A 121,896-nucleotide genomic window follows, 5' to 3' on the forward strand; every position below is an offset into this window, starting at 1 on the left:
CAAAAACTCAGTTGCTGATATTGACCTTTCTTCTACCATGTCATCCCTGTTTCTTGAAATTTTGTTCAAAAATATTCAAAAATACAGGCACGCGCAGCTGTAAAAAATATTCTGTACTCTGAGGTGGCCCACATTAGATGATTTTCCTTCAATGATTTTTGTTCTTTCTGTACAAATCAAACAAGTGATAATGACTGAGAGATTAAACCAATGCACAAAAACAAAATTTGTCATTTCCTATCTCATAGCTAAAACAATAATTTTGATGGTCTGGTCAGAGCACAGAAACAAAAAAAAAAAAAACTGTTTAAAGCACGACCTGGCCGAAATTGCCCTTGAAATATTCTGATATGGTAGTTTTCTGAAACCATTTCTTTCCTTATCCTACCATATCCCTAATACAAGATTATTACATGCAAGAAGTGGTAGTTTTAACTTGGTAAGACCTGTGGCCAGTTACTATCATTATGATAACTGATAAGCTGACCCACTCTACCACAGTCCAAAAACTAAATTAAATGCTCATAATGATAAAAGAATACAATAAACAAAAATGGTTGGAACTGTCACTAACACATAAAAATGTAAAAATTAAAAGTATGTCTTCTTTAACTTGCCACTAAACTAACAAGTTGAGGATTTTCACTAAACTTAGATGGCTTAACTTGCTACATCATCATGATTGTGCAAGCATAATGACATGGTAGTGTTGTATCACTAAGACTGTCAAGTTTGACAGTGGCTAGAATAAAAAAAAAAAGTATACTACACGTCCAAGGTCAGCTGCCAGTCTCTATACAAGCCAAAAAATCCAAAATTTCTGGCAGTCTTTTTGTAGCAGTTATATATCTTGTCAACAGTCAGGAAGACTCGCAAAATTTCTCATATACAGCTCAAACACACTAACTATTGACATACAACTTACAAAAAACAAGAGCTGTCGGAGGACAGCAACGCTCGACTATTCAACAGCCTTGTCAACTGAATGAATACAAAAGTTGAAAAAGGGGCATAATTTTGTAAAATGCAAAGTAGAGGTATTGAACCTCTGTACTGCATGTCATATGACGACAGTGAACAAGTGTGTGAAGTTTCAATCCTTTCCAATTTGTGGATACTGAGATACCATCTTACATACAAAAACTTAACCAAAAACTGCTAAGTGAAAGGGGCATAATTTTGTAAAAATGCCAAGTAGAGTTATGGGACCTTCACAGTGCATGTTAGATCATGACAGTGAACAAGTGTGTGAAGTTTCAATCCATTCCAATTAGTGGATACTGAGATATCAGATTACATACAAAAATTTAACCAAAAACTACTAAGTCGAAAAAGGGGCACAATTTTGAACAAGAGGACCATGATGGTCCTGAATCGCTCACCTGTCCCAACATGACCCAGTTTTGAACTGAGTATGACGTCATTTTTTTCTATTATTTGACATAGTGACCCAGTTTTTGACCTCATGTGACCCAGTTTTGAACCTGACCTAGATATCATCAAGATGAACATTCTGACCAACTTTCATACAGATCCCATAAAAAATATGGCCTCTAGAGAGGTCACAAGGTTTTTTCATTATTTGACCTACTGACCTAGTTATTGATGGCACATGACCCAGTTTCAAAATTGACCTAGATATCATCAAGACGAACATTCTGACCAATTTTCATGAAGATCCATTCAAAGTATAGCCTCCAGAGAGGTCACAAGGTTTTTCTATTTTTAGACCTAATGACCTAGTTTTTGACCGCAGCTAACCAAGTTTCGAACTTGACCTAGATATCATCAAGATGAACATTCAGACAACTTTCATACAGATCCCCTGAAAAATATGGCCTCTAGAGAGGTCACAAGGTTTTTTTTATTATTTGACCTACTGACCTAGTTCTGATGGCACGTGACCCCGTTTCGAACTTGACCTAGATATTTATCAAGGTGAAAAATTCAGACCAAAATTTTTATGAAGATCTTGTGAAAAATTTTGGCATCTAGAGAGGTCACAAGGTTTTTCTATTTTTAGACCTACTGACCTAGTTTTTAACCACAGTTGACCCAGTTTCGAACTTGACCCCAGATATCATCAAGATGAACATTAGACTAACCTTCATACAGAAACCCATGAAAAATATGGCCCCTAGAGAGGTCACAAGGTTTTTTTATTATTTGACCTACTGACCTAGTTTTGAAGGCACGTGACCCAGTTCGAACTTGACCTAGATATCATCAAGGTGAACATTCAGACTAATTTTCATGAAGATCATTTTAAAGTATGGCCTCTGAGAGGTCACAGGTTTTTTCTATTTTTAGACCTAATGACCTAGTTTTTAACCGCAGCTGACCCAGTTTCGAACTTGACCTAGATATCATCAAGATGAACATTCAGACCAACTTTATACAGATCCAATGAAAAATATGGCCTCTAGAGAGGTCACAAGTTTTTCTATTATTTGACCTACTGACCTACTTTTTGTGGCACGTGACCCAGTTTCAAAACTTGACCTAGATATCATCAAGGTGAACATTTGACCCAAATTTTTATGAAGATCTTTTGAAAAATATGGCCTCTGAGAGGTCACAAGGTTTTTCTATTTTTAGACCTACTGACCTAGTTTTTGACCCGCAGTTGACCAGTTTCAAACTTGACCTAGATATCATCAAGATGAACTTCTGACCAACTTTCATAAAGATCCCATGAAAAATGTGACCTCTAGAGTGGTCACAAGCAAAAATTTACGCACGGAAAGGACGGACGCGGAAAGCTGCGCGATCACAAAAGCTCACACTGTCACTCTGTGACATGTGAGCTAAAAAAAAAAAGAGTAGAGTTATGGGACTTGCTTAGTGCATGTCAGATCATGACAGTGAACAAGTATGTGAAGTTTCAATCCATTCCCATTAGTAAGTACTGAGATACCAGCTTACATACAAAACCTTAACCAAAAATTTCTAAGTCGAAAAAGGGGCATAATTTTGTAAAAAAGCAAAATAGAGTTATGAAACCTGTGCAATGTAGGTCAGTTCATAACAGTGAATAAGTGTGTGAAGTTTCAATCCATTCCCACAAGTGGTTACTGAGTTACCAGCTTACATACAAAACCTTAACCAAAAATTTCTAAGTCGAAAAAGGGGCATAATTTTGTAAAAAAGCAAAATAGAGTTATGGAACCTGTGCAATGTAAGTCAGTTTGTCACAGTGAATAAGTGTGTGAAGTTTCAATCCATTCCCACAAGTGGTTACTGAGATACCAGCTTACATACAAAACCTTAACCAAAATTGGGACGCGGACGCGGATGCGGACGCCGACGCATGGGCGAGTCCAATAGCTCTACTATTCTATGAATAGTCGAGCTAATAATTAATGATAATAATTTTCCTAGGTTATACCATATCATACCTGTCTATAAAATTTAGTCCAAAAATAAATGATGCTGGCCGAAATTGCCCTTAAAATGTGGTGATATGGTAGTTTGTATAAAAACCTGTAGCCAGAATTAAACACTTTGCCTTATTCTACCATATCCCTAACAGCTAACATTATTAAAAAACAAGAGCTGTCCGTAAGACAGCCAAGCTCGACTATTCGAAATATTGTCACAGAAGCAGGAAATTATTACCCAAAATGTTAAATATCAAAGAGTTTTAAGTTCGAAAGGGGACATAATTTGACCAAAATTACATATCAGAGTATGGGACTTGGTGCTACAACTAGTTTTATAACCCGAAAAAAATTATTAAGTTTCAATTCAATATCTGCATTAGTTTTGGGGATAGTAACTTGCATGTAAAACTTTAACCAGAATTTTCTAAGTCCAAAAGGGGCCATAATTTGCTCAAAATACATGTTAAGAGTTATGGAACTTGACCCAGTGAGGTTGGTAATTGACCTAGAAAAAGAATAAATAAGTTTCAAAGCTATATGCCTTTTGGTAATAGCTGTATGTACTTGCACGCAAAACTTTAACCAGGATTTTCTAAGTCCAAAAGGGGGCATAATTTTGCCCAAAATACATGTCAGAGTTATAGGACTTGGTGCTATCAACTAGTTTTATAACCCCGAAGACACATGTGAAGTTTCAATTTAATATCTGTAGTAGTTTTGGAGGTAGTTACTGCATGTAAAACTTTAACCAGGATTTTCTAAGTCCAAAGGGGCATATTTGGCCAAAAATACATGTCAGAGTTATGGGACTTGACCCAGTGAGGTAGGTAATTGATCTAGAAAAAGAAAAAATAAGTTTCAAATCTATATGCCTTTTAGTAATAGCTGTATGTACTTGCACGCAAAACTTTAACCAGGATTTTCTAAGTCCAAAAGGGGGCATAATTTGGCCAAAATAAAGGTCAGAGTTATGGGACTTGGTGCTATCAACTAGTTTTATAACCCGAAGACACATGTGAAGTTTCAATTCAATATCTGCATTAGTTTTGGAGATAGTAACTTGCATGTAAAACTTTAACCAGAATTTTCTAAAGTCCAAAAGGGGGCATAATTTGGCCAAAATACATGTCAGAGTTATGGGACTTGACCCAGTGAGGTAGGTAATTGATCTAGAAAAAGAAAAAATAAGTTTTAAATCTATATGCCTTTTAGTAATAGCTGTATGTACTTGCACGCAAAACTTTAACCAGAATTTTCTAAGTCCAAAAGGGGGCATAATTTGGCCAAAATGAAGGTCAGAGTTATGGGACTTGGTGCTATCAACTAGTTTTATAACCCCGAAGACACATGTGAAGTTTCAATTCAATATCTGCATTAGTTTTGGAGATAGTAACTTGCATGTAAAACTTGAACCAGAATTTTCTAAGTCCAAAAGGGGGCATAATTTGATCAAAATACATGTTAGAGTTATGGAACTTGACCCAGTGAGGTTGGTAATTGACCTAGAAAAAGAATAAATAAGTTTCAAAGCTATATGCCTTTAAATGATAGCTGTATGTACTTGCATGCAAAAACTTAACCAAGGTGTGACGCCGACGCCGACGCCGACGCCAGGGTGAGTAGAATAGCTAGACTATTCTTCGAATAGTCGAGCTAATTATGATGTATACAAGAAATATAAAGAAGTCTTATTTCATTCTTAACCAGTAGCCAGACTCACTGGCACACTCTTAATGAGCTTTAACTTTGAATGAAAAAAGGAGAATACTAAAATTATATGAACGTCAAAAATTAGTGTCTGAAAAATTTAATATCCTATCAACCTAAAAGAATGAGATGACCCAAGACGCAGCCCTCTTTGATGATGGATTTTGTCCAAACTTAGTAAAAAGCCTGGCTACAATTATTGCACATGTACAATGATATGGTAATAAGTTACCTTGTTATGTGTTGAGGGCTGACTTAAACACGATCATACAATGCACTTTCACACAAACAGTGGCAGTAAAACACCTTATGCTACCTTATCACCCCTATCAACTGAAATTTAGTCCAAAAATACATGAACCCCCGGCCAAAAGCATCCTTAAAATATGGTGATATGGTAGTTTTCTGAAAACCATAGCCAGTTATTTTTTGCTTATCCTACCATATCCCTAACTGTTAAATATTTAGTAAATACAAGAGGTAATAGCTTTTCTATTAACCAGTAGTCTGTTGCTCATGGATCTTTTCTAAACCAGCCTGGCTACAAGCATTGACAAAATAAGTGATAAGGTAGTATCAGTATATTGTAATTTTCAGGCAATAAATCATTGGCAGACACTTCATATAACTATTACATACACCTTACAATAGATCAGTATCTGCACCTCTTGGCAAAAGCTGCATCTTTATAATTAGAGTTAATCATCCCTATAATAGCATATGCTAGTGCCAGTAAAAATGTGTAACGACAATGGCTAATACCTTCCTTTCAGTTCCTTAAATTGTGATTACAGTGGCTGAAAACTATACACTGACTAACACCTTTACACTGCCTGACACTCTAACATTGTCTTTCTTTAAATACAAGTGTACTCTTCCAGCAGTTTTAATAACTCTTTTCATAAAATTGACTGTTTTACCATGAAAGATATAGTAGCTCTGAAATAACATTACTATAATAAGCACAGAACCTACATTATACCCTTTTTGTACCCCACCAACTCTCAACACTATCCCCTTTAACAAATATTTACACTGTAGAATGCTTATACATGTAATCTGCCATGCTAAATTTATCTTGTATGCTTTGATTTTTTAAATTTTATCACCGTCAAACAAAGGTAATTTTGTACCATTTCATTTTACTTCTAAAGACAGTTGTAGTTCCCAAGATAAAGATTTCTTGACTTTCAACTAAAAAATATTGCAATGTCTGCAAAAAGAAATTCTTTCATTCATTTGTTCTCAAGTTCTCATCCGGAAACTGTTTAACTGTTCTTCATCACTGTGACCTTCACCTTTGACCTACTGATCTCAAAATCAATAGGGGCCATCTGCTAGTCATGACCAACCTCCCTATCAGCTTTCATGAATCCTAGACCCAAGTGTTCTCAAGTTATCTTCTTTTTTTTTTTTTGAGGGGGGGGGGGGGGGGGGGGGGGGGGGGGGGGGGTGCGGGTGTGTATGTTCACCAGATGAGGGTACAAAATTTCAATACTGATAAATATTGATGGAAATTAAAAAGTGCAGAAAAAAAATGCTGACCGCTAGGGTGGGTACATGATCGGGGTGGTGGAATGACTGGCTGGAGGAGCGAGTTGGGGTGAGGGTACAACTTTGCATGTTGATAGATATTTATGTGACTAGAGCAGTGGGGGTTACCGTGTGTTGGACTTGGTACACAACTTCAAATGTTGACAATAAATTATCATGGAAAAAAAATTAAAGAAGTTTCATTAAATTCTACCAATTGGTTAGTTTGTTATGTACATATATGTGGATCTTCAAACAATTAAAGGGCAATAACTCTGGTTACTAAAGAGATCCTGATGAAACTGTGTGTGCATTACCACATTATGGTGATCTAAACTCGATTTAAGTTTCATAGTTCTAGGTCAAAAATGTCACCAGTTATGAAGCAGAAATTGCCATATTGATAGTACTCTATATAGTTAACACTAGAAACTACAAAGGGCCATAAATCTGTGGTAACTTGGGCAAATGACTGAAACTTAATGTGCCGCATTTCCCTACAGTGGTGAACATGTATTATTAAGTTTTATTTAAATGTTACAAACCACTTCCTAGATATGGCCTTTGGTGGGAGATAATGAGACAAATTTAAGCATGAATTCCACCAACCAATCAGAACAAGTCTTGTCTCAGAAGTTTAGAATAGGTCACGTGGTAGGTGAGTACAGGTATTTAAGTGATCTTGTAACTTGGTACTTAAGTCTTGACATGAGGTCCTTATTCCCCGGATTTCTTCCTGAAAACCAAACCATAATATTTTGACACAAGACTGGGCACTGTCAGGAGATGGAAAAATCCATCCGGCACTGTCAGTTTTGTCTGATCGTTGCCATTTTTAGAAAAGAGTTCTGTGTAAGAGCATAATCAGGGATATAAATAACAGACGCCTAGTCGGACCAGATTTAAAGCTGGTCGTGTCAATTTTCAAAGAGTTGCCCAGCTGGCGAATGGCTTTGGATTCTTCTGTCAATACTCTACATTTTCTAAGACTGTCTTATTAATATGCATGACGTCACTTAAATCAACCAATTAAATTACCGATATATTCTAATGTCAAAAAAAAATGCCAAATTTCTATAATGCAGCTGTTTAATTTGGTAGGATTTCCAGTATTCCGGGGTTCCAGTTTGAGAGTTTTCACTGTATCACATAAAATAGCCATATGATGTCCAGTACATTACTACTTGGTTGAATGGAATTGAGCATATTTTTTAATGTCATGTTTTAGAAAAGCATGTTGGAATAAACATTAAGAGTTGGGACAGGAGTGATGAATTATACCCCATAATACAGCCTTGCCACAGAAGTAAGCCAATGTCAAAGTCAAACCTGAAAATCAATAGGGGAGGCTTTCCAGCATGGCCTTGGAAAAAAGTAGGAGGTCCCTACACCCGACATTCAGTGGCATTGAAAACACATGCCAACAGAAGATCTTTACTGACAGTTTAAAATCAAGTAGATCAGTATGTTTTGCAAAGGCTAGGGATACAACTCCTTATCTCCAGACCCATATTCTAGAGATACGACTTTGACATCTAAGCCGTTTCTCCAGCAGTAGTTTATTTTGTTGTTTAAATCATTTTCTTTTTTTATAAAATCAGCAGTCAATTAAGACCACTAGTTGATGTCCTGGCGCTTCGAGTAATTTTATATAGTATATGTACGAATGTTTCATATTCGGTATGGTTCGACCTCGGATTAAGTGTGAACTGAAATAATAGACCTTGGATAAAGTGCAAGTTGAAATTATAGATGGTACCAAAATATTGCAGCCTAGGCAGCACTTGTGTCAGTGCTTTAAATACAGGAGGCGTGCATGAATTGAAGAGCACATCTAAACAGTGTATTCTTTTTGTACAAATGACTCGGTATCTAAATAAGGAAAAAAACTAAAACTTTCGTGTCATGCTTTGGAGGACTTTTCATTTGTACACTGCCATTTCTTTCAAGCTGTACGCGATGTTCACAAGGATATTGATAATTGTTTACATTATGTAGGATCACTGATCACTGGCCTCCAACGACCGTGCCTTGGATTTCCTTCATATAACTGATACCCATATTTTTGAGAAGGTTTACCAGTAGAAGACATTCTCGAGTGGTCAATTTTCATCACTAGTTTAAATAATGCGACCCATGAGAATCTGTACTTACAGTGTAATTCGGTTCATATTCTGGGTTTAGTCTTGAAGTGAATATTTTGTCTGCAGAATGTTCCTCAGTTATATCTGATTCACAATCTGGTTTCGCAAGTGCTTTCTTGTTGATGTGATAAGGAGATTCTTTTTTGTTGTCTTCATTTTCACCTGCTGATTTTTGATCAGAGTTCAATACAAAGGTAACAACACGGCCATGTGGCCTTTTCAAAGTAAGTGTGATACAAAATGACTACAGTAACTGTCGTTGGGAAATACCGGTAGAGAATGACTGACAGATAGTTAACCACAGCAACTAGTGCTAAAAACAAACAGAAGGACCTGATTCCAAGCAAGGGTGAGATTGTGCTGGAAAGAAAGGTCATGGCTTTGGTAAGGGAGGTAATCACCATACTGAAAACTGATCTTTTATAACAATTCTTTCCAAACATCACCTTCAATAAAAAGCTAAAATAAGACATTTTAATGAATCTTAATGAACAAACAATGCTTGGCTTTGCTTTGATGAAGAAGCAGGATTAATGTTTTGCAATCTCTGCATCAAAATTCAAAATTCAAACCCAGGCTCTGCTAAATTCTAAAGAAGGATTAAGTGACTAAACATGCTAAAACTAAAGGTAATGACAATAAATCAATCATCTGTTGTTTTTTTTTTTTTTTTTTCAAAAAATAAAATGAGTGATTTTTGAATTTTTTTTTGGATTTTTTTAGTGTTTTGTAATATTTAACAAGAGCTGTCACTAATGGTGACAAATGCCCCCGCAGCACCTTGATCTTTGACCCCAAAGTCAGTAGGGGTGGTGAACTCAATAAGTACTATCAGCATGTGAAGTTTGAAGGTCCTGGGTAAAATGGTTCGCATGTAAAGTGCCTTCATGCAAAAAGTTAACGTTGGCCCCTGTGACCATGACCTTTGACCTGGTGACCCCAAAATCAGTAGGGTTGGTGTGCTCATAAAGTACTATCAGCATGTAAAGTTTGAAGGTCCTGGGTGAAGTGGTTCGTGAGTAAAGTGCCTTCATGCAAAAAGTTAATGTTGGCCCCTGTGACCTTGACCTTTGATCCCAAAGTCAGTAGGGGTGGTGTACTCATAACTCAAAGTACTATCAGCATGTAAAGTTTGAAGGTCCTGGGTGAAGTGGTTCGCGAGTCAAGAGCCTTCATGCAAAAAGTTAATGTTGGCCCCTGTGACCTTGACCTTTGACCTGGTGACCCCAAAGTCAGTAAGGGTGGTGTACTCAATAAGTACTATCAGCACGTGAAGTTTGAAGGTCCTGGGTGCAGTGGTTCGCGAGTAAATTGCCTTCATGCAAAAAGTTAACGTTGGCCCCTGTGACCTTGACCTTTGACCTGATGACCCCAAAGTCAGTAAGTGTAGTGTACTCAATAAGTACTATCAGTACGTGAAGTTTGAAGGTCCTGGGTGCAGTGGTTCGCCAGTAAAGTGCCTTCATGCAAAAAGTTAACGTTGGCCCCTGTGACCTTGACCTTTGACCTGGTGACCAAAAATCAGTAGGGGTGGTATACTCAATAAGTACTATCAGCAGGTGAAGTTTGAAGGTCCTGGGTGCAGTGGTTCACGAGTAAAGTGCCTTCATGCAAAAAGTTAACGTTGTGACGAACAAACGAACGAACTAACTAACGAACAAACGGACGGACAGTTGAAAACTAATATGCCTCCCTTCGGGGGCATAAATAGAACTTTTTTTACCTTTCAGAACATACAAATGCTGTAGAAGCTGCAAAACAGTCTGCTTATATGAAATCTGTATGTGAAACCGCAACTACTAAAAGCGAGTCTACTATAACGTCAGCTCTGAAGAATATTTATTTTGCTGGCAGGGCACTAGACAACTTTTGGGGACAGGTACCCATACCCTCAGGAAGGGGAATTTTTCGACATTTTAAGACGAAAAGGGGAAGTTTAAGCCATGTATATGTAACTACTTTTCACACTTATTAATACTGTTTTCAGTCATTTCTAAGTGATGTGACTATAAAATGCAACAGTAATCTTCCTTAGAGGCACTATATAATATTACAAGGCAGTCTGAAAGACAGCTAAATCCCCCACCACTGCTATGGATAGTGAAAGGGTAAAACCTTTGATTTTAGCTGTGACCCTGACCTTGAACTGACATGGCTGATTCATGAATTCTGCACAACGTCTTGATAAGGTGATCATTTGACCAAAGTTTCATGAAAATCCTTCAAGGGGTTTAGGAGATACAGAGCTGAAACCTTTGACCTTCAGTTGTGACCTTGACCTTAAGTTGACATGGCTGACTCATGAGTTCTTGATGAGGTGATCATTTGACCCAAGTTTGATGAAAATCCTTCAAGGGGTTAAGGAGATACAGAGTGGACACCAAATGAAAGGCTCAAACCTTCGACCCTTAGTTGTGACCTTGACCTTGAGCTGGCATGGTTGACTCATAATTTCTGCACATCGTTCTGATGAGGTTATCATTTGACCCAAGTTTTATAAAATTCCTTCAAGGGGTTAAGGAGATATAGAGCGACACAAAATGGAAGGCTCAAACCTTTGACCTTCAGTTGTGACCTTGACCTTGAGCCGACATGGCTGACTCATAAGTTCTGCATATCGCCTTGATGAGGTGATCGTTTGACCCAAGTTTGATGAAAATCCTTCAAGGGGTTTAGGAGATATAGAGCGGACACAAAATGGAAGGCTCAAACCTTTGACCCTAAGTTGTGACCTTGACCTTGAGCCGGCATGACTGACTCATGGGTTCTGTACATCGTCTTGATGAGGTGATCATTTGACCCAAGTTTTATAAAATTCCTTCAAGGGGTTTAAGAGATATAGAGCGGACACAAAATGGAAGGCTCAAACCTTTGACCTTGAGTTGTGACCTTGACCTTGAGCTGGCATGGCCGACTCATGGGTTCTGCACATCGTCTTGATGAGGTGATCATTTGACTCAAGTTTTATAAAATTCCTTCAAGGGGTTTAGGAGATATAGAGCGGACACGGACGGAAGGACGGACGCAGACCATTCCTATAATCCCTCCGCCACGGCGGGGGATTAAAAAGAAAGAGTTCATATCTATTTGTGTCAAACAACCTATCATCAGGGGAATTTTCTTCTGAGAAAGGGGAAAGAACATATTATTTTAGGAGGGGAATGGTACCCATATTCGGCCCCAAAAATGGCCAAACAAGTGCCCTGGTTGGTTTCTGCACTTTTAAATTTGAAGGCCACACTATAAGGGATAGCCAAAAGCAAAGGACTGAATCGCATAGCGACTTGGCGTATGCAGTCAATTTCTTGATGGCATGGTTAAAAGCCCCAATTCCAAATTTTCTGACAACAGCGATGGGGCTGTTCTTACATCTATGAGCAACCTGTTTGATCCTTTGCTTAAGGTCCGTGACATATCTGGTGACCTAGATACTGTCTCTGAGTATCTGGATACCATTGGGTTTGAGGGGTCTAGGACAGAACTCACTAGTTTTGCTAACTTCGCCAGAGCCAGCCATAACAATGGCAATAAGTCTGTTACTGACATCATTTCAGTGGCAAATTTGGCAATTAAAAATAAGGACTCTTTTCCAGCATCTGCTGAAGTAGCTGAGACTGTTCGTGCTGCAAATGTCAACAGCTGATTTCGAGCGTGGCTTCAACAAACAGAACATCATCAAAACTTCGCTGAGAAATGGACTAAGTGAGGCAAACTTGGACAATTTAATGATGCTTTCTATTGATGGACCTACAATGTCCAAATTAGACTTTAATGGTGCATTCAAAATGTGGTCAAAGAAGAAGACACACCATATTCTACAATGATGGAACTGAATATTAAGTGATATCAAGAGATAAAACGATATGATAGCTTTAAAGAGACTGTGAATACTTTAAGAGACTGTGAATATTATAATTTAAGTAACAAAAAGATGTTATTCATAGCTGATTTGATGCTTAAATAATTATGTTAGTTATTGAAAATTAAATGAAGTAGTTTAAAACACATCAGATTTGTTTTCAATAATGAACAGTTTGTATGTCTCACAAGTAAAGAGTGAATCTGAAATGTTAGTTTTACCAAATTAACCAACACAGGACAACATTTTAAAATACACTCCTTGCTTTGAAGGTATACATACTTACATTTACCAGGCAACATGTTTTCAAAATTAATATTTGTATCTCTTTAAAAGTTAGAAATAGATTTGAAATGTAATCCCTGTATTGGTTTTACCAAAGTAACCAACACAGGATTACATTTTAAAATATAAAACTTGCTATATTATTATTGGTACACACGTTTCATTCAAAGGTTCCTTTATGTAGCTAAAATATCACCATTTGTTAATGGAAAGTGAAAACATTTTCACTGCGCCACAGGAGGGGCCACCCCTCCCTAACGCCTCCAGGAAAAAGTGACTCCAACTTTTTTCAGCCCAGTGTGTGCCCTGAATAAGGTGAGCGATTGAAAAAGTGTGGAGTTTATTCAATTGTTCTAGATGAAAGTACCGACAATGCTAACAGAGAAGAGACTTTTGGTGTATGCCCAGTACTTGTCTAAATCTGAAATTGATATGCGTCTCCCAAACAACATTGAAATAACTGATGGCAGTGCTACAGCAGATGTTTGACGGAACTTCATGATAAAGGACTGAACAGGGTAGTTTAGTGAGTGTTGGGACTGATTGGGCCAGTGTCATGACTGGCAGAAGAAATGGGGTTGTGAAACAGTTGTGTGATAAGTGTCCATATCTTGTTGGAGTACACTGTGCTGCTCATCGATGTGCACTGGCTGCCTCTCAAGCAACTAAGGATATCCAAGAAATGGAATGGTATCCCCACACAGTTTCAAATGTGTTTAGGTTCTTTAGCTCTTCTGCTTTGAGAGAAAACAAACTTAAGAGAAATTCAAGAACTTCTGGAGCAGCCACAGCTGAAATATGTAGATATCCATTTAGTCTGATGGCTAAGTCTGGAAAATGCAGTCATGAGTCTGTACAGGACTTACCCTACGCTTTGTGCTACTCTTTCCCACATTGGTGCTAGTGGTGACGCAAAATCATTCTACAATGAAGTGTGTCAATACAAATTTATTGCACTGACCCACCTTCTCTGGACATTCTGCCTTTCATTTGATGTTTAAGTAAACAATTCCAGTCTGAGAGTTTGGACTTTACTTAGTAAAGTTTCACCAATGGTTGCAAGTACTTGCGATTCTTTGCAGGACTTGTAAGAGTGTGAAGAGGTTTTTGTTGTTGACAAATTGTTGACATTCACTGTTAAAGAAAGTGGCACTGTTTTGTACAGATTCCCTAGTCAAGAGTCCCTCAGTAAAACTATTAATGATGGAATTAAAAGTAGCCTCACTTCTCCCTGTTCTGAGAAGACTTCTCCCTATTTTCACTGGAGGGAGAAGTCACTTCTCCCAATTTTTTGGGGCTACCTTGAACCCTGAATAGCTATATGTACTTGCACGCAAAATTTAAACCAGAATTTTCTAAGTCCATGTGGGTATAATTTGGCCAAAATGCATGCCAGAGTTATGGGACTTGAAGCTATCAACATGTTTAATAACCCCAAAAACACATATGAAGTTCTCTTCAATATCTGCATTAGTTTTGGAGATAATAGCTTGCATGCAAAAAACTTTAACCAGGAATTTCTATGTCCAAAATACATGTCACAAGTTATGGGACTTGACCTAGTGAGATTGATAATTGACTCAGAAAAAGAAAAAATAAGTTCAAAGCTATATGCCTTTAAATGATAGCCATATGTACTTGCATACACAACTTTAACCAAAGTGTGTCTTCGAATAGTCAAGCTAAAAATAGGTAAGATGAAAATAGGGACTCGATATTGACAACAATTAAGTTATCTGAAAATAAGCTTTTCCAAACTTAAGAACCATTAATAAATTTAGCTAGGCAGAATATGCATTTACATGAAAAGAACACTACTATGTCCCCTTAAGTCTGCTTAAATACCTTGCACCTTGCAACTTAAATGAGCTTAAAGACCTTGCCACAGTTTGTTACAAATTAAACCCATTTAAAGATCTTACTACCATATGGTACCAATTAAACCCACTTAAAGATCTTACCACTTTGTGGTACAAATTAAACTCACTTAGAGATCTTACTACCATATGGTACCAATTTAACCCACTTAAAGATCTTACCACTTTGTGGTACAAATTAAACTCACTTAAAGATCTTACCACTGAGTGTGTGTTACAAATCAAACCCTCTGAAGATTTTGCCACTGTATGGTATAAATTAAACCCACTTAAAGACCTTTCCACTATATAGTACAAATTAAACCCATTAAAAGACCTTGCCACTGTACGGAACAAATTAAACCCATTTAAAGACCTTGCCACTGTACGGAACAAATTAAACCCATTTAAAGACCTTGCCACTGTGTGGTACAAATTAAACCCATTTAAAGACCTTAACACTGTGTGGTACAAATTAAACCCATTTAAAGACCTTGCTACTGTTTGGTACAAATTAAACCCATTTAAAAACCTTAACACTGTATGGTACAAATTAAACCCATTTAAAGACCTTGCCACTGTATGGTACAAATTAAACCCATTTAAAGACCTTAACACTGTGTGGTACAAAATAAACCCATTTAAAGACCTTGCCACTCTATGGTACAAATTAAACCCATTTAAAGACCTTAACACTGTATGGTACAAATTAAACCCATTCAAAGACCTTAACACTGTTACAAATTAAGATTTTAGAAGTAAATCATGTAACAAAAAAAAAATCTAATCCTGCCACTGTTTTACAATATTACAAATTTAACAACAGTCTGTCCATTGTTTTAAAAAGCAATTTTGAATTCAAATATTTACTTGTGTATTTTTTTTTCAAATTAATTAATTCAACATTCACTGACTGTGTTTTACAAAATAATTCATTCAACATTCATCCACTTTTTTTACTAAGCAACTAAATCAACATTCATTCACTGTATTTCACAAAATCATACATTGAACTTTCATTTACTATGTCAGGATTATTAAATCATTTAATACACATTTTACTAGAAATCAGTATTAGAAATATATTGTTTACACCTAAAATGTCAAAATTTAGCAACTTATTGCCATTTTAACAAAAATTCAATTGCCGATATTGACCTTTCTTCTACCATGTCATCCCTATTTCTTGAAATTTTGTTCAAAAATATTAAAAAATACAGGCACGTGCAGCTGTAAAAAATATTCTGTACTCTGAGGTGGTCCACATTAGATAATTTTCCTTCAATGATTTTTGTTCTTTCAGTACAAATCAAACGAGTGATAATGACTGAGAGATTAAACCAATGCACAAAAACAAAATTTGTCACTTCCTATCTCATAGCTAAAAAATAATTTTGATGGTCTGGTCAGAGCACAGAAACAAAAAAAAACTCTTTAAAGCACGGCCTGGCCGAAATTGCCCTTGAAATATTCTGATATGGTAGTTTTTTGAAACCAATAGCCAGTATTTCTTTGCTTATCCTACCATATCCCTAATACAAGATTATTACATGCAAGAAGTGGTAGTTTTAACTTGGTAAGACCTGTGGCCAGTTACTATCATTATGATAATTGATAAACTGACCCACTCTACCACAGTCCAAAAACTAAATTAAATGCTCATAATGATAAAAGAATACAATAAACAAAAATGGTTGAAACTGTCACTAACACATAAAAATGTAAAAATTAAAAGTATGTCTTTAACTTGCCACTAAACTAACAAGTTGAGGATTTTCACTAAACTTAGATGGCTTAACTTGCTACACCATCATGATTGTGCAAGCATAATGACATGGTAGTGTTGTATCCCTAAGACTGTCAAGTTTGACAGTGGCTAGAATAAAAAAAAGTATACTACACGTCCAAGGTCAGCTGCCAGTCTCTATACAAGCCAAAAAATCCAAAATTTCTGGCAGTCTTTATGTAGCAGTATCTTGTCAGCAGTCAGGAAGAATCGCAAAATTTCTCGCATACAGCTCAAACACACTAACTATTGATATACAACTTACAAAAAATAATTAATGATAATAATTTTCCTATTTTATACCATATCATACCTGTCTATAAAATTTAGTCCAAAAATAAATGATGCTGGCCGAAACAGCCCTTAAAATGTGGTGATATGGTAGTTTGTATAAAAACCAGTAGCCAGAATTAAACACTTTGCCTTATTCTACCATATCCCTAACAGCTAACATTATTAAAAAATTATGATGTATGCAAGAAATATAAAGAAGTCTTATTTCATTCTTAACTAGTAGCCAGACTCACCGGCACACTCTTTTAAAACTTCGGAAAAAAATGAGAATACTAAAATTATATGAACGTCGAAAATTAGTGTCTGAAAAATTTAATATCCTATCGACCTAAAAGAATGAGATGACCCAAGATGCAGCCCTCTTTGATGATGGATTTTGTCCAAACTTAGTAAATAGCCTGGCTACAATTATTGCACACATACAATGATATGGTAATAAGTTACCTTGTTATGTGTTGAGGGCTGACTTAAACACGATCATACAATGCACTTTCACACAAACAGTGGCAGTAAAACACCTTATGCTACCTTATCACCCCTATCAACTGAAATTTAGTCCAAAAATACATGAACCCCGGCCAAAAGCATCCTTAAAATGTGGTGATATGGTAGTTTTCTGAAAACCATAGCCAGTTATTTTTTGCTTATCCTACCATATCCCTAACTGTTAAATATTAAATGCAAGAGGTAATAGCTTTTCTATTAACCAGTAGTCTGTTGCTCATGGATCTTTTCTAAACCAGCCTGGCTACAAGCATTGACAAAATAAGTGATAAGGTAGTATTTGAGGCAATAAATCATTGGCAAACACTGAATATAACTTATTACATACACCTTACAATAGATTCAGTGTCTGCACCTTGGATCTTTATAATTAAAAAGAGTTATCATCCCTTAGTATATGCTAGTGCCAGTAAAATGTGTAACAACAATGGCTGATACCTTCCTTTCAGTTCCTTAAATTGTGAATACAGTGGCTGAAAACTACACACAGACTAACACCTTTACACTGCCTGACACTTTAACATGGTTTTTGTTTAAATATAAGTGTACTCTTCTTTAAACCAAACAAGAGCCATGTTAGACATGGCTAATCCCCCTGCCGGGCATATTATAACTGAAGGCTAAAGTTCCTGGCAAGTTAGTGTCTGAAAGTATTAATGTTATTTATAGTAACAACTAAAGGAAGTTAATCTTTTAAAAAAAAAAAAAAAAAAAATTGCAAGTCCATATAAAAATCTTTATCAGGTAGAGATTGGTCAAAATACACCTCAAAATTGGATTTAGCATGCTTGTTGTACTACAGAAAAGTGGTCTCGATTTTTCCCTACGACTAGTAATGAAAAAGTTACAATAAAAGCTATTTAAAGTAACAACAAAGGGAAGTAATTCTAAAGAAGGGAACTGCGCATGACACTTCGTCTCATGATGGTGTATAATTGTGCCAAGTTACATCAAAATCCCTCCATGCATGAAGAAGAAATGCTTTGGACAAAGTCATTCTTGTATCTGACCTTTGGCCTCTTAAGTGTGACCTTGACCTTAGGCCTAGTGACCTGGATCTTGCGCACGACACTCCGTCTCGTGGTGGTGAACATTTGTGCCAAGTTATATCAAAATCCCTCTATGCATGAAGAAGAAATGCTCCGGACAAGGTTTTAATTCTTGTATCCTTTGACCTCTAAGTGTGACCTTGACCTTAGACCTAGGGACCTGGTTCTTCAGCGTTCGACACTAACGGTGTCCCGGGATCCCGAGGACACCAAAAATCCGCAAGGGATCCTAAAGTTCACAATTTCGGTGTTCCGTCGGGACTCTTGATTTTCAGATAAAATATGATTCTAAAAAAATGAAATTCCCCAGTCTTGTTCGCTCAAACATCGGTCTTTTGCTAAGGCTTCCAGGGCGTTCAGTTGACCCGAGGTCCCGGGTTTTGACCCGCGAAAATCGAGAAAAACTCGTATTTTACCCGCATAAATTACGGCACGTGCGTCGGCTTGACTCGCGGAAATTACTTAGATGCGTTCCAAGTTCGATAGTTCTGCCCCCTGTCAATCAAAATCCAAGTGAATTTCAATATTGTTCGCCGGCACAAGCGGAAATATGGCAGTAGGCGGAGCGTCGTATGTTAATTAGCTACCGACAGATGTCAGTCACGCCACGCGCCAAATGACACGTGCTTATCTCGCGGTTTGTATTTAGTACAATATGCCTTTGCCATTATCAAAGGTGTTTATTGATCAGTGTTTACAAGTTAATTGATAAACAATGCAGCCTTAGATTATCGTGTTTGTACCATTATTTTGTGTGCTCGATACGATTACATGAGCCGGTCGGCCGTTACGGTCTATAACAAATTTATTACCATTGCCGAGGCTTTGTTTGGGCAAAACAAATTAAATAAGCAGAAATTATACGTGGTATGATGAGAAAATAAAGTTAAAACAGTTATCTTTTCGAGAACTTTAACTGTTACTTTTGTTTTTCGTATTTGTCACTCGTTTTCTAGACCGACATTTTCGAACATTTTTATCATTTCTTACAAGATTTTTCTAGTACAAACTAAAATAAAAAGCCAATAAAACGTCTGCATTTACGAAAAATATGATCACTGCTGCCAAAGCAGCTCTTATTTAGAAGAATTTGCTGATAATAAAAGCATGCAAACACTAAACCCCACCCACTTTTAGGCAATGTGCAAAATAAAACAACTAAAATATGAAATGTTTAAGAAAATCTGTTATGACCAATGTACTAGTTTTAGATAAAGTCTGTGGGAGTTGCATTAATAAGGCCTTAAAATCTTTGTATCTGGTAACATGCTCAAAAAATTAGGGTAGGTAGGGTGGAACATTTTTTTTTTTTTTTAATTTTTTTTTATTTAAGGGAGACTTTTCGGAATTTTTTTTATGTCAAAAAAAATGATTACAAATAAGGGGGTTATAAGGGGGAATGAACTAGGCGGCATACATTTAGACGAACTACAACAAATGGCAGAGGAGTGCGATGGTAATGAAGATGAGGGGGAAGAGGATTTGGACAGAAATGACATTATTCTTTTACAGCAAAAGTCATACAAGCTATTGTTGTCATTGATGTAAAATGGAAATAAAGTGGAAATAAAATACATGTAGTACTGTAAACAGTTGTGTTTGTTAGATTTTAGTTTTTTCATGTTCTTACCACATTTTGTTATCAGGGACTCCTAATTTTCAGCAGGGATTCCTAAATTTCCCAGCAGGTATTCCTTCGGGATACCTGGCAAAAAAGTTAGTGTCGAACGCTGTTCTTGCGCACACACTCCGCCTCATGGTGGTAAACATTTGTGCCAAAATATATCAAAATCCCTCCATGCATGAAGAAGATATGCTCCGGACAAATTTTTTTAAGAAAATATGATAAAGGGGAATAACTCAAAAAATAGGCAAGGTAGAGTTATTGTTCTTGCACACTGCACTTCCTCCCAATGTGTTCTATCAGTGTATGAAGTTTGAAGAAAATCCCTCCAATACTTTTGGGGTTATGCTCCGGACAAAATGTTTTAAGAAAATATGATAAAGGGGAATTACTCAAAAAATAGGCAAGGTAGAGTTATTGTTCTTGCACACTGCACTTCCTCCCAATGTGTTCTATCAGTGTATGAAGTTTGAAGAAAATCCCTCAAGTACTTTTGGAGTTATGCTCTGGACAAATTTTTTTATGAAAATATGATAAAGGGGAATAACTCAAAAAATAGGCAAGGTAGAGTTATTGTTCTTGCACACTGCACTTCCTCCCAATGTGTTCTATCAGTGTATGAAGTTTGAAGAAAATCCCTCCAATACTTTTGGGGTTATGCTCCGGACAAAATGTTTTAAGAAAATATGATAAAGGGGAATAACTCAAAAAATAGGCAAGGTAGAGTTATTGTTCTTGCATACTGCACTTCCTCCAATGTGTTCTATCAGTGTATGAAGTTTGAAGAAAATCCCTCAAGTACTTTTGGAGTTATGCTCTGGACAAAATTTTTTATGAAAATATGATAAAGGGGAATAACTCAAAAAATAGGCAAGGTAGAGTTATTGTTCTTGCACACTGCACTTCCTCCCAATGTGTTCTATCAGTGTATGAAGTTTGAAGTAAATCCCTCCAGTACTTTTGGAGTTATGCTCCGGACAAAGATCGTTGCGGACGGACGCACACACGGACGGAGAGCATTTCTAATATCCCCTTCGCCTTTGGCGGGGGGATAAATTAACTGCAGTTTTACTCATTCTTTTCATAAAACTGTTTTACCATGAAAGATATAGTGGCTCTGAAATAACATTTAATTTACTATAATTAGCACAGAACCTACATTATACCCTTTTTGTACCCCACCAACTCCCAACACTATCCTGCTTATTCTAACAAATATTTTCTTTGTAGAATGTTTATACATGTAATCTGCCATGCTAAATTTATCTTGTATGTTTTGATTTTTTAAATTTTAACATTGTCAAACAAAGGTAATGTTTTACCATTTCATTTTACTTCTAAAGACAGTTGTAGTTCCCAAGATAAAGATTTCTTGACCTTCAACTGAAAAATATTGCAATGTCTGCAAAAAGAAATTCTTTATATTCATTTGTTCTCAAGATCTCATCAGGAAACTGTTTATCTGTTACAGTCACTGTGACCTTCATCTTTGACTTCCTAACCTCAAAGTCAATAGGAGAATCTGCTGGTCATGACCAACCTCCCTATTAGCTTTCATGATCCTAGGCCCAAGTGTTCTTTAGTTATCATCCGGCAACTGTTTAACTGTTCTGCATCACTGCGACCTTCACCTTTGACCTACTGGTCTCAAAATCAATAGGGGCCATCTGCTAGTCATGACCAACCTTCCTATCAGCTTTCATAATCCCTGTAAGAAAACATCAGAACTAAGAAGGGGATGGGGATTATACATATATAAGGTAAGCTATAATTTCATGTAGTCTTACATGAAGCTCCAGCCATGTGTAATGTTCAGTGTAATGACAGTACGGCATGGTACAGAGAATAAGCGCGCCGCATATATTCGTACTTTTCCGGTAAAATTTCGTAAGCTTGTCATGTTTTTCTGAGGACAAACAAAATTTGTACGCAGTTTCGCCTGTTTCATTCAATGATTGGACACACTTAAGAAAAACATATTATCAACCATACCAGTGATCTTGTAAAGCTTTCTGTAACAGATTAACTCATTATTCGTCAAATATGGTAAGTTTTACCCCAGATTCGTCCCCAAATTTATTCGTATATCCGGGAATATTAGTTTTTTAATTACATTTTGATTACTGTGTAGACACATCAGGAGTTGGAAAAGTCGCCTGGTGACCTAACTTTTGTTGAAATCACATTATATTATCCAAAAAGTAAATGTTTGTATTTGTAATAGGAGCGGAAAAATTTGCAGCTCGATACAGGACTCGAACCTGCGACCTTCTGCTTGCAAGTCAAATGCTCTACCAACTGAGCTAATCGAACAGTCGATATCATAGACTAATTATATACATTATATACACACTGCTACATTCCTGTCCTTTTTTTTCAAAGACAAACTCAGATTCTTTTGACTAACCGGTAACCCAGCCATTGCTTCACCCTAGCTCTAAGATTCCAAGGCTAGCCACCACACTCATGGCACCAATGTAATAGGAGCGGAAAAATGTGCAGCCTGATACAGGACTCGAACCTGCGACCTGCTTGCAAGTCAGATGCTCTACCAACTGAGCTAATCGGACAATCGATATCATAGAATAATTATATACATTATATACACACTGCTACAAATTAATGATCGCTTTGGAAATGGAAATGATCTCGTACTCATAGGCAGTGGCTAGGGTACGGTCACCGGACACCTAGACTCTGGTTCTAGAGGTCTGGTTCCCAATTAATTACAGTTTCAATTATCTAATATTTAAAACATACTAAAATGATTTAGAATAAAAAAAATAATTGAACTTTTCAAAAAATATGCTGATTTGAAATCGGTCTTGTAGCCAATATCAGTACATGATAAAGTTTATCATTTACCTAAAAAAGCATGTGACGGGTATCAAAAATCTTTCAAAATAAACCGGAATAGAACAGATGATGATCATAAATAAATAAACATTTTTTTTCTTGGAGCTATATACTCTTATTTCAGTCATTCATGTAAGCAAACAACATTTCCGTACGATCGTAAAGTTATAATCTCGTATACTGAAATAACTTTTAATTGACTTCTCTCAATCACTTATGTTATATCTGATTGAACATGGTTGCACATGCAACCAGGGCCCTCTCTACATTTTAGGGGATTGGGGCCGGGGCCCTTGGAGGGGGGAATTTCGTGTCGTTTTCAAGGGAGGGGGGAATTCATTCTGGAGATATGACATCTGATCATAACCCCTTAAATTAAGGTCAGTTGAGTATTACAGATATCAAACTAATGTGAATATATCTGAAGTATTGTACAGAACATAATCTATTGAAAACAGGCAACTTTTATTTCCCTTTATTAAATCAGTTATGTGACATTCAATCGAGGTTCACATGTCATCATTATCGGTAGCACTAGCAGTATCCACGGATATTGTCTCAGCAGCAGCCGGAGCAGGGCTTCCCTTCATCGTATCTACCTGATTGTGCATGTCTGGCCCTGATGAAGCAGCGGTGTCCGTGACAGTATTTTTTTATTTTTTTGACAGCATGCTGTTAAAAAGCAAATCTATTTTTGCGCATTTCGCCCCTGTTGCATCCGTGATCTTTTTACGGTATGATGTGCATTATGCGACATTTTTTTTCAAAGGGAAGTAACTTTGCATACACGCATCCAGGGAACTGAAAAACGCGCGTATTATATGGATCAGTAAAACCAGGGGTTCCACTAGACCTGAAAACCCAAGAGTCCCGGGACCCTTGGGTCCAAATTTTGAAGGGTCCTTTTTCAAAATACAAGAGTCCTGCCCCAACACATCCATACAATTGCCTATATTTTCTTATAAAGTAATACTAGGTAATTAATAGCTACTACAACCAAGAACATGTTACAGCATAATAACAATTTCTGTTTCAGGTCATATAATCTCATATTGTAAATAAATTTTTATCAAAATTCATTTTAATTTGATGAGGTTTTTCTTCAATATTTTTGTTTGTTAGCAGAAAAGTGCTAAAACACTGTAAAAATGTATCCAAAAACGTACTATCCGGATACTGGTACACTTTTGGAATGTCATCTGAAATGTTTTTGCCAGTTAACTTGGTCCACTAAGGTAAACCAGAGATAGTTCCTCAAATAATGATGCTACTTTTCATTAAAAATTGCATTGAAAGTCAAGTTTTTGTAGTGAATTTTGGAAAAATTGCATATGTCATCGGGTGTAATTAGAATCGTGAACGGACATTCTAAACTTTTTTTTACTTTCCAAATTCATTTAAATTTGTGGATTTTCTCGTTGATATTAAGGTACAATCATTAAACAATGATCTAATTTAAAGTTTGCATGAAGAAATCATGCAGGACACTTTTCACATGCTCGGTAATCAGCTGGTCGCTTAATTACGAAAATATTTGGCGCCTTTTTTGACAGTATGCAGGCTCAATACGGGTAACGCTTTATCAATTAATGTTAACACTTCATTGATTCTCATTACCTATGTTCACTCGCCGTGACGTAACTTGCTGATAAAGAAAAATCAGCGTGGCATGTCCACAGGATAAAGGGCGGGAATTTAGCAGAAGATCAAAGGCAGGAGGGCATGACCGCGAGTGTTTATTTTGTATACACGTGTTTATCGTGGACATAGTTTTACTGTAGGAAATGACTGATAAGAGGAAGGATTATCAAAGGAAAATGTCTCCGGGTCCCGAGTGACGCACAGGCAATTATCATGCCGGGTCCTTTGAGCGTCTTTTGAAAATCTCTCGGACCCGGGTTCCCGGGTCAAATGGAACCCCTGAGTAAAACTTTATCAGGCCCATTAAGTTACGAGACGCTCCTAAGACTATCGGGTATCGATTCTTTTCTTGATTTTTTTTTTCTTTCGAGGGGGAATTTTTCTACACTTGGGGGAAAAAAACATACTATTTCGAGGGGGGAACGGGGCCGAATTTCGGCCCCAAAAATCGGCAAACGAGGGCCCTGGCAACTAACAAACGTGATTAATAGTGTTTATTATATAAGAGAAATTTAGGCGGGTCATGGAAATTCATTCACGAATGCGCAAATCTCCTGTGCGCTCACCGAATTACAATCTCGTTTAAAAACGTCTTGCGCTTAAGTATTTTATTTTCCTTTTGTTAATATGTTATTTATGTTATATACAAATGAATTCTGCCATAAACCCTACAAAAATACGGGTGCATTTCGGTTATGGAAATTTCCCATGCATGAAGTTCAACGTATTTTATTTTCCTTTCGTAAGTTAATTATTTATGTTATATGATTGAATTCTGTCAAAAACCCTTCAAAAATACCGTTAATTGAAAATATACAGGTGTATTCCAGTTATAGAAAGTGTGTTCCAGTTATGGAAAGTGTATTCCGGTTTTTAGGTGTATTCCGGTTTAATGTGTGACCGCTTTTAACTTAGAAATCTTGGTTAAGTTTTTCGTACCAGCTCATATTTTGTGATCTTCTGCTTCACATATGGCTTTCAAACTTTTTATCACTTTTTATTATAACAGTCTCTTACTATAGGCATTAGGTAAGAGTATATAACTCTTGTCAAGTATTTTGGCTGAATAATGGCCCTTTTTTGTACTTGGAAATTGGTTCAGTTTTCGTACAAGTTCACATTTTATCAAAACTATTTGACAAGCACGTGTTTGTTGTTTTAAATACATTGCAAGTGATGGGAAACAGAAGTATTTATAATTCTTTAATCAGGAGGAAAACACAATTCATTATTAGTAATTAGACTTAAATTTGTGCGTTGTAAAAGAGTTTTTGTTTTTCTAGGGATTGAAAGATTAAAATAATAAACTTTTGCTTTTCTTTAGTATTTTAGACTTGGATTGTGCTCATAAATTGCTGAATTTGTTTTTTTGCTAAATCAAATAACAGTGACTATCAAGTTGCTGATAAAATTTCATATTCAATATGTCTCCAATCAGAGTGAGAGCTATTGACAATAAAAGGTTGCAAAAAAACAAACTATGTAGTAATGTCAACTTTCTGATTAAAAATTGAAGCTTTTCCCGAGCAGTTATCTTATACACTGGTAACACAGTACATAACAGTACAGATAGTGTAGAAACAATTTCTAGAACTGCTAGTCGCAGACTCGTCAGTCGAGAACTGTCTATCAACAAGTGTTTCGCCCCGTTACTCTCAATACACTCTCCTGACGTAAGTATATTTATTACCTGTCCTGTAGGCTCCAGGTTGGAGACATACTGAATCTCGAAGTTTAACAGCGATTTACAGAAGTCACTGTTATTCACTGAAGCAGTATTTACTGTAAAACAAATTTAACGAATTAAGAACTTAGTCAAAGTCTTATAAATAAAAGCGTAAGTTTACTGTTTTAATCGTTCAGTCTTGAAAAAAAAACCCACAAATTTGGTTAAAGTTTTCATTACAGCAAACAAATTGCTGATTACTATCAATAATTCATCCAATTCATGATCTGATTCAAGTTTTTCTCGGGATTTAAGGATATAAAACTTCAGTTTTCTGTCACTTGCAATATATTTAAAACCCAAAAAACAAAGGCAAATTTTTGAAATCATCTCCTGTTTTCTCCTCTCTTCAGATATCATTTTCAGTGTTCATATTGATTACCAGACCTCTAGACAGCCCTGTACGGGTTGTCTAGAAGTGCTGTAAATGGACCCTTAGACTCCGTGTCTAGAGGTCCAGTAACGGGAGCCCTAGCCACTGCCTATCTTGCAGGTTGAGACTGCAGTTTCAATGTTTTGCCAGCTTTCAGTTTGGTTGTATCCAGCTGGGCATTAGATAAATATTATTTTATTCTTGACTTATTTGACATCTTGACATATCATTTTTCTTCTGTATTTTTCAGAGTAGCATGATATTGGCAGGGCTTGGGCTTGCAGCTATTGGATTTGGAGGTATGACATTTAATTATGAAATTTTAAGTGTCCAAGTTGTATCAGTCATACTAGTTTAAATAGTAAAAACATGACTTTATGTTCAGTTATAAAAATCCTGCGAGTTTTTGTACACCAATCCAAAATTATTCAAAGGAATTACATTAATTTAACTGCCCTTTATTTCAGGTCGATATGCATTAAGATACGCAAAGAATGCTGAACAGATTTTAAAGAAAGTAGAGAATATTCCATCAGGGGTAGGTATTTGATTTACTTATTTGCCTCAATGCATGTTTTTTGTGAAGCCTTTGTGTTGTCTCTCCGACAAACTTGATAGGATAGTTGGATTACTGTGGCAGAGGTCATTGCCCTGTTAGAGTCAGACTCAAGCATCTGTGGAAATAATCAATTTTCTTAACAGTACAAATTTTGCTCTATGCGTTTTAATAAGTATTCTTCATAAGCATAATATCTGGTTGGTAGAACGGTTAGATTTGATGTTGGTGAGGGCTGTTGCCTAGACAACAGGGTGGTTACATTATATCATACTACATAATATTATGCGCTAAATATTTTTAATAATTATCTGTTTGGTCAAAGATACTTAACACTTAGTATTTCCTTCTGACTGAAGAGAGACCTTAGCCACTGTCAATGACTTTGGATATCTTGGTCCTCACTGTTACAGTTTGAGTGAGTTAAAAATTGCCTTTGATATAGACATATGAGGAAGCTGTCTAGTTGTTTGATGGTTCTAACCATTTTACACAGGTGCATGTTAGTACCTGAAATGTTGTCAAGATGGGCTCCTGGGGTCTTCCTCTACCATTTAAACTGGCTTTATTTGGTGTGACTTAGAAACTTGTGATCACTAAAATATATGTCTGACAGAGTTTTGTTAATATTCCACTTAAGGAGTGAATGAACTATAGATTTATTCTTTGTTTCAGGCCTTCAGTAAATACTACCGTGGAGGCTTTGAACAAAAGATGTCTAAAAGGGAAGCCAGTCTTATTCTTGGAGTAAGGTAAAAAATGTATATCATTTTACAAATATATATGTGAAAAAGAGAATAACTTTGATTTCAACCACATGAAGATTAGGGAATAAATGTGACAAGTCAGGAAAGTGATGTTCTTTAAAGCCATCCTGTTCAGCTTATAACTTTCAATCAATAGGACAGTCCTATGAATAAGTAGGAGCCTTGCAATTGTGTGTTGGTAGTTCTTTGGATGGGTGGGGCTTGTGGACATTTGTTTTGATGATCTCTGGGGATAAAGGGTGGAAGGGGAATCTTTAGGGTGGATATTTTTAAAAGCACTAAATGTGCAATATTTCATTTTCTTTCAAAGTTTTTGAACTTAGTTAGAATGTCTTTGTAGTTGCACATTGTATCTTATAAAACTATTGAGTATTGAACAATGTATATGGTTATCATGTATTCTTTCAGCCCAACTGCATCACAAGCCAAAATCAAGCAGGCACATAAAAGAATTATGTTACTAAATCATCCTGATAGAGGTTTGTACACATTTATCTCTGTTACACCATTCTGATAGCAGTTTGTATGCATTTACCTCGCTGTTAAACCATCTGAGTAGAATTGTTTACACATTTATCTACTGCACTGTAAAACCATCTGAATAGAGGTTTGTACACGTGTATATATCTCACTGTTAAACCATCTGAGTAGAGATTTGTACACATTTCTCTCACTGTTACTACGTCCTGATAGAAGTTTGTTATCCTTTATCCCACTGTTTAAACCATCTGAATAGAGTTTTGTACACATCTCACTGTTAAACTGCCTGATAAAAGTTTTTGCATGCTTATCCCGCTCCTTTTCATAAATGATGTTTTGTACCACAATTTGCATTGGTACAGTCCAGCTTACAAGGGGGATAAAAATATTTTGTCTGGGATGCATGTAGAAGCATTTTCCAGCATATTTAGGACCAAAAATATGTTTAGAATAGCCTTGTCTGACAATTATATGCAGTATCAGGCCTGCAGTGCCTACATGCAGTGTCTAGAGACATGTGGTTTACAAGTTATTGATAAATGACTATTATAGAAAGGCTAGAAGTACATGCAAGTTTATGAGGACACTGTTTTGTGATTTTGGATTGTAGCAATAACTTTCTTGATTAAATACTGGTCTGGTGACAGCAATAAGATTATTTCATGTGTGAATTTCTCTCTGTTTTAGGTGGCTCCCCATTGCTGGCTACAAAAATAAATGAGGCAAAAGACTATTTGGAGAGCAAGAAGCCTTGATAGAACACCTGGTGCTCCAGACTGCCTGTGATACATATCCCATATAGAAACAACTGAGTCTCGTATAAGAAAACAATGATTAGTGCTGTGACAAAAACTTTATTATATTCATCATCATTACAGTCTAGAATCGGCTTTAAAGTCCTTTTCAAGTTTTCACAATAAACATATATTGATAAGTGATAAGTGAGTTCTTCTGAAGGCAAATATTAAGTGTCAGTCTTTAATTACCACAATGCCTGCCAAAGTGTTGTTTAAAATCACCTCAGTTGTTTTATATGTATCAGAACCTAAAGTGATTTAAAATAGGAGATTGCAACCTGGTTAGTGACTTATGATACAGTTACAGCATAATATATCACTGTTCAAATAGACCAGCATCTGTTTGTGTGATGGATGAGTAAGTTCAGAGTTTCAAAAAAAGATGTTGTTTGGATACGGTTTATACCTGAATATAGTAGACCTGAATGACATCAAATTTTCATATTTGATATCAGAACTTGCTGTAAAGTAAGTGAAAATCATGGATAAGAGTATTTTATGAGCGTTTGTTCTGCTGTGCAGATAGAATGACATCATCATCATAGAATGGCATCATAAATATGGAATTACATCATAAACCTGGAAGTACATCTTAAACGTGGAATGTCATCATGAATATAGAATGACTTGATATTTGTAAACATTGTCAACAGTCATCATGTTTTCATATAGTTTTAGAAATTTGAATAGTCTCGGGTCATCCTGTATTGAAACTATGTTAAAAAAATTGTTAACTTTTTTTTCACCACGGTAACACTGTTTTAAAAATGAATTGTTAAATACCTTTTGTTTCCTCTCCTTATCTTTAAACAGTCACTGAAACTTGTTATGTACTTTTTTTTAAACTCTGTCATTCCGTATATAGAAAGTTTGATGTTTTGAACAATATTCATGCATTATGTTGTTAAGTTGCATGGTATATAAATATTGCATTCCTGAGAGGATGCTGTATGAAAAAATATTCACCTTAAGAAGTAATTATATTGATAAGAAATCATACACGAGCTTTATTTATATTTTGAGAGGTGAACATTTTTCATATCACCTTCTTTGGATTGAAATAAATTGTTATACGGAAAACATAATGAGTCTTAAACATTTATGAAAAAATCTACATGATTTGTTCAGTAAAAAGTGGAATATTAGTAATTGTTACAATAAAATTTGAATATATTGCTGGTTTCGTCATGTACTTCATACATTTACTTGTTTTTTTCTTTCTTCGCAGATTGTAACTCCCTAATTTAATGCAAAATACCCTGATACCCAAAACTTCTTCAAAAAGTAATGCATAGATGAAGTTATTGTTATCATACACTGAAACGAACAGAAAGTTATTTTTAGTAAGGCAAGCTTTCCCTATCGCCCAGTATTTGATGTTTGTTCTTCTGTCAGCAATTGCTTCAAAAGCATCCACTTAGCCACTTTCATCAACTTCACATTTCCTTGAATGGTTTTAAAGTTGTTCAGAGGAATTCATTTCATCAGATAAACTTAGAAAATCTTGCTTCAAATTTTGAAGGGTCCTTTTTCAAAATACAAGAGTCCTGCCCCAACACATCGACACAATTGACTATATTTTCTTATATAGTAATACTACGTAATTAATAGCTACTAAAACCAAGAACATGTTACAGCATAATAACAATTTCTGTTTCAGGTCATATAATCTCATATTGTAAATTAATATTTATCAAAATTCATTTTAATTTGATGAGGTTTTTCTTCAATATTTTTATTTGTTAGCAGAAAAGTGCTAAAACACTCTGTAAAAAATGAATCCAAAACGTACTATCCGGATACTGGTACACTTTCGGAATGTCGTCTGAAATGTTGTTTTTGCCCAGTTAACTTGGTCCACTAAGGTAAACCAGAGATAGTTCCTCAAATAATGATGCTACTTTTCATTAAAAATTGCATTGAAAGTCAGTTTTTTTAGTGAATTTTGGAAAAATTGCTTATGTCATAGGGTGTAATTAGAATCTTGAACGGACATTCTAAACTTATTTTTGCTTTCCAAATTCATTTAAATTTGTGGATTTTCTTGTTGAAATTAAGGTACGATCATTAAAAAATGGTCTAATTTAAAGTTTGCATGAAGAAATCTTGCAGGACACTTTTCACATGCTCGGTAATCAGCTGGTCGCTTAATTACGATAATTTAATAATTGGCGCCTTTTTTGACAGTATGCAGGCTCAATACGTGTAACGCTTTATCAATTAATGTTAACACTTCATTGATTCTCATTACCTAAGTGCACTCGCCGTGACGTAACTTGCTGATAAAGAAAAATCAGCGTGGCATGTCCACAGGATAAAGGGCGGGATTTAGCAGAAGATCAAAGGCAGGAGGGCATGACCACGAGTGTTTATTTTGAATACACGTGTTTATCGTGGGCATAGTTTTACTGTAGGAAATGACTGATAAGAGGAAGGATTATCAAAGGAAAATGTCTCCGGGTCCCGAGTGACGCACAGGCAATTATCATGCCGGGTCCTTTGAGCGTCTTTTGAAAATCTCCCTGGTCCAGACCCGGGGTCCCGGGTCAAATGGAACCCCTGATGATATATGAGAAAATATACCTTGAATGATAACTCTGCCAAGATAATGTTCAGGAAATGAGCCGTGCCATGAGAAAATCAACATAGTGGTTTTGCGACCAGCATGGATCCAGTGCAGTCTGGTCAGGATCCATACTGTTCGCTAACGGTTTCTGTAATTCCAATAGGCTTTGAAAGCGAACAGCATAGATGCTGACCAGACTGCGCAGATACCCAGGCGGGTCTGGATCCATGCTGGTCGCAAAGCCACTATGTTGGTTTTCTCATGGCCCGGCTCAATTATACCGATTTGTGGTAAAAACCTGGACACTAGTGGGTATGGTCAGTTTTCTCAATGTGCATAAAGTGGGAGCTTTAGAAATCTGTATGAAATTAATTGCACACAAATGTTCCATGTGTGACCCGCTACAAGGTACCGGTATGTTCAAATTCATCAGAAAGCATGGCCGCCAGAAGTTGTGATAATTTTTTATTATGTACGAGGGGTGTTCAGTAAATACCAGGAAAGTGCTGTCATTAGCTTTGGTCCCATTTTGTTAAAATTTGAAACTCTGATGGATATGAACATACTAAATGCGAATATCTAAATTACAGATTTCAAAATATGCACAATATATATTTGTTGTCTTTTAGGCATCATCACTACCTTTAAAGCAGCCCAACGTCATTATGATGCTGTCATATCACATGCAATCAATACAACTCCTGATTACCATTGGTTCAATGTTTATCACCATTAAATGCATTTTCACAACTTTCTACAAATAAATAAATACTGTTCATATGATATTCCTGTCATATTGAAGAAATTGGACAGAGATGCCGTGTCAAGGAGCTCTTTAACATATAAAATATCTACTGATGTGGGAGGCATATAGTGATCGTCCTGTCCGTCCGTCCGTACGAGGTTAACCAAATGGGACCGTTTCGTCTAGCATTAATACCCCTTACTAGAATGACTTGATACTAATGCAGATGTAACCTGTGACCTTTCCTCATCTTCAGACATCCCCTGACCTCAGTTTGACCTTGACCTTGACCTCATTTTGGACTTAGGTAGCTTTATATGGGCCATTTCATGGTTAACCAAATGAGACCGTTTGGTCTAGCATCAGTACCGCTTACAAGAATGAATTGATACTAATACAGATGTAACCTGTGACCATTCCTCATCTTCAAACATCACCTGACCTCAGTTTGACCTTGACCTCATTTTGGACTTAGGTTGCTTTATATGGGCCATCTCTTGGTTAACCAAATGGGACCGTTTCGTCTATCATCAATACTGCTTACAAGATTGAATTGATACTAATACAGATGTAACCTGTGACCATTCCTCATCTTCAAACATCACCTGACCTCAGTTTGACCTTGACCTCATTTTGGACTTAGGTTGCTTTGTATCGACAAGGATGCCACCAGGGGCATCAAGCGTTTATTGAACGCAGCTCCTTGTTCATGTCTGTACCACAAGTCGTCGGCAATATTCTGACCACTTTTAAACGTTTAGTTCCACAAATAAATTTTTTCTCTTCAGGGCATTGTGACTAATGTCTCTTAAACCTTTTGCAGCATTTGTCTCTTTCCTTGATTTGCAATTCAAAATGCAAAATGTTATCTAATGTCTTCGTTCAACACTGATTTTCAAGCAATGACCAACACAATATGCCTGCCAAACATTTTAATTATGTCACATTATAAGTTGACATAATTGACGTAACGCTTAAATTTCTCATCAGTACTCGCCTAAGTTAAGGAAGGGTTGCTTGAAAACTAGGTATTAAAGTGGCAAATATTGTTTCAGCATATGTAAAATAGAAAAAGAGACAAAATTGGACTGGATGACGTCACATAACATTACCATGGGAACTAACATTTACTTATTATTTATCCAAAGACGATATAATTCTAACATACCAACTAAATATTCCCTAGTCTACATTATATAACAGTTTCAAATATTTATGATAATATATGAAGAATTTAGAGCATTTCTGGGTATTTATTGAACACCATTTGTATTTAGTTAAAACTTAAAAATGTTGTCATAAACTGCTGGCCTATTTTTCAGCTATTGTGATGCTGGATGTCTGTGGTCTGTCTGTCAACATTTAGCTTGTGTATGCGATAGAGGCTGTATTTTTCAATTGATGTTCATGAAATTTGGTCAGATAGATTGCCTTGATGAAATCTAGGTCAAATTCGAATATGGGTCATCTGTTTTTGACCCCACCTAATCCAGATTTGAACATGACCTAAAGAGCCTAAAGATTAACATTCTGACTTAGTTTCATGAAGATACACTCATAAAAGTAACCTCTAGAGTGTTAACAAGCTTTTCCTTTGATTTGACCTGGTGACCTAGTTTTTGACCCCCACCTGACCCAGATTTAAACTTGACTTAAAGATCATCAAGATTAACATTCTGACCAAATTTCATTAAGATATGGTCATAAATGTGGCCTCTAGAGTGTTAACAAGCTTTTCCTTTGATTTGACCTGGTGACCTAGTTTTTGACTCCACATAACCAAGAATCAAACTTGACCTCAAGATCATCAAGACTAACATTCTGGCTAAGTTCCATGAAGATACAGTCATAAATGTGGCCTCTAGAGTGTTAACAAGCTTTTCCTTTGATTTGACCTGGTGACCTAGTTTTTGACCCCCAGATGACCCAATATCGAACTCATCCAAGCTTTTATTGAGGGTAACATTCTGACTAAGTTTCATTGAGACTGGGCCAAAATTTTGACCTCTAGAGTGTTAACAGTCAAATTGTTGACGACGACGGACGGACAACAGACACAGGGCGATCACAAAAGCTCACCTTGAGCACTTCAAAAACAAGAACTGACGGGAGATTTGATCTGTTTTGGTGACAAAAATTTCCAACTAGGGAAACCAATCAATGACGAAATGGTTCTTTGCCTCCAAGAATCAGCCGTTGTGATGTTACTCCTTTCTCGTAATTTCTGTCAAAGTGAATTCTGCAGGATTGAGTTTGATATGGCCCTCCTTATGTAGAAACCATTCATTCTCGTGATGAAAGAGGAACTAGATGAAAAAGAAATGGTACCCAGCTTGCAACAGCTCTTTAAAAGAAATACAAGATTATTATGGGAAAGACGGGGAAACAATTTCCACCTAGTAAGAACATCCTAGGATAACGTGTGTAGATCAATTTTAGAACTAACTTGTTCCATAGCTGAAAACTAAGGATTCTGAATATAACTAAAAGAAATTGAAAGGCTATCACAAAGGCATTTGTGAAATGATCAGAACATTAATGACTAATGGTTCATAAAACAACAGCCTCTTTCAGAATGAGGATAAATTTATCAAGGTCATCTTAACTGTGCAAAATTGAGTCAATGACAAAAACAAGTACTTCATAATTGCAAAAGCTTAAAAGGGAGGAAAATTTCTCAAGGAGTTCTTAAGGCTCATTTAACCACAAAATTACTGAAGCTATAAATTTTCTCTTGTATCAAAATGGTTTTCAAAGTTCTGAAATAGATCATAACAATGACAGAAACCAATTAATCTATTAATATAATCATGGATTTACTCACTTATACTGGATTATTAGTTTACCATTCTGTATGTGTTGCAGCTGAAATGAATATTATAAATGATGGCTGTGTACAAACTGGACAATCTATACACTGTGACATCATTCCTAAACAAATACCAGACAATGTGACACAAGTTTTCCTACAAGAAACAAGAGCACCGCCTTGCGGGTGCTGACACTCATCTGATTTTTTTTGTGTAATAGAAATATTGTCCTACCCATGATTTTCTAAGTCTAAAAAGAGCCATCATTGTTGCAAAAAGCAGGATAGAGTTACGTTTCTTGATGTACAGTGTCCACTTATGATGGTGAAAAACTGTTGCAAGTTTTAAAGCAATAGCTTTGATAGTTTATGAGAAAAGTTGACTTAAACATAATACTCAACCAAGAAAATGATTTTCTAAGTCCAAAAGGGGCAATAATTATTGTAGAAAGCAGGATGGAGTTATGTTGCTTGCTGTACAGGGTCAGCTTATGATGGTGAACAAGTGTTGCAAGTTTCAAAGCAATAGCTTTGATAGTTTAGGATAAAAGCTGACCTAAACATAAAACTTAACCAAGAAATCTGATTTTCTAAGTTCAAAAAGGGCAATAAATCTTGCAAAAAGCAAGATGGAGTTATGTTTCTTGATGTACAGGGTCTGCTTATGATGGTGAACAAGTATTCCAGTTTCAAAGCAATAGCTTTTATAGTTTAGGAGAAAAGTTGACCTAAACATAAAACTTAACCAAGAAATCTGATATTTTCTAAGTACAAAAGGGGCCATAAATCTTGCAAAAAGCAGGATGGAGTTATGTTTCTTGCTATACAGGGTCAGCTTATGATGGTGAACAAGTATTCCAAATTTCAAAGCAATAGCTTTGATAGTTTAGGAGAAAAGCTAACCTAAACATAAAACTTAACCAGGCAACGCCGACGCCGACAACTGCTCAAGTGATGACAATAACTCATCATTTTTTTTTCAAAAAATCAGATGAGCTAATAAAAACTGTCAGGGATATGACTGCTGAGACTTTGAATGGAAGTAATTGGGAAAATATAAAATTCTTGCAAATTTTTGATGCCAGTAGCATGGAAAACAGAAACTCTTTACAAGGAATAAGATCTTATGCTATGACTAAACTTTGGTTGTTGGAAGAACTACAGATTGTTTCCGTACAATTGCGAAGATTATATAGAAATTCATTCGCTGGACTGGATAATCTTAAAATATTAAACTTTACTGCCTGTGAACTACTACGTATGTCATATATAACCAAGTCCATCTCAGGCCTCGTGTTCACAAAACATTTTCAGTCTCAGCTGAGTTTAATAATGAAACTTTATTTCTCATTTATATCTAAATAGCATGTTTAAGACTAAATTTTAAATTAATAACTATTTTAAAGTGGCCATTTAGTACTGGTTGTCAGTCTTTTTTGAAATTTAAGCTTGACGTTTTAGTAAAATCTAATATTAAAATTTCAAACTCAAACTCAGCTGAGACCAAAAAATGTTTTGTGAACCTCGGGCCTGGTGTCAATACCTTACCAAAGTTGGAAGTGTTTTCAATGTCATATGTAAGCTCACAATATGGTGTCGACTTGGACAAGGAATTCTTTAATGCTCTTGCCTCAAAGCCAATAAAACTACTTGATATGCATCAAATCGACATTAATAATAAAACAGAGCACCAAAGATACCTTAAAGGAATTACTGATACTTTAGAATACTTAAATGTTTCAAAGACGAATTGGCCACAAAAAATATTTGAAAACTGGGATATCAATGTACGATTTGACAATCTGAAACTTCTAAATGCAAGTTATACATCAAGTTCTATTGTATCTGTAACAAAATATTTACCCTTTATCATAAGAAATACATACAACTTAACTATATACCAGGGGACAATGTTATCAAATGTAGAAACAGTGGACATATCTGGGATAAATGATCAGAATTACCATGCTGAATTGTACAATCTTACAGTTTATCTTGAAGGCACAGAATATTCAGAATGGAGGATGAAAAACGTGATTTTAAAAAATAACAAACTAAAACATTTAGATCTAACATTCCTGTGTTACAAATCCAATTTGGAAAGTTTAGATTTTTCTCTCAATGAAATCGAATTTCTGCATCCAAAGCTCTGCCCATGTTGCTATAATCTTCAAGAAATCAACCTCTCGAGCAATAAACTTTTCAAAATGGCCGACAGGAATTACTCTCTATTTGCACAGCTGATTGTTTCCTATCCAAATCTCAAACGGCTTATGCTTTCTTCAAATCAACTGATTAAAATTCCAAAGGAAATGTTTCAAAGAAACGAGAATTTAGAAACACTTGACTTATCCGATAATCTCCTAAAACAGATCACATTCAATCTCAACAATCTGAGTAGTTTGAAAATACTCAACCTAAGGAAAAACCGAATCTCAGTCTTGGATCAAAACTCAATGAAGATCCTGAATTCACTGCTTGTTACCAACAACATATCTCTGGAATTCTTCAAATGGCCAACAACCCATTCTCATGCTCTGAATGTGACACTTTAGCCTCAATAAAATGGCTTTCAACAACAACTCATGTGCAAGATGACATAACCTGCAAGAATCCTAAAGGAATTTTCATTCCTGTTGACCATAATGCTGCATCTTTTGTACACGAAGAATGTGACAGACCAATTCGCATCAGAAATACAATACTTTTGTCTGTGCTGTTACCGATATCAACTATAACATTTACCGTCCTTAGCCTGTGTAAATGGCAGAAGTATCAGCAACAGAAACGTTACAAGAAGAATATGGAGGAGAAAATTCAACAAATTCAAAAAAACAAACTTGAGACAAAATATCTTGTGTTCCTATCATTCAGTAGTTTTGATTACAACTTTCTTAACAACAATGTTTATGAACCACTGAAACATCATTTACAAGAAAAAACAGGAACCGACAGAGACTTGATTTGTTTCGGTGACAAAAATTTCCAACTAGGAAAACCATTCAATGACGAAATGGTTCTTTGCCTCCAAGAATCAGTTGTTGTGATGTTACTCCTTTCTCGTAATTTCTGTCAAAGTGAATTCTGCAGAATGGAGTTTGATATGGCCCTCCATATGAAGAAACCATTCATTCTCATGATGAAAGAGGAACTAGATGAGAAAGAAATGGTACCCAGCTTGCAACAGCTCTTTAAAAGAAATACAAGATTATTATGGGAAAGACAGGGAAACAATTTCCACCCAAGAACATCCTGGGATAACGTGTGTAACTCAATTTTAGACCTAGTTCCATAACTGAGGAACTGAAAACAATTAACTCTGAACTTGGAAGTTTGAGACAAATTTGAACTGTGACTGTCATTTTTATAATCAACATTTGAGCCGTGCCATGAGGAAACCAACATAGTGGCTTTGCGACCAGCATGGATCCAGACCAGCCTGTGCATCCGCAATAGGCTTTGAAAGTCTCTAACTGCAATTAGGCTTTGAAAGCGAACAGCATGGATCCTAACCAGACTGTGCATATGTGCAGGCTTCTCTGGATCCATGCTGGTCGCAAAGCCACTATGCTGGTTTTCTCATGGCGTGGCTCATTTGTTTATATTGTGTCTCAGTGTTCATCTAAATAAGTTTCTTGCTATGTTTAAAAATAATACTTTTCCTCTTTGTTGTGGTTCTTGTTGGTTTCTGTGTTTTTTTTAAATTCAAAATTACACTGACCACTAAGGCTGATCTTAAAATGGTAGAATAAGACCCTAGGTGTTGATCTATTGTTAATTTTCAAGCACTGGGCTCCTCAACTGAACCAGCCTTTAGAAGGACAGATAGTTAAAATTTTGCACAGCAATACTGGAAAAACAGTCATGAAAATCTGGTGAATCAAAATCAGTCATTTGAAGTCCTGTGATATCCTATATTAAGCAAGGCACACTTATAAATACATCTTCTGATTAATGTTTTTTTCCCCAGTATCTTTACAATATTTGCAGTGCCCTTAGCAGCTTTTAGAAACAATAGTTTAACAAGATCATGCTTTTTTCATGAATTTTGAACTCTTCATCAAGTTCTCTACAGTCCACCTTCAGGTCATATACTGGAAGATCATCATTACCAATGCAGACAGTACTCTTACATGTTAAAATGAATGAGTTTATTTAGCAGAAGATTCACTGGCATCCCTAGAGCGTAAAATCTGACTACACATTCATATGCCTTGTCTGACAGGGACATATATCTTCACTAATTTGGTACAACACTTTTGTCTCTACCACAAATTCATTCTGACGTTTTGGAAATAAAGACAAATAATAAATAAAACAGAATTCTAGCATGCAGACAGTTAGTGTCTTAAAAGAAAGTCTGTAAAAAATTCCTAGACTATTGTTAGATAATAACTGCTCATTCTTTTGAAATTACATATATTTTTTCCTATAGAAAATATGTCTCCTAGGATTTTCTTGGTCGCCTAACATTGTTTGTTTTGCTTGGTTGTGTGTAGAGTCACACCAACTTCATTCAGGTCCTATGGCAAATTTTCAATTTTTTCTTGTTGGAAAAAAACTCCAGGTTTCCTTCAAAGCATTGTTTTTAGGAATGGGTGGACACCTTGGTAAAACCGCCTTCTATAAGTCAGCCAGATAGCTTCCTCACATAAAGAATTTCAAAAAACAAGCAAGGTTTGAAACCCACAGTGGTAAAGGGCAAATGAATCAATGTTACCAATCCTAACCACTGGACTACCAAGATCCCCAGTATTGAAATTATAAAATATTTTTCCGAGTGAGTATACTTTCTGGCAGTCACATCTATATCATAATGTGACGGTCTATTCTGCCTGATGAACTTTAGAACATGTTTTTACCATGAAAGAGAGTTGATCAGATCAAGTTCATCAAGCAAAACTGACCCTAACAATATGATGTAAGTATAAATAATGGCCTTTTTACATCAAAAATTAATGTATTCAATTCAAGTGAATCAAAGAAGTGTTAAGCTATAATGGAATGCTTTAAAAGTCTGCCTACATTGCTTAATAATTTTTCAAGCTATATTTCATATTACCTAAATCGAAAAAAATGCCATATATTAACAAAATATGTAAGACAAGAGGGCCCTGAAGGCCCTGTATTGCTCACCTGACCTATGGACCTAAAGATCAGATCATCAAGATTAAAATTCTGACCAAGTTTCATAAGATATGGTCATAAATGTGGCCTCTAAAGTGTTAACTAGGTTTTCCTTTTATTTGACCTAGTGACCTAGTTTTTGACCCCACATGACCCAGATTCGAACTTGACCTAAAATCATAAAGATTAACATTCTGACCAAGTTTCATGAAAATACAATCATAAATGTGGCCTCTAGATTGTTAACAAGCTTTAAATTTGATTTGACCTGGTGACCTAGTTTTTGACCCCACCTGATCCAGATTGGAACTTGACCTTTAGATCATTAAGATTAACATTCTGACCAAGTTTCATTAAGATACGGTCATAAATGTGGCCCAGCTTTTCCTTTGATTTGACCTAGTGACCTAGTTTTGACCCCACATGACCCAGATTTGAACTTGACCTAAACATCATCAAGGTTAACTTTCTGAGCAAGAGTCGTGAAGATACAGTCATAAATGTGACCTCTAGAGTGTTAACAAGTTTTTCCTTTGATTTGACCTGGTGACCTAGTTTTTGATCCCACATGATCCAGATTCGAACTTGACCTAGAGGTCATCAAGACAAACATTCTGATTAAGTTTCATAGAGATATAGCTATGAATGTGGCCTCTAGAGAGTTAACAAGCTTTTCCTTTGATTGGACCTGGTGACCTATTTTTTGACCTCAGATGATCCAATATCAAACTCGTCCAAGATTTTATTGAGCGTAACATTCTGACCAAGTTTCATTAAGATTGGGCCAAAATTGCGACATTTAGAGTGTTAACAAGCTTTCATTTTGATTTGACCTGGTGACCTAGTTTTTGATCCCACCTTACCAGATTGGAACTTCCCCTAAAGATTAACATTCTGACCAAGTTTCATTAAGATATGGTCATAAATGTGGCCTCTAGTGTGTTAACCAGCTTTTCCTTTGATTTGGCCTGGTGACCAAGTTTTTGATCCCAGATGACCCAATATCTAACTTGTCCAAGATTTTATTGAGGGTAACATGCTGACTAAGTTTCATTAAGACTGGGCCAAAATTGTGACCTCTACAGTGTTAACAAGCTTTTCCTTTGATTTGACCTGGTGACCTAGTTTTGAGCCCAGTTGACCCAATATCAAACTTGTTGAAGATTGTATTGAGGGTAACATTCTGACCAAGTTTCATTAAGACTGAACCAAAATTGTGACCTCTAGGGTGTTAACAAGCTTTTCCTTTGATTTGACCTGGTGACCTAGTTTTTAACCCCAGATGACCCAATATCGAACTCGTCCAAGATTTTATTGAGGGTAACATTCTGACCAAGTTTCATTAAGATTAGACTAAAATTGTAACCTCTAGAGTGTTTAACAGTCAAATTGTTGACGACGGACGACGGGCACAGGGCGATCACAAAAGCTCACCTTGAGCACTTCGTGCTCAGGCAAGCTAACAAAAGCTGTCCCTAAAACAAATATGCTACCAATTAAGTAATGTTTGATGCAACTCCTTTGGGCTGTGAAATTTTCAGTGACCTTCACCTCCAGTCTCACCCACTAAAAATAGGGGTTATCCTCTAAACTATGGTCAACCATAATTAGGTCAAGTGCTCTCATCTATGGATCAGAAACCAGTTGTAGTCTTTATATGCAGATTATGGTGAAAGTGACCTTGATCTTTGGCCTACTAACCCCAAATCAATAGGGTACATCATATGACCACCTGCTGTCATCCTATGAAGTTATAGGCCAAACCATTTCAAAATTACTGATTGAAATCCATTTTCAGCCACAAAGAATGTTGTAACTTACTATGGAGACCTGGTGTATAAAGTTGAACTGGAATTCTCAGTGAGGAAGTAGTTCGCTGCAGACTGACTGCAAGTCAGCTAACATATAACGAACTGCAAACTTGATGTGGTTCTAATTTTACAATTATGTGAAATAAGAAGCCACAATTCAGCTCATTTTAATTGGAACCAGGGACCAAATCACTGAGACAATTGAAACATGCCATGCAATACAAAGTCTTCTACTGGAAGGCACCTAATTTTCTCTACTGCAGTATAACATAATGAACTGATATCTGTCAATGATGTATTAAACAATATTGTATTGTATATACAATATGTTACAACAAAGCACTTGGATTAAAATTTGCATATACAAAAACCTACAGTTGTTGATAGTTTCATAACATCTGTAAATATAAACAAGAGTGCCAGAATGTCACAATACACACTGTCATAGCAAATTTCTTTACACTAGCACCTGTATTTTCATATGGAATTTTTGGCCAATTATAAAAAAGATATATTAACAACAAAGGGAAGTTAATCTGAAAATAAAAATTCTATATAATAGAAGTCCACACAAAACTCTTTACCAGGTAGAGATGGGTCAAAAAACACCCAAATATTGGATGTAACATGTATGTTATACCACAGAAAAATGGTCTCAATATTTCCCTATAGCCAGTAATAAAGTGACGATATAAGCTATTTGTAGTAAAACAAAGGGAAGTAATTCTAAAAAACAAGGGAACCTCATGGTGGTAAACATTTGTGCCAAGTTACATCAAAATCCCTCCATGCATGAAGAAGAAATACTCGAGACAAAGTCATTCTTGAATTTGACGTTTTACCTCTAAGTGTGACCTTGACCTTAGACCTAGGGACCTTGTTCTTGCGCATGACAATCCGTCTTATGGTGATGACTTTTTGTGCCAAGTTACAACAAAATCCCTCCATGCAAGAAGAAGAAATGCTCCGAACAAAGTTATTCTTGTATCTGACTTTTGGCCTCTAAGTGTGACTTTGACCTTAGACCCAAGGACCTGGTTCTTGTGCAAGGTCATGGTGGTGAACATTTGTGCCAAGTAATATTAAAATACCTTTAAGGATTGTTGAGTTACAGGCTGGACAGGAAAAAAAGCCCTTTTGGCCTTTGACTTTCAGCTAAGGGCTTTGGTTTTGTACTACATGTTGTCCCATCCAGGGGTTATTTGTGCCAACTGATATTTAAATCCTGTTTTGCATGACAAAGTTATAGACCGGAAAGGAAAAAAGTCCTATTGACCTTTGATCTCAAAGTGTGATCTTGACCTTTAAGCTAGGGTTCTGGGTGTTGCACATGACATGAAATCTCATCATGGGGAACATTTATGCCAAGTAATATTGTAATCCCTTGTGCTAATTAATTTAAAGACATGTATGGCCTGTATTTACTAACACAGATATAGTACACTTAGTTAATGACTTGCCAGTCAGTAATCAAAACTATTTCCTGGGGTCTAGAGTACTAAGAGTCAACAGTTTTGACTATTGACAAGTAAGCCATTCAGTAAGTGATATATTACACAACATCAGAAATAAATTTTCATAGTTTTTCTCCAAGGTTTAACTTTAGCCTATCAAAATTGTTAAACTAGCTACTGGCAAATAGCATAGTGATATATATTAGTTGCTATCCTTAACTGAGCAGTATTTACAACAATCAATACATGAAATCTCTATACAGATCTCTGCTGGCCACCATTATTGATCTTTCAGTGGAATACTCAACAGTTTAAGTTCAGTGAACACTGACAGAGTTGTTTATACTGTATGCTTACAAAAATATGATTGTCATATTTTTAAAGCTACAGTAATGATAGAAATAGGATGCAATTCTGTTTTGGAAGTTTTTGACATGACTGAAAAATGCAAGATTACTGTTAAAGTAAGATAGTTAGCCATTGTACATGTATTAGGCTTACATCTAGTTGATAATGAAAGGTTTACTGGACTAATTCTGGGTTCTGTAAGTATTATCAGGACAATGGTTCCTTACTACCTGAATTCTGCTCATATCGGAACGTAAGAAATATGCAAAGTATGTTTGGTACATGTGATTGAACAGGAGTAGGTCTTCAACAACTGATTTTAAACCAGCTACTAGCCTGAAAATAAATTTGTTTTATTATATTTTCATTATCAGTCATTGAACTTTCAATTCTTTAAAATGCTCCTGTATCATCATTCCGCAGTAATTGAACACAAGTATAAGAGGCTATGATTGGCAAATGTAATGACGGTGAACTGTCTGACCAATGTCCAATAATCCATCTCAACCAATAATATATACTTACTGAATGGTTTGAAAATAAATTGTCATGGGTTGAATTCAAGTTTTAAAACATGTCATCAGAAATAAACTTCATTTTTTTTTTTTTAATTTAGCCAAGCAATCTGAGCTGAACGTTAGACCAGTCAACAGTGCAAACTACTGACAATGTCCTAAAACAACAGATTTTAGTAGTTGCCTCCTATTAAATTTGTGGAGATTTAAACGCCACATACTTGACAAACGTCTCATATTTTACTGTTTTATGTTCCTTATTTTACATTTTAGCCAAAAAGATCGTAATTCAACCAAAAAGATGCAAGCATTACACCTGTATGGTTAGGGATCCACATTGATTCCTAGGCTAAAATACCGGAATAAAAGTTTGAGTTGCAAGTTTCATAGTTAATTTTTAGAGACTGGGAACCAGCAGCAACAGTCTATATCGATTATGAGTGGCAAGGCTTGGAAGGAATCTTTCCATTGTGAAATATGTCAGCATAGTTTTAGTCAGTCACATGACCTTATACACCATATGAATATTCATAAAACAGAAATGGAATCAGCCAATCAGAATCAAGGATCATGCACTATGGCATCTATGTCAAAAGGACAAGATGAAATAAATGACAAGGAAGATAATCAAGTGAAAGAACCACATCCTTACACATGCCAAGTATGTAAGGGAAGTTTCAGGGATATTTTCAGCTTAAGGAGACACTTCTTAAACAGTCATCCAGGTCTCAAACTTTAACCAAAGGACAGAGAGCAAAACGCATAACTCAGAGAAATAACTTGACACAATATTAGTACATGTACCAGCTGCTGCAAGTGTAATGCAACAAAGTTCAGGTTGACTATTCAAAGTATATGAACAGCTACCAAACTCAGTCTTGTTTCCGCTGTCACACCTTGGTTCAAGTTTTTAAACACTTTCACTTACCTAATATCCAATCTGAACTAAATTTCATTACAACAAACATTCTGAGACCATGCTTTATGTAAAAATAATAATTATATAGGTAATTAACAGTCTTTCAATGATTTTACCGAGTGACCTTGTTTTGACTCTAACTTACCGAGTTTTGAACTTCATTTAAATTTTATTAAGAAAAACATGTGTTATGATCAGGTACAAAATGTGGCCTCTGGAGTGAAAACATGTTTTTTCTATGATACGACCCTGTGACCTAATTACCCAATTTCATACTTGACCTAGATTTCAAAGAGACATTTTCGTCTATTATGAAGACCAGGTAGAAAATGTTGCCTCTGTAGTATCAACGAAGTTTTTTTTATCATCTGGCCCTGTGACTTAATTTCTGATCCCAGATGATCTAGTTTCAAAACTAAGATTTTAATAAGGAAAACATTTTGACAAAGTTTCATAAAGATTGGTCGAAAAGTGTGACCTCAAGAGTTTTAACAGGGACAGACAATGTGCAATCACAACAGCTTACCTTGACTGTGAATATATTTATGTGTGGAATGTTTGTACACCATCATTAATTTACCATCTGTATTATTTTCAGGCTTCCAGTAGGTGTTCAATACAGTGTTTTGTATTTGTTTGTCATGAGAATCTTCTTAAAAATATTAAAATTATACATGATGTGTAATATGGTGAAATAAAATGTATAAGTCCATTTGCTTGTTTTTAAGATATCTGCCCATGATTCAAGAGGTCTGAACAATTCAAGCTGGTTTTAAGACGTAATTTGGAATCAATAAATGAATTATAGTTTCAAACTTTCTAATGTCATATTTTTTTTTCTAGAAAGATGATAATTGCCATTTTAATAAATTTACTCACAGGTTGTCATTAATTCATAAAACGATTTTTGTTTCCATAATTATGTCGAGCCCAGTCTTTATCTGATGTTATCCAGATAAATGAAGTAACACCATTACTTCTGGTTTATCAAATGTGCAGAACTACCTTAACTACTAGTTATTAGACAAACAAGAGGACCAAAATGGCCCTATATCGTTCACCTGAGTGATATTTATGTCAGTTGAAGTATATCATATTACATACATACAAACAAATGAATTGGGAATAGAAATGCCTTTGTACTGCATTTTTTTACCATTTGCAGAGTGGGGGAATGATTGTCTGGTTCAGCTTGATCACATTAATGAAATCTGGAACCAATCATGCAAGTAGTTACCAAAATATGTTCATTTTAATTAAAGACAAAGGGAGGTAATTTGAAATAAAATCAGTCCAGAGTTATCTACCCTGATAATCTGAGACCACCTGAAGACATATACTTGAACTTTAAAATCAGTCACATAAACATGATTAGGACTGGTGAAGAAAGAAAATGCAAAACAATGTGAAATATAGCAATTTTTGTAAATCAAGGGCACATAACTCTGGTCCTACTAAACTGATTTAGCTCTTGGAACTCATCCAATATCTTTTAATCATACACATACTGTGTAAATATTATTTAAATTGCTGAAGAAATGAACTAGTGTAAACAAGGGAAAATACAGCAATTTCTGTGAAATAAAGGGCGAGTAACTCTAGTCCTAATGCTCAGATTTCACTCATAATCAAACTCATCTGAGATCTTATGCTCATATACATTTGATATAAATATGATTTGGATTGCTGAAGGAATGAAGGTGTAATTGTGTAAAAAAGGTAAAATATTGGGATTTTTGCAAAATCAAGGACCCACAACTCCGGTCCTACTTGTCTGATTTGTTCAAAATTGAACTCACCCATGTTCTTATGGCAATAATATGTAAATATGTTTTGGATTGGTGAAGAAATGAAGGTGCTCGAGTGTAAACAATGTAAAATATAGTAATTTTTGTAAATCAAAGACATATAACTCTTGTCCTAACAGCCTGATTTCGCTAATAATCTAACTCATCCAAGATCTTGGAGTCATACACATTCTATATAAATATGATTAGGACTGGTGAAGAAATGAAGATGCTAGAGTGTAAACAAAGTGAAATACAGCAAATTTTGTTAATCAAGGGCATATAACTCTGGACATACTGATCCGATCTAGCCCATAATCAAACTCATCCGAAGTCTTGTGACCAAAAACATTGTGACCAAGTTTGATTAAGATTGCTTCAAAATTGTGGATACTAGAGTGTAAACAAACTAAATGTCATTCATATCACGGACAGACGGATGACCGACATTCATCGTTCCTTCGGCTCAGGTGAGCTAAAAAGCGTTTTTTATAAGTAGCTTGTGCCAGAAAAACATTTACAGCTGCAAGATATGTGAACATATGTTCACAGCACCTTAAATAACAAATGAATATGATTTGTTGCTGAAATAATAAAAATTATTTTGCCTAAAAATAATTACATTTATTTTCTCACGAAATTAATGGCTATCTTGTTGCTAGGTGTGTAAACTAGAAACTATCGTTGTTGTCAAGTTATCCAGTTTTGTGATTTATTGGTTACCTGTCTAAACACAATAGAGTAATGATGAACGCCTTAGCATCTGGGAACCACTTAAGCGTTATATTAACTTCAGATCACGTGCAATATTCACAAGTTGAATTTAAGGTGTACTGGCTAGCATTTCAGATCGATGTTAAATTGCCCACCCGCCACACCCCAAAATAACATTTCTGTTTTTATGCTAAAATTAATTGTATTATTGCATTTTAAATTCTGCTATGGCAATCTGACTGTTCTGTGAAGTACTTATGTTACAGATGATATGCTGCCATTTGGATGCTAACATCGAAAGTGAACAGAATGCAGGCACCTTACATAGATACGGAACTGAACAGATTCCTGTGCTACAAATCAATCGTGAAACAGACAAATACAATTTGGTATTAACATTTTTCCAGATGGCTGATGATGAGAAACCTAGATGATAATTTACCAAGTTATGGATTGAGGACCAAAAGACATTTTAAGTTATACAGATAGTGATTTAATCTTTTTTCTTTTTATGCTTATGTCACTCCTAATATATTAAGGGCCGAGAAAAATTCTGTCGACCGCAGGGGAGATCGGGCGTGCTTTCGAACGTTGTCATAGTATGGATCTTACTGTGTAAAAGGTATTGCTCTAGTGCTTTGGCAATATCTGACTAGCCTTGCTTAAATGTGTCATAGCCTTGCTTATGTCATAGCCTTGCTCATTATAGTATAGTTGCCTTGCTTAGAATTACAGTACGTTGCCTTGCTCCGTTGGTCCGCTAAATATTCCTTCATTACTTCGGCAGCCAACCGTCGAGTTATGGGGAATGTTTAATTTACTGTGGTGTACTGTAGCCTTGCTCATTATAGTATAGTTGCCTTGCTTAGAATTACAGTACGTTGCCTTGCTCCGTTGGTCCGCTAAATATTCCTTCATTACTTCGGCAGCCAACCGTCGAGTTATGGGGAATGTTTAATTTACTGTGGTGTACTGTAGCCTTGCTCATTATAGTATTTGCCTTGTTTAGAATTACAGTACGTTGCCTTGCTCCGTTGGTCCGCTAAATATTGTGGTGTACTGTAGCCTTGCTCGCTTTGCTTAGAATCACAGTACGTTGCCTTGCTCCGTTGGTCCGCTAAATATTGTGGTGTACTGTAGCCTTGCTCGCTTTGCTTAGAATCACAGTACGTTGCCTTGCTCCGTTGGTCCGCTAAATATTCCTCATTATTTTGACAGCCAACCGTCGAGTTATGGGGAGTGTTTAATTTACTTTGGTGTACTGTGGTATCCCTTGCGTTCGTGTGGTGCTGATTGTTGCTTCCACAGCAAACCGTGGAGTAATGATGTGGTGCTTTATGGGCGCGTCTGGTTTCCTCCTGGTCGACAGGGTTACTACAAACAATGGAGTGGCCAAACTTTGCCAAACTATTTATAATAATTTTTGTATATAAGTGTGAATTACATATTAAAGTTGTTGCTTGCAGTATCATAAGCACCTATAATCAATATAGCCTATGTGAATGTCATAATACTTAAATGTACAAATAAACATGTAGTAAACTGTGAATATTGCAGTTGTTTCTTGTGTAGAATTTCGGTTAGTAAAATAAATCCAAAAATACTTTTTGTTTATGGCTAACCACCTTTAATAAAATCTTCAAATCCATAACAATAAGTTCCATTTCTAACAATATCTATAACAGTCCTGACTGACTTCTTTACACTGTTTGTATTAACATCAATTCTATAATAACATACCGTTACTGAACTTGTAGTAACCAAAAAAAGTGATACCTTACAATACGTTTAATTCACTACCCAAGAAACAAGAATCATAAGAATTTAAATAAGGGTGTTTCAGTTGAATTTAACATTTTGAATCATTTATACACCATGCAGAATAATTCACTCACAGAATTATTCCACACGACATATATTCTTTTCCTTGTGTTTAATCAATTTCTACCTATTTCTTAATTTAATAAATAACATTCACAAATTACATAACCCTGTAAAGCTCCAATATCTTAAGTATTATACTAAAGCTCAGTGTAATTGAAAAAAAGAAAGAATTAAAGCAATAATAATGGGGAATACTTAAATGCAAAAAAATAACAATATAACTGTCCCTGCTTGGCAAAAACATCAAGTCTGACACCCAATCAATATTTAAATGCTATCTAAAGTCTGTGACCCATTTAATATCTAAATGCTATATGTAAACCTTTTCTAATATCAGTTTCATAACTTTAAAGTCACCACTGATCAGTGACATGTCTTTTATGAATAAAATTCAGTTGTCTAAAAAGTTCTATAAATCTTTAGACAATTTTGAAATGACATACATAAAGGTAACATTTTCTAAAGCAGTACCGGTATATAAAATGTTTTTACAGTTTTTTTTCTTCAATAAAACATAATAATACAAATATCCACTTTTTGAAAAACTTAAAATTTTGTTAATCAGTCTGTAGAATATATACTTCTTATTACAGTCCCATGCCTCTTGTTAGTATTATGGGCAGGATATGTACCGGTAACAGCTACAGTAATCATGTCGGCATATATTAAAATAAAGATCTGACAGCTCTTTTTTAATTAAATAAGAATAAAACTTTTAAATTTTACTGCTAAGCAAGAAAACCATTTAATTTTAAAAATGAAACAATTTAATAACGAAAAGAAGAAAAATACGAATATACATAACAAATCTGAAATGACTTTTTTGGCAACAGTGACACACAAATACTGCTCGAAGCAGCTTTCATACTATTCATTTAATAACAATCTGTGCACAAAAAATATAAATACTGCAAGTATTTACTTTGGATTTACAAATCTTAACACAAAAATACAACCAAGCAATCCAGATTTCCTTCCACAGTCCCTTGGAGACCAGTCATAGAACTCCGGCACTTTTTACATCGTTTCTTAACAAGCAATGACAAGGCTGTATTATAAGACTGGGCCAGTATTCATAAATGTTTTAAGTCAGAAACTTAGACTTATACTTTGAAATGACTAAATAACTTTTTGCCTGATATACAAAAATCTTGTATGTATTTTAATGAAATTTGGCATGATAATGGCATAAACTACAACACATAACTATGCAAATTTTCAGCAATATAAATTTATTCCAAAAGAAATTAATGCAATTTGAATTTTTACAGGTTTTAAAACTGTAAATGTCAGACTTAAAACATTGATTAATACTAGCACAGGTCTCTAAATACAGTTCTATCATCTTAGAGCCAGGTTCAAACCTGCACATTTCAACTAGATTTAGAAACACATACCAAAGTGGTACTAGACCTAACATGATATAAACAATCTTGTCAAATATTTTCACCTATATAATAACCTTACAGGAAAGTACATAATTATTATATTTTTTTTAAAGGAAAAAATTATTCCTAGGCTTTACCTCACATGAAAGAATTCATGTGAAACTCTCGATCCATAAAATGTCAAATTCAGTTTTACTAAAAATGGTCGAGTATTAAGAGTCCATTTTACGACTATACTCCCCCAACCAGCAGGATTTTCTAATGCTTATTCTAAGTGTGGTATACATCACAGAATGTTGCCTGCACTTTTTGATACTGCCGAGTATGTTATTATACATCGTAAAACAGTTTCGCCACTTGATATCTGATAGTAAATGCCACACAACTGCATAATATCTGAAAATAAACAGAAAAATAATATAATTCAATTTTTTAAAACTTTGTTGCGTATGCTTATAAACAACTGAAACCAAGAAGCTGGACTGAATAATTTTGGAGCAGGGATCAATGCTGTGAAATTATTTTAACAAGAGCTCGTCGAACACGAAAGGAACAGAAATTATATGCTCACTGTAAACAAAAGTTGGGGCCTCCGTGGCCGAGTGGTTAAGAGTCGTTGACTTCAAACCATTTGCCCCTCATCGATGTGGGTTCGAAACCTCATTTGGGGCGTAGAATTCTTCACGTGAGGAAGCCATCCAGCTGGCTTACGGAAGGTCGGTGGTTCTACCCAGGTGCCCGCTCGTGATGAAATATGCACGGAGGGGCACCTGGGGTCTTCCTCCACCATTAAAGCTGGAAAGTCGCCATATGACCTAAAATTGTGTCGGTGCGACAATAAACCCAACAAAGTAAACAAAAGTTCTACCATTCTGGTTTAATCTGACCTTGACCTTTAACCTAACAAGAGATTACAGAGTGATCTTGGCACCATCCACTGAGCCATTTTTGAATGTTCCAAATTTCAAGACTAGCTCAAGGTCAAAATCAATGTCAAATTTCATTTCGGTACAAAACAATGTGTATGTGGCCCACATTTGAAAGCTGTGGCTTGAGAAATGTGAAAGCAGGTCACTAGATCATTTTCAAGGTCAAAGTTCATTTCGACAGACAGAACTATGCATGTGCTTCAAATTTGAAGGCTGTAGCTTGAGAAATGTGAAAGTAGGTAATAGGTAAAAATCAATGTCAAATTTCAATTCAGAACTCAAAAATATGCATGCGGTCCAAATTTGAAGCCTGTAGCTTCAGAAATGTGAAAGTAGGTCACTAGGTCAAAATCAAGGTCAAATTTTATTTCAGAACACAAAACTATGCAAGTGGTCCAAATTTGAAGCCTGTACCTTCAAAAATGTGAAAGTAGGTCACTAGGTCAATCTCAAGATCAAAGTTCATTTCAGTACACAAAACTATGCTTGTGGTTCAAATTTGAAGGCTGTAGCTTGAGAAATGTGAAAGTAGATCACTAGGTAAAATATTATTTTGGAACAAAAAACTATGCATGTGGTCCAAATTTGAAGCCCGTACCTTCAAAAATGTGAAAGTAGGTCACTAGATCATTTTCAAGGTCAAAGTTCATTTCGACAGACAGAACTATGCATGTGCTTCAAATTTGAAGGCTGTAGCTTGAGAAATGTGAAAGTAGGTAATAGGTAAAAATCAATGTCAAATTTCAATTCAGAACTCAAAAATATGCATGCGGTCCAAATTTGAAGCCTGTAGCTTCAGAAATGTGAAAGTAGGTCACTAGGTCAAAATCAAGGTCAAATTTTATTTCGGAACACAAAACTATGCAAGTGGTCCAAATTTGAAGCCTGTACCTTCAAAAATGTGAAAGTAGGTCACTAGGTCAATCTCAAGATCAAAGTTCATTTCAGTACACAAAACTATGCTTGTGGTTCAAATTTGAAGGCTGTAGCTTGAGAAATGTGAAAGTAGATCACTAGGTAAAATATTATTTTGGAACAAAAAACTATGCATGTGGTCCAAATTTGAAGCCCGTACCTTCAAAAATGTGAAAGTAGGTCACTAGGTCAATAACAAGGTCAAAGTTTTTTGAGTCTTGCCACTCAAAACTATACATGTGGTCCAAATTTGAATGATGTAAGTTATGGACATGAAGGTTCTAAGTTTTTCCCTAAATAAATCTATATGAACCATATGACCCCTGGGGCAGGGGCCATATTTGACCCTAAAGGGATAATTTGAACAAACTTGGTAGAGAACCACTAAATGATGCTACATTACAAAATATTAAAGCCATAGTCTTTGTGGTTTGGACAAGAAGATTTTCAAAGTTTTTCCCTATGTAAGTCTATGTAAACCATGTGACCCCCAGGGCAGAGCCATATTTGACCCTAGGGGAATAATTTGAACAACTTAGTAGAGGACCACTAGATGACGTCATATACAAAATATCAAAGCCCTAGGCCCTGTGGTTTTGGACAAGAGGTTTTTCAAAGTTTTTTCCTATATAAGTCTATATAAACCATGTGACCCCCAAGGTGGGACCATATTTGACCCCAGGGAAATAATCTGAACAATCTTGGTAGAGGACCACTAGATTTTGCTACATACCAAATATCAAAGCCCTAGGCCCTATGGTTTTGGACAAGAAGATCAGAAACCGTTTTAACTGTTCCTGGCCAATGTGACCTTGACCTTTGACCTAATGATCTCAAAGTCAATAGGGGTCATCTGCTGGTCATGGCCAACCTAACTGTCAATTTTCCTGACACTAGGCCCCAGCGTTCTAGAGTTATTGCCTGGAAACCATTTTACAGTTCCTGGTCACTGTGACCTTGACCTTTGACATACTGAGTCATGACCAACCTACCTATCAACTTTCGTGACCCTAGGCCTAAGTGTTCTTGAGTTATCATCCGGAAACCGTTTTAATGTTCAGGGTCACTGTGACCTTGACCTTTAACATACTGACCTCAAAATCAATAGAGGTCATCTGCTGGTCATTACCAACCTCTCTATCAACTTTCATGATCCTAGGCCCAAGTGTTCTTGAGTTATCATCCGGAAACCGTTTTACTATTCAGGATCACTGTGACCTTGACCTTTGACATACAGACCTCAAAATCAATAGGGGTCATCTGCTGGTGATGACCAACCTCCCTATCAACCTTCTTGATCCTAGGCCCAAGTGTTCTTGAGTTATCATCCAGAAACGGATTGGTCTACATTCCGACCGACAGACAGACCTACCGACCGACCGACATCTGCAAAACAATATACCCCTCCTTCTTCGAAGCGGGGCATAAAAATGAGGCCAGTTGATTTTCAAAATTAGTTTTTTTTTAACAAAACAGAATGATTTACGGAATTTAGCAGAGGGTCACCCAAGGAAAATTGCTGTGAAATTATTTTAATCGAAGAGGACAGTTTCAGAGAAAGCCATATATTTTCAACAAATCAGTATGGCTTGGGGGAATTTGGCAGATGGTCACCTAAGGAACTTTGCTGCCAAGACATTTAACTAAACTTCCCAGGAATGTTCCTAGGGTGGTTTCTTTTCTTTCAATCATCACAACAAAAACAAAGCATAGCTTGTAAATGTGTCTAACAAAAAGGATTTATTCGAGAAATTTGTGAACAAACTAGTTCTGATGAACTTTGGCACACGTAACTCATTCCCCTGTCTGTCAGAGTTACTGATGTTATACAAGGCCTAATAAATAGTATCGATTAGTATACTTTAAATGTTCTTTAAAATGTTTAAACATAATGGTAATGGTAATGCATTATCATGGCATGTTAATGGTAATACATTATCTTCAAAATTGATGTAATGGTAATAAGGTGAATCTCAATGAAATGGTGATGTTAATGCATTATGTTACCAAGTAACTGACCCTATCCCTGATAAATAGATACTTATAGGTAAAGATATAAGAAAAGTTCCCTCTCTGCATGCTAGAGTTCTCGTGTTTTATGGATTTTTTATCATTTAAAGGTTTAATCACGCAGGTTTTGTTTTTTTTACCAGGAGGGGAAGGGGCCCAGGCCTGTGATTTTGGGAAAAAAACAGCTCGGAATTTGGGCAAAGGGGAATAAAAAACCTGAAGTAAAGTCAATTTTTGGGGAAAACTGCATGACTTAAAAGAAATTTTCTGAGGGGAAACGGCCCCTATTTAGAAGGAAAAAAACCCTGTTATGGTACAAATCGTTGACAGTGAAAATAGTAAAATAACCTACCTGCAATAATAATAAAATAGTGACTAGCTTTCTTTCATGAAGAGGTCCGAAGAATTTTAACATTAAATTGATCAACGTTAAATTGTTGCATTCAGAATACATGCCATCTTCTCCTGTATTTTCTTTTATATGAACAACTCCAAATAGTTTATATACTGAAAGACACAGTTTTCCTAAAGGCTTCAAATCCGATTGTTTATATACAGAATAACTCATTTCTACTTTATCTGTCTTTGCATTGTACCTGAAATTATAATAAATAATTGCACATTTTTTGAGCCTGTGATATATGGCTAATCCTGAAGAGGAAACTGATAAAAACCCTACAGAAACCCTACAAGGACTTACGATTAATTTGAATGACATATTTAAGTAAATTAACTAATAAACTGTTAACACAAATTTTCTGTCTTTGTCTAAGCATTGTAGAAAGACTTACTAACATAACGGTTCTCACAGAAGCTTCTACAACAACAAAAACTTACTTTGGTAATCTATGTCTTGGACATGGTACAAATCTAAACAACTGTGGTACACTGTAGATAAAGTTGGCCACTTGCGGGATGAAAAACAGCAGCATGGTTTTACTGAAATGTCCAAGGATAGCGACCACAGCGAACGTCATTCCAGAAAAGTAGCAAAATGTATCACCAACAAAAACACTTGAAGGATACCTAAACAAAAGAAAAGGTAAAACTGTGATGTATATACTTGCTATATATACATGTAGTTGCTAGATATTGAGATGCATAAAAAACAGATTTTTTTCCTACTATTTGAACCATAGTTTTAATAATTATTACATCATTTTGACAGTAAATAACTGAGATATTTCTAGATTTCTTAGCCACATATTTTAACAACAGTGAAACATTTATGTGTGTGTTTACTTTCACAGACCTTCAGTTAAGGCACTACAATAAATTTTTCAGTATCACAACTTTCCTAACAAGGATTCATCACGACAAATGAGTTTAAACAGGTTCCTGCAATTAAGGTTGCAACAAGAGGGCCATGATGGCCCTAGATAGCTCACTTGAATAACACCACTTGAACAGTTTTGGTAGATGGTTATGCCTAGAAACTGTCTGTGAATTATTTTAAAATAGTGTCAGTGTTTTCTGACTACAATATTGTAAAAGTTTCTACTAAATAAATATGGGCAGGTAATAAGTGTGTGTGTGTGTGTGTGTGTGTTTGTAGGGGCAGGGAAACAGTTAGAGACCATATGAAACAAGAAGATTTTTTAAGTTTCCACTACATACATACGGGGTAAAGTGGCCATGGTGGCCATGTTTTTTTATGAAACAGAACAGTCACCAATCATTTGTGTACACTTAATTTAAAATCGGGCAAGTGGTTTCTGACAATGAGATATTTAAAGTTTTCACTATATAAATATAGGGAAAAGTGACCATGCCTCCTGTTGGCCATGTATTTTTACAAATCCTAAAAATTCAAACAATCTTCGTAGAGGGTAGAATACAGAAGATGGCATAAGGACCATTTGTTTGAAATTATTTCAAGACACGACTAGAGGCTAAGGAAGAGATGTGATTTGAAGATTTTTCTACTTTAACCTCTGGCAGCCCTAATGTGTAACCAAGCAGGACAGTTTGAACAATTTTGGAAGACTACATCCAGGCCAACTTCCATCGGCTTCAACCACATAGTTTCAGAAGAGATGTCGTTAGAAGCAAAATGTGGATGGACGGACGCCAGATGGTGAAAGATCACAATGGCTCACCCTGAGCACTTAGTGCTCAGGTGAGCTATAAATGTCAAATCGCATCATGTATCTTTGTCGAGGATTCAGGCGATGCTAAACAGGAGCTATAACTGAAGATGATTAATACTCCCAAATGCTGCGATCATGACCTTTTACATCCAACTTTTACTATGACTCTGCACATCATCATCTAGACCTTAACATACAGAGAAGATATAAACTAACAAGAGTGCCAGAATGTCACAATATACGCCCGTCACAGCAAATTTCTTTACACTAGCACCTGTATTTGCAAATGGAATTTTAATTTTCTAGTTGTTTACAATGTTTTTTTTTTTTAGAAATTATTGTAATTCTTTTATTTTTCTAAGTCCACAAAAAAAATCCTTACCAGGTAGAGATACCTTAAAATACACCAAAAATTTGAAAGTAACATCAATGTTGTACCACAGAAAAGTGGTCTTGGTTTTTCCGTACGGTCAATTATAAAAAAGTTACAATGTAAGTTATTTATAGTAACAACTAAGGGAAGTTAATCTTTAAAGAGAAAAAAAAAAAACCAAGAGTGCAAGAATGTCACAATATACGCCCGTCACAGCAAATTTCTTTACTCTAGCACCTGTATTTGCAAATGGAATTTTAATTTTGTGGTTGTTTAGTAATAACTAAGTGTTTTGTTATGAAAAAGTTACAATATAAGCTATTTATAGTAACAACAAAGGGAAGTAATTCGAAAGAAGGGAACTGCGCATGACACTTCGTCTCATGATGGTGTATAATTGTGTCAAGTTACATCAAAATCCCTCCATGCATGAAGAAGAAATGCTTCGGACAAAGTCATTCTTGTATCTGACCTTTGGCCTCTAAGTGTGACCTTGACCTTAGACCTAGGGACCTGGTTCTTGCGCATGACACTACGTCTCGTGGTGGTGAACATTTGTGCCAAGTTATATCAAAATCCCTCTATGCATGAAGAAGAAATGCTCCGGACAAGGTTTTCATTCTTGTATCCTTTGACCTCTAAGTGTGACCTTGACCTTAGACCTAGAGACCTGGTTCTTGCGCACGACACTCCGCCTCATGGTGGTGAACATTTGTGCCAAGTTATATCAAAATCCCTCTATGCATGAAGAAGAAATGCTCCGGACAAAGTTTTCATTCTTGTATCCTTTGACCTCTAAGTGTGACCTTGACCTTAGACCTAGGGATCTGGTTCTTGCGCATGACACTCCTTCTCATGATGATGAACAATTGTGCCAACTTTCATCAAAATCCCTCTATGCATGAAGAAGATATGGTCCGGACAAAGTCATTCTTGAATTTGACCTTTGACCTCTAAGTGTGACCTTGACCTTAGACCTAGGGACCTGGTTCTTGCGCATGACACTCCGTCTCATGATGGTGAACAACTGTGCCATGTTTCATCAAAATCCCTTCATGCATGTAGAAGATATGCTCCGGACAAGGTCTGTGGACGCCGCCCGCCCGCCAGGGGCGTTCCCATTAATACGTCCCGTTTTTCAAACGGGCGTATAAAAAAAAAATTACAAGTCCACACAAAAATCCTTACCAGGTAGAGAGAGCTCAAAATACATCTCAGAATTGGATGTAACATGCATGTTGTACTACAGAAAAGTGGTCACGATTTTTCCCTACGACTTGTAATGAAAAAGTTACAATATAAGCTATTTATAGTAACAGCAAAGGGAAGTAATTCAAAAGAAGGGACCAGTGCATGACACTCCGTCTCATGATGGTGTACAATTGTGCCAAGTTACATCAAAATCCCTCCATGCATGAAGTAGAAATGCTCCGGACAAAGTCATTCTTGTATCTGACCTTTGGCCTCTAAGTGTGACCTTGACCTTAGACCTAGGGACCTGGTTCTTGCGCACGACACTCCGTCTCATATTTGTGAACATTTGTGCCAAGTTGTATCAAAATCCCTCAATGCATGAAGAAGAAATGCTCCGGACAAAGTTTTCATTCTTGTATCCTTGACCTCTAAGTGTGACCTTGACCTTACCCCTAGAGATCTGGTTCTTGCGCATGACACTCCGTCTCATGATGGTGAACAATTGTGCCAAGCTACATCAAAGTCCTTTCATGCATGAAGAAGATATGCTCCGGACAAAGTTTTCATTCATGTATCCTTTGACCTCTAAGTGTGACCTTGACCTTAGACCTAGGGACCTGGTTCTTGCGCATGACACTCCCTCTCATTATGGTGAACAACTGTGCCAAGCTACATCAAAATCCTTCCATGCATGAAGAAAATATGCTCCGGACAAAGTCATTCTTGAATTTTTCATTCTTGTACCCTTTGGCCTCTAAGTGTGACCTTGACCTTAGACCTAGGGACCTGGTTTTTGCGCATGACACTCCGTCTCATGATGATGAACAATTGTGCCAACTTTCATCAAAAACCCTCCATGCATGAAGAAGATATGCTCCGGACAAAGTCATTCTTGAATTTGACCTTTGACCTCTAAGTGTGACCTTGACCTTAGACCCAGGGACCTGGTTCTTGCGCATGACACTTCGTCTCATGATGGTGAACAACTGTGCCAAGTTTCATCAAAATCCCTCCATGCATGTAGAAGATATGCTCCGGACAAGGTCTGTGGACGCTGCCCGCCCGCCCGCCAGGGGCGTTCCCATAATACGTCCCATTTTTCAAACGGGCGTATAAAAATATTTAACTTCTAAGTGTGACTTGAACCTAGGACCTCATAACCTCAATCATACGTGATTCTCACCATACTGAGACGGTGAATGTTAAACAGTGTTTATGTGTAGTTATTTGAAAATAAAAGTTTCGGACAGACAGACTGACAGACATAGTCAATCCCAATGTATCCCAATACTCTGGGGTATAACTAATGAAAAAAATATCCTTACCAGTTATGGTAGAATAAAGCAGCACTGACTGCAGTATAAGGCAAGATGAAATAGGTACTAAACACATGAGCTGCAGAACAATCACCTGAAATAAAAAAAAACACACAACAGTAACAAATTTCTGCAGTAGTTTGTGCAAGGATTTATACAATAAACTTTTACTTTGGTTTTACTTAGACTAATCAGTAAAGTTTTATGCAGATTTCATTTACTTTCTTCTCACTCCAGTACTGTATCTTGCTACCTTATATGGGCAATGAAGCACTTAGTATAAAAGGTTCAACGGTCAGCAAAAACTGAAATAACAAGTGAATGAAGTATTGCCATGCAATACAAAGTCCCCTACTGGAAGGCACCTAATTTTTTCTACTGCAGTATAACATAATGAACTGATATCTATCAATGATGTATAAACAATATTGTACTACATATACAATATGTTATAACATCACACTTGGATTAAAATGTGCATATATAAAAACCCACAGTTGTTTTCATATTGAATTTTTTGGGCTGATTATAAAAATGTTATCATGTAAGTTATTTATAGTAACAACAAAGGGAAATTAATCCTAAAAAAAAAAAAAAAAAAAAAAAAAAAAAAAAAAAAAAATAATAATATAAGTCCACAAGAAACTCTTTACCAGGTAGAGATAGGTCAAAATACACCTAAAAATTGGATGTAACATGCATGCTGTACCACAGAAAAGTGGTCTCGATTTTTCTCTACCGCCAGTAATAAAAAAGTTACAATAAAATCTATTTATAGTAACAACAAAGGGACGTAATTCTAAAAACAAGGGTGCCTCATGGTGGTGAACATTTGGTCCAAGTTACATCAAAATCCCTCTATGCATGAAGAAGAAATGTTCCGTACAAAGTCATTCTTGAATTTGACCTTTGACCTCTAAATATGACCTTGACCTTAGAGCTAGGGACCTGGTTCTTGCACATGACATGTTGTCTCATCCAGGGGAATATTTGTGCCAACTGATATCTAAATCCTGCTTTGCATGACAAAGTTATAGACCGGACAGGAAAAAAATCCTCTTGACCTTTGATCGCAAAGTGTGACCTTGACCTTTAAGCTAGGGTACTGGGTTTGCGCATGACAGGTCGTCTCATCATGGGAAACATTTGTGCCAAGTAATATTAAAATCCCTTCATGGATGGCAGAGTTATGGACGGGACAGGAAAAAAACTCTGTTGACCTTTGACCCCCAATTGTGACCTTGACCTTTGAGCTAGGGGTCCGGGATTTGCGCATGACACGTCGTCTCATCATGGGGAACACTTGTGCTAAGTGATATTAAAATCCCTTAATGAATGTCAGAGTTATGAACCGGACACGAAACAGACCCTGTTCATGCTATGTTAACATTTGACTGCTAAGTGTGACCTTGACCTTTGAGCCAGGGGTCTGAAAGTTGTGCATGACACATCGTCTTATTATGAGGTACATTTGTGCCAAGTAATATTAAAATCCCTTCATAGATGGGAGAGTTATGGACCGGACAGGAAAAAAGCCTTGTTGACCTTTGACCTCCAATTGTGACCTTGACCTTTAAGCTAGGGGTCCAGGTTTTGCGCATGACACGTCATCTCCTCATGGGGAACATTTGTGCCAAGTAATATTAAAATCTCTTCATGGATGGGAGAGTTATGGACCGGACAGGAAAAAAGCCCTGTTGACCTTTGACCTCCAATTGTGACCTTGACCTTTGAGCTAGGGGTCCGGGATTTGCGCATGACACATCATCTCATCATGGGGAACATTTGTGCCAAGTAATACTAAAATCCCTTCAAGGATGGGAGAGTTGTGGACCGGACAGGAAAAAAGCCCTGTTGACCTTTGACCTCCTATTGTGACCTTGACCTTTGAGCTAGGGGTCCGGGTTTTGCGCATGACACGTCGTCTCATCATGGGGAACATTTGTGCCAAGTAATATTAAAATCCCTTCATGGATGACAGAGTTATGGACCGGACACGAAATTGCGGACGGACGGAATGACGGAATGACAGAATGACGGAAAGACGGAATGACGGAAAAGAGCATTCCTATAGTCCCCAAAACTGGTTTTCAACCAGTAGGGGACTAATAACCAGCTTACACATACTGTTGATTCAGTTAGTTTTGTTGCCTTAAAACTTTGTGGTTTCAACCAAAACCTCTATTTCATGAGGACGTAAGTTGGGGATTTTATATATTACTGTCAAATGCCTTTCATTTGCATAAAATTTCACGGCTTTGGCTAAAACAACCTATTACTGGATTTCAAATTATGAAGGTAAAATGAATGGGATGATATTTGTTCTTTGGGATTTAATTTCATAGATCGGCCTAACCACAAAAATTAGTCCCCTACAAATAGTTCAAAGTGTTACAATAAAAGTGGGTTTCGTTTATCAACTAGGATTTAATTTTTTGGAATGATGAAAACCAAAATAAAAGGAAATCTCCAATGAAATCTGCACCAAAAATAATGATGTCACTGGGTGCATGGGTCAACACGAATACCTGAGATTTCTATGAAGTTAAATATGAGCACTGATGCAGCTATGATAACACTCTGTCCTGCTTCTAGGCCATTCACACCAGCCAAAATGTTGATTGCATTTGTACAGAACACTGCCAGCATACCCATATATACGTAATACAGAACACCTGAAATTTAAAAAAAACAACCGAAGTACAATGTTATGAAAGGTAATCAGTATTTAAAGTGTGTATGACAATCACTATGGATGTTATCTGACAATCACTATGGATGCTATCTATCAGCTGATTCACACAGCTGTCTCCCCAACTTACAAAATCACTGTGAATGTCGCTTATCAGTTGATCCACACTCCTGTTTCCACAAAGTTACAAAGTAAGTACAAAGGTTCTGTTTGAGTTTTAAATTTATATGCATATCTTGAGGCCAAATGGAAATGAACAGCTCAATACACCCAGTTGTTACAAAGATACAATTTAATAATTAGTTGCAAGAACATTTTTAAGCCAATCTTGTAAGTCCCAAAAGTGCCACAATTTACTTAAATTCAACAATGAGCTATATAATAAAACTGATCACTAGGAAGCCTTGGGCGAATTTTCAATCAAGTGCCAGTAGTTCCACAGATATATGCATACAGAACTTTCACCAAGATGTGACGCCAGCGCAAAGATGAGTAAAACAGCTCTCACTATTTTAAATGATTAAGCTAAAAATTAAATTTCACATTTCAGTATCTACATGTATTAAAATATCTCTGTGTTTTCATAAATAAATATTGTCTAGATTTTGTCACATTATTTCTACTTACAATTAATATGGAAGTACATGTAATTTCTAAATTAGAAAATAAGATATAAATATCAATGTGTGCTCATAAAAAAACAATAATTTAAGACATAATGTATTATAATGTAGAAAATACATACCCAAGTCTGTATCATAACCAAGGAATGGTCTGAAAGGCAGTGGAACAATTATTGTAGTTGAGTTAAAGTTGACAAAGTAGACCATCAACAGTGGAAGAGAGGCTATGGTGGGTAACCAGAGTTTGTGACGCCACTTGAGGGCGAGAACATCATCCGCAAATCCGAGGAATATCATACAGCATATTGACAGCAGGGCTGCAATGTATTCTATATACTGAAAAAAGAAATGTATGTGACAGCTTTATGTAACTTGTTATGTCACAGTGCTATGCATACATTAATCACATATTTACATTCTTGAAAAATTCATTCAGTAATTTCTCATTTTTGTTTCTCTCTCCAGATAAACTAATAATTTAAACAGCAATACAATGACATACTTGCCATTCACATATATAACATCAATGTCAAGTATTTTCAAATCCTGCAGGGACTGAGATATGGTATGGACAAGAAAAAAGATTTCTTTGCCTATGACTTTTTGACTTTTGAGTTTTACCTTCACCTTACTGCTTCTAATCTAAGGGACTGGGTCTTTTCATGACAAAGTGTAACTTGCAACGGGACCTATGAAATCTTAAACCTCTGCTGTATGACCTTGAAGCTACAAACCTTGGCCTTTAGCCTTATGCATGACATGTTGAATATTTGTTCCAAGTATTTTCAAAATACCATTATTGCAAATATTGCTTAATACCTTGGATAACCCTCTTTAAAAGAGTTACACAAACCTTTTATAGTTTAACTAGTCTGAAGGCTAAAGGTAAGTAATTCAAATCCTTTTTTGTTTCATATAAAACAAGAGCACCGCCTTGCGGGTGCTGACGCTCATCTGATTTTTTTTTGTGTAATAGAAATATTGTCCTACCCATGATTTTCTAAGTCTAAAAAGGGCCATCATTCTTGCAAAAAGCAGGACAGAGTTATGTTTCTTGATGTACAGTGTCCACTTATGATGGTGAAAAACTGTTGCAAGTTTTAAAGCAATAGCTTTGATAGTTTATGAGAAAAGTTGACTTAAACATAATACTCAACCAAGAAAATGATTTTCTAAGTCCAAAAGGGGCAATAATTATTGCAAAAAGCAAAATGGAGTTATGTTGCTTGCTGTACAGGGTCAGCTTATGATGGTAAACAAGTGTTGCAAGTTTCAAAGCAATAGCTTTGATAGTTTAAGAGAAAAAGTTGACCTAAACATAAAACTTAACCAAGAAATCTGATATTTTCTAAGTCCAAAAGGGGCCATAAATCTTGCAAAAAGCAGGATGGAGTTATGTTTCTTGCTGTACAGGGTCAACTTATGATGGTGAACAAGCGTTGCAAGTTTTAAAGCAATAGCTTTGATAGTTTAGGATAAAAGCTGACCTAAACATAAAACTTAACCAAGAAAACTGATTTTCTAAGTCCAAAAGGGGCAATAAATCTTGCAAAAAGCAAGATGGAGTTATGTTTCTTGATGTACAGGGTCTGCTTATGATGGTGAACAAGTATTCCAAGTTTCAAAGCAATAGCTTTGATAGTTTAGGAGAAAAGTTGACCTAAACATAAAACTTAACCAAGAAATCTGATATTTTCTAAGTACAAAACGGGCCATAAATCTTGCAAAAAGCAAGATGGAGTTATGTTTCTTGTTATACAGGGTCAGCTTATGATGGTGAACAAGTATTCCAAGTTTCAAAGCAATAGCTTTGATAGTTTAGGAGAAAAGCTGACCTAAACATAAAACTTAACCAGGCAACGCCGACACCGACAACCGCTCAAGTGAAGACAATAACTCATTTTTTTTTCAAAAAATCAGATGAGCTAAAAACGACTTTACGTCGTCTTTACGTATCTTTATAGAACATTTCTATTTCCTACACCTATTTTTCATAAAAGTTCTATCATAAAAAAATAACAAAAAAATGAAAGGAAAATAGGGGTTTGAATAGTTCCTAGAGAAATGCTAGTCTTATGTGGCCTACTACCCTAAAATGGCGCATATTTGCTCTTGTTCGCAGAATAAACATCTGCTTTCGGTTTTGATCTACAGAACTTGCCATATGGGGTGTATAAACATGAAAACCCTCTCATTTCATTCAGAATACATTCTAGTTGTGAAAAAAGTCTTATTTACGCACTCATTCTACACAAATTTGCGCAAGAAAAATGGGAATTAGGATCTACTTACTTTCGACTTCTTTTGACTAGACCACGGAAGCACATTTTCGGCCGAATTACTGCCCTTATTCCTAAGGCTTTAAACATGGATCTTACCAAAAACCAGAGACTTTCAAGTTTAGGCTCACTTATTGGTTTTTGCCAGGTTATGAAGTACCAGCTAAGCAAATCCATTAAGTAGATCATTTAAAACAGCAGACAAAGGCTGAGGCTGCTGATGGTTACCTGTTGTTTTACTTCTTAAACTATAAATAGGTAATAGATAATCTTCCCCTTCTTATGGAATTCTGTTTTGCAGTAATAAAGCACAGCAAAAGAAAAGAAATAATTCAATAGAAGGTCAAAAAATTATCTGACAATGTGGCCTAACCAGGGCTAAAACCAACAATAACTGAGCTAAAAGCGACTAAATGCAAATGGCCTCAACCACTTACAACTTGACCATAGAGGCCCCAATAATGGCAGCTAGAACATACCTCATGATATGCCAGATATGGAAACTTGTTTTAACTACTCACAACTTGACCACAAAGGCCAATAGAATATGATATACAATAGAACATACCTCATGATGTGGGAACTTTTTGTTGGCTGGATCAGCAAGATGCTTGTAAAATGGTACTGGTATGAACAGAAACATAATCACTAGAAACACTGCTCCACATATCACACCAGCAGCTTCAGGTCTGTAAATACAGATCAGCAAGATGCTTGTAAAACTGTACTGGTTTAAACACAATTATTAGAATCATTGCCCAATATATCACACTGGCAGCTTTCGGTCTGTCAACAGACAATAATTACTTATTATACCTGTTAATGTGAGTGGGGTGAGAGATTTCAATATTATAAAGTGTTAAAATATGGGTCAGAGTGTGGGATGCAGTTCCAACAAGATTATGTTTTTGATGTTTATTAAAAGACTGTCCAATAATGTTCACAGGATATCCTGAATATTCAATTTTAACAACAAACATGGAGATCCACAATAAAACTTAAAACAACATCCAAATACAAGAACTTTCTCAACATACTGGATGTCCAATATTTAGTTTGTCTGGAGGTCCAGAATCAACTCTTTTAACATATAAAATCTCTGGAGGTCTAGAATAAAACTCTTCACATTTTAACTGTCTGGAGGTCCAGAATCATTCTCTTGAATAACAGAGTTCCACAGCTCAAACTTAAAACAAGGAGCTGCGTTCAATAAACGCTTGATGTCCCCAGTGGCATCCTTGTCGATACAAAGCAACCTAAGTCCAAAACGAGGTCAAGGTCAAACTGAGGTCATGTGATGTTTGGAGATGAGGAATGGTCATAGGTTACATCTGTATTAGTATCAATTCATTCTTTAAGTGGTATTAATGCTAGACGAAACGGTCCCATTTGGTTAACCAAGAGATGGCCCATATAAAGCAACCTAAGTCCAAAATGAGGTCAAGGTCAAACTGAGGTCAGGTGATGTTTGAAGATGAGGAATGGTCACAGGTTACATCTGTATTAGTATCAATTCATTCTTGTAAGCGGTATTGATGCTAGACGAAATGGTCCCATTTGGTTAACCAAGAGATGGCCCATATAAAGCAACCTACTGGCAGCAAGTCCAAAATGAGGTCAAGGTCAAACTGAGGTCAGGTGATGTCTGAAGATGAGGAATGGTCACAGGTTACATCTGCATTAGTATCAAGTCATTCTAGTAAGGGGTATTGATGCTAGACGTAACGGTCCCATTTGGTTAACCAAGAGATGGCCCATATAAAGCAACCTAAGTCCAAAATGAGGTCAAGGTCAAACTGAGGTCAGGTGATGTTTGAAGATGAGGAATGGTCACAGGTTACATCTGTATTAGTATCAATTCATTCTTGTAAGCGGTATTGATGCTAGACGAAATGGTCCCATTTGGTTAACCAAGAGATGGCCCATATAAAGCAACCTACTGGCAGCAAGTCCAAAATGAGGTCAAGGTCAAACTGAGGTCAGGTGATGTCTGAAGATGAGGAATGGTCACAGGTTACATCTGCATTAGTATCAAGTCATTCTAGTAAGGGGTATTGATGCTAGACGTAACGGTCCCATTTGGTTAATCTCGTACGGACGGACGGACGAACGAACAGACGGACAGGACGATCACTATATGCCTCCCGCATCTGTAGATGCCAGGAGCATAAAATCTAAATAACCAATCAAAATGTTGCTTATCATTTTCATAGATGATTGGTTCATTGAAACAAATAGTTAAATATTATTGGTCTGATTTAATCACATGGTACAGAGTGTAAGGTGCCACAGAATTTGAGAACTTCTTGGTTTGAAGGTATTTACACCAATTTAACTTAATACCTAACAAGGTGATAACTTATCAACTTATACAAAGCTGAAAGCCTATTCTAAAGACAAACATCCTTAACAGAACTAAAGGTGCTAATGGAAGCCATAAGATAGTAACAACATTACAGGATTAAAAAGCTGCCTTACATACCAGACAATATTTTAAGAAAAATATATAAAAAAATTTGTGAGTTTTAAGATCTTTGGAACAAAGTTCAAAATTGAATGTTGAAATTATGAAAAACATAATCCTGATTTCAAGACAATCATTTTGATACTAAATTTGGCTATGAAAGTCCAAATTTTTAACATATTGAGTTTTTATTGACTAATATTTTTGTATATTTATTATGACACATTACATAATATTATGTATGAAAAAAAGAAGCGTCATAATATCAATATAATGATTTAACTATTTTGCTCTTTAAGAACATATTCTTGTGTATATATCCTTTGCGCAATGGTAACGTAACAGTTTTTGTAATACCCAAAAGAGCACTGTATCGTTGAAGAACGTATATTTGGCTCTTACCCGAATAAGCACTGTATCGTTGAAGAACGTATATTTGGTTATTTTATATGGTAAATGATGTCATTATAATGAAAATGTGCTCTTGAGCTGAAGAAACAGCTTGGAAATAGTTGAATATTATATGTTATTTTCTCACTGTACAGTATTATTAAACTGACTATAAACAAATGTAAGAATGTTTTAAACTTGATAATATCTATATTTGCAGGGTCCTGTATAATTAAATTTGCAGCAAAAGTTGATTGTGCTGAGAAAAAGATAATCTTTTCTCAAATGTTCACACTTTATAACTGGTGATTAATGAGTTCATGATACCTGAACTAATACAATAGCCTTAATATTCTCCACATCAACATTATAGGATAAATCCCATTTTCCGGTATTAGCCACTAATAAATACCCGTTTCCGCTTTTACAGTGAGGGGGGTAGCGGCCATTACACTTTGTAGCGGTAATGTTTAAGATTATCCATTTTTTCAAGGTTTAAACAAAGAAAATGTATTAAAAAAAGGTATTGCAGATTATCATAAAACATTGTTGCAATTAAGGATGAGAATCAGGCCTTGAGAAACAAAACTCAAACAACACCAAATCATAGAAAGAAAGAGTTGTTTAACATGAAAATTGAACAGCATGTAAAATATGTATATTACTTTACGAAACTGGTGTCTGTATACTGATAAAAACATTGAATTCCGGAAAAGGACTGCCTATAGGGGCCCCACTTCCGGACAGTCAAACACCTTTAAAAACTCACCATTTTCAAAGAACTGTTACACATGTTCGTTTTGATGCATTTGCAATAGCGTGCGAGTCATAAAATTTTGCATAACAAGGTGGAACACAGTTTTCAACAATTGTTTATTTCTTTACAAATGGTATTCATTTTCAAAGGGAGACAACTTTTTTGGAATACTTTAGGTACAAATGGCATTCATTTTCAAAGGGAGACAACTTTTTCTGATTATTTTAAGTAATCGTCGAGGAAAAAGTTGTTTCCCTTTGAAAATGAATGCCATTTGTAAAGAAATAAAGATAAACAATTGCTGAAAACTGTATTCCACCTTGATATGTAAAATTTCACCACTCGCACGCTATTGCAAATGCATCAAAACGAACATGTGTAACAGTTCTTTGAAAATGGTGAGCTTTTAAAGGTGTTTGACTGTCCGGAAGTGGGGCCCCTATAGGCAGTCATTTTCTAGATGTCAATGTTTATATCAGTATACTGACACTTGTTTCGTAAAGTAATATACATCTTTTACATGCTGTTCAATTTTCATGTCAAACAAATCTTTCTTTCTATGATTTGGCAATGTTTGATTTTTGTTCCTCAAGGCCTTCTTTGTAACCTTAAGATGTTGCAAAAATATCCCCAAAGTTTACTTTATTTTTGAAATCTTATCTTTTATTCTATACTGCCGCTTCCGTAGCTCGATACTGATGGTGTGAAATTATTTGAATTTTTCAGAGTACACAAATTTTTTGTGCAAAGATTTTGTTGCAGAGGTCGTAAAATAGTATTTTCATTGAGAGAATGAAGATTTTTCCTAAATCCTTATCTTCTGGCAAATATAATCGCTAATATTGTACATTGTTGCTATATCAGTTAATCCCGCCAGCACCCCCAGAAATACCGGAGAACAGGATTTATCCTATAATGTCGAAATGGTCAATACAGCTCAATTAAAACACAGCTATGTATAGTGTAAAGGTGTTGATTAAATCAATTTAGGTGTTAATAGCGAGCATAGCTCGCGAGCAATTGTGCGAAGCGCAACTGTGAACGCGTAGCTCGCCTTACGGCAATGTGTAGGCGAATATAACAAAGGTGTGCCTAATGGGGCAAAGTGATGTAGCTGAAAAAATTTCCTCGCGTCTGGGTGCCGCCATTTTGTTCTACTTCCGTCAAAGTCGGGAAAATTGTTGTTTTTTTCTTCTTTTTAAATTTTATATTTGAGTTACAATCTCTATGTTTATTAGGTGTCTTTAATTTTAAAAAAGTTATGTTATGGAAATAATTTCAATTTTGCTTTTATTTTACAAAGTGCGTGTCCCTTGAGGACAGGTGCTCACAGGAAATGCTTTGTTGGCAGTGAATACAGAACTTCATTTAATTGCTGAATATTATCCATCACTCAAAAATAATGCAAGAAAGATTTCCAGTTGGTAGTCTAGAAAAAAATATGATTTTCTTTTAAAAGATCAAGCATTGGCCAGAAAATGGGATAAAATGTCATTAATAAGCATAAACCCATAAGAACGCCGCAAACAGGTAATGACGACACCATGACACCAGCTTTCCATATATTTTGCAACGTATGATATTCGCTGTTAAGGGTATAATGACACTAAATTTTTGTTTCTTTTCAAGTGAATAGGTTCTCGGAATTGTTTTAAGCAGTGAATAGTTTCTTTGTCGTTTAAGCTATGCTCGCTCAGAGGCTTTGCCTTTTTCATATTAAAACGACCTCGAGTAATATGTATAATGTTTTGTATAGAACAAAATAGGGGGTGTTTCATATATGGGGGGTGGGTGGCTTTTGACTTGATACACTTCCTAATCACTATACCTGTACAATTTAACCTAAGCATGTTGGATACACAATCGCAGTATATTTCCAAGAAAGACGGAACTTTCCCTGACCGACAGCTGTGCCTTTTAAATAGAAGATAGGCCGACTGACGAAATCTGACTTACACTTTCACTTTAGATTTTTTGCTCATATCTACTCCAAACAAATTTGCACGTATAAACATATCTTTAAATTTCGGGATTATGTTTAGACACAAGCAGAATCCTATAAAGGACATTCCTGCATTGATCAATAAATGTACAGATGTATCAGAAAGCTCCATTCCGTCAAAAATTATCTAATTTTCATCTAAATGTCAACGTTGACCACCATGTTAGATCTCGCGAGAGTTCAATACGGAAGTGAAGTCATCTGGCGCGATTTTACGATTTATCAGAGTGTGACTCGTTTTCATTGGAAGATATTTTGGCGGACAGAATTTGATTGGCTAAAGATAACGTTGCGCGCACTATTGTAAAAGCGGGAAAACCCCAAGGTTGCACATTTCACCAACATCTCTTGACGTGACAAGTAAACATTTAAATATCATCATGTCTGGCCGTGGTAAAGGTGGTAAAGCTAAGTCAAAGGCTAAGAGCAGGTCATCAAGAGCCGGATTACAGTTTCCAGTCGGCAGGATACATCGTCTTTTGAGAAAAGGGAACTATGCTGAGAGAGTAGGTGCAGGGGCACCCGTTTATTTGGCAGCAGTGCTGGAATATCTCGCAGCTGAGGTTCTCGAGTTGGCGGGCAATGCTGCCAGAGACAATAAAAAGTCGAGAATCATTCCACGTCATCTACAGCTAGCTATCAGAAATGATGAGGAATTGAACAAGTTGTTGTCTGGTGTAACCATTGCACAGGGAGGCGTTCTACCAAACATTCAGGCCGTCTTATTGCCAAAGAAAACTGGTTCAGCCAAGGGAGGAAAGGCGTCATCACAGAGTCAAGAGTATTAGGTATAAACATTTTATAGTACTAATCAAGAGCAGTATGAATGGGATGTTTTACAGGGTATTAGTCATTTGCATTAGAATTGCTGCAGAAGTCACTTTCAGAGTTGTTTAAGAAGAGTAGCAAGAAAGTATTAGTGTTGGGAATGAAGGCATGTGGGGTGTTGCCTGCAGGATGGGGAAATTTTGCTTAAAGAAGTGTCTAGCCATCCTGTAACCGGATGCTAGCCTGCGTTCTAGCTGTCCGGTAATAGATTTCATAATGAATAAGTAATGCTTTTATATAGTTTTAATGTTATTTACTAACAGGTACCGATACTTCTACATCAGTACTTACCTGCAAAAAAAAATTTGTGTGAATACATACTAAAGATCTATAATAAATCACTGCATTATTCAGCCGATAGAACGAAATTTTGCCAAAATCAATAATTTTAGTGAATAATGTGTTTTAAATAACATTTAATTTCAATAGCGGCAGTGTGATGTTCAAAACTTTTAGAAAAACAGTAGTTAAGTGTTCATAATTAATCCATTTTATTTTGAAATAATAGTCAAAATTAATGAATTGCTTGTTTTACAAGCTTTCCATTCTTCAAAAATATTATATTTATATAAATTTATGTTTTAACAATCTAAGTTTAGGCCGTTAGAAAAACATCACTTTTTACAAAATAACGTGGACGTTCGATGATCAATGTTTTATCATTTCTAAATATAGAATATCAACGGATTTTTATACAAACATGATCTCATTCGTTTTATCGACTGAAAAAATCAGATAGATATTGATATCTTAAGTAAATAACATTTAAAACTATATAAAATCATTACTTATTCATTAAGAAATCAATTACCGGACAGGTAGAACGCAGGCTAGGTGTCCAGTTAGCGGACGGCTAGACACTTCCTTTGCTTAAATAGTCAAGACCTTGAAATTTACACTCGCAGGCATAGGCATATCTTACTGATAAAAATGGGTCAGTTAGACAGTCAGGGGTGTAACTGTTTCAAGTTATCGCAGTTTATAACCCATTTGAGTTATTGGTTAAACTTTCATAACTTGTTTCAGTTATCATGAAATATTACAAAGCCCTCCTGTGCCAATTCCTCATTTTGAATAAGACTAATGCAATTATATCTTGAATCCCTGACCTTTTATCTTTCCAGCTGTGCAGTAAAATTTTTTACGCAAGGCTGATAAAGTCTTACGCAAAAGCTTTAAAGCTATAAAACTCTTAATATCTCATTATTATCCTATTATGCTTATCAGGTCATGCTCAGACTAAAAGAGAATTTGATTAACCTCAATTTGCTACTAATTTCACTTTAAAGGTCACTTTGTGAGAACAGCAAAAAGACTTTTTTTGAATAACTTACCTGAGTTAACTATATTTTATAAGTAATACAGGTTACAAAATGCTTGAAAAAGTAACTGAAATAGGTTACATCACTTAAAACAGTTACACCTCTGACTGTTAGAAGGCCAAGAACCGAAAATTTTCTTGTGTAAGCACAGACTTGTCACCTGCATGTGGTGCCCTTGTTAATCATAAATTTACTCATTACTCACTGTTATTTACATACATGCTGATTTAGTCAGTACAAGATAGCATGATTAAGTTTGTGTACATTAGCATTTAATGTAACAAAACATTGGCATGGACGTGACCATCAGAATATAAAAAATATTGCCAGTTAGGATATGGTATCCAGAACTAAGCAAACATTAAAATTTTAAATGTCCGGTTAGTATTGGTATAGAATCTAGGCAACACTCAGAGCTCTAGATAAGCTTAATAACATTAAAATTATAGTTAATAAGTATTTACTCCAAAAACTTATAAATGAAAGCTGAAATGCAAAAGAGTACATCCGCACCGAATAATTACCTGGCTGAGTATTTTACTCCAAGAATTTTGAAATCGATGCTGGAAGTTGTATAAGGAGTTAGGATCATTGACCTTGAATCCCTTGCCCTTCGCCTATGTGGGTTTGAGACTCGCTCAGGGCATTGAATCCAAACCATGTAAATTAACAATATAATCCTCATTACTGAACTTGACAAGGCACAATCATGTAATTCATATAATAATACTGTGCCACTTCATTTCTGAATTCAGGTACTTCTTGCTAAATAAATCTTATCAAGATAATTTGCAAAAGTTTGCAAGGTCAGAGAGACTTTAAAACGCACACATACAGTACAGTGGATACTAGATAGTAACACAGCAATGTCCCTGTTCTTTGCTCTTTTAAAGTTTTCTATTATATCCTTCTGATGCTTCTGAGTCTCTGTCAGCACTGTAATCCCCTTCCTGCACAAAAGCATTAATTCCGCGTGTGAAAGTTTGATCCTCCAAGCTTAGATTTTGCCAGCTTTACATAATTTTTACTGTGATAATTCATATTTGCGCTTAGCAGGAAAAAATCAGTTAATTGGCATAAATTCAGAAAACGGAATCCAGTCAAAATTTTTACTGTAGATAATGTTTGAAACATTTGTTTTATCAGTAGACAGTACATGTGCATGTTGGTCCTGCATCTGCAAAAAATTGCTAAAAAAGGTTGCTAAATCATCAATTTCTTCTATTTCAGATTATATTGCTGTTGCGGAATCCAGTCATTCACCACATCACAGATCACAGTAGTTTTCATCATCATCATCATCCCCAAGCAATAGAAAGACGTATCTGCCAAGTGATTTTATTTTTAAAGAGCAGTTTTAACACAAAAGACAATTTAAGCTTCTACAAAGTGATAGATGTATTTCAGACTGTATCTTGTTGCATTTGTTCTAATCCGGTTCTGGTTCACTTCACACTTTGCTTTCTGTTCTATATTCTTCTTTTCTTTTAAATAAATGTCATTGAAATTTAAATGAAATGTTTTGTCATGTCATTATTTCTAAGACAGTTTGGTTTGGCAGTATTACTGTCTTTCAGTTTGTTAATCCATTCAGCCACATTGCTAACTTTAATGTCCAATGAGTTGCACGTGTTTTAGCTCACCTGAACTGAAGAGCTGTTAGTATATGTGGATGGTCTGGTCTGGTGTCCAAAATTTATATAATTATCTTCTCTTAAACGTGGTCATAATTCCACCTAACTTTGGCTGAAGTATTCTTGCAAGGTTTATTTGCTTGACCCCGTTTAGGGACTTCTACAGTTAAAAATGCCGCTTACCAACTTGGACAGCTCGATAGATCTTCATTTGACTTGCATTGTTATAAGGTCCTGTTGCAATTTTGTCCAGATGGGGACAATTTTCTGGGGCAGTTAGAGCTAAAAGAAAGAAATACTTTAAAACAACTTCTAATGAACCACTTGGTAGATCTTCATCAAACTTTATCTCAAAAAGTCTAATCCCAAATTTGTCCAAGGAGGGACAACTGATCCCTTGTAGGGGCCACTAGAGCTAAAAAAATACCTTTCAGTAAACAAATTCTTATGAACCACTTTATAGAATTCCAAACTTGGTATAATAGGATCATTTGGAGGTCATCTCAACACCTTTAAGAACTGCTTCTCATTAACTGGATCAGGCCACCCTGCGGGGTTGGAGGCTTTGTAAAACCTTCAATTTTGCTGAAAAAACTTACTCTTAAAATTGAACATTGAACCTCTATTTTCTGAATAAACAGTTGTCATGATTACAGTTGTTTGAAAATGGAAAGAGATTGAATTAAATAGCATTTCAACAATGAACTGCAGGATTCCCAGTCTTCAGTTTTAAGCTCACCTGAGCACAAAGTGCATACCATTTGTTATCTTTCTGTTTTTCAGATAATGAAAATTATATATCATCCCTGGGAGTCCCAAGTATTATATAAACTTATATAGGGAAAAAAACTTTAAACATTTTCTTGTCTAAAACCACAAGACCTAGGCTTTTGATATTTGGTATGATGCATTGCCTAATAGTCTATGTAAAACTTGGGACCCCCGGGACGAGGCCTCTTTCCACCCCAGGGTAATTTTTTGAACAATCTTGGTAGAGGACCACAAGGCAATACATTGTACTAAATATCAAAGCCTAGGCCTTGCAGTTTCAGACAAAAAGATTTTTTTAAAAATCCTATACAGTCTATGTAAAACTTGGGACCCCGGGGCAGGGTCTCTTTTCACCCCAGGGGCATCATTTGAACAATCTTGGTAGAAGACCACAAGGCAATGCTACATACCAAACATCATAGGCCTAGGTCTTTGTGCAACACACAACAATTACTGTGTTTATCATGCGAGGCACCGATACCCCTTTATTATTCTGTTCAAGGATATGTTGTCGTACAGTATTGACATTATTCTTGTGCAAAGCGGGATCCAATTTTTGAAAGGTACGGTCTTTTAGTAAGACAAATGAAGTATGAACAAGAGGGCCATGATGGCCTTATATCGCTCACCTGTTATCATTGCACTTGAGGACAAGAAGGTCCTTAGAAAAAATATCTAAGTCCAAAGGACAGTAACAACAAAGGGAAGAAATTTAACCAGAAAGAAAAAAAAAATCTTACAAGGTACAGATATGTCAAAATACACCTAAAAATTGGAGGTACCATTCATGTTGTACCACAGAAAAGTGGTCTCAGTTTTTCCCTACGGCCAATCAGTTTTTCCCTACGGCCAATAATAAAAATGTTACTAAAAATAAGCTATTTACAGTAACGTAAAAGGGAAGTAATTTAAAAAAAATTATTGTAAGTGAACAAAAGGATCTGCCAAATAAATCTGTTTAAATAAATGAAATTTCAGATCAATATCTTCATTATAGTTATGGAGATATACCCATTTTAATTTGAAATAAAGGGAGGTAATTTGACATAAAATCAGTCCATAGTTATCTACCCTGATTGGCTCAGTCCAGCTAATGACAATAAAGAAATTTCGAATAAGTCCTATAAGTACTTACTGATATTAATTCATTTTGATTACAATCAGAGGAGGTAATCGGATATAAAATAACTCTGAACCTAGGCTTGGATCTGATTTGTCATGGAATCCAAGAATTATTGTTGTTGAAGTTGTTTTGGAGGTTTGTATCAAATAAAACCATAAATGAAGTCTCTATATGGCTGCAAAAGCCAAAATAGCTAATTTTGGACCTTTTAGAGGCCATAACTCTGGAACCCATGATGAAATCTGGCCAGTTCAAGAAAGGAACCAAGATCTTGTGGTGATACAAGTTGTATGCAAGTTTGGTTAAAATCGAATCATAAATGAAGCTGCTATTGTGCAGACAAGGTCAAAATAGCTAATTTTGGCCCTTTCAGGGGCCATAACTCTGGAACCCATTATGGGATCTGGCTGGTTCAACTAAGGAGTCGAGATCTTATGATGACACAAGTTTTATGCAAATTTGATTAAAATCAAATCATAAATGAAGCTGCTATTATGCAGACAAGGTCAAAATAGCTAATTCTGGCCCTTTCAGGGGCCATAACTCTAGAACCCATAATGGAATCTGGCCAGTTCAAGAAAGGAACCAAGATCTTATGGTGATACAAGTTGTGTGCAAGTTTGGTTAAAATCAAATCATAAACTAGAGCTATCACTAAAGGTGATGAATGTACCCCCCCCGCATGCACTGACACAGTACATTGCAATTTGACGAACACAAGATTGCATAATTATGTGGACTATATGTATATAGACTGATAGACTGTATGTATACAGTATAGAAACAAAAAACAAAGTCTCATAACTATGCAGTCTCATAACTATGCAGAATATTTACCTAAAAGAATGTAACATGCACCATGCACAACTAGGGCTGGTACTGATCACTTGTGTGAAGTTTCATTAAATTGTGTGCAAGGGTTTGGTAGATTAGGCACGTACAAGATTGCATATGCAGACTGTATGTACATAGTATGTTAACAAGAAACAAAGTCCCATAACTCTGCAATTTTTGTCGCTGAAAGAACCTAACATGCCCCATGCACAACTACTGTTATTACTGATCACTTGTGTGAAGTTTCATTAAATTGTGTCAAGGGGATGAGGAGAGATGGTGTGCACAAGATTGTGTCTATGTACATAGTATAGTAACAAAAAAACAAAGTCCCATAACTCTGCAAATTTTTTTTCTAAAAGAACCTAACATACCCCATGCACAACTACTGTTGGTACTGATCACTTGTGTGAAGTTTCATTAAATTGTGTCAAGGGGATGAGGAGAGATGGTGCGCACAAGATTGTGTCTATGTATATAGTATAGTAACAAAAAAGCAAAGTCCCATAACTCTGCAAATGTTTTTTCTAAAAGAACCTAACATGCCCCATGCACAACTACTGTTGGTACTGATCACTTGTGTGAAGTTTCATTAAATTGTGTCAAGGGGATGAGGAGAGATGGTGCGCACAAGATTGCATCTACGGACAGACAACCTGAAACCCCTTACAACTTTGTTGTTGGGGGGTACAATGAAGCTGCTATTGTGCAGACAAGGTCAAAATAGCTAATTCTGGCCCTTTCAGGGGCCATTACTCTGGAACACAAGGGAATCTGGCCACTTCAAGAAAGGAACCAAGACCTTATGGTGATACAAGTTGTGTGCCAGTTTGGTAAAAATCAAATCCTAAATAAAGCTGCTATTGTGCAGACAAGGTCAAAATAGCTAATTTTGGCCCTTTCAGGGGCCATAACTCTGGAACCCATAATGGGATCTGGCCAGTTCAAGAAAGGAACCAAGATCTTATGGTGATACAAGTTGTGTGCAAGTTTGGTTAAAATAAAATCATAAATGAAACCACTATTGTGCAGACAAGAAATTGTTGATGGATGCACGCAAGGACGGACTGACGAGATGAACGGTGATCACAAAAGCTCACCTTGTCACAAATGTCACTTCTATCATGTTCACAAGGTAAACATTCCCAAATTTTGGCTCTTTTAGGGGTCAATCAGGGACCGTAACTCTGGAACCTATGATTGGATCTGACAGATTTATCAAGGAATCCAAGATTTATTGTTGTTGAAAATATTTTGCAAGTTTGTATCAAATCAAACCATAAATGAAGTCTCTATATGGCTGAAAAAGCCAAAATAGCAATTTTTTTTTTTACATTTAAGGGGCCGTAACTCTGGAACCCATGACGGGATCTGGCTAGTTTTCGAAAGGAGCCGAGATATTATGCCAATACAAGTTGAGTGCAAGTTTTATTAATGTTGATTGCAAAATGTGGTCTCTATCATGTTCACAAGCCAAAAATGGCAAACTTTGGCCCTTTAAGGGGCCATAACTCTAGACCAACGAAGGGATCTGGCCAGTTTTCAAAAGGAAACAAGATATTATGCCCATACAAGTTGTGTGCAAGTTTGATTAAAATCAGATAAAAAATGTGGTCTCTGTCGTGTTCACATGGAAATTGTGGATGGACAGACGAACGGCGATCACAAAACCTCACCCTGTCACTAAGTGACAGGTGAGCTAAACAGTTGCAATTTAAACTTTTAGGACCAATTACTGCAATGATACTCCTGTAAACAACCAGAATGATGGCCTTCTTGTATCATTTAACCAAAATGTTTACAATATAAGGATTTGAATTAAGTTTATGATGTGAACTACTTTGAAAGTTTTAAATGGATTCCAGTGAGCTTCAGACACATGATCAACATGAGTAGTAGATTTTTTGTCAGGGTCAGTCCAAGCAGTGCAGGGTTGTATGCTGTTGGACTTTGTGTAGACTGGATTGATTCATAGATGAGAATTTGAGGAACAAACCTTTCCCACATTTGTAACTGGATTCCGGTGAAACATTATATTCTGTGACAAGTGTGTGGATGTCATCAACTTACACTTGTAGGGTCAGTTGAGGCACTACAGAGTTATGCACCCTTGGACTTGAAATTATTGGTGCACTGAACTACAACACTGACTTTCAAATGGATTCTACAAGTGGTCACTTTGAAGAGAAGTTGCTCTTCTGGCCAACACAGTGAGATGGAACATACAGCTCCAAAACTCCAGAGATAATAAAACAAACTTGTCTCAAACTTCAGCATTTGATTGGGTAATTTGGTCTATCTTAAAACTGACCAGTTTTAAGGCTGCATTCTGAAACTTGTCTCCAAACTAAATTTTATAATGTCAAGATCTCCTTACCCTACTGAGCAAGCTTGGTGCTAAATGTGATTTCAACAGGAAGATGCTAAGAATGACTTTAGACACAATTCTAGACTTATAAGAAATTTATTTAGTAAAAGTAACAATTAAGTAATGTGATCTACACAAATGTAAAGAAATACAAGCAAAACAACATAAATATCTGGAATTCGTTTCACATTAACTTTTAAACACTGTGATAAAATGCAGGTCTTATATAACGGAACTTTAAAACCCGTATGCAGGATTTTATCTATAGTCCCATGCCATTCTTTCAAAAGCTGAAATTTAAGCTTATGTTTAACAAGACACTTCTTAAAACAGGCATGCCCTTAGATTGTACATCACAAATTTTATTTCATAAATAACCTGAAACACATACTAAAAAATTTTTATATGCAATTTTGAATAAATCCAGAGTTGGGCGCTTATATTAATTAAAAAATACAAAATCTCTGACGAATATAATTATAAAAAGGAAAAATAACATTATTCCTAAGAAATACATTAGAAAATATACGAATACTAGTAATATAACTAAGTACTATTATAATAAGGTAAATTATAACATACATATTGCACATGCACAGTAAGTAAAATGAATCTAAAAGCGTCTGAGAACAGTAGGTAATTTATTTACAACAGCTACTCAAATCATCAATTTTCAAAGGTATTTCTACTCATAAATTTTAGGCACAAACGAGTGTCTCCCCTTCAAATGTTCTAAAGTCCATGCAGCACTTGAACCAGGGAATCGGGTGTAGTTTTGACTGGCTGCCTCTCAAACATGCCCACCAGGATGAAATTTTAATTGTGCACATGCAGAATGGAGGCTCTGCCAATGATTTAACATTCGTAGTCTTCTGAATCGGATAAAGAAAATCTATAATACAGCTAAATGAGTATACAAATGTTTTTAATGCCAGTTCACCTGTGATATGTAGTGTATAAAGTATATTACGGTAATTACTTTACATCAATAATGCTAGTACATTTAAACTTGAATGATACTGCAATTCAAAATAAAAAAAAAATTGTTTTCCCCTTGCACATCATAAATACTTAAACAAGATGGTAAATCTGGTAACTGTGACAACTGCTTCCTTCCTGTAACAACCAACATTCTTGTGCTATAAGAAACTTCCACTTAGTTGATTTTTGTTTTTTCTAAGACCATCACAAAAAATGTACAGGTACTAAGCATGTGTATTTTCACAGTTTTAATGCTAACTTTTGATTGCTGTCAGCACAATTTTTGGTTAATTGAAACATTGTACCGCACAAATGATGGTGTTGTCATACCAGGATCAGATGTACATACATTTGGTATCACCGACATATCTGGTGTTCGTTTTATCTTATAAATTAGCAGTCCGCGGCCTTAGTCAATAAAACCATCATATGAATGTCAATCAATCTAAATGATTTTATGAATGATGGAGGTGCAAGTTGGTTGAGTTGTCGGCGGCAACAATGCGGGTAACCTTCTCTGGTCTTGGTGACAGAGATTGAACATACTGATTTAGATCCACACCTAGACCATGAAGATTCTTGTAATAGTCAAGCTGTTGTTGATCCTGCAGGTTAGTTGCCTGAAATATACAATTATTCAAAGTTGTATCATTCTCCAATCTTGAAATGTTTAAAAGTTGAAATGTTCCTCAGAAATGTTCCTCTCAAACATAATAAAATTGCCCAGTTACAACCTTTCTTGGACACAAGCTGAGATTTCAATCAAGACTGTAATGAAGACGCTGTATTGCTCTCTTGAATCATCAAGAAACCTGCGTTTTACTTCTAACATTTCATTAGGACAAACATCTCGATGGATGTTTCATGCAGATCTGGTTGAATGTGCTGCCTTAGTGTTAACAAGATTTTTCTTTGATTTAACCTAGTTTTAAAGACCAAAAATTACTGACAAAGTTCTATACTTGGCTTAGATTCATCATAAACTTTTAAACCTGGATCATGTGGCCCTTGAAACTTTTAAGGTTTTTTTTCTATCATGGAAAAACTATAGCCAATGGCTTTTCATATTGTATATAAAGCAGGAAATATAGTACCACTAGTCTTTAACAAGAGCACCGCCTTGCGGGTGCAGATGCTTATCTGATTTTTTGTCTCTGTATAATAGAAATATTGACCTACCATGATTTTCTAAGTCCAAAACCATAACTCTTGCAAAAACCAATGTAGGGTTACGGTATTTGCTGTGCCGTGCCAGCTTTTGATGGTGAACAACTTGTCAAGTCAAGTGTTGCAAGTTTGAAAGCAATAACTTTAATATTAAAGAGTTTAGGAGAAAAGTTGACCTAAACATAAAACTTTACCAAGAAATCTGATATTTTCTAAGTCCAAAAGGGGCCATAATTCTTGCAAAAAGCAGGATGAAGTTATGTTTCTTGATGTACAGAGTTAGCTAATGATGGTGAACAAGTGTTGCAAGTTTTAAAGCAATAGCTTTGATAGTTTAGGAGAAAAGCTGACCTAAATATAAAACTTAACCAGGCAACGCCGATGCCGATCAAGTGATAACAATAACTCATCATTTTTTTTCCTTCAAAAAATCAGATGAGCTAAAAATTACTTTAAATATTTGAAAAGTACTGCAGATATTCTTGCTCTGAAAATGGTATAATAATATCAATATACTGTCTTTCTTCTGAATATTGATTTTTTCAAACAAATTTAAAAGAAAATGGTCTTTTTTGCATATACTTTCTGTCTATCTACAATTAGACTTACATGTATAGTACAATACAGATAATTTGTTGAAATTATGTAAAACTGTTTGACCATAAATAAATAGCTTATTATTAATTTCTAAAATGAACTTTTCCATCTTTCAATTTGGACAGTACCATTAACTGTTGGGGTGCTTACCAAAAGGATACTGAACAGTGCAGGTCATGATCAGACTGCATGGAAGTGCAGATTGATCTTGATCTGCACTGGTCACAAGGCAGAATAGCATTCGTGTCCAGCATGATAAGGGCTAAGATGCGTAATCATCTGAGCCGCGCCATGGGAAAACCAACATAGTGGTTTTGCGACCAGCATGGATCCAGACCAGCCTGCACATCCACACAGTCTGGTTAGGATCCATACTGTTTGCTAATGGTTTCTCTAATTGCAATAGGCTTTGAAAGCGAACAGCATGGATCCTGACCAGACTGCGCGGATGCGCAGGCTGGTCTGGATCCATGCTGGTTGCAAACGCACTATGTTGGTTTTCTCATGGCACGGCTCAATCTATATTAAGTCAGTTACTTGAAATTCACTACAGCTTTCTAGCTGAAGAGGAAAACGGGTCTCTTTCAAGTATTCTGCAGAGTATAGGTATTTTTTGTCATTGGCATCACTGAAACATATTTCCATCATTCTTAATGAATTTAGGTTTCCAAATGGTAAAGAATGATTTCTTCTCTTTCACTAGTATACAAATGTGCAGGGTTACAAATAAATAGAAACTCCATAATTCAATTTTGCTTACAATCAATAGCCAATTTTAAACACATTAAAAAGGAGAATATCTCAAAATTCAAATTAAAAGAAGAAAACACTGTATTACGAGCCAGACTGAAGTAAGAGTCAACTTGATGATTGGCAGACTTTATGGAAATTTGAAGTTTGCCCGAAATTCAGCTACTGGAAAGTTTGATTTTTAGGCTGGGGCCAAATGCAGTGCCAGATCGAATTTCATCAAATTTCAGCTTTTTTAAATTGAACAGAAATTCGACATGATATGTAGTTAATATGTATATGGCAAAAAAGAAAACTACCTGTAATTGTCCTTTTTTCTCCACCTCCCATTTTCTACGTTTCTCTTCCTCTGATCTCTTCTCCATCTCCAATTTATGTTCAACCTTTGATCTCTCCATCTCCTGTTGATGTGTCAGCTGCTCTATCTCAACCTTCTGTTCTGTTTATTAAACAAAAATATTCACCTTTTTAATTTTCACCTAATCTGACAGTCCAGTCTAGATACTATTTTTGATTCTATGAATTTTTTCAATAACAATAAGCTTCCTTCAACTTGAATATTTGCCTACGGTAACTGTGGCTGTGAAGTTACCAGTATTTTAATTTTTTTCATATATCTATGTTCTCCGCAAGTAACTGCCAACTTCCCCACATGAATCAGAGGTGGAGGACCAATGATTTCAGACACAGTGTCGTTTATCAAATAGTCACGGAGAACATACGCCCCGCCCGAGGATCGAACTCGCGACCCCGCAATCCGTAGACCAACTCTCTTACCTACTGAGCTAAGCGGGCGGGCTGTTTAGCTCATAGTATATGCCATACAAATAATCATTTTTGACAACAAAAATGAAATTTGTGTCGACATAAAAATATTATAACAACTACGGTAATTTTTCCTTCAGTTATTTAAAATGTTAATTCATTTCCTCAGTTTCAAAATTTCAATTAAAAAAAAATATATAAAAAATCCGAAGTGACAGTTGTATAGCATGCATTATATATCTCACTCAGTATCACTATGAGCTAGCAGACAAATGCAAATATAAAAAAAAACCATACAATATAAGGTTATTATTCATTGTTCTGATTACAAAATGTATCTATCATCTGCCCTGTCCTGAACCCACTTTATGTAGTCACTGCTTGCAAAATGGTCTAAAAAGTTGCCACTTTTGTATTGACATCTTCTAAAAGCCTCTTAATATTGTTACCCTCATTAGGCTTCATAGTTTATCACAGTCAATAGGTCTCATAGTCCATCTTCACTAATTTGTTTAACTAGAATGTTGATGCTGAAAGAGCAACAATGTTGACTAACTGCTGTTATTTGTTGAGACATCACTTCTATGACTCGGACATTTCAGCCAATAATAAAAAAAGCTCCATACAAGTTAAAGAGTTACAGCACCAACAGCATCATACATGAACTTTGACCAATTCCATAGACCTTGACCACTGAGACAGGAACCAGTGTCCAGTAGCAATACTCACTGAGCAATATTCATTGAGGTACAGTCGAACTTCGTTAACTCAAACTCGTCAGGACCGACAAAATTTATTTGAGTTATCGGTAGTTCAAGTTACTGAACAATTTACATTACACAGGATTTTTTCCAGGACCTGACAAATTCGAGTGAAGGATGGTGTTTGAGTTATCCAAGTTTGAGCGAATGAAGTTTGACTGCAATTACTTCCACCAAATAAAACAAGAGGGCCATGAAGGCCCTGTATCGCTCACCTGACCTATTGACCTAAAGATCATCAAGATAGTTTCATTAAGATATGGTCACAAATGTGGCCTCTAAAGTTTTAACTAACTTTTCCTTTGATTTGACCTGGTGACTTAGTTTTTGACCCCATATGACCCAGATTCGAACTTGACCTAAAGATCATTAAGATTAACGTTCTAAGTTTTATGAAGATACAGTCATAAATGTGGCCTCTAGAGTGTTAACAAGCTTTTCTTTGATTTGACCCGGTGACCTAGTTTTTGACCCCACATGACCCAGATTCGAACCTGACCTAAAGATCATCAAGATTAACAATCTGACTAAGTTTCATGAAGATACAGTCTTAAATGTGGCCTCTAGAGTGTTAACAAGCTTTTCCTTTGATTTGACCCAGTGACCTAGTTTTTGACCCAACCTGACCCAGATTTGATCATGACCTATAGATCATCAAGAATAACATTCTGACCAAGTTTCATTAAGATATGGTCATAAATGTGACCTCTAGAGTGTTAACTAGCTTTTCCTTTGATTTGACCTGGTGACCTAGTTTTTGACTCTACATGACCCAGATTCAAACTGGACTTTGAGATCATCATGAGTAACATTCTGACCAAGTTTCATGAAGATACATCATAAATGTGGCCTCTACAGTGTTAACAAACTTTTCCTTTGATTTGACCTGGTGACCTAGTTTTTGACCCCTGATGACCCAATATCAAATTCATCCAAGATTTTATTGCGGGTAACATTCTGACCAAGTTTCATTAAGATTGGGCCAAAAATGTGACCTCTAAAGTGTTAACAAGCTTTTCCTTTGATTTGACCTGGTGACCTAGTTTTTGACCCCAGATGACCCAATATCGAATTTGTCCAAGATTTAATTGAGGGTAACATTCTGACCAAGTTTCATTAAGATTGGGCCAAAATTGTGACCTCTAGAGTGTTAACAAGCTTTTCTTTTGATTTGACCTGGTGACCTAGTTTTTGACCCCGGATGACCCAATATCGAACTCATCCAAGATTTTATTGAGGGTAACATTCTGACCAAGTTTCATTAAGATTGGGCCAAAATTGTGACCTCTAGAGTGTTAACAAGCTTTTCGTTTGATTTGACCTGGTGACCTATTTTTTGACCCCAGATGACCCAATATTGAACTCGTCCAAGATTTTTATGAGGGTAACATTCTGACCAAGTTTCATTAAGATTAGGCTAAAATTGTGACCTCCAGAGTGTTAACAGTCAAATTGTTGACGACAGACGGACGACTGACGACGGACGACGGACACAGGGCGATCACAAAAGCTCACCTGACCAAAAGACTGCCCAATGCATGTCAAAGCTATGACCTAGAAAAGATCTTAAATGGCTTTAAGCCCCAGTTTGACATTGACCTTCAAGGTACCTTCAGAAGTTTGCACATGACACTCCGTCTCATTCAGGTAAACATTCATGCCAAATAAAAGTGGAATACCTCCATGCATGTTAAAGTTAGTCAAATTTCTAAATGACCTCTGACCCACTTCGTGTGACCTTGACTTTTGAGTCTGAGGCCTGGGGTTTGAGTGAAACACCACCTCACTGAAGAAAACATTTATGCCAAATTAAAATAAGACTGCTCCATGCATGTCCAAGTTACAGCCCACACATGCAGAAATGCACAGAAATTTCTGATGTTGTTACAGATCTACTACCTCAACTTAAAATATAGGAAGCTTGAAATTGTGGCACGGAATATTGCCAGTCAGGGATCTGAAGCTTTCAATACTTGCAGGTGATTAAAGTACACTAGTTGGGGAAAGTATCTTACCTAAATCAATTCTGTCCTTCTCATTCTTCAATTTTAAGTCTGTCATTTTTTGTTCTTGTTCTTCTGATTCATACTGGAATAGTAAAATGTATGATTAATACTGGAACAGTAAAATGTATGAGTTATACTGGAACAGTAAAATGTACGAGTTATACTGGAACAGTAAAATGTATGAATTATACTGGAACAGTAAAATGTACGAGTTATACTGGAACAGTAAAATGTACGAGTTATACTGGAACAGTAAAATGTATGAGTTATACTGAAACACTAAGATGCATGATTCACGTTTCAACAGCAAAATGCATGGTTCATACTGGAACAGAAAAATGCATGGTTCATACTGGAACAGCAAAATGCATGGTTCATACTGGAACAGTAAAATGCATGGTTCATACTGGAACAGTAAAATATACGACTCATTCTAGAACAGTAAATTGCATGACTCATGCTGGAACAGTAAATTGCATGACTCATGCTGGAACAGTATATTGCATGACTCATGCTGCAACAGTTAATTGCATGAACCATGCTGGAACAGTTAATTGCATGAATCATGCTGGAACAGTAAATGGCATGAATCATACTGGAACAGTAAATTGCATGATTCATAAAGGAACTGTAAAATGCATGATTCATATTGGAACAGTAAATTGCACGATTCATAATGGAACAGTGAATTGCATGATTCATACTGGAACAGTAAATTGATTCATACTGGAACAGTAAATTGCATGATTCATACTGAAACAGTAAAATGCATGAATCATGCTGGAGCAGTAAACTGCATGATTCATACTGGAACAGTAAATTGCATGATTCATACTGGAACAGTAAAATGCATGAATCAGGCTGAAGCAGTAAAATGCATGATTCATACTGGAACAGTAAAATGCATGGTTCATATTAAAATAGTTTTAAAGTGACTTATATTGATTTATGTCAGCTTAATCCAGACCAGTCTCAAAATTGATTGGCTAATTCAGTCCAATCACATGCGTTGTAAATTCAGTAAAGCTGACAAGTGCTTGCTGAAACATCAGCAACTATTATCACCTATACAGTATTACTTACAGCAATCTTGAGCCTTGTTCTAAGTTCTATAGCACCATCATGGAGTTTCTGCAATTTGTCATGAGCAAAGTAACCTCTAAACACAACCTTGGATATGTTGTAACCAACAGATTTTGCTCTCTCTGTCAACTGGGGAAAAGAACTCAGATCGTTCAACTCGGCAGAGTGTTCCATAAACTCTATATACCTATATAAACAATATGCATGTTAAATGATACATTATACAAAAGATGGAGGGGATACTGTCTACTTCAAACAAAACATTTACTTATTTCATTGGTACATAAAAACATTCTGGACTGAAAAGTTAACTATATGTACAGTGGAATACCACTAACTCTAGCATCAATGGTTCAAGTACCCGAGCTTAAGCACCCGGGCTCAAGCATCAATGGCTGAAGCACCCAGGCTCAAATATCAATGACTGAAGCCGGGCTCAAGCATCAATGGCTGAAGCACCCAGACTCCAGCATCAATGACTGAAGCACCCAGACTCAAGCATCAATGGCTGAAGCACCCAGACTCAAGCATCAATGGCTGAAGCACCCAGACTCGAGCATCAATGGCTGAAGCACCCAGACTCAAGCATCAATGGCTGAAGCACCCAGACTCATGCATCAATGGCTGAAGCACCCAGACTCAAGCATCAATGACTGAAGCACCCAGACTCAAGCATCAATGACTGAAGCACCCAGACTCAAGCATCAATGGCTGAAGCACCCAGACTCAAGCATCAATGACTGAAGCACCCAGACTCAAGCATCAATGACTGAAGCACCCAGACTCAAGCATCAATGGCTGAAGCACCCAGACACAAGCATCAATGGCTGAAGCACCCAGACTCAAGCATCAATGACTGAAGCACCCAGACTCAAGCATCAATGGCTGAAGCACCCAGACTCAAGCATCAATGGCTGAAGCACCCAGACTCATGCATCAATGGCTGAAGCACCCAGACTCAAGCATCAATGGCTGAAGCACCCAGACTCAAGCATCAATGGCTGAAACTCCCGGGCTCAAGCATCAGGCTCATCGGAGCTCTTCATGAGGTTCCCTGCAATTTTCCTTATATTTTATATATTCTGATCATTCAAATTCCTGGTTAACTTGAGAGAAAACTACTAACTTCCTTGTGACCTAAAGTGTCTCATGTTTTACTGTATTGTCAATGTTCCTAGTTAGTCCTAAAGCTGATTTTTTCTTTGATTCCTAGATTAGCATTTCATTAATTTATGATGGAGGAATTGTTTGGTTCAAAGTTTTGAAAATGACCTTAAAACCTAAAAGCTTTTAACAGTGGTGGAAGACCCCTGGTGCCTCTCAGGGCATTGTTTCAGGTAAGAGAGGGCAGCTGGATAGAGCCATTAATGTTCCATAAGCTAGCTAGACATTTTCTCACATGGACAAATTCTACATCCAAAAGGAGGTTTCAAGCACACAGTGGTGATGGGCAATTGATTGAGGTATGACCTTAACCAGTCAGTCACCTCTTCTATAAATAATTAAAATAATAAGTACAATTTTGACAGCTGTGAGCAATTTGCACCTATACCATCTTAAAGTATCTAATTTGTAATGAAAATGATAGTGAAAAATTAAAGAGAAGTGTCTAAATTTCATTTTACAGAACTTAGATCATGCCTGTAAATCAAAGGTGAACAAGGAGCTGCGTTCAATAAACGCTTGATGCCCCCGGTGGCATCCTTGTCGATAGATTTTGCACCTAAGTCCAAAACGAGGTCAAGGTCAAACTGAGGTCAGGTGATGTTTGAAGATGAGGAATGGTCACAGGTTACATCTGCATTAGTATCAAGTCATTCTAGTAAGGGGTATTGAAACAGTCCCATTTGGTTAACCAAGAGATGGCCCATACAAAGCAACCTAAGTCCAAAACGAAGTCAAGGTCAAACTGAGGTCAGGTGATGTCTGAAGATGAGGAATGGTCACAGGTTACATCTGCATTAGTATCAAGTCATTCTAGTAAGGGGTATTGATGCTAGACGAAACGGTCCCATTTGGTTAACCAAGAGATGGCCCATATAAAGCAACCTAAGTCCAAAATGAGGTCAAGGTCAAGGTCAAACTGAGGTCAGGTGATGTCCGAAGATGAGGAATGGTCACAGGTTACATCTGCATTAGTATCAAGTCATTCTAGTAAGGGGTATTGAAACAGTCCCATTTGGTTAACCAAGAGATGGCCCATACAAAGCAACCTAAGTCCAAAATGAGGTCAAGGTCAAACTGAGGTCAGGTTATGTCTGAAGATGAGGAATGGTCACAGGTTACATCTGCATTAGTATCAAGTCATTCTAGTTAGGGGTATTGATGCTAGACGAAACGGTCCCATTTGGTTAACCTCGTACAGACGGACGGACGGACGAACGGACGGACAATCACTATATGCCTCCCTCATCAGTAGATGCCGGGGGCATAAAAATCAAACTTCTATTATAATACCTTCATGATTTTAATTGTTCATATATATTTTTAACAAACATGCTTCAGACGGTTAATAATATAATTCTCTTATTAAACAAGTAGGTTTTGATAACCTGGTTTATGGCTATTTTTCTTCTTCTTTTTTTTAAAAAATATACTTACGTATACTTTCCTGCAAAGGCCACAGTATCTGCACACAAACAACTGTAACCAAACAAAACAATTTGATCATTTTTGCATTTAGAAATAATTTAAATGTACGTCAATCAGTAAGGCTTCCAAAGGTGCAATTGTATAAATCTGTTGAGAATAAGAATTTCACAGCTCAGACCCAGGTAAAACACATATACATAAACACATTAACTAGCTCCTGCTCTCCCCACTGCCTCACTGCAGTAGTTGTGCTTTCTTGAATATTCTTAGCAAAGCATCACCCAATGAACTATTCTGGCTTGTGAAGTTTCATCAACTTTTACCTATCGATTCCAGTGCAGATGTTAACACTGTATACTGATTAGCTGTAAACCACTTGCATGTCAGAAAATTTAATGTAATACAGAGGTTAATGCTCTTAAAACTTTAATGTATGCCTCGTATGGTACATGTTTTCAGAGGTTTTATTTTAGTCATAATGTAGTATAACATGGTTATTATTTAAAATAAGGTTATTAAAACAGCACGTTGATCTGCAATTTTGTTTTCAGTTTGAGTGGATTTTGCCAGGCCTAGATCCCTTAATGTCAAGTGTGATATCATCTGGCATGGTAACATCCACAAATGCTAAATGCACTGAATACATTGAAGATCAAGGTACCACTTTAACAACTCTTTTTTATATACTGGTACATATACCTATATCTAGTGTTATATCAATAACAAGAGCTGTCTCCATAGGATGACACATGCCCCCGATGGCACTTTGAATGAATAGTTATGGCCGACGTTAGAGTTTAGGACCTTTGACCTACGGAGCTGGGTCTTGCGCACGACACGTCGTCTTACTGTGTCACACATTCATGCGTAGTTATTTTAAAATCCATGCATGAATGACAATGATATGGACCGGACACGCCCATCAATGCACTATCATGAAAAATGACCTTTAATGTCTAAGTGTGACCTTGACCTTTGAGCTACGGACCTGGGTCTTGCGCGTGACACGTCGTCTTACTGTGATACACATTCATGCCAAGTTATTTGAAAATCCATCCATCGATGACAAAGATATGGACCGGACACGCCCATCAATGCACTATCCTTTAACGTCTAAGTGTGACCTTGACCTTTGAGCTACGGACCTGGGTCTTGCGCGCGACACGTCGTCTTACTGTGGTACACATTCAAGCCAAGTTATTTGAAAATCCATCCATCGATGACAAAGATATGGACCGGACACGAAAATTGCGGACAGACTGACAGACCGACAGACGGACAGACTGACAGACCGACAGACGGTTCAAAAACTATATGCCTCCCTTCGGGGGCATAAAAACTGACAACATATTTAGGTAAATAAGACTGAAAACTCATTTGAAACAGTGAATGTTTTGAGGCATGGATCACCAAGATGCCGTCATTACATCATTTCCAACTGAATATTTTTTGCTTCTGATGGGAGCTGAATACAGGATTTTGCATTTGTTGGTGAAATACAAGTTGTATTTGAGACACAAAATCGTAGCTACATAATGAAAAGTTGGATGAACTTTTTGCAATAGTGAAATCTATGATCAGATACTGCAGAAGCATTGTTTATTGCGAGAATTCACCTAACTCACCTAATTCAAATCCCAAAGAAGAACTTATATATCTTTACTTGACTGTTAACCTCTCTTCAAAAAAGCTATTCTGGACAGAAACTGTTATGCAAATGGAACCCAAAAGGATTATACTGTACAACCAACCTCTTAATTAATCAATTAGTTGTTACTTACTTGATAAAATCAGCAATGGGGTCTTTAGTGGTTTCCAACTGCAATATAAAGCAGAAACTAAGTTTTCTGATATATTTTTTAAAAATAGGTTAGTTTGCACTTTCTTAACAAATAAAATTTTAACATAACTATGATGTAATGCCTCACTGGCACAGATGATCGAGATTGACCGACATGTCTTTGGAAAAAAATATACTTTAGACCAATATGTCAAAACTGAATAGGAATTAAAGGAGATTTGACTCTAAATCTTTCATAATGAATGCAACCACCCTGGCAGAACAGACTGTCAATATGCGGACCAGAATTTCACCAAAATATTGATACAACCTTGCATGAAATCTAGTAAAACTAGAACTGTCACAGAAGTGACTCATACCCCCACCATACGGTCTTGTCACAGAAGAATGGCAACCATAAGAAATCTTAAAAATACTTAGTCTTTGGAGTACTTCATCCTGGGCTTCCACATATAAGTAATACTAGTATAATACTAGTATAGTAATACTAGTAAATATATTAAATCTCTAATATTAGAGATACACTAAAAGTGAATACAAAAAAGTGTCTTACCGACCCATGTTACCACAGAAAAATGTATTTACTTTTTACATAGGACTTATAATAAAAAAGTTAGAAAAATACCTAAAATATTGAAAATTTAAAAATAGGATTTCTAAAAATAGACTAATTCCTGGAATTTAAGGGGAAGAAACTCAGTACAAAAGTTAAGAAAAGGTTACTTCCCTTTGGCTCTAAGCCAATCAGAATGAGATATAGTGAAAATACATCAAAATTAACCTTAAATTCTAGGTAAAAGGGGTCACAATTCAAGAAAAATTAGTGTCAGAGTTATGCACCTTGTGTCACATGATGTGGGTGATGAGGTGGAACATCTATTTTAAGTCTGAATCAAATCCATTCAGTAGTAACTGAGATATAGTGAAAATACATCAAAATTAACCTTAAATTCTAAGTAAAAAGGGGCAAAATTCATAAAAAATTGGTGTCAGAGTTATGCACCTTGTGTCACATGATGTGGGTGATGAGGTGGAACATCTATTTTAAGTTTGAATCAAATCCATTTTGTAATGACTGAGATATAGTGAAAATACATCAAAATCAACCTTAAATTTAAAGTAAAAGGGGACATAATTCATAAAAAATTTATGTCAGAGTTAAGCACCTTATGTCACATGATCTGGGTGATGAGGTGGAACAACTATTTTAAGTTTGAATCAAATCCAATTAGTAACAAGAGGGCCAAGATGGCCCTAGGTCGCTCACCTAAGAAACACACCATAACAGTGTAAAACATGTTTGACCTAGTGATTTCATGGAAACAAATATTCTGACCAATTTTCATTAAGATTGGACCAAAAAATTGGTCTCTTGCGATAAAACAAGCATTTTCTTAGATATGACCTAGTTTTTGACCCTAAATGACCCATGTTCAAACTCGACCTAGATTTTATCAAGGCAATCATTCTGACCAAAATTCATGAAGATCAATTGAAAAATACAGCCTCTATCACATACACAAGTTTTTTCTTTGATTTGACCAAGTGACCTAGTTTTTGACCTCAGATGACCCATATTCAAATTCGACCTAGATTTCATTAAGGCAATCATCCTGACCAAATTTCATAAAAATCAATTGAAAAAAACAGTCTCTATCGCATACACAAGATTTTTCTTTAATTTGACCTAGTGACCTAGTTTTTGACCTCAGATAACCCATATTCAAACTCGACCTAGATTTCATCGTGGCAATCACTCTGACCAAATTTCATGAAGATCAATTGAAAACTACATCCTCTATTGCATACACAATGTTTTTCTTCAATTTGACCTAGTGACCTAGTTTTTGACCCCAGATGACCCATTTTTGAACTCGGCCTAGATTTTATCAAGGTAATCATTCTGGCTAAATTTCATGAAGATCAGTTGAAAAATACAGCCTCTATCGCATACACAAGGTTTTTCCTCGATTTGACCTAGTGACCTAGTTTTTGACCCGAGATGACCAATTTTCAAACTCGGCCTAGATTTCATCAAGGTAATCATTCTGACCAAAATTCATGAAGATCAGTTGAAAAATACCGCCTCTATCGCATACACAAGGTTTTTCTTTGATTTGACCTAGTGACCTAGTTTTTGACCCGAGATGACCCATTTTCGAACTCGGCCTAGATTTCATCAAGGCAATCATTCTGACCAATATTCATGAAGATCAAATGAAAAGTACAGCCTCTATCACATACACAAGGTTTTTCTTTGATTTGACCTAGTGTCCTAGTTTTTGACCCGAGATGACCCATTTTCGAACTCGGCCTAGATTTCATCAAGATTATCATTCTGACTTATATTCATGAAGAATAATCGAAAAATACAGCCTCTATCGCATACACAAGGTTTTTCTTTGATTTGACCTAGTGACCTAGTTTTTGACCCGAGATGACCCATTTTCGAACTCGGCCTAGATTTCATCAAGGCAATCATTCTGACCAATATTCATGAAGATCAATTGAAAAATACAGCCTCTATCGCATACACAAGGTTTTTCTTTGATTTGACCTAGTGACCTAGTTTCTAACCCGAGATGACCCATTTTCGAACTCGGCCTAGATTTCATCAAGGTTATCATTCTGACCAATATTCATGAAGATTAATTGAAAAATACAGCCTCTATCGCATACACAAGCTAAATGTTGACAGACGACAGACGACAGACAGACAGACGACGGACGCCGGACATCGAGTGATCAGAAAAACTCACCTGAGCATTGCTCAGGTGAGCTAATAACTGGGATATAGTGAAAATACAACAAAATTAACCTTAAATTCTAAGTAAAAGGGGACATAATTCATGAAAACTTGGTGTCAGAGTTATGCACCTTGTGTCACATGATGTGGGCACATGATGTGGGTGATGAGGTGGAACATCTATTTTAAGTTTGAATCAAATCCATTCAGTAGTAACTGAGATATAGTGAAAATACATCAAAATCAACCTTAAATTCTAAGTAAAAAGGGGCATAATTCATAAAAAATTGGTGTCAGAGTTATGCACCTTGTGTCACATGATGTGGGTGATGAGGTGGAACATCTATTTTAAGTTTGAATCAAATCCATTTAGTAATAACTGAGATATAGTGAAAATACAACAAAATTAACCTTAAATTCTAAGTAAAAGGGGACGTAATTCATGAAAACTTGGTGTCAAGAGTTATGCACCCTGTGTCACATGATGTGGGTGATAAGGTGGAACATGTATTTTAAGTTTGAATCAAATCCATTTGGTAATAACTGAGATAATAGATTTCGGGACGGGACGGGACGCAACGCGACAAAACTGACTCCTATATACCCCCCTCACACATGTTTGGTGGGGGTATAAAAATGACTCTACATCTTTTTCACAATAGTTCTAAACTGAGTGCAAAATATATCTTTGCTAAACCAATTCATTTTAAACCAGTACTGACTTTACACCTGTGCAATATTTTTAGATTATGCATCAATGTTCAGAACAATATTGTGATATATTTGGATGAGAACCCAATAAAAAAGACATACTGAAAAAGCCAAAAGGCAGGTCCTAAATATGTTTTTTACGGTATAAGTCTATATTTATCTCTATTGTAATACAAAATGTTAAATATTTTTTATTCTCTGCTTATTTTTCTCAGTAAAACATACAGAAACATAGTGGCCTTGAATTTCATGTGAGTACTATTATCCGTCATAAGCTTTAATGATTTAGTAGTACACATGGTAATTTGAACCAAAGCTATTGCAGCATCTAACATGTAATGTATTCAATCCAATAAATATAATGGACTGTCATGTGGTACAAGTGCAAATCGCTGACTGGAAGAGAAAAGCAGAGCTACAGAATATGTTATGATATGCACCTGAAGAGTAACATAAACCCAGGTAGTGTCGAGGTAAATACTTTTATCTGCTTCTGGTGCAGACCACTTCATATTACATTGCTGAAAAGTCTTTGTTTTTATTACATAAGATATAAATACACTGTGTGTACTCATATGTGTTCTCAATAACCAGACTGACTTACTAATTTAAATAACTGTGATACCGTAATTTCATACGCAATTTTTAGAACGTCATTTATGAATGATCACTGGTCAGTTTCAGTTTGACTAGCTATTTCAAGTAACAATGCCATATATCATCACCTTATGCATAGTTTTTCCATATCAAAGTAAATCTGCAGTATCATGCTATCATGTGACATTTTGTGAAATGAGGAAATATTCTGGCAAATTAAAGTTGATTCATCATGATCTATAGTTTATACAATAAACAGTACTGGTATGCTGAAACATATATAATATGAAATAAGGCACTGCCTCAATCAGGAATCGTTACAGTCCATCAGCTTGCCCAGATATATGCATCTGTATCAATTTAAAGGTAGATTTTGGAATAAAAAAAACAACACTGCCCATATTTGTACTGATGTGCAAGACACTGCAGTTCGGACAAGTTATGTGGACGCTTATTATGCACAAGGAAAAAGCGTATTCTTCCAAAAAATCCAAAGTCAGACGCTCTGTGCACGTGCCGGAAGGACACATTTTTAAATTCGATAGTATATCTCATTTGGTATGTATCGCATGTTACCGTTGAGGGATCGATTCCCTAATAAGGTAAATACAGAAGTTATACATTAATACAATGTTCTATACATACCATAGTTTCTATATCATTCAGCTCATAAAACATCATTAATTTTACTCTAATTAATGCATCATCTGCTGTCCGCACCTCGTCCACCTAAAATATATAACCAAATCTTACTTATATTTATACTTGTTTGTTCAAGGGATACTGCAGATTGAGAAAATAACTTTTCTTTTGCAGATTTATGGGATTAAAACTTTATTCTAAAATTCATGTTCCATGTTCAAACATAACATCTTATTCCTAACTGGTCAGGTAGCAAAAGGAGGGGCGGATGAAAACCTTGTATCAATAGCCACATGTCTACCAGATGGCCAGGTTTCAAACTGGACCTAGATTTTATACAGACAAAACAATCTGATCTGGTTTCTTGCAGATCAGTTAAACACATGGCTTCTACCAGTTTAACAAGCTTTTCCTATAATCTAACTACTGATAAATGCCCTTATTGGTTAAGTAAGATGACCCAGTTTAAAACTGACAAGGAAGAATTCCGACTATGTACATAAGGTAGAAAATGAGGCCTCTTCACTATTAACACTGTTTTTCTATGATTTGACCCAATGTTCTTGTTTTTGGCCATATTTCAACTTTTAACAATTCATCAAAACAAACATTTTAACCAAATTTATGCAGATAACTTTGAAATGCGGCCTCTTCAGTGTTAACCCGATTTTATCTATATTAGACATAATGACCTTGTTTTTGACCCCAGATAAACAAGTGTTGAAATTTTATTAAGGGAAACATTCTGACCAAGTTTAATTACCAGGCAAAAGTTGTGAAAGTCAGCAGTATAAACACTGATGACAAGTGACAATGCAATCTAAAAATAAATCTACCGGTGTATAGTTAGCAAAGAAATGCCCGATGTAGAAAAGAACTATACAAGTTCTAAGGAACATAACGCTAGCATTCCTTGAGCAATCTAATTGAAGCTAAATTCCCTAGCAGTTAAAATTTCTACCAAATTTCATTCAAATACTCTTAAACATGTCTTAGATAAGTATTCAGACAGATGAGGGACAATGCAAAAACTATATCCCTCTGTCTATGGCGAAGGATAGTAACTATATTACTATGTTGAAGAATCTTCAGAAATACAAATGCTCAAGACAGTGGTATGTTTCATTCAATGACATGGATGTAAATAACTGCAGTGATGGACCAACTCCCGCTCTGACATTGCTGGTCAGCCAGCTTTCAACTGTTTAGTTTAGAATTCATGGTTTTGATTTATAATTACCATGACAAGGTATTACAGTACTTACAGAGACAAAACCTCAATTTTCAAATATAGAAACACATTATTAATAGGGTCTAAAACTTATTTTTTAAGTCCTTTAACTAATATTCATCAATTTGTTATTTTCTTTAAAATCTATGAAAAGAAATTGATATTTTCAATGTTAAAGTATCAGACAGATTTCTCGCTAATACATATTCAATGAAAAATATGTAACAAATGATGTTTTGCCACGACTTCCTGTTTATCAAATATGCAGAACTACCTTTGGTTAGGTGATTTCTTTTAAACACTTGATGATTGTAATATACTGATATCAAAATTATTAAAACATATTTGATATTAAATTCATTCAGACAAATTTTGAACATTGCATGGTTTTGATTTTTCCACCAGTAAAAGGTACATTATATTCCACCTTTTTTAACATTTACTCTGCTAAATTTCTATAATGAACTTGTAAATCTTTCAATCTGGACAGTACTATTAACTGTTTAACTGGGTGCTTATCAAAAAGATACTGACTAAATTGCAAACAGTGCAGATCATGATTTACACTGGTCACAAAGGCAGAATCAACCGTGTCCAGCATGGTAAGGGTGAAATAATACTTACATTATAATAGAACTGGTCTGGAATGATCTGGAGTCGCTCAAAATGTTTACTGTTGGGAATGAGTCTTGTTTTGTTACTGGGATCTGTTCCATGCCAGGAAAATGAGTGAAGCCTGAAATATATCACATAGCCACAGTGTATCATAACAGGATGTTTATTTCAGTGATTGCCGACTGGAATAATGGTATAATGGAAATCTTGTAAATAGCTTTTTACATTTTATGCATTTGGTGTTCTGGTAATTTTTAATGTGGGTTACTTCCCTTGGTTCCTAATCATAATTATATGAAATTTGCATGTCATATTGAATGCTGTCATTTCTAACACTGACATACTTTTGTTTAACCAAAAATAAGTACACTTTTAATTCAAATCTGTTTAAATATGATTACACAGTATCTTTACAGGTATAACTTGAGTCCATGTAGAATATCTGGAGACAGTACAGAAAAATACCTGGTTGTTAAGATAATCTTTCAAAAACATCATCTTTCCACTCAAAAAATTTTGAATGGCACATCCATAACTGGAAAAGCTTACGTTAATGTTTCCACCAGGTGACCTTAAGTTATTTGTTTGCTAAATTGTGCTTAAACTGGTAAATAAGCTAAGAAATTTGGAATCACAAAAGAACCCAAATAGTTGATGCTTTTATGGAATTAGTATATTACATTTTTGTAATGGGTTTAAACAAAGTTTATGTCAGTTAAGCAAACAGCTGTATTATTTTACCGAGATGTAAAAGACAGTAAGAAAAGGTCGATACAATTTACTGAATGACTATCTGATTTATGTTTTGGGTTTTACTACTGGATAAGTTACTGGTAAATTAATATGAATGTATGAAAATTGGTGAAATATTGTCTTCATTTACACATGTTTTGAAGAACATGTTTTTATTTTTTACTAAACTTTATTGGAGTAGGCAACTTGCAGGCTTAACAGCACACATATGCTGTATTATATTTAGAACTATTTGCTTTGCTTCATATCATAGAAGCTGAGTTTGTACAGTACAAAATAACAACTCAAGGTCTGAAATAAAATGTTGGTGTAGAGGTTATGCTTGTTTTTTGTCAAAATTTGGAAATTTCTGAACTTAGTAACTACACAGAAAGTATTGTTTTTTCTCCAATAAGAACATCTGAAATTTACCAAATTTCTATATCATCAATACAGCAGGAAATGACATCAAAGTCATCAGATAGTGTTGATGTTTTCACACATTCTACGAAGATTTAAAGAGCAAAGTCTTTGTACTTATCCTTTTTAATTTTCTAACAGTTTTATGCTTGAATAGCATTACCACATGTTTGTTTCATGTTTTAACATCTGCAGAATCCCTCTGGGCAAGGGCACCAACAAGTCCATATATCCAAGGTGACGATTTTTATTTAACAACACTGTTTTATTGCAAAATTATGATTACCATCTTGCAATAACCTTACCATTCATTTGCCATTGGCATGAAAAGTGTAGGTCCATACTTGATGTATCGTTTCACCTCGCCGGATTTCATGTCCTGCTTGTACACAACCAGGGCCTCATTGGCATCCAGTGGTATCATGTCTTTCTTCTTGATAGACTGATATGCTATTGTGTTTAGGAACATAACACAGGGTCTGAAATGTTAGATACCAACTAGAGCTATCACTAAAGGTGATGAATGTACCCCCCGCATGCACTGACACAGTACATTGCAATCTGACGCACACAAGACTGCATAATTATGTGGACTGTATGTATATAGACTGTATGTATACAGTATAGTAACAAAAAACAAAGTCCCATAACTATGCAGAATATTTATCTAAAAGAATGTAACATGCACCATGCACAACTAGGGTTGGTACTGATCACTTGTGTGAAGTTTCATTAAATTGTGTGTAAGGGTTTGGTAGATTAGGCACGCACAAGATTGCATATGCAGACTGTATGTACATAGTATGTTAACAAGAAACAAAGTCCCATAACTCTGCAATTTTTGTCGCTGAAAGAATCTAACATGCCCCATGCACAACTACTGTTGTTACTGATCACTTGTGTGAAGTTTCATTAAATTGTGTCAAGGGGATGAGGAGAGATGGTGCGCACAAGATTGTGTCTATGTATATAGTATAGTAACAAAAAAAACAAAGTCCCATAACTCTGCAAATTTTTTTTCTAAAAGAACCTAACATGCCCCATGCACAACTACTGTTGGTACTGATCACTTGTGTGAAGTTTCATTAAATTGTGTCAAGGGGATGAGGAGAGATGGTGCCCACAAGATTGTGTCTATGTATATAGTATAGTAACAAAAAAACAAAGTCCCATAACTCTGCAAATTTTTTTTCTAAAAGAACCTAACATGCCCCATGCACAACTACTGTTGGTACTGATCACTTGTGTGAAGTTTCATTAAATTCTGTCAAGGGGATAAGGAGAGATGGTGCGCACAAGATTGCGTCTACGGACAGACGGCCAGACGGACAGACAGACAGACAACCTGAAACCAGTATACCCCGCCTTACAACTTTGTTGTCGGGGGGTATAATTATATGATTAACCTTTAGCCTGCTGGTGGCAAGTGACCAGTGTAGACCATGATCAGCTTGCACATCCGTGCAGGCTGATCATGGTCTGCACTGTTCGCTTTTCAGTCTGTAAATTTTCAGTGAACCCCACTTCGAATGATAAATGGTATTGCCCAAACTGAATGATGGACCAGTCCATTTTAGAAATTTAGCAGGATAAGAGTATAAATAATGATATTCTTAATGTCATCCATTATCTAATTATGTTAACATAATACAGTAATACTTGGAAATAAACTCTTAATTTTCATGTTTTTATTGCATGGAATGAAATAATTACACTGAGGGGTTACTTTTACATTAATTTTGTATCTACTGACCTCATAGAGCCAGTAAACTATAAAGTACTACATAAATTTGTGTTATATTAGACTAGCTGCAAATATTTCGTAATAATATACCCCTGCATGTGTTCTATTCTGCCATCTCTGTGTTTAACAACCAAATATTCATTTTGATTGGCTGAGTATCTTGTTAACATTGTCATCCTCTCACGAAACAGGAACATCTGAAACATAAAGACATATAATCATCTTCTTCACTCTGGAAAACATTCATTATTAGATTAACTACTTGAAGATCCCTGAGAAAGACTAGTAACTGAGAAATGTTAGAGTAAATGCTTCTTTTCATATTTGTGCATTTTGTCTCATTAGTATCATAAAATGAGAAAGGTCTATGACTCTTACATATTTTAAACAATATTGTCATCAGGGGAGGATGGGGGTATGGATTCTACAAAACATCATCAAGAAATACAAGACAAAAGAAACAGAAAGAGTAGGGCAAATATTTTTTTGAGATTCACAATTTTTTACATCCATAATGCATACTTTTTTTACTAAATCAAGAGCCACATATCTGGTCTAACTGGTTAAGTGAAACCCCAAACAAAACTCACAGTATCAAAGTTTACATGCTGGCCACAATCGCATAATTTTTTATGACCCCATGTCAAACACTTTTTGAGACACATGAAACACAAATATTTAGACCATTCATGTGTATTTTGTCATAACACTGGTTTTACTGAGTGAAATCCAAAACAAAAGCTGAGGTGCAAAACTTCACATACTGAATAACAATCCTATATTGTTTGATGACTCTAAGGCAATTACTTATCAAGATATGCACTACACAAAGTCTGACAGACTAACCAACATCCAAAAGGCAGACAAAGGTAAATCCAAAAGCAAACTAGGTGTTTTTGTCACAAAAACAAACGTCACCGGTGACACCCCCCCCCCCCCCCCCCCCCCACACTATGTATACCTTTAGCTCTGGTGGCCATTTTGTGCAGCAAAGTGAAACATGTCCGCAATATGCACAACTAGACTTGGTACTGATCACTACTGTGAAATTTCATTGAAATCTGTTCAGCAGTTTGACCTGTGAAAGCCGGACAATATTTTTCTATTTTTAGCTCTGGTGGTCATTTTGTGCAGCGATATACATAACTAGGGTTGATACTGATCACTTCTGTGAAGTTTTATCAAAATCCAGCCAGCAGTTTGACCTGTGAAAGCTGGACAAGATTTTTCTATTTTTAGCTCTTGTAGCCATTTTATACAGTGGAGCAGAACATGCCAGCGATATGCACAACTAGACTTGGTAAGATCACTCCTGTAAAGTTTCGTCAAAATTCAGCTAGCAGTTTGACTTGTGAAAGCAGGACAAGCTTAATGCAGACGGACAGACGCGAAGGCAAAAACAATATAATATTAATTCTGTATGTCTGCTTCATACTGAGAACTGATAAAAAAATCCATCTGAATTGGATGAAAATTAGGAGTTGAGAACACAAGATACAGATGTAGTTGTAATACGGGTAAGTCCAAAAAGTGGGTATTACTCAAAAAAGTATGAATGAAAACTGTAGGAGAAGTCGAGAACACAAGGAAGTGTAATGGACCGACTTACTCTATAAGAATGATGGACAGAAAGTTCAAACCCTATATTATCGCCTTGGTCTCAGACACGGGAGGCAAAAATCAGTATGTATATTTGAATACACAAATTGTAAGCCTTTATAAATCCTGCTACATTTCTATAACGGTCTTGTCCATCTCTCAATTTGGACAGTACCATGAACTGTTTAAAGGGGTGCTTACCTAAAAGATACTGACTGAATAGCGAACAGTGCAGATCATGATCATACTGCATGGATGTGCAGGCTGATCATGATCTACACTGGTTGCGAAGGCAGAATCACTTGCTGCCAGCAGGCTAAAGGTTAAAGAAGTTTGACAAATCAACAACATTGTACTTTTAAAGTCTTTTTACAGTTAGCTGTGACTTAATATATTTCTTTTTCTTCTTCTTCTTCTTCTTATGACTACACTTAATATTTTTAAAAAACTTACTCTTTTTGGGCCATCTTCAATTCTGGCTGATCCATGATGGTCATACACTAAAGCCTGTAACAAAATATTTATTTTATATAATTATCAAAAATCACACATACAAATCTTTTTAACATCAATTCTTGACCTTTTTATATCTTACTTAAGATGGGTCATTCTGATGGGTGAACTCAGAAATATATCATTTTTCGATAAGTAAATCCAATAAATAAACATATGACAGGCTCTTTCAGATCATGTTCATCCATTTCCGATCAGAGTGTTTTACGCACAGACTCATTTGTCAATCATTCTTTTAACAAGAGGGCCATAATGACCATGGATCACTCACCCGAGTAATTGGGCATATAGCCTCTAGTGTTAAAAGCCTTTCCCTTTCATTTGAGCAGATGGTCTAGTTTTTGACCCACATGATCTAGATCCGAACATCAAGATAAACATTTTTCCTAGGTTTCATGAAGATAAAATCATAAATGTGGTCTCCAGAGTGCTAACAACCTTTTCGTGTGATTTGAGCATGTGACCTTGTTTTTGACCCCACATGACACAGATTCAAACTTGACCTAGGGATCATCAAGATAAACATTCTGATCAACTTTCATGAAGATAGGGCCATAAATGTGGCCTCTAGAGTCATCAGGAATAGGAATCATCAGCGTTTTCTGATCATGTTAAGCCCTTCCCGCAGAAAGGGCCCTTTCTTTTGGGTATTTCAACTTCAACTGTGTTTCTTCTAACAATCAACTTTGATTATTACTGGAAAGGTGGGGATCCTTTATGCAAAATCTTACTATGATACAAGGGTTTTAAATATAGTTAAAAGTAAAAATAAGATGATTGTGTTAGAACATGTTGCCAGCTAGGCTGTTAGTGAAGCACTGGAGGCTTGCACTAGCCTTGATGTTGCATGGGAGTTCATTCCAACTATATCTGATTGAGCGAGGGAAGAAAGAGTTGATGTGAAAATGGCACAAAGAACTTATTGTTTCTAGACAGTGTTAGGTGATTGTGGTCTACCATGACAATAATATTAGAGATCTAGTACAGCATGATCAGTGAAGCATTTATTCTATGTTGGCAGCATTGCTGTGACACTACTCTGGTATGAGTAGTCATTCATGACATATCTAGCTGCAGCTCTTTACATTCTTTCTATATCATGTGTAAGAGTTTTTTGCCATCTAGTCATACCCATTGCCAGATAGCTGTTTTTACAATTTTGCTTTTAACCAAGCTATTTTTCCTTGATTTTAACTACCATTTACAAATCAGTCTATTAATATTCTTTGAAGTTCAATGTGCCAAATGTCCAAGTCCCCAAGAGGTGTTTTGACATTATCAGAAGACAGATAGACAGATGAGAGACAATATGAATGTCTCAGGTGTTCCACTAGACATGAAAACCTAAGAGTCCCAGGACCCTTGGGTCCAAATTTTGATAGGCGCATTTCCAAAATACAAGAGCTAGTCCTGTCCCAACTTGTCGTAACTATGGACTAAATTTTCTTATATAGTAATAAGCAGTAAGTTTGGTAATACAAAGATATTAATCAAATTTTTTTTTATTAATATTTATTTCATAATAAACATTGTAGGGCTTTAAGTAATAAACTATTACAAGAATGGTGGATGGGGTTCAATCTGATGATGCCTTTGCATGTTATAATATCAAAAATGCTTTAAAATATTACAGGGTTGGCAAAAACCCGGGTTTTAAGCATACTGCCCAGCCCAGCGGGTAATACTGGGAAAACCCGGGTTTTACTGGGCAATAGTGGTCAATTCTGGGCAATATAATATTTCAATTCAAACTTCAGTACATAGTTTAACACTTTAGTTGACTAACAACCAATCTAGTGATAGCAGTGACACCTGCATGCCTGGTGCTATAATATCTTTAAAAATCTATTCAATAGATTATTACGATGATGATTGAGCAATTATTGAGCAACATTAAGGGATTAAAGTTAGAAGTGTGAACAACTTAAATCTGGCCATTTTGCTCATGAAAATCAGTTTAGATCACCAGTCAGGGGTGTAACTGTTTTAAGTTATGTAACCTATTTCAGTTACTTTTTCAAGCATTTTGTAACCTGTATTAGTTATAAAATATAGTTAACTCAGGTAAGTTATTCAAAGAAAGTCTTTTTGCTGTCCTCACAAAGTGATCTTTAAAGTGAAATTAGTAGCAAACTGTGGTTAATCAAATTCTCTTTTAGTCTGAGCATGACCTGATAAGCATAATGGGATATTAAGAGTTTTATAGCTTAAAAACGTTTTGCGTAAAACTTTATCAGCCTTGCATAAAAATTTTTACTGCCTAGCTGGAAAGATAAAAGGTCAAGGATTCAAGAAATAATTGCATTAGTCTCATTCATAATGAGGAATTGGCACAGGAGGGCTTTGTAATATTTTAAGATAACTGAAACAAGTTATGAAAGTTTAAGCAATAACTCAGATGGGTTATAAACTGCGATAACTTGAAACAGTTACACCCCTGACTGATCACATTGTCATTTCTATCATATAACCATAAAACCTAAGGACCCCATGTGGAATTGTTTTAATGTTACTGTGGATGTTTAAAAAGATTGCAGAATGTAAAGACTGTGGCACTTTGGTTAGTGCCAAAATTGGGAGTCTGAAAGATCATAGCCTGAAATGTTACACTGTACAAAGAACTATAAATTTATTTTTATAGCTCTTTGCACTGTGTTAGTTTATTGAAAGGGTATTTCAAATTTTGATATTATTCAGAAGAAACTCAGAAACAGGCTTGCGATAAAAAACCCCGCAAAACTTGCATTCGGTTACAGAATGCTTCTTTATAAAGAAGAACTAGACTGGTAGACTATTCCTGTGTTAAGCAAAATCTAGTTGGGACCTAGAGAGATCTAACTATAAATGTTGAAAGGTGTTTACGTTCCCATAAAAAATATTTTGTTGTGTAAATAAGCCATAATTTTGTTAATGAAGCTGTTCTGTCAGCTACCTTAGTAATCACTTCACCAATTTTTCAAAGTACAAAATGTATTAAAACTTAATGTAAGAATTAGCTCACATTTTATAACATAGAAACTCAATTGTTTTTGTAAAAAAAATTAGAAAAACTTCTTATTGCCCAGTATTGCCCACTTCATTCATTTTTTTGGAGTATTGCCCAACCCGGGAAAACCCGGGTTTTCCCGGGCGGGTTTACCCACCCTGGGCGGGTAGTCGCCAACCCTGAAATATTAGCTACTTTTGCAACAGATGTCATATTTTTCTTAAATGCAGACTTTTTACTGACTAATTATTAAGATTGCGCTAGAAAATCTCGTTAGAAAGGACAGAAATGTCTGAAAATCATGGTCGCGAAAATAGGTGACAACTAGAGCTGCTTTTGAGAAAAGCGCATGTCCCCCACAACTGCTTAATCATCTGAATAGTAGTATATGAGTCAACCATGCACCAAGACATCAACTGCCTTATCAGACTTTGAGTGCTTTGATTATCAAAAACAAGGGCCATAATTCTGAAGTGCCTGGGCCGATTTGGCTAGTTATCGAACTTGGCTGAGGACTTATTGACAAACACATTTTGTTCAAGTGTTGTGAAGATCGGATGAGAAATGTTCCACTTAAGAGTGTGGACAAGCTTTGTGACAGATGGACAGACAGACACACACACACAGACAGGAGTAAATCAATATGTCTCCCACACCACTCTGTGGTGGGAGACATAAATATGGAAAACGGAAGTTAAGACTTCAATTCTTGATAAAATACCTGTTTTTAATTCATTTTCTTTCATCATAGCTATTCAAAACTTACAATTTCTGCTTATTTAAAACATTTTTAGCCTGAATACTAAGACTCAGTAACAATAAAAAAGAATTGCCGACTCATAAAATTGTATCAAGCCAACAAAATAATGATTATAAATATCCAATTTTATTCAGTAACATAGTTATCGCCAACTGACTGCCTAACTGAATAAAATTGTTGCAACCTTTCAAATGCAAAAACGAATGTTGTTAATTACACAGACCATCAATTTTTCACATATTTTACAAATACAAATTTCGGTAAGAACTCCTTCAAGTATGCTGCACCTGTTCTGTGGAATTCCTTTCCTGAAAGCTACCGAAATGCTGTAGATTTCAGCCAATCTAAAAATCAGATAATTAACGATTGTAAATGTTCTTTGTGCAAAATCTGAATCACTTTTTTACTTCAGTTATACAGTCATATCATTTTTTAAATCCATAAAACTGGTTGTCAGCAAGCTTGTTGATGTACATGTACATGTTTTTTGAGTTTTCCTGTGTGACATTATGTATTTATTTTTTTAGCCTTGTATTCTTCAGGTTTGCTTGCATGCACTTTATTTGTTTATTTCTTCCCGCAGTTGTGCTTTCTTGAATTTCTTCATGCAGCAGTATTAATATGTAGTATATATATACTTATTTTGCCTTGTCTTTCAGTTATGCTTGCATGCAGTTGTATCTGTTTATTTTTCCTGCAGTTGTGCTTTCCTGAATTTTTTTTGCTATCATGTAGTAGTTGCTGTTCAGTCCACCTCATGTCTGATCCTGAGATGATAACTTGCTGCAGCTTTGTTTTAAATTATACATTTTTGTGCTTGTTTTGATGGTTTCACATTTTACATCTTTCTTATGGCAGTATTTAGGTCACCAACCTAGAACAGCAGCTATTACATGGCTTTTAAATTCTATCAATAACACATCAAAATGTTGCCATGTCATCTTATGTTTCTGTCATGTATTATTTGTATGGTTTGTTTTATAAACTAGATCTCACTGATTGTGCAATGCCAGTGTCATATTATGTTCTGTCTTTGTGCTAGATATATTTTTCGGTTAATTCATATCAAAAATAATTTTTAATGTTCATAGTTCTTTTAATCATGTCCTTCTTTTACAGCTTGTTTTACTTTGTTCCTTATAAATTTGTTAACATAATATGTAATTGATAAATGACACAATTACAAATTACATTCAATTACTTGGGAAATGTAATTTAATTGCAATTAATTACAATTACATTTTTAATTACCCCAGGTCTGTAACATATAGTTGGTTCAAAAGCACCTGTATTAGTGTATGCGTGACTTCAGTGACCGCATGTGTATATTTAGAATACGTGGGTTGATTGTGGACACAATTTTATTGTAGGAAATGAATGATAAGAGAAAGGGTTATGAAAGGAAAATGCTCCCAGGGCACAGTGACGCACGGGCAAGTATAATGCGGGGTCCTTTGAGTGTCTTTTGGAAATCTGGGACCGGACCTGAGGTCGCGGGTCAAATGGAACCCCTGATGTCTGTGTCTAAAGGTAAACTTAGCCCCAGCAATATGCTGGTACACATTTACAGCTGGGTCAACTGAGGCAAGCATGACAAAGTGCCTTGCCCAAAGAAACTTCGCAATGAAAGTTTTCAGGAATCAAACAAGCCTTCACCTCTGTAGGAGAACGTCTTGGCCCTCTTCAGGGGTCACGCTGTCGATCGCCACTTGAGCCATTTGCGACAAAAAATTAAATGTGGCTCCGAAATTTTCTAATTGGCGAAAATGGCCCGAAGCTATGTCTGTCTGCAAAACTATGAATATTGCCAGTTTTACGAACCAAAAGGTGTGAAAAATCGATAATCTGTGTAGACAAACAACATCCGTTATTGAAAGGGAGGGGGCCAATTTGCAAAAATTTTATTTGATCAGGCAGTTAATTGGCGATAATTAGATTATTGAATAACAAACTGGATAATTATAATCATCATTTTGTGCGCTTGATACGATTTAATGAGCAATCGGCCGTTACACGATCTATAGCAAATTTTCTATGATTGCCGAGGGTTAGTTTGGGCAAAAACAAATAAAAAATGCTTTAGATAAGCAGAAATTGTAAGTATTGAATAGCTATGATGATAGAAAAGCAATAAAACATAGGTATTTTATCAAATATTTAATTCTAACGTACGTTTTTCGTATTTGTCACCTGTTTTCGCGACCGTGATTTTCGGATATTGCTGTCATTTCTGACGAGATTTTTTTAGTGCAGTCTTAATAAAAAGCCAATAAAAAGTCTACATTTAAGAAAAATATGACAACTGTTGCAAAAGGAGCTCTTATTTTGAAGTATTTTTCGAGAATAAAACATGCGAAGGCATCGAACCCCACCCACTTATAGGCAATGTGCAAAATAAGACACTGCTTAAACAAAACTTCTTCTTTTTAGACATCTTTATTTTAAATGTGATTTTCAGAATTTTTTTTATTAAATGGCAGATGTTTATAAAAATGATAATTTTAGAAGTTAACAAAAATTGATTTTCTAAGTAGCTTTTTAAAGGGTTACTAAGAAATATATAATAACTACATTAATTTCTTGAGTGGTATGAGGACTTTGGTACATATCATGTAGTCCTACAAGAACGTCAATGCTATACGCTTCACCGTTGTTGGCCCCATGATTTTATCTTTGGAAAAAGCAGTGGCTCAGAGAAAAAAATTCCCAGTGTGACCCCTGCCTCTTTATGTGTCCAATTCAGACTTTTTTTGTCAATCCAGTGTTCACGAAAGACCCTGAAAATTCATAGGACAGTCGGTCTGGTAAACATGATTTTTTTACAGGACCGGATAATGTTTTACCAGACCGATTTCTTTTTAATAAATTTGATATCTGATCTTTAAAACTGGTATTATACATAGTCTATATAGACAGCATTACACAAATTACATCCTTTAAGTTTATTTCCACATCATATTAATTGAAACAGATTTCAGACATTAAGTTTTCAGGCTGTAAAAAATCACCCTGTACTTGGATTCAGTGTTGTTATATTTTCTGGTCCTTTGGGACCATGGAGTCCATTCAACATATGTGTAATAGATCTAGAGTCCCGCTTAAGCCGTTGCTAGGGGGCATGAGAGATGTTGCACATTTCATTACCTCTCGCGAACAGACTCAGTCAACGAGTCTGTTGTTATTCTTCTTGGTTGCATTCTTTGCTTCCAAAGGATCTTTTAGTAATTTTACAGATTTTATTGTTATTCATTTGCTATATCATCAATGTTTTTTACCCCACAAGTCTATTGTTTGCACCGAGTCACGTTGATGTTGACATAAAGAGAATTTCTGGAAATTCCCATCTTATTCCCGCGTACATAAATCGAGTACCATCCACGATTAGTACGCATCCAATGATAACGCGCGTTCTTAGAATTGTCGTGACGTCGTGAGGGGTTTCCACTGTTTCTATTTTAAGTACCAATGAAACAGGCGCTTACTAAAATATAGTTTGACATCAATTTCTCGGGATTCCATTTTACATTTTAGTGATGAAAGTCGAACTTACGCGAAATCGTGGAGGACTTTCTTCTTATTTTATCATATTGACCTGCAGTTTTTATCGGACACTCGGTCTTGTGAACTTGATGTATCATGCCGGACCGGATCAAAATTTACCGGAAATGTCCGACGGTCTGACGGCTTTCGCGACCTCTGCAATCATGCTTAAACTTGTAACCTAGTTGGGGATCTTTACACTGGATGACTCATCAAATACTGGCATAACAGACGAGATACTAGTTTGTTTATAAACGATGCAAATTACAACGAAGCGACGACAAAGTGTGTTTCTAACTTTATTTTCGATAACGTTCTGTAGACAAGTTCAAAATATTAAAAAGAAAAAAAACCTGTTCTCCAACATCTAGAGTAACCCATCCAACAGTCATTTTGATGCACTATCGCTAAAAATGTTTTAATGAAGACGAATTCTTGTAATTTTCAATTCAATGACTAAATTCTAAAAATTGCAAAATTTCCAAATCGTGACCGGTGCTGATGTAAACATTTAGGCGGTGTTGACAATAATATATCCTAGTGTAATTGGTCCAATGCAAACAAATATCCATCCACAGCATAAAGCGCAAGCACAGGTACGGGTCCAGTGTATATCTTTTGTTTAATATCAAAAATCCCTTTTTTCACACAAATATACTTTTTATATGTTAGTCAAATGAAAAAAAAAATCAATGACCAAAAATCCGGTCACAATATGAAAAAAATCGATGACCAAAAATCCGGTGACAGTATCATATTTTTTTTTTTCATTTGACTAACATATAAAAAGTATATCTGTGTGCAAAAAGGTCGATTTTTTACATGATACTGTGGGCGGATTTTTGGTCATTGATTTTTTTTTATTTTGACTAACATATAAAAAGTATATTTGTGTGAAAAAAAAGGGATTTTTGACATTAAACAAAAATATACACTGGACCCGTGCCTGTGTGCGCAAGTGGTGTAAATACGTTTGTGGTGGATACTTTATGAAATAGATACAATGTGAGTGACAATGAGTAGCAAATCTAATTGCAAATAAAGCAAATCTACTGTATAATGAACAAAAATATGTATGTAAGACACTAACTTACTCAATTTGGAGGCTCTCCGATGGTCCGTTCGTTCTTTCTGTTTTCGTGTCAGCTCTATATATCTTAACCGCTGTGAATATTATTAACCTCATCAAACTGATACCGAGGTCATTCAGTTCAAGGTCAATGTCACACTTGGAGGTCAAAGGTCAAATAGCTTAACTGCTTAGAAAGCTTTATTAAAACTAGTATTATTTGTTTACAGCTAGGATCATATATTGACTTCATCAAGAGGACATGCAGAGCACGCAACCCAGGTCACTGGATCCAAGGTCAAGGTCAAACTTTAGAGGTCAAAGATCAAACAGTTGAAATTTATATCAGCTCCATATTTTCCTCATCACTGAAAGGATTTCCATAAAGCAAAGAACTATAAAATACATTATTTTTATAGCTCTTTGCATAAAGCCAGCATCAAATGTGAACCCGTAGACCGTACAACAAGTCAAACATCATATAGCTCAAACGTGTGTCCATTTCATATCTTCTAAACCACTGGAATGAACTGCATAAAATTATCATCAACTATATATTTCATCCGGTACGATTGTACAGGGATAAGACCAAGTCACTAGATACAAGATCAAGGTCACACTTAGATGTCAAAGGTACGATCACAAGATTCTGCTTTCCGTCAATCAAGGTGGCGTCTGGTGTATTCAGACATTGTTGCAGTGCTGTATCCAGGAATTACTTTAACTGACGAAAAACTGCTGTATTCCGGCATTGTTGTAGTTACTAAACCATTTTTTCTAATAATTTGGAAAATATAGCCGGCGAGCTTTTCGTTCATGTGGTCACAAATCAGGCGGACACCAAACGGCTTTCCTGCAAGGACATGACGGGCGGGCAGTTTTAAAATCCGACAGGGACCGGGCGGCGCCCATGTGGAACATACAGACATTGGACGGACACCTTTTACGTCTTGCAGCACTCCGCCGGTAACCGAGCTGTGACAGAGGCTTCCACAGCGCCGGCATTATGCGAGCTGTCCGGACAGTATAAGAAAAGAAGTTTCAGATTCCGTATTGGAACAAATGCTGTCTTCTCTGTTGATTAGATGAGAATGTAAGCTAGAGGTTCCTATGTAAATCTTATATAGTGAATTAGGCGCCAGATTGGGCGCCGGCGGAAAGAATTCACTCCGTACGTCAAAAATCAACGACGGCAGTCGCTCTGACAGATTCATAAACGATATTTCTTTTTACATTGGACGGTGCCTGTTTAAAAGATTCATAAACGATTTTTTTTTACTTAGGACGGCGCCTGTTAAAATTCCCACAGATGCCCGGTTCGTCGCCATCTGACGAGCTTGAACTTATTAACCATGCCACCGTCCGATTTTGCCTGCCGCTGGACGGGTGCCGGAAGATTTTGCCTGATTATTCCTCAAACATTCGCGGAAGTCCGTGACTGGGGCCACTATATATGTCTATGCTGTTCGCAAGTTAAACCCAGTATACAGTTATATTGATAATTTTGACAAGATAATGGACAATTCAACTTCACACTATCGAATGCCGTAGCGGTCTTATGTCAGGATATTTTATGTTATCTTGTCCATAGACATTGTTTTTATTTAATAAAAATATCTTTATGAAAACATATTTGTAATTTATTGTAAATAAACAAATGATAAAGTCCATGATATGTTTCACAATTGTTACCTTTTATCATGCGGCACATGCCAACATATAAATGTGAAATTAGAGTTATATTGTGAGCCATGCGAAATGAAATGGTATAGATCTAATAATAAATTATTGACCGTGTTTGGATTTTATAGCAAATGAACGAAAATATAGATCTAGTCATTATTTTCGGAAATTTCACATCTGATAATTACTATGAGCGAAAAAAGCGTGCGTTTTTGTCGCAAAATCATAAATCCGATTACTTCCTTATAAGGAGATTTCAAGTATTTCCACATATAATGGAAGGATTATAAATGTGTTTACACTCTTTCAACACTCGTAAATTGCGTGCAAAAGTTGTAGTCACCTGTGTGTATCTGTTACGCGAATTACGTTTTGTATACGTATCTATATTCTATAAACATCCACATCATCCCACTTCTTCTTGCACATTTTTTGTTGTTAAATTTGGTTATGCACATTAATGCTTCAACCACAGGGTTGCAATTCACCTTGAAAAGTCAGGGGATTTTTTTTTCAAGGTCAGTAAATTGTCAAGGAAATCTTGATAATGGTCAGTGAAGACTGAAATTTTAGAAACGTTTGGGAAAAATGAAATTCTCGGTCTATGTTTAATATGTTCAGTGGCTATGGCAGTCTTCAAGCAATATGTATAAGTATTTCCAAACACATTTTGGTATAGGCTAATTGTGTTTAAACATATGGCAGTCTTCAAGCAATATGTATAAGTATTTCCAAACACATTTTGGTATAGGCCAATTGTGTTTAAACATATGGCAGTCTTCAAGCAATATGTATAAGTATTTCCAAACACATTTTGGTATAGGCTAATTGTGTTTAAACATATGGCAGTTTTCAAGCAATATTTATAAGTATTTCCGGACACATTTAGGTATAGGCTAATTGTGTTTAAACATAATTTAAATGTGATTATATCAATTTCATTTTTTATCTGAAACAAAATAAAGATAAAAGGGTGGATTGGGCGGCTATAGGGGAGGGGAGGCTGTACAGATACGGTGGTACTGGTCCGTGAAAAGTATGGTTTAGTCAGGGAAAAGTCAGGGAATTTCATTTTCTGAACAAAGTGGCAACCCTGCAATCGGTAGTACATTTTCCGTGACTTAACGATATAAGGACACATGCTCTACGATGCAAAATTCTATTAACATCATTATCTTCCCTACAATTTAATTATAACTAGTCTGTTCAATCACATCCCGGGCAAATAATTTTGACTATTAACGCTAGTCTGTTCAGTCACATCCCCGGCAAATAATTTTGACTATTAACCGGCATGTAGACACATTGTGTTTGTTTATCTATTCACTGTCTTTGAAAACATACACTAGTATCAAATAAGAAAATTAAAGTCATTTTAACATTTTATAAAAGACCTGTATAGGGAAACTATTAAAAACACAAACTGAAATAAATTGCAAGCTTTTTTTTCAATTTCTTCTCAAAGATCATGTTTTAGGTCGAAAGGCTGATAATGAATTTGCCTGTACAAGAACAATTTTCTCTAAAATAGTGATTCACGTACCCGAATATCACTGGCAATGTCGGGAACTTGATTTTCAAAATTATAATGACATTGCAGTCCCATGAATTCGACAATGGAGACATGTTGTATTATTTTTTCAGACACTTTGTAGCAAAAAACATTATAAAACGGACCAAAACAGTCGGGAAAACATAATTTTCTTACAAAAACGTATTCTCTTCACTAGAAAGCAGGATTTGATGCCTAAAATATCAAATTTTTCATTGGTTCACCACTTTTCTGCACTGTGTTTTCACCTCCCAGCCTTGAGAGCGCCACTACTGCCATATACACCAAATTTACAGTTTGACACTGTTTCCGCCAGCAGAAGAGTTTTGTTTTATTATTTTGCGGGTAGGCACGACGAAGACTGGTGGTCAAACGTCGGTCGGTACCCATACTTGAACATGTTATTTTTGTCTGTTTTGAAAAGTAACAACATCTTGTATGATTTGTAATTTGTAATCTCATTAAAGCAAATCAGTCTCTTGGTTTACTGCGATTAACTCTTCTGAAATGAAAGAACACGCATTTCAAGCTACAACGAGACCAACTAGAGCTCGTTTAATAATGTGCTTTAGGATAGTACATCATTTCCGGGAAAGTATTTTTTAATACCAGCTGATTCAAGAACAAGGCATGGACATGGTAACATATACAGTTTCAGACACACTTGCACATCCAAAAATTCCTACAAATATTCATTTTTGTCGAGCCCGCTTGCGGTGAGCTCGATATAGTTGTCACTTTTGGCAAGTCGGCCTACGTCCGTCCGATTTTGTCAGGACCATAACTTTGACATGCATGGACCAATCTTGTTTATATCTGGCATGAATGTTTACCTCAATGAGGAGGATTGTCGGGCGCAAACCCCATGTTCCTAGGGTCAAGGTCACCGTTGGAGGTCAAAGGTCAAAATGAAGTTTGTCCGGAGCATTTCTTTTTTCATGCATGGTGGGATTTTGATGTAACTTGGCTTGATAACTGTTCATCATTATGAGACGGAGTGCCATGTGCAAGAACAAGATCCCTAGGCCTAAGGTCAAGGTCACACTTAGCCAAAGGTGCCGGCGGGCTCGACATTCTGCCCATGGGCATGCAGAATGTATTTCTAGTTCCTAGAACAGAACTGTAGGCCAGTGGAACACGTTGCCTTATGGGCATTGCATAAAAGCATCAGCAGCAGCAGCCGACTCCTTCAAAGCGATTGTCACTGTGCCTGTTCTAATCTCTGCCCTCAGTTAAACTGCAACCACTATATGAATTTTCAATATCTAAATGTCAATATTGGAAAATTTTATTGTTTGGCACACATGTACAAAATTGATAGGTAAAAACACCATAAAATTTAGTCAGCGACTACACATAATCTTTAAAGTTATAAAGGAGTGTAGTAATTAGAAGAAGAAAGCCAATGGAATATTTTTGTAACTCTGATGTTTTGAATTTAACACTTTCTATGTCTGTTCTTTTATAAATGTTATCAACAGGTGAACCCTGGCCTAAACCTAAACCAGATACTAGTATGCTTATAAAAACAGAGACCTAGGCAATATTTTCGGGATCTTAAAAGGTAGAAATTTAAACTTTACAAAAGAAAGCCTAGAAGAAGTCTATATTAGCCACATAGATGTTAATACTATTAGTCAGTTCGGGAATTTGTTAATGAGCTTCGGAAACATATTTTCTACAACACATTTTTTTCCACAGGGAGAAAGGAAACCCATTTTGCTTTTTTAAATTACCACATTTGGTTTGAAAATGCAAAGTAAATAATTACACTGTAGGAGAAACAGTGGTGTCATCACTTTGGTCAGTTACGGATCATTTTGGTCTATCTCAGATCATTTTAGAATAAAACTAAAACGCACGGGGACACCTGTGAAATAGCTGTTTTCTCTCATCTGACAAAATCATTGCATATTGGCGAGCTGGAAAGAAAAAATATTTTCTTGTTTAAAGATGATTTCTCGATGATGTTGTGTCCCTGTTGTGCGAGTTCCGGATCACATGGATTGACAAAATACGAATTTTCTCCACATTCCAGCGAACTGCAAAACTTATATTTTGGTATGTTATTTCCCTTATTGAAGCAAATATTCATGCTAAGAGAACTACATGTATATGATATCTTCGTCACGTAGGTGTAAACAGTGCTATTATCCGGAACCCCCATGAACCGGAACTGACTAACCAAGTGTATAACTCGCAGGCGGACAACACCCTTAAATGCTTATCACACAATTTGCGCCGTACCATAAGAAAACCAACATAGTGCATTCATTAACGGCTTCTCTAATTGCGATAGGCTTTGAAAGCAAACAGCATGGATCCTGACCAGACTGTGCGGCAGGCTGGTCTGGATCCATGCTGGTCGCAAACGCACTATGCTGGTTTTCTCATGGCGCGGCTCATTTCAATCCACACAGCTACAAGTGAGAAAATGAAATGTATTCAATAAAACAAACGAAACGGCAATCACATCACTGGAAAATCGATTTGAAAAAAAAAAAACACAACAAAAAAACTAAGAAGATGGTTGAAAAATACTTGGACGCATGTCATATCTGAACACTTTTCATCGGCCCGCGTTACGGTTGGTGTAAAATTCCTGCGTAGCAGGTGACGTCTAGTGAATTCATATATGCAATGTGTTGCGAGAGGTGTTGGTCATGTGACATTGGTGAACTCGTGTTCATCATTCAGTGTGTAGTTGTCCACCGAAAAACGACGAAAGAACAGAGAATTTCTCGAGGAGAGGTAAATAAATGCAAAAATGATTGAATTATTAAGGAAAGCTTCATTTTTAAAAAAATTAGATTAGCCTCTACGTAGCTAAGGAAAATTTCATCTAGATCTAGATTCTACTTCACATTTTAACAAAATTAGATCTATGTTGTTTGACTCGGCAATTTTTGGTTACCGTTTTGGTATCTCAGTAGATCTACCTGCTTGTGAAAATGCATTGAATGATTGAAACTATAGGGTTGTCCGCTAGCTGTGATGCTCCGACATGCTTTTCACAATAGATTCCATAACTATTTTGCAATTTTACAAATGCTATTTTCTTGATTTGGCCATTTTTATTAGATATTGTAATAGGAGAGGAAAAATGTGCAGCCCGATACAGGACTCGAACCTGCGACCTTCTGCTTGCAAGTCAGATGCTCAACCAACTGAGGTAATCGGACAGTCGATATCATAGACAAATTATATACATTATATACACATGCTACAATATCTAGATTACCTTTTTTTATGACAGCTGGTACATTGATCTCGGTACCCACTTAAATTGCAATGGATTGAACTTGACCACTATGATGATCTGACATGCTTTTCATAGCTCTTGTAACTCCATTTTGCATTTTTGCAAAATTATGTCCTTTTCTTGGACCCTATCATTTCATAAATAAACTGGTATCTCAGACCCCATTAATAGAAATTACTTGAAACTTAACACACTTGTCCGTATGATGATCTGACAGCTTTACATAGGTTCCATAACTCTATTTTGCAATTTTACAAAATTATGCCCAATTTTAGACTTGGCAATTTTTGGATTATGTTTATGTATGTAAGCTGGTATCACTAACCAATGATTGGAATGGACTGAAACTTCACACACTTGTTAACTGTGATAATCTGACATGCTTTACATAAGTTCCACAACTCTACTTTGCATTTTTACAAAGTTACCCCTCTGTTTCCACTTGGCAGTTTTTGATTACCTTTTTAGCTTGACTATTCAGAGAAATTGCCACGGTTTCGAACTTCCGGTAGAGCTTTCTTGTTACAGTTTTTCGGCAACCTTTGTTGTTCTTTGTTAATACTGTTGCTTATATCTTGCTGTAACTTCACATTATTATTGTTCAGCATGCAAACAAAGTATGTGTAGGGGCTGGGCCCATTATACCAAAGGTCAAGGTCACCAAGGTGTAACACTAAACATTGTCCAGTATACAAAGTTTGAAAATTCACACACTTGTGCGCTATGATGATCTAACATGCACTCCGGTTTCATTACTTTACTTTGCTTTTTTACAAAATTATGCCCCTTGTTCAACTTTTGTATTCCAGTAGTACAGTACAGTACTGTACTTAATTAAATATAAGATATGGAAATGTATAAAATATTTTACTTCTCATGAGGATGGTCTGACATGCATTGCACAGATTTTGCAGGCTTACAAATAATATGCCTCTTTTTACAGCTTTTGAATGTCACAGATTTGGTGACAAGGTCTTGAAGTTGATATTCATTTTCGCTATATTTAAACCAGTCAGTCTGGACTTGTATCGGCTCTTTGTGAAAATTTAGTTTCTTTTATCTAGAGCATCTATTTCTAAATTGTCCACCAATCTGTCTCACTAAACCATGTACTTGACTCATGCTGCAGTTTACATCCATTTAAAATGAAACATTGTATACATCAAGCTCTCCATATGACCTAAATCATGTGGATGTGACCCTAAAAATGTATACATGTTACAAACATTTGGACATGTGTTTCATTAATTAGCTTAAGATACGTACTTCAGCGCACGCAGTTTATATGCTGGGTTTGGACGGGAGCCGCATCTGTGAATTTTTATTAAAAAACAAAATATGAAAAAGCGGCATTTAGAGTTTTGGAAGCCAGGGCTGGTCATTAATAAGATTTCTAATATGCAGTGTTTCTTTTTTCAGTCATCTTACCAAGCATTTTAATGGGTAAAGTGTCATACCATACAGTGTTTTCATACCTTTTCTTTATTCTAAACATCATTACTATAATCTTGGTGAAGTTAGAAATTGAGCCAGTTAAGACTAGTATTTCTAGAGTTATTGCCCTTGAAGTAAACAGAATTAAGTTTCTCTTAAATTAGAACTCAGCCAATTCACATAATAATCAGCAGGTCCAGCTCATTATGTTTGGGGCTTTAGGAATGGTCTCCTTCCATCTGTCCTTCTGTCCGTAACACTTCCGTGTCCGCTCCATATCTCCTAAACCCCTTGATGGATTTTCATGAAACTTTGGTCAAATGATCACCGCAAGACGATGTGCAGAACCCATGAGTCAGCTATGCTGGCTCAAGGTCAGGGTCACAACTTCGGGTCAAAGGTTTGAGCCTTCCATTTTGTGTGTCCTAAACCCCTTGAAGGATTTTCATCTAATTTGGGTCAAATGATCACCTTAGCAAGGTGATGTGCAAAACTTACGAGTCAGCCATATCGACTTGAGGTCAAGGTCACAACTCGGGGTAAAAGGTTTTAGCCTTCCATTATGTGTCCTCTCTATATCTCCTAAACCCCTTAAAGGAGTTTTATAAAACTCTGGTCAAATGATCACCTCATAAAGACGATGTGCAGAACTTAAGAGTCAGCCATGTTGGCTCAAGGTCAAGGTCACAACTCTGGGTCAAAAGTTTGAGCTCTGTCACCTAAACGCTTTGAAGGATTTTCATGAAACTTTGGTTAAATGATCACCTCATCAAGATATGTAGAATTCATGAGTCGGCCATGTCAGTTCAAGGTCATGGTCACAGCTCAGGGTCAAAGGTTTACCCTTTCACTATCCATAACAGTGGTGGGGGATTTAGCTGTCTTTCAGACTGCCTTGTTTAGAAACATACTTGGGGGTGATGTAGGAAAAAGTCCATATTTTTTATTCTGCTTTGTTTAGGAACATACTTAATGATGAATGCTATAGGATTTCTTTTGCAGACATTGCAAGATTTTTGAATTTGTAGAAAAAGAAATTTTTTATCTTAGGATTAAGGAACTACAAGCATCATTAGTAAAATGAAATTGTACAAAAATTACCTTTGTTTGACAAAGTTAAGACCCACTACGACCTCAGTCTCTTTAGGAATGGTCTCCATGGTGGGGGGGTTATAGGAAGGCCCTCCGCCCTTCTGCCCATCCATCATTTTAGTCCCACTACAGATTCCTAAAAACTTTGAAGGATTTTCAGAAACTTTGGTCAAATGATCACATCATCAAGACAATCAAAAATTAGCACTGTCGCTCAAGGTAAAGGTCACAACTAAATCAAAGGTTTTACCCTTCCCCATTTTG

At 36.0% G+C, this 121,896-nt stretch overlaps 5 protein-coding genes and 1 long non-coding RNA gene across 7 annotated transcripts; 4 read left to right on the plus strand and 2 right to left on the minus strand.

The window, feature by feature from the left end:
* Positions 1-21,874: 21,874 nt before the first annotated feature.
* LOC128558603 (mitochondrial import inner membrane translocase subunit TIM14-like) lies at positions 21,875-29,470 on the plus strand. Its single transcript, XM_053548430.1, has 6 exons — positions 21,875-22,070; positions 26,871-26,919; positions 27,088-27,158; positions 27,852-27,928; positions 28,352-28,422; positions 29,111-29,470. Exons 1-6 carry the CDS (start codon positions 22,068-22,070, stop codon positions 29,176-29,178), a joined length of 339 nt encoding a protein of 112 aa, XP_053404405.1. The 5' UTR covers positions 21,875-22,067; the 3' UTR covers positions 29,179-29,470.
* Positions 29,471-37,852: 8,382 nt separating this feature from the next.
* Positions 37,853-38,635, plus strand: LOC128558276 (uncharacterized). The gene has a single exon (XM_053547191.1). It carries the CDS (start codon positions 37,853-37,855, stop codon positions 38,633-38,635), a length of 783 nt encoding a protein of 260 aa, XP_053403166.1.
* A 12,907-nt stretch (positions 38,636-51,542) lies between these two features.
* On the minus strand, positions 51,543-71,516 carry LOC128558601 (UDP-N-acetylglucosamine--dolichyl-phosphate N-acetylglucosaminephosphotransferase-like). Its single transcript, XM_053548427.1, has 8 exons — positions 71,276-71,516; positions 66,277-66,397; positions 63,552-63,765; positions 62,643-62,789; positions 60,124-60,208; positions 55,979-56,167; positions 55,494-55,737; positions 51,543-51,683 (listed from the first exon to the last, which is right to left on the minus strand). Exons 1-8 carry the CDS (start codon positions 71,431-71,433, stop codon positions 51,618-51,620), a joined length of 1,224 nt encoding a protein of 407 aa, XP_053404402.1. The 5' UTR covers positions 71,434-71,516; the 3' UTR covers positions 51,543-51,617.
* Positions 66,916-67,815, plus strand: LOC128558604 (uncharacterized). The gene is made up of 3 exons (XR_008371754.1): positions 66,916-67,153; positions 67,325-67,498; positions 67,670-67,815. It is a non-coding gene; the product is annotated as an uncharacterized LOC128558604 (long non-coding RNA).
* An 85-nt stretch (positions 71,517-71,601) lies between the features above and the next one.
* On the plus strand, positions 71,602-75,034 carry LOC128558602 (histone H2A-like). Its single transcript, XM_053548428.1, has 2 exons — positions 71,602-72,109; positions 74,702-75,034. Exon 1 carries the CDS (start codon positions 71,702-71,704, stop codon positions 72,107-72,109), a length of 408 nt encoding a protein of 135 aa, XP_053404403.1. The 5' UTR covers positions 71,602-71,701; the 3' UTR covers positions 74,702-75,034.
* A 5,557-nt stretch (positions 75,035-80,591) lies between these two features.
* LOC123554127 (uncharacterized) lies at positions 80,592-112,031 on the minus strand. Of its 2 annotated transcripts, none has more exons than XM_053548423.1 (12): positions 111,894-112,031; positions 104,195-104,248; positions 102,233-102,339; positions 100,704-100,877; positions 99,256-99,367; positions 97,404-97,487; positions 92,685-92,722; positions 90,913-90,954; positions 88,312-88,498; positions 87,238-87,310; positions 83,996-84,135; positions 80,592-81,073 (listed from the first exon to the last, which is right to left on the minus strand). In XM_053548423.1, the coding sequence occupies exons 1-12, from the start codon at positions 111,930-111,932 to the stop codon at positions 80,900-80,902; spliced, it is 1,224 nt and encodes a 407-aa protein (XP_053404398.1). In that variant the 5' UTR covers positions 111,933-112,031; the 3' UTR covers positions 80,592-80,899. The 2 variants fall into 2 exon arrangements, with proteins under 2 accessions (XP_053404398.1, XP_053404399.1); XM_053548424.1 differs by lacking the exon at positions 80,592-81,073 and adding an exon at positions 81,468-81,802.
* Between the last annotated feature and the right edge of the window lie 9,865 nt (positions 112,032-121,896).

Source organism: Mercenaria mercenaria, chromosome 7 (assembly GCF_021730395.1).
Source record: "Mercenaria mercenaria strain notata chromosome 7, MADL_Memer_1, whole genome shotgun sequence".
NCBI classification, from domain to species: Eukaryota; Metazoa; Mollusca; class Bivalvia; order Venerida; family Veneridae; genus Mercenaria; species Mercenaria mercenaria.

What these genes read in the sequence shown, in the direction of transcription:
- LOC128558602 (XM_053548428.1), top strand. Translation starts at nt 71,702, where the DNA reads ATGTCTGGCCGTGGTAAAGGTGGTAAAGCTAAGTCAAAGGCTAAGAGC.
- LOC128558276 (XM_053547191.1), top strand. Translation starts at nt 37,853, where the DNA reads ATGGCCAACAACCCATTCTCATGCTCTGAATGTGACACTTTAGCCTCA.
- LOC128558601 (XM_053548427.1), bottom strand. Translation starts at nt 71,433, where the DNA reads ATGGAGCTTTCTGATACATCTGTACATTTATTGATCAATGCAGGAATG. An exon ending in AAAAGTTCCCACATCATGAG is followed by an intron (nt 63,766 to 66,276) that starts GTATGTTCTATT and finishes TTCTTTTTTCAG; the next exon opens with TATATAGAATACATTGCAGC. An exon ending in CCAAGACATAGATTACCAAA is followed by an intron (nt 55,738 to 55,978) that starts GTAAGTTTTTGT and finishes TTATAATTTCAG; the next exon opens with GTACAATGCAAAGACAGATA.
- LOC128558603 (XM_053548430.1), top strand. An exon ending in TGCAGCTATTGGATTTGGAG is followed by an intron (nt 26,920 to 27,087) that starts GTATGACATTTA and finishes CCTTTATTTCAG; the next exon opens with GTCGATATGCATTAAGATAC. An exon ending in TAGAGAATATTCCATCAGGG is followed by an intron (nt 27,159 to 27,851) that starts GTAGGTATTTGA and finishes TCTTTGTTTCAG; the next exon opens with GCCTTCAGTAAATACTACCG.
- LOC123554127 (XM_053548423.1), bottom strand. Translation starts at nt 111,932, where the DNA reads ATGACTGTTGGATGGGTTACTCTAGATGTTGGAGAACAG. An exon ending in TTGAAGATGGCCCAAAAAGA is followed by an intron (nt 102,340 to 104,194) that starts GTAAGTTTTTTA and finishes TTTATGTTTCAG; the next exon opens with ATGTTCCTGTTTCGTGAGAG. An exon ending in TGAATGATATAGAAACTATG is followed by an intron (nt 92,723 to 97,403) that starts GTATGTATAGAA and finishes TTTATATTGCAG; the next exon opens with TTGGAAACCACTAAAGACCC.